Source organism: Ylistrum balloti, unplaced genomic scaffold (genome assembly GCF_031769215.1).
Source record: "Ylistrum balloti isolate Yb309-2 unplaced genomic scaffold, AGI_CSIRO_Ybal_v1 Utg371360, whole genome shotgun sequence".
Taxonomy (NCBI): domain Eukaryota; kingdom Metazoa; phylum Mollusca; class Bivalvia; order Pectinida; family Pectinidae; genus Ylistrum; species Ylistrum balloti.
The window spans coordinates 247,542-369,437 of record NW_026782721.1 but is presented as its reverse complement, the minus strand read 5'-3'; the positions used below and the strand labels follow the sequence as shown (position 1 = coordinate 369,437).

The 121,896-nt window shown below is 34.9% G+C and overlaps 2 protein-coding genes across 2 annotated transcripts in view; both read left to right on the top strand.

The window, feature by feature from the left end:
- Positions 1 to 368: 368 nt before the first annotated feature.
- Positions 369 to 95,503, top strand: LOC132562185 (uncharacterized). The gene is made up of 38 exons (XM_060226917.1): positions 369 to 525; positions 8,338 to 8,463; positions 33,504 to 33,574; positions 34,940 to 35,013; positions 35,400 to 35,565; positions 37,700 to 37,833; positions 38,658 to 38,915; positions 39,319 to 39,439; positions 39,936 to 40,073; positions 40,870 to 40,980; positions 41,311 to 41,480; positions 41,898 to 42,057; positions 42,271 to 42,372; positions 42,726 to 42,851; positions 45,808 to 45,941; positions 46,445 to 46,511; positions 49,366 to 49,377; positions 52,765 to 52,869; positions 57,838 to 57,900; positions 58,978 to 59,010; positions 60,047 to 60,166; positions 63,524 to 63,587; positions 64,454 to 64,480; positions 65,266 to 65,406; positions 66,812 to 66,844; positions 70,569 to 70,676; positions 71,841 to 71,900; positions 73,740 to 73,888; positions 76,711 to 76,798; positions 79,119 to 79,286; positions 80,067 to 80,135; positions 80,560 to 80,658; positions 82,645 to 82,843; positions 83,511 to 83,519; positions 86,695 to 86,773; positions 86,967 to 87,644; positions 91,709 to 91,784; positions 94,949 to 95,503. The coding sequence occupies exons 1-38, from the start codon at positions 369 to 371 to the stop codon at positions 95,086 to 95,088; spliced, it is 4,635 nt and encodes a 1,544-aa protein (XP_060082900.1). The 3' UTR covers positions 95,089 to 95,503.
- Positions 95,504 to 105,192: 9,689 nt separating this feature from the next.
- Positions 105,193 to 121,896, top strand: part of LOC132562186 (xanthine dehydrogenase/oxidase-like) — a 20,689-nt gene continuing 3,985 nt past the window's right edge. The window contains exons 1-29 of the mRNA XM_060226918.1: positions 105,193 to 105,245; positions 105,744 to 105,852; positions 106,033 to 106,159; positions 106,750 to 106,811; positions 107,154 to 107,201; positions 107,861 to 107,926; positions 108,287 to 108,419; positions 108,910 to 109,080; positions 109,841 to 109,917; positions 110,286 to 110,379; positions 110,494 to 110,600; positions 110,844 to 111,022; positions 112,219 to 112,378; positions 112,785 to 112,956; positions 114,234 to 114,412; positions 114,768 to 114,887; positions 115,410 to 115,631; positions 115,889 to 115,952; positions 116,434 to 116,503; positions 117,424 to 117,511; positions 117,882 to 117,968; positions 118,285 to 118,476; positions 118,713 to 118,858; positions 119,190 to 119,271; positions 119,468 to 119,563; positions 119,990 to 120,118; positions 120,396 to 120,470; positions 120,641 to 120,693; positions 121,891 to 121,896. The exon at positions 121,891 to 121,896 is cut by the window's right edge and continues 109 nt beyond it. Of these exons, the coding sequence (XP_060082901.1) occupies positions 105,208 to 105,245; positions 105,744 to 105,852; positions 106,033 to 106,159; positions 106,750 to 106,811; positions 107,154 to 107,201; positions 107,861 to 107,926; positions 108,287 to 108,419; positions 108,910 to 109,080; positions 109,841 to 109,917; positions 110,286 to 110,379; positions 110,494 to 110,600; positions 110,844 to 111,022; positions 112,219 to 112,378; positions 112,785 to 112,956; positions 114,234 to 114,412; positions 114,768 to 114,887; positions 115,410 to 115,631; positions 115,889 to 115,952; positions 116,434 to 116,503; positions 117,424 to 117,511; positions 117,882 to 117,968; positions 118,285 to 118,476; positions 118,713 to 118,858; positions 119,190 to 119,271; positions 119,468 to 119,563; positions 119,990 to 120,118; positions 120,396 to 120,470; positions 120,641 to 120,693; positions 121,891 to 121,896 (3,152 nt within the window). The 5' untranslated portion in view covers positions 105,193 to 105,207. The remainder of the gene's footprint in view (positions 105,246 to 105,743; positions 105,853 to 106,032; positions 106,160 to 106,749; positions 106,812 to 107,153; positions 107,202 to 107,860; positions 107,927 to 108,286; positions 108,420 to 108,909; positions 109,081 to 109,840; positions 109,918 to 110,285; positions 110,380 to 110,493; positions 110,601 to 110,843; positions 111,023 to 112,218; positions 112,379 to 112,784; positions 112,957 to 114,233; positions 114,413 to 114,767; positions 114,888 to 115,409; positions 115,632 to 115,888; positions 115,953 to 116,433; positions 116,504 to 117,423; positions 117,512 to 117,881; positions 117,969 to 118,284; positions 118,477 to 118,712; positions 118,859 to 119,189; positions 119,272 to 119,467; positions 119,564 to 119,989; positions 120,119 to 120,395; positions 120,471 to 120,640; positions 120,694 to 121,890) is intronic.

Genomic DNA, 121,896 nt, shown 5'->3' with positions numbered 1-121,896 from the left:
TCTGATCTTTTGTTAATCACTTAATCTCCTCTTAACTTGGGGGCGCTGCCGGTGTATTAGGGTATAGGTATTAATACAGCCGGTATGTTATGTTACCAAACATAAGGATTGTAGGCACTGTATGTAAATCCTGTTGGTTATAAGGTACCATGATTGACCACTAGTGTAAAGTGGCCATCAGGTGTTAACAGCAGCTAATTAATATTTCAAGGATCTGTGACTCTTGTCATGTAGGAGCAATGTTGGACGTATTCCATGGATATTACATGTGTTTGGTTCCTGTGTTTGATGCCTTTCATTATAAAGGCTATATAAGGAATTACTTCAGTAGAACTTGGAAATTATGATCTGTGGTACTATACATCGTTATGACCACCGTTGGAAAGTACAAGGGACATACTAGGCCCAACAGCAGGCCATCAGGAGCATGCTACAACACCAGCAATAACTTTGGACGCGAGCATGAAAATCCATTTGAAATTGATTTGTCGTTTCGTCCTGTGGACTTTACTGCTTTTGGAAAGTGTAAGTACCTTATATCTGAGCATTGGAAATGGCTACCAGAATAAATCCGTCTATTGTCTGACTTGCTGTAAGCTGTTATTCGAGATCAATCCTTAGCCAAGGAGGTAGTGAGTTGTCAATGCCAGCAATACCTACCAAATACTTCTACATATACAGATTCCTATAGTGTACAACACAAAGAGAGATATGGGTCTCATCTCAGAATTTTATAAAAGTTCTTATAATGTACTGACAACACACTATCATGGTAAACTGTTTATAAAGAACTGACAACACACTATCATGGTAAACTGTTTATAAAGAACTGATAACACACTATCATAGTAAACTGTTTATAAAGAACTGACAATACCCTTCCATGGTAAACTGTTTATAAAGAACTGACAGTACCCTTCCTGACTAAACTGTTTATAAAGAACTGACAATACCCTTCCATGGTAAACTGTTTATAAAGAGCTGACAGTACCCTTCCTGACTAAACTGTTTATAAAGAACTGACAGTACCCTTCCTGACTAAACTGTTTATAAAGAACTGACAGTACCCTTCCTGACTAAACTGTTTATAAAGAACTGACAGTACCCTTCCTGACTAAACTGTTTATAAAGAACTGACAGTACCCTTCCTGACTAAACTGGTTATAAAGAACTGACAGCACTCTGCCATGGTTAACTATTAATAAAGAACTGACAATACCCTTCCTAGCTAAACTATTTATAAAGAACTGACAGTCCCCTTCCTAGCTAAACTATTTATAAAGAACTGACAGTACCCTTCCTAGGTAAACTATTTACAAAGAACTGACAGTACCCTTCCTAGCTAAACTATTTACAAAGAACTGACAGTACCCTTCCTAGCTAAACTATTTATAAAGAACTGACAGTACCCTTCCTAGCTAAACTATTTATAAAGAACTGACAGTACCCTTCCTGACTAAACTATTTATAAAGAACTGACAGTCCCCTTCCTAGCTAAACTATTTATAAAGAACTGACAGTACCCTTCCTAGCTAAACTATTTATAAAGAACTGACAGTACCCTTCCTAGCTAAACTATTTACAAAGAACTGACAGTACCCTTCCTAGGTAAACTATTTATAAAGAACTGACAGTCCCCTTCCTAGCTAAACTATTTATAAAGAACTGACAGTACCCTTCCTAGGTAAACTATTTACAAAGAACTGACAGTACCCTTCCTAGCTAAACTATTTATAAAGAACTGACAGTACCCTTCCTAGGTAAACTATTTACAAAGAACTGACAGTACCCTTCCTAGGTAAACTATTTATAAAGAACTGACAGTACCCTTCCTGACTAAACTATTTATAAAGAACTGACAGTCCCCTTCCTAGCTAAACTATTTATAAAGAACTGACAGTACCCTTCCTAGGTAAACTATTTACAAAGAACTGACAGTACCCTTCCTAGGTAAACTATTTACAAAGAACTGACAGTACCCTTCCTAGGTAAACTATTTATAAAGAACTGACAGTACCCTTCCTGACTAAACTATTTATAAAGAACTGACAGTCCCCTTCCTAGCTAAACTATTTATAAAGAACTGACAGTACCCTTCCTAGCTAAACTATTTACAAAGAACTGACAGTACCCTTCCTAGGTAAACTATTTATAAAGAACTGACAGTACCCTTCCTGACTAAACTATTTATAAAGAACTGACAGTCCCCTTCCTAGCTAAACTATTTATAAAGAACTGACAGTACCCTTCCTAGGTAAACTATTTACAAAGAACTGACAGTACCCTTCCTAGCTAAACTATTTATAAAGAACTGACAGTACCCTTCCTAGGTAAACTATTTACAAAGAACTGACAGTACCCTTCCTAGCTAAACTATTTATAAAGAACTGACAGTACCCTTCCTAGCTAAACTATTTATAAAGAACTGACAGTACCCTTCCTGACTAAACTGTTTATAAAGAACTGACAGTACCCTTCCTAGCTAAACTATTTATAAAGAACTGACAGTACCCTTCCTGACTAAACTGTTTATAAAGAACTGACAGTACCCTTCCTAGCTAAACTATTTATAAAGAACTGACAGTACCCTTCCTAGCTAAACTATTTATAAAGAACTGACAGTACCCTTCCTAGCTAAACTATTTATAAAGAACTGACAGTACCCTTCCTGACTAAACTGTTTATAAAGAACTGACAGTCCCCTTCCTAGCTAAACTATTTATAAAGAACTGACAGTCCCCTTCCTAGCTAAACTATTTATAAAGAACTGACAGTACCCTTCCTAGCTAAACTATTTATAAAGAACTGACAGTCCCCTTCCTAGCTAAACTATTTATAAAGAACTGACAGTACCCTTCCTAGGTAAACTATTTACAAAGAACTGACAGTACCCTTCCTAGCTAAACTATTTATAAAGAACTGACAGTACCCTTCCTAGCTAAACTATTTATAAAGAACTGACAGTACCCTTCCTGACTAAACTGTTTATAAAGAACTGACAATACCCTTCCATGGTAAACTGTTTATAAAGAGCTGACAGTACCCTTCCTGACTAAACTGTTTATAAAGAACTGACAGTACCCTTCCTGACTAAACTGTTTATAAAGAACTGACAGTACCCTTCCTGACTAAACTGTTTATAAAGAACTGACAGTACCCTTCCTGACTAAACTGTTTATAAAGAACTGACAGTACCCTTCCTGACTAAACTGGTTATAAAGAACTGACAGCACTCTGCCATGGTTAACTATTAATAAAGAACTGACAATACCCTTCCTAGCTAAACTATTTATAAAGAACTGACAGTCCCCTTCCTAGCTAAACTATTTATAAAGAACTGACAGTACCCTTCCTAGGTAAACTATTTACAAAGAACTGACAGTACCCTTCCTAGCTAAACTATTTATAAAGAACTTATAGTACCCTTCCTAGCTAAACTATTTATAAAGAACTGACAGTACCCTTCCTAGCTAAACTATTTATAAAGAACTGACAGTACCCTTCCTAGGTAAACTATTTACAAAGAACTGACAGTACCCTTCCTAGCTAAACTATTTACAAAGAACTGACAGTACCCTTCCTAGCTAAACTATTTATAAAGAACTTATAGTACCCTTTATAACTAAACTGTTTATAAAGAACTGACTTTGTGCTAACATTTTAAACAACACCCTTTCTGTGATTCTCTTGTGTACTTAATAGTAGTTTCTCTAATCTGTCTTAATTTAGATAGCTATTTTAAAAAAACTTTAAGAAGAGTTGCCTACACATGCTTTCAATAGATTATCACTTGTTTTTTGTGGAAAGTCCTGTAACTATTTCTGTAAGGTCTAGGTTTGAAATATGATGTTATCACAATATGTAAATGACAATTGTTTTTTTGTGGTTTGATCCCCAGTGCCAGTAAAGGGTATGTGAGATAAGTTTGATGTGTATTGGGGTATATAAGGACCTGGGGTATGTTTGGTACTTAACACAGGTGGTGGTGATATCTGTACATGTATTTGGAGTGTCCAATTCCGTCATATTCGCACAGGTATTTAAGGTATCAAATTCCATGATGACACTGTTAAATTGACGCACGAATGTTCCTGTATACTATTTGTCGTGTTTCTCTGCAATAAAAAATCTTATTCCAAATCTTTGAAATTTAGATTTTTGTTAGAGCTAATGATTCTGTTTATCGATCAGAAGTATTGGTACCTGTCAGGTTATGAGATGAAAATAAATAAATTTAATCACAGCAAATTACCATGGTAAGTTGAAACTTGTGTGCAGCTGTTGTCGTATTGATTCTGACAAAATGGACACATTCAGTGCTGAGTGTTTACAGAACATTCCTGTAATAACTCCTACAATCTGGCTGTAATAAAGCGTTATTAGAATTGATTTACATTTTGAACAGTTTAGTGGTAAGCGTGTTGCTCACTTACCTATCAGACTTTTTAGATGCCCTTTTTAGTAACCTACAAAAGCTGTTGGAGTCCCTACACACACTAGTGACAAATGGGCCTTTCTCCATAGTTAATGGTTCCTGTTAGAACCATTGTGTAGCCTGTCAAACAGAATTGGCTTGTAAAAAGCTTATCTCAAGTCAAATTAAAATTTAATGAGAAGATCCCTGAACGACTAACAAAGGGAAAGATCCTGGTCTTTATAAATCATAATATTCATGTAATTTGTGAAAAAAAGATCGTGTTAGAGACATGTACTTAAGTTTTACAAACACAACAAATACAAAAAATGGTTTAATTGATGTAGAATAAAGAAAATTCATGTACATGTTGATCAAATAATTAGTCAGTGTGACAGTCATTAGTGGTGGAACTCTTTAAAGGTAAAGAAAAAACGGCCTTGGAAGGATCGCTCCTGAGTAGTTCTGTAAAGGTGAAAATCTCCACATGTCTGTTTACATGCTTTTAATTGACTGACAGATATATGGATCAGTACGTTGAATTTGCTGTGTAATTTTGTTTGATGTTTGTTGGTTGGATGGACATTCTAACTATTTGATCATTTTACTACTTCTCACCTTAAAATATATGTTTGCTTTTGATGGTTGTTGGTTCAGGGACAGATATAAAAGGAGATTAAGAACTTTTATACCAAGGAAGAATTTCTTTGGTTTACCAGCTGTAATACTTAGACTTAAGTCATACTAAATTTTTTATGTTAGATTCCAATAGATGAACTGTCATATAACTACACACACCTGTTTTTCTGTGGGAATGATAAGGATGAATGTGTTAAAGTAAAGCCCATAAAAAAAGGTTCAGCTTTCTTATTCCCTCACAAACAAAGTTTGGACCGGGATAAAGGATTTGGCCCAAACTCATGTTACACCTTCTTGTCAGTGCGCTAGAAACTTTATCTCCCAATAGAATTTCACAAGACTTGATATATTGGTATATTCTGGCAATATTTCTGTCCAGTTTGTGTTTTGTAACTTACATTCCTTATATCATAGAGTTATCACCCTTTGTTTATTTCACTCGATTTCAATCAACGCTCACAAGTTTATTTTGCAATGGAATTTCATGGAAAACCCTACAAAGGTTTACTAAGGCAATATTCCAGATGAGTTTGTATTTTGTAATCCCAGCTTTTGTATTTGTCAAAACCAATGATACAATGTTATCAATCTGGAGAAATTTTATCAAAAAATGACCATGTCCAAAGAAATACAAAATATCTCAGCAAAATGTGAATTCAAACGCATATGACTTAAAAGATTTATTTAGAATCAGACAATGTACTGGTGACAATCTTCCCAGGCTGTCAGCTGACTTGAGTACAGCAGAATGTTTTGTATGAGGTTTACTCATGTCAGCAGTTCTATGGTTGTCCAGTGTATGGGGTTAGCCAAGTGGAATTTCTTGGCCTGTTGTCAGTGTGTATTCTTGACGAGTGATTCCTATAATATTTATTATTAGAAGTATTGTTATAGTTATTGTATCAGAGCTCTATGGTATTTAGTGGATTTAAATATATTTTGAATTATCATGTGTCCTTAACTCGTGTTCACTGAACTGAAGAGAAACGGATGTTGACAACTGTTTAACATAGGATCTCATTACTCCTGTATATTGTTGTGATCTTTTCTAAGAAGAGGCTGAGCCCCGTAAATAAGATTTGCAAATGGCCCAGACAATGGCGTATGATAATGTAGGGACCATGTACTAGATCCCTGATATAAAACGGGGCTAAACCAACATATTACACATGATGTATGTTATTGGTGGGACTTGACGTAGTAGATCCCTGATATTAAGAAGGAGCTGAACCAATATATTATACATAATGTATGTTATTGGTGGGACCTGATGTAGTAACTTGATATAAAAAGGGGCTGAACCAACATATTACACATGATGTATGTTATTGGTGGGACCTGACGTAGTAGATCCCTGATATAAAAATGGGGCTGAACCAACATATTACACATGATGTATGTTATTGGTGGGACCTGATGTAGTAGATCCCTGATATATAAACCAACATGTAACAGAGGTTATTATTTATTTCAATGCCTCCGCTAGGAATCAAACCCAAGACCCCTGGCTTACTAGTCTGACGCTAGACCTATCAAGCTTAAGAGATACATACTCCCCCTCCAGGAAATAACTCGTCTTCGAGTTTCCAGGGGTTACAGGGATGATACACATAATGTATGTTATTGGTGGGAACTGTCGTAATAGATCCCTGATATAGAAAATTTACCAAAAAAGTGATTTTCTGTTGAAAGTTGAGCATTTGTAATGATAATATATAACAATATTGATAATGTTACATTGATGATGTTTGTAATAATAGATTTCTTTGTGTTATAATTTACTGATATTTTTCAGCTCGTAGTAAGTACCTAACTCCTTTGGAGTTGGATGATCCAAGAGATTTTTCTGAATCTGACAATCACTCAGACACAGAGAGTCAGGCTCTCAGTGAAGGTAGTATTACATTTCGCACGTGTCGCCAGGCTCTGTAGCTGTGTCTGTGAAAGTCAGGCCTTGTCTGAAGCTAGTGTCATAGTTTAATTAAATTAATCAAAGTTGTTACTTCATTGTAAAGTTAACTAAGAGAAGACCAGTATTGTATTTCCATGAAATGTTTCTTTTAGTTATAAAACATTCATGTTTTGGGTCATTTGAAAATTCAGTAAGCTGTTACATAAAAATCAAACTTCCAACAGTGGTAAACTCTCAAAATTCTAAAATTATAAGTTATTATATGTATGTAGTACCAAGATCAAATTGTTTCAAGTGACAACTTTGATCGGTAGTTTTATTCAAGACCAGACTGCTGTGGCATTAGAGGCCAGACATAGTATAATTTGATGTAGATACAATACAGTCAGTGATGAATACCCATACTACGGTTACAAGTGCTTTGTTTACCATTTTATCATTAAATCATTTAGATAAATCTAGAGACATTGCTAAATATAAAATCAAGATTGATGGTGTTTGATCAAACATTATTCACTTAAATTTGCCTTTTAATACTTTTTTGTGTAACAAGCATGACCTCCTTTTAATTTTGGTTTTGTATTAATAAAGATAAAAATATATTGTTTTTATGTATCAACAATTCGGTATTGTGAATCTTATTAAGTACGTGTAACTCAGAGTTAGAAGTAAGGCTGGTGACACAATTAATGAACAATGCATACATTAGTAATAGTCAGGTAAATAAATCAGAAATGATTAATTACTAATTGTGTAAGGGAGATAACTCTTCAAACACAACTCCCATATGAAACATAATAGTGTTTTCATTGGATAACCATACCTGTCAAAATCAGAGGTGATAAATCTTCTGATTAAAATATGTTCAGTTCATACTTCTCAATCTTTTAAAATTTTCACTTGGAGATACAGAATGGGACAAAATCTTTTTTCATCTAACACGTGTATTATACAAATATTGTACTTAAACAAATGCTAATGTAAAATGATGGTTTAATTATTGACATCAGTTATATCTGACTTTAAAGAAAATCTGTAAGGTAGATAACTCTGCTGATGGTGAAAGTCATGTGATCATATTTCTGAAATAGTATACCAAGTAATCTTTGTCAGGTACTTGTTGGGATTAAAGAGTATAAAACAGATTAGATATGTCATTCATCCATATAGGTCAAATGATGTTTTGAAAATTGATTTGGTGCAAAGATGAAATCTCCACTTTAAAAAATAATTCAATATTTTTAAATGAAATTTTCTTTAAATGAAAATGAAATGATAAGCAAGCACTTTCAACTGACTGTTGTATGCTACAGTTACTAGTTGGTGATGGTTGAAAATCCATGTTAAAGCTCGTGTGCTGCTTCGCTTTCAGGTCGAAACCAAGGTTTTCGACATAACTTTTCCTCCTACGCAGAGTGGGAGAAGACCTATGGCTGTGTGCTGAGCAGTACCAGTGATAGCAGTGACTCGGACTCGGACTCTGATGAGGTCAAAAATGGTAAGCCCAGTATACACTTATATGCTACACATTCTTCATCTATCAAACGCATCAGTCAAAAATATTTTACAACTTTCAATACTGTAAAGAGTTCTTAAACAGTCAACTCAAGAAAAATTAATGTGGAGATAAATTACTCATCAATACCTTATTTTGAATTATAGAAAGTTACTGGCAAAACTAAGACTAAGCAACCATTACTGGAAAGTTGAAGAAGTTAGGACCAAAAAGATTTGTGGACATCTCTGTCTATGTATTCTTTATACAATGTTAAAATATGTTTTTTTTTTTTTTTGCTATAGATCCTATTGTTTGGATAAAACAATACAAGAAAGTTGATTGATTGTAAATGTTGTCATTTCTGAAGTTTATATTTTTTGATATTTCAAAAATAATAAATATTCAACAAAATGGATGCATTCAAAACAAAAACAAAAACTTTTTTAGCTCAACTGGCCGGAAGGGCCATGTGAGCTATAGGGAAACTGCTACATCTGTTATCCCTCATTCATTGTCCATCATCTCTCATCTGTCAATTTTTTTAAACAAAATGCTAGGAGACATGAATGAGTAAGGGGATGTTGACAAAATTTAAGATCAGGGAGAGCGATACAGGCCTTATGTGCCTCTTGTTTGTTTCATAATTCAAGTGAAAAAATTCCCATTCATCTCAAAATTTTAGGAAAACTGAATCTTTACAGTTACTTACTTGATAAAGAAAATAGATAAATAAAGTGATAAAATTGTTGCCTAAAACTAGGATAAACAGAATTAGAAGATAAAGTAGTTAGTGAACAACATTGGATAAAGTCACAAGAAGAGTGGGATGATTTCTCCACATACAACCACTCATTTTAACACCTACTGCACTTTATTCTCTGATTAAGTCACACTGAAGGTGTTACAGGTATAAATACCAATGAAACATGTTCTAATCCTGTCTTATCTGTGTGCTAGGTGCAGTAAACATTGTATTGAACTAATGAAATACATACGGCTAGTTATCCTGCTACGGTATATTTAGAGCTTTTAAATTTGTGTGTGCTGTAGAATTTAATTAGCTTAGATAAAATCTGTTATTCAGGGTTCATACAGTTTTTAAAATAAGGGGAGATAACTCATTGTCTCTTACACTTTTTTGTACGATACATTTGATGTTTTGTGTTCTATTACTTCATGAGGTTCTATTTGCTGTGTGTATTGTGTTGAAAGTTTAGATTTTAACTGTTTAGAAACATCATACTCTCAGACTTTCAAAAAAATCTAGCATTTGCTTCACTTGTTCATCCTTTTTATGCATGTATTGAATATTTGTTTTCAGGTATGATCCCAAAGTATTTTAAGAGATATGATTTTGGAAATACCAATTATTCTTGATTGCATGTTGTAAGATATAAGCCAAAGTATTATCAGACAAAGAGCTTTCATTTTGCAAGGAAAAAAAAAGGAATAGAATGAAATGAAGAGCAGATTAAATTTATTGTTTGCTACCGGCTATTTATTACTGTTCTATACCAAGTCTAATTACGATCTCAAATTTGTTATGATTACCTGACGTACCAGACAGTAAGTAGATATTGGGGAAATTATAGAAGTGGGAGTCATTTGGTGTAAAAGTTAATATGACTTATGAAATTCTGAATAAAAATCATGTAATAGTCTTTGTTTGGCATTGTTAGGAATTAAGTGTTATTTCAGTTCATTGGGTTGTCAGCCAGGTATTAGATTTATTGATTTTACCGTTAATTGCCGTGTTTACGGCATGTTTTATTTGAGCACAGAAATTACATAATCCAGGTATTATTAAGTAGGAAGAGTTGTTGAGCGATTTCTGTGTAAAATACAATTTTGTATTATGTTCTGAAAAAAGCAATAATGATGAACATGCTATGATTTATAGTAATTGAAAGGGTTCTGTTGATAGACAATATTTCGTGCGTTGGAGGATCATTGTCATGCTGCAGGTTGGTCAAATAACATAGAATTCAATGAATATTAATTCAGACACATGGTATAATTGAATGTGGTGTCTTTACAAATTTTTTTTTTAAAACTTGACAGAATCTTGTGAAGTTATACCTGCTGCTACAGGTAGGTTGTTACTGCGGGTGTTTAGTTTATTATTAGAACTGGCTGGTGAAAAAGGAGGCCTAGATTTCAGTATGCGAGGCAATGCTACCATTTGTAGATGTATTTACTTTACATTTTATTATTGGTGAAGATTTGCTTACTCATTAGATAATAATATTTACCAGTATTTGATTCTAGCATCAGGGACTTGACTCCACGCTTTAGGTCACTCACTCTGCTTGGGAACACTGGGCACATTGCATTTAGTTTTCTTCACCATAATAAATTAATTCAATCCTGCTGTAATTAAGGTAATAGAGGCATGAGAGTAGCAATGACTCTAGTTTCTGTAGCATGGTAATTGGTGAGATTTTAGTCTGACCTTGACAAGGATGGACAGTGGTATTGGTATATAGCAGATGATTGAAGCTGTGGATTGAGAGTGATTCTACAATGTACTTGGTTGTTCAGAGTTCAATTTGCTATTAGGAAATACTGGCCCAAAGACGATCAGAACTTCAATATGCTACATTGAAATATGTCCGTAATTCATGTAAAGACAATGTTTTTGCATCCCTTAAGAAAAGAAGAAAGAAGAAAGAAAGGAATAAAGAAAGAAAGAAAAAGAAAGACAGGAGGGAAGAGAGATGGAGGGAGGAAAGAAAGAAAATCCTTTCACATACTTTAAAGTTCTTAAACATGAACCAAAATGAATGTATTGCCAGAAACTCATTATCATCAAGATCCATACACTATTAATAGGTTGTAGCTTGCTGGAATTAATTTTAATCACTTTTACAAATAGAAATTCTCTATGACCTGTGTACATATTCAAATGGATGAAAACTCCCGACAAAAAAAAAACTTAAAAAACCTTAGTTCTGATATATTTGATCTGTAGGTTTCATGTGAATGAGTTGATCTGAATAATTCTTACTTAGGAATGTTTCATGACACACCATGATGGTTATCAGGAAAGATCAGAACAGCAAACTAATGAGGATTTAAACTGCATTTATAAAAGTAGACGTCATATCTCCTGTTGCCATTGTAGCAGTTAGATTCAAATTTATTGTCAAGTTGTTTTCTGCCAAGAAAAACAACAAAAAAACTTGGCAATAATGCCAATGACAGAGAAGATTGATTACATATAGCAGCAAATGGTGATCTAATAGCAGGACCTGGAAGACAAAATGGCTTGAAGCTGTCTATAGATAAAACAGCTGATAGACTGCTCCAACAACAAATAGAGGGGTAACATGCTGTCCCTTATATCTCCAGTCATATGTACAGGCTGCCCTGCCACAGCCTCAATCACAACTAGCTGCTACTTTGTTGTACTCAACCACTTAGGGCACTGTGGTGGTGAAATTAAATCAAGCTATAATAGGATAAACATAAACCTTACATTATATTGTTGATCTATAAACTTCATACAGAATCACCAAGACCCAGGACCCTACGCAGAGAATAGAAAAGATGATTCTAAACCTGTCCTGTCACAATTATCATCCTGAGATGACTCCTACACAATATATGGAGAGACATACTTAATATGTTGCTGTATTGGTCTAGAGACAAAAGTTCCTACTTGGTGGCAGATATTTCCAACCAATTAATCAGACAGGAAAACCTAACCAAACCTTTCTCAATCCTGCCTGCAATATTTCAGCCAGCCCCAAACATTCTGACTGTTTCATCTCCATTACATCACCAATGTTGGAAAAGTTGCTGAAAGAGAAGGACTCATCAGAAGGATTACAGAGTTTACAGACAGTTCTATCAATGTCCATTTGGAAGATGTTTGCAGCATTAAGAATGAAACAGCATCTTCATAAAGTTGTCTTCGTGTCTGTCTGTACAGACTCAGCTTCAATAATACAATGTCTTCATAAAGTTATCCTTGTGTCTGTCTGTTAAGACTCAGTTTCAATGATACAGTGTCTTCATAAAGTTGTCCTTGTATCTGTGTGTACAGATTCAGCTTCAATGATACAATGTCTTCATAAAGTTGTCTTTTTGTCTGTCTGTTAAGACTCAGTTTCAATGATACAGTGTCTTCATAAAGTTGTCCTTGTGTCTGTGTGTACAGATTCAGCGCCAGTATTACAGTGTCCTCACAAAGTTGTCATTTTTTCCTTATTCTTCTTTCTTAGATCTAAATACATGACCACAAATTGCAATCTGATGACTAATAAATACCTTTATCTACTCAAGCCAGAGTTGATAAACAGTAAACTGCTGGTAAGAAATCATCTGCAATCATATTACAATTATTTTGTGTGTATTAACAGTACCAGTGTATATTTGTGTTCTGTTGATGGGAGATTTAGAGATCATCAACTCATTGTGTTATACTCAGGTCTTCCAAAAACCCCTCAAGGGGATAGAGCAAAAAATCCCTCTAATGGCTGGGACGAAAAATTCCTCAAAGGGCTTGGGAAAAAAATCTCTCTCACAGCTGGGACAAAAAATCCCTCAAAGGGCTTGGGTAAAAAATCCCTCTCACAGCTTGGACAAAAATCCCTCAAAGGTCTTGGGTAAAAAAATCCCGCTAAAGGCCGAGACAAAAAATCCCTCAAAGGGCTTGGGTAAAAAATCCCTCTCACAGCTGGAACAAAAAATCCCTCAAAGGGCTTGGGTAAAAAATCCCTCTGACGGCCGAGACAAAAAATCCCGCAAAGGGCTTGGGTAAAAAATCCCTCTCATAGCCGGGACAAAAAATCCCTCAAAGGGCTTGGGTAAAAAATCCCTCTCACAGCTTGGACAAAAATCCCTCAAAGGTCTTGGGTAAAAAATCCCGCTAAAGGCCGAGACAAAAAATCCCTCAAAGGGCTTGGGTAAAAAATCCCTCTCACAGCTGGAACAAAAAATCTCTCAAAGGGCTTGGGTAAAAAATCCCTCTGACGGCCGAGACAAAAAATCCCGCAAAGGGCTTGGGTAAAAAATCCCTCTCATAGCCGGGACAAAAAATCCCTCAAAGGGCTTGGGTAAAAAATCCCTCTCACAGCCGGGACAAAAAATCCCTCAAAGGGCTTGGGTAAAAAATCCCTCTCACAGCTGGGACAAAAATCCCTCAAAGGTCTTGGGTAAAAAATCCCGCTAAAGGCCGAGACAAAAAATCCCTCAAAGGGCTTGGGTAAAAAATCCCTCTCACAGCTGGAACAAAAAATCCCTCAAAGGGCTTGGGTAAAAAATCCTTCTTACAACTGGGACAAAAAATCCCTTAAACAGTTAGGACAAAAACTCCCTCAAATGACTGGAATGAAAAATCTATGACAAGAAAAAAAATCTTTATTCCACTGTATTGATATATTGGAGTTTAAATGATAATCCATTTAAAATGTGATATTTACAGATAAATATTAATTTTTAGGAAGACTTTGAAATTGGAAGTGAGTCCAAAGTTTGAGTGATAGAAGTGTAAAGGTGGTATATTTTAGTATAATTGTTAAGGATATATAATTATTACCTGACAATATTACAGCCTTTCATTTAAGTTTTGTTCTCCAACATCTATAGAGATAATGGATAAAAAGTTTCTCATTATATCATGGTGTGTAACGTGTATTGGATCTTTTGTAAGTCCTACTCTCTTTGACACTCAAAGCACTTTGTATTTGAAATTAAAGTAAGTTTAGAGCTTGAAGCCATTGTATGAAGAGATCAAAAGATTGACATTGTTTGTTAATGGACAAAACAAAACTTTAAATTACACAGGTCATTTTATGATCAAACTATATTACCGGATTAATTGTAACAGAGATATGCAATGAACCCTAACTTTTAATTGGATATAAGTCACATGACAAACACATGACAAAGGCGTACTGCCACTGGTTTGTTCACACCAAGATTTGCCTGGATGGGGAAGGTATTGGGTGTTTGCCATACCATTATATACCAGTGTGGGTAGGAGTACTGTGATATCCTTCTGTGCCAGAGCAATGCTTTAGTAAGTCAGTTGTGTTGCTGCTGAGATGAAGGCTCAAAGACAACAGAGCCTATGTCAACAGTTACCGTTCCTTCTGTTGGACGGGCCACTTTCATCACTCTTGGAAGGTAAAATTCCAAACCATCTTTTTGTGTTTAACAACGATGGTGTTTATCCCAAGATGTTCCATCACTAACAAGATATGTGGACTTTCAGCGATGTACCTTGTATGTGTTGTATATTAGTGGACTTTCAGCCATGTACCTTGTATGTGTTGTATATTAGTGGACTTTCAGCCATGTACCTTGTATGTGTTGTGTATTAGTGGACTTTCAGACATGTACCTTGTATGTGTTGTGTATTAGTGGACTTTCAGCCATGTACCTTGTATGTGTTGTGTATTAGTGGACTTTCAGCCATGTACCTTGTATGTGTTGTATATTAGTGGACTTTCAGCCATGTACCTTGTATGTGTTGTATATTAGTGGACTTTCAGCCATGTACCTTGTATGTGTTGTATATTAGTGGACTTTCAGCCATGTACCTTGTATGTGTTGTATATTAGTGGATTTTCAGCCATGTACCTTTATATGTGTTGGTTAGTTTACTTTTGTGATCATTCAAATGTATAACTTTATATTGCCTCTGTAACAACTGTGTTGCTATATAGATAAGTGTCCAATGTTTTTCTTCTTTTGTTTTCATGTTGAATGGTTCGTTCACATTGATATCTTTTACATTGCTGAAGTTTTTCAACATTTTTGAATCCTTGTAGTAGTATTCGGAAGACATATGCTCTTTCCCAGGCCTGTCACTAAGATCAGAGTTTTTTTTTTAGATAGGGTGGTTATCTGTTGAACACAAGCTGTTTGTCTCCTAGGAACTGTATATAGCTGGCAGTTTGTCCATCTTTTTGGTTAAAGCAGTAATTGTGTTCCCTAAGATCATTCTACATCTGTATGTTAGATCTGTGTTATGGCTGTAGGTTTACAATGGTATGATTACACATACATTAGTCTGAAGACTCCTACAGTAGTGCTATCCATGTTGGCCATTGTGTCGTCTCTATTGTCTTCATGCTTGGTTTACTTCTTCTATCATAAAGGGTCAGTATGGGTCACTTCACAAGTCATAGTCATAAAACTGTTTTATAATGTCACTTCATAATTAACCACTGAATACAATACCAATATTTTTATAGTATCTGTTTCTCTCTAATAAAACCAGGCATGATTCCACAGATGAGTTACTAGCCCATCTATTGGTATTTGACAAGAGAAGGATATTAATTTATCAATGATTTTAAATTTTTTGTTTTTTTTTGTTGGAACTTTGTGTCAAGGTGTTAAACGAGACATTATTGAAAAAATGTCTATTCCGATAAATTGTCTAATTTTCTGGTTAATGATCACGTTTGACTTTGTGTCTTAAGGCACTCACAGGATAATTGTGATATCAAAATAAATTTTTAAGGAGAATATTGTAGAGTAAAATGGTGTTTTGCTCAGAGAATTGTCGTGTGTTTTCGACTTCTTCTGAAAAACTCCTGAATTATTTCAATGAAATTTTACAAAGACCTTCCATGGTTAAAAGTGCACCAAAAGTGTATATTATATAGTCCCCAACGCCCAGGAGCCTCTGGGAAGGGGCCAGAGAGGGTCAAATTGGTTGAAATTTCAATAATATTCTTCCCAAATTCCAGGTATGATAGAACCAAGTACTCTTCATGGCTGGAAAGCCCTTCAGATGCTTTACCAAAATTAATATTTTCATGACTCAAGGGTCTCACATTTCCCTGTGGGGAGGGGATAAAATTTAGTTTATATAAGAAAATTTGAACATTATTTGTTAAGATGACAATTATAAAAGATGCACATATTGACCTTGACTGATCCCAAGGGACTGATGGGCAAGACCAAAAATGGATCAAATTGACTGAAATTTCAAAAACATTCTGCTGTTCATGGAAAATTCAAATCTTGCAAGTAATTTCTTTTAATTCAAACTTGGTTGGAAGCTTTATCATAGGACAGCAGTTAATGTATACAGAATTTACATTTGTATTATATGTACAATACAGTTAAAGTTATATGACTTTATTTAACAAAATTGTTTCTATGGCATGTATACAAGAAGCGTTGTAACTCAGCTGACCATTAAGGCCCTTGGGCCTCTTGGTGTTAGACTAGTAATTACCTGAATTACTTGAGAATATTCAGGTAAAAATATTCCACTGGAATTCTATGTATGTGTATATAAACTTTGCTGTTAAAATCCATTGGTGCATTAATATATGCTTCTGAACAACTTTTAATCACAGAGTGTTAATACCTGTGTATTTGGTAGACTGGTGTCCTTTACATTTAGGCATGCAAGTTTTTTTTTTATGTGCATTACATTTTGGAATGTCACCAATTTATTATAGAAAACATTTTATAAATGGCATTAGTTATCGACGGGTGAATCAATAATTATATAAATGTCTGGTCTTCATTTAAATAGAAATCTCAAGTCTCTATATCTAACAAGGCAAAATGACTACCACACAACAAAATGTGTCATCTAGATTGGATTTGAGATTTGATAAAAGGGAATTTTTGTAGAGTTCTGTTTGATGGTTTTTAACTTCAATGTTACATAGGTTTTTTTTCATGGTGACCTGTTGCGATCACCTTCATCGGAGTTGTACGTCGTGCGTCCGTAAACAATTTAACATTTTAGACTTCTTTTCAAAAACTCCTGATCCAATTTCTATCAAATTTTGCAGGAACCCTCCCTGGCCTAAGATGAACCAAAATTGTGAATTATACAATCCCAACCCCCCCAGGGGCATGAGGGGCAGTGCCAAAAGGGATAAAATTGATTTGGACTTCAAAAATCTTCTGTTCAACTCCAAGATATGGTAGAATCAAGTGCTCTGCATGGATGGAAGCATCTTATGGTGCTTTACGAAAAGTGTGAATTGATGGCGCCAGGATCTGGCATTTCCCTATGGGGAGGGGTTAAAGTTTACTATAGTTTATATGGGAAAAATAGATTTTTGAGCAAAATTTGTTTAATTTTCATTTGAAATATTTCAAACTTGGTTAGCAGTATGAGCAAAGGATGACAACTTGATGGTATGCTTGTATTGACCCTGACTGACCCCCAGGGTCTAATGGAGTGGGCCAAAAGCAGGTCAAATTGACTTAAATTTCAGAAATCTTCTTCTCCAGACCCAGGTATAGTAGTATCAAATGCTCTTCATGAACGAAAGCAAAGAAGGTGCTTTTATTACCTAATGGGTCTCACATGTCTTCCTGGGAAGGAAGTTTTTTTTAAACTTTACTGTAATTTTCATAGGAAAATGTATTGATACTGGCTTACTATATTCAGTGTCACAGTTTCTGTTTCTGTTTTCACTTGATAACTACCTTTTTACCATAACATGCAATATTGCTTATATTAGGTGACTGTCAAGGCTGCTAGCCTCTTGTTTTTACAGAGATTTACACTGATGGACCCCTCAGACTTGATAGTGTATTGATTTGTTTTATAATTTGGCCTTTAAAGGAGTTATATTTTTCAATTTTGATAGTTCTTAAGTTGCCTGTAAGTTGATCAGTATTTTTAGAAATATTCTTTGCTCTATAACTAGCCAGTAATTTGATTGTAGAATGTTACGTTGATGGTCATTACCTTGACAGTGTGTTGATCTCTAAATTTTATATTGGTAGTTCTTAACTTATTTGATTTATTTGTAAAACTTTAAAATGGTGGTCCTTCACTCACTTATAAAAAGTAATTTGATATTTATATATTGATGGTCCTTAACTGTGTGTATTCTACAGGTGGCCTGAGGAGATCTAAAACATTAGGTACAGTATCATTGTGTTTCTACTCTCACATCACATTCCAAGATGTTTATCCACATCACATGTACAGACTGGCGTAATCCACACTCATCACATGTACAGACTGGGTTTATCCACTCTCATCACATGTACAGACTGGGTTTATCCACTCTCATCACATGTACAGACTGGGTTTATCCACTCTCATCACATGTACAGGCTGGGTTTATCTACTCACATCACATGTACAGACTGGGTTTATCCACTCTTATCACATGTACAGACTGGGTTTATCCACTCTCATCACATGTACAGACTGGGTTTATCCACTCTTATCACATGTACAGACTGGGTTTATCCACTCACATCACATGTACAGACTGGGTTTATCCACTCACATCACATGTACAGACTGGGTTTTTCCACTCACATCACATGTACAGACTGGGTTTATCCACTCTCATCACATGTACAGACTGGGTTTATCTACTCACATCACATGTACAGACTGGGTTTATCCACTCTCATCACATGTACAGACTGGGTTTATTCACATGTACAGACTGGGTTTATCCACTCTTATCACATGTACAGACTGGGTTTTTCCACTCACATCACATGTACAGACATCCACTCACATCACATGTACAGACTGGGTTTATCCACTCTCATCACATGTACAGACTGGGTTTATCCACTCACATCACATGTACAGACTGGGTTTATCCACTCACATCACATGTACAGACTGGGTTTATCCACTCACATCACATGTACAGACTGGGTTTTTCCACTCACATCACATGTACAGACTGGGTTTTTCCACTCACATCACATGTACAGACTGGGTTTTTCCACTCACATCACATGTACAGACTGGGTTTTTCCACTCACATCACATGTACAGACTGGGTTTTTCCACTCTCACATGTACACATCACATGTACAGACTGGGTTTTTCCACTCACATCACATGTACAGACTGGGTTTATCCACTCTTATCACATGTACAGACTGGGTTTTTCCACTCACATCACATGTACAGACTGGGTTTTTCCACTCACATCACATGTACAGACTGGGTTTTTCCACTCACATCACATGTACAGACTGGGTTTATCCACTCACATCACATGTACAGACTGGGTTTATCTACTCACATCACATGTACAGACTGGGTTTTTCCACTCACATCACATGTACAGACTGGGTTTATCCACTCACATGTACAGACTGGGTTTATCCACTCACATCACATGTACAGACTGGGTTTATCCACTCACATCACATGTACAGACTGGGTTTTTCCACTCACATCACATGTACAGACTGGGTTTATCTACTCACATCACATGTACAGACTGGGTTTATCTACTCACATCACATGTACAGACTGGGTTTATCTACTCACATCACATGTACAGACTGGGTTTATCCACTCACATCACATGTACAGACTGGGTTTATCCACTCTCATCACATGTACAGACTGGGTTTTTCCACTCACATCACATGTACAGACTGGGTTTATCCACTCTTATCACATGTACAGACTGGGTTTATCTACTCACATCACATCACTTGTTCACATTAGGATCACATACCCCTTTGGTTTAAAATAGTCACTTTAATTGTTTTAAATGCCAACCAAGAAAGTTAGTTTTGGTTAGGCAGGTGACCATGCCTTAAGGTTCATATTTGTCAGTTTGATCGCCAGGTTTGGTCATCTTGTTTATTACTGATGGTTTAAATTGGCCACCAACAGAGAATACTGACCATCGTAAAGTTTTATTTACAGTTGGGGAAGTTCCTTTACAGTAAGGCCTTAGGATTTACCACCGTGACAACACTGTGATAACACTGATAACACTGAGATAACACTGTGATAACACTGTGATAACACTGATAACACTGAGATAACACTGTGATACCACTGTGACAACACTGTGATAGCACTTTGATACCACTGTGATAACACTGTGATACCAGTGTGATACCACTGTGACAACACTGATACCACTGTGATTCCCACTGTGATAACACTGTGATACCACTGTGATAACACTGTGATTCCCACTGAGATAACACTGTGATACCACTGTGATTCCCACTTTGCTACCACTGTGATAACACTGTGATACCACTTTGATACCACTGTGATAACACTGTGGTACCATGGTGATACCACTGTGATACCAATGTGATAACACTGTGATAAGACTGTGATTAACACTGTGATAACACTGTGATAACACTGTGATTCCCACTACGTTAATGCTGTGATACCACTGTGATTCCCACTTTGATACCACTGTGATAACACTGTGATACCACTTTGATACCACTGTGATAACACTGTGGTACCATGGTGATACCACTGTGATACCAATGTGATAACACTGTGATAAGACTGTGATTCACACTGTGATAACACTGTGATAACACTGTGATTCCCACTACGTTAACGCTGTGATAGCAATGTGATACCACTGTGATTCCCACTGTGATAGCAATGTGATACCACTGTGATTCCCACTGTGATAACACTGTGATACCACTGTGATACCACTGTGATTCCCACTGTGATAACACTGTGATACCACTCTGATACCACTGTGATAACACTGTGATTCCCACTGTGATATCGTAAGTCAATCCTCTTTCATTAATATCCACATGAATTGTTCTCACCTAGGAGGACAGATAGGTCATCAGAACCACATTGTATCATTACCTCATGATACTGTATATCAACAGGCTCTTGGGTTCAAATTTTTAAACAATGCATGTATTGACCATTGCCAGTCAGCATGCTTACTTACAATGTGTACAGCTTGCTAGCTAACCTTCAAGTGCAATGTGTAAATAATGAACAGTCGTATAATTGAATAAACTTTGTCAAGTTTTTTTCACCAGTTGAAGGAGAATTCTCTTTACCATTTCAACTTGTTTCCAAGCAAACAATGAGTATTATTTTAAAGCTTCCTTGGTTTATGTGACTGGTATTGTGTTTACTTGATCTTTGCGTTGGATTCTCACAGTTGTTTGGATACTGTCCACATGGCTTTGAAGTAGACAGGCTTGGTGAATTTATTTTTCCTGACTTCAGTTAAATCATTGATATTTTATTTGTAATCTGGTATGTTGCCTAGTAAACCTGATGCAGTTCCTGGTTCCTCTATCTCTCCTCTCCCCCCACTTCTTTGACTGCAATAGAGGGGTTTAAGGTTCCCTCTTAATATGATGTCATTGACTGCAACATAGGGGTTTAATGTTACCTCTTAATGTTATGTCGTTGACTGCAATATAAGGGTTTAAGGTTCCCTCTGAATGTGATGTCATTGGCTGCAATATAGGGGTTTAAGGTTCCCTCTGAATGTGATGTCATTGGCTGCAATATAGGGGTTTAAGGTTCCCTCTTAATATGATGTCTTTGGCTGCAACATAGGGGTTTAAGGTTCCCTCTTAATATGATGTCTTTGGCTGCAACATAGGGGTTTAAGGTTCCCTCTTAATGTGATGTCATTGGCTGCAACATAGGGGTTTAAGGTTCCCTCTTAATGTGATGTCATTGCCTGTAATATAGGGGTTTAAGGTTCCCTCTTAATGTGATGTCATTGACTGTAATATAGGGGTTTAAGGTTCCCTCTTAATGTGATGTCATTGACTGTAATATAGGGGTTTAAGGTTCCCTCTTAATGTGATGTCATTGACTGTAATATAGGGGTTTAAGGTTCCCACTTAATATGATGTCTTTGGCTGCAACATAGGAGCTTAAGGTTCCCTCTTAATGTGATGTCTTTGTCCGCTATACAGAAGTTCAAGTTACTGTCCTTATGTGATGCCTGTGTTCACTAAACAGAAGTTCAAGTTACTGTCCTTATGTGATGTCTGTGTTCACTAAACAGAAGTTCAAGTTACTGTCCTTATGTGATGTCTGTGTTCACTAAACAGAAGTTCAAGTTACCGTCCTTATGTGATGTCTGTGTTCACTAAACAGAAGTTCAAGTTACCGTCCTTATGTGATGTCTGTGTTCACTAAACAGAAGTTCAAGTTACCGTCCTTATGTGATGTCTTTGTTCACTAAACAGAGGTTCAAGTTGCTGTCCTAATGTGATGTCTTTGTTCACTAAACAGAGGTTCAAGTTACCGTCCTAATGTGATGTCTTTGTCCACAAAACAGAGGTTCAAGTAACCTGCCTCATGTGATGTCTGTGTCCACTAAACAGAGGTTCAAGTTACCGTCCTTAAGTGATGTCTGTGTCCACTCTACAGAGGGGAAATTAATCCTCTTTATACATAGATTTAAATTTCCCTCTTGATGTGATGTCTTTGTCTACTTTAAAAAAGTATGTTTATGTGTTCATTGTACAGTTCTGAATATTGATTGAAGTAAAAAGGATTACATATTGAGATTTGTGAATGATCATTATACATGTGTCATAAATAAAGCTTGTAATGTAAAATTCAAGGTGATGAAGTAAAAGTTATCCTGCACTGAATGATCACAGCATTTACCTATCAAACTGAATCATCAGGAACATTAAAGTGTCGGGGATTTCCTCTTTGTAGACATATTTTGAAAGGTAGAAATATTGTAGATTTTCTACTTCAGTACCCAGAGACAAGAAAAAGACACAGTCAGAGCTGGAACAGGAAGGTTAGTGTTCCTAATGTCTAGACCAGTTTATTCATGATAGAGATCTGTCTGAGAACTTAACTAAATATATAGAACTGTCTGTCTGTCTACAACAGTTCACTCATTATACAGACTTGTCTGTCTACAGTAGTCCCTCTCATTATACAGACTTGTCTGTCTACAGTAGTCCCTCTCATTATACAGACTTGTCTGTCTACAGCAGTTCACTCATTATACAGACTTGTCTGTCTACAGTAGTCCCTCTCATTATACAGACTTGTCTGTCTACAGTAGTCCCTCTCATTATACAGACTTGTCTGTCTACAGCAGTTCACTCATTATACAGACTTGTCTGTCTACAACAGTTCACTCATTATACAGACTTGTCTGTCTACAGTAGTCCCTCTCATTATACAGACTTGTCTGTCTACAGCAGTTCACTCATTATACAGACTTGTCTGTCTACAACAGTTCACTCATTATACAGACTTGTCTGTCTACAGTAGTCCCTCTCATTATACAGACTTGTCTGTCTACAGCAGTTCACTCATTATACAGACTTGTCTGTCTACAGTAGTCCCTCTCATTATACAGACTTGTCTGTCTAAAGCATATCACTCATTATACAGCCGTACCTGTCTATAGCAGTTCACTTCTTATACAGACTTGTCTGTCTACAGCAGTACACTTATTATACAGACTTGTATGTCTACAGCAGTTCACTTATTATACAAACTTGACTGTCTACAGCTACAGCAGTCCCTCTCATTGTACAGACTTGTCTGTCTGCAGCAGTCCCTCTCATTACACAGACTTGTCTGTCTACAACAGTTCACTCATTATGCAGACTTTACTGTCTGTAGCAGTTCCCTCATTATAAAGATCTGTCACAGAGACCCCAAAGCTGAGTGATAGAGACGTATTTAACACCATGTACAAGTCACACTGAACCATTTCTTTTACACAAGTGTAAATTTAAAATTAAAAGATAAAACAGCATTAAAATATTCATTTGATTAAATGTCCATGATTTTCAGAACACAAAGTCATGAAATAATTAATGGAGTACTCTATGATCAGTAGTTGGGTGTTGGATGTTGTTGTAAAAGGTGGTTGTTATCAAGTGTAAGCTCTCTATGCTATGTTTTGTGTATAGGCTCCATAATTCAATGCGAGGAGATAGTACAGATGTCATTCAATGGTTGTTATTGTATATACAAAATCAGTCTTTTCATACTAATCAAAGGTAGAGTTTTCCCTTTAAATGGCTGTCTGTTGAAACATGTCCACCTTACTATGATATACCATGTATTCTGCCCAATGATACGTGACCTACAGCTTATGTAAATTCTTTCTCACAATAATCCAACTGTATGACCTGAGTTCAATCAAATATAGAATATATTCAATATTGGTTTCATTGGTATGGAGGAGTTTGTACCTGTATGGCGGAGTGTAGGTGTTGACTGTTCCGTCCACACTTTTGTTTCTATATCATTGTGTGTTATAGCTGTTTTATAATACTGGACAAACAGGGATTAATCTGATATGATCCCCAGCAAAAACTTCAAACAAAGTTTTCATGTACGATTGTAAAATCGGTGGACAGTACTGGAAGTGTATGCTTTATACTATTGAGCAGGTGCTTTCAAGTTGGCCTTGGATTGGAAAAATTATTTCAAAATAATCAATGAACTAAATTGCATAGAGCTGTTCCTGTATGTGGTAGTAATGAACACAGCAGATCTGTCCCACTGTACCTGTTTCTCCACGAAGCAGGTCTCTGTGTGATACCTGTGGCTCCTTGAGACAGGTAGAATAATACACAATTTGTATCTGCGGCTTCGTCAGGCAGGTAGGTCTTTACCTGTTTCTCAATGAGGCTGGATATACCTTTCTGTGGCCATCAGGACAGGTGAGAGACTGAGGCTGGAAATAACGAGAGTTGTCTGCTACATGTATTTACTGTGGTGAAAAACTTACATCTGTTGCCCTTTTTGTTGAAGTATTGATAAAACATTTGTTGAATTTGGAACAGCCATTACTGACCACTTAGTGAAACATTAAACCTGATGAAGCCAACATACCTACAGCATGACACTCAAAGTTTCTGAGGACCGAGGGACGTTTACTGGATATTCACAAGTTTGTGGACCTGATATTACCTGGGTTTAAATACGCAGGTTTACACAGGTGAAAGAAGTTTTTATTACTGAGGAATACCTGTGTTAATGATAAAGCAGCTTTTTCAGAGATCTTTAACAGACATCAATGACTTGATGATGTTCCATTAATCTGCCATTGTATGCTAGGAAAACTCTGGTCTGTGAAGACCTTAGTGATGTATCAACACAATGTGTTCCCTGTGAGAGGGGAGAGTGGGGATGGAAGAACACACCTCCTGCCTATGCGACGACACTCTGAAGGAGAAAGAAAGCACCATGATACAGATGAAGAAAATGTTAACTTCATGTTCTTTCCATCCATCACACTTAACTTTATAAACGATGACTTTTTCAATAAATTTGGATTTTTCAACAAAGCAGGTAAATTGACATCAGATATGTGTGGTAGTATATGATTAACAATTGCTAGAATTTATTACATTATCTTAGGGATGGATTACTCCTGTCGAATTTAAGATAATTGGTATCTAGTTGACAGGGTTACACCAATAATTGTTAATTGGTATCTTGTTAACAGGGTTACACCATTAATAGTTAATTGGTATCTAGTTGACAGGGTTACACCAATAATAGTTAATTGGTATCTAGTTGACAGGGTTACACCATTAATAGTTAATTGGTATCTAGTTGACAGGGTTACACCATTAATAGTTAATTGGTATCTAGTTGACAGGGTTACACCAATAATAGTTAATTGGTATCTAGTTGACAGGGTTACACCATTAATAGTTAATTGGTATCTAGTTGACAGGGTTACACCAATAATTGTTAACTGGTATCAGGTTGATAGGATAAAAATAATAACAGTAAATTGGTATCTAGTTAACAGGGTTACACCAATAATAGTTAATTGGTATCTAGTTGGCAGGGTTACACCAATAGTAGTTAATTGGTATCTAGTTGACAGCGTTACACCAATAATAATTAATTGGTATCTAGTTGACAGGGTTACACCAATAATAGTTAACTGGTATCTAGTAAACAGTATAACATACTATATAGGAAGCTCTATCTCAGATCAATTGAAATAGGATGAAATCCAATACAGTAAAATTCAATAAAGATCAAAACATAAGTAAAAAATAATTGTATAGAAAAGGAATTTTAATGATGAATGAAATTACATACTTTTAAAGTGAGTCAATAAATTAAAATATATATATAAACAAATTGAATTTAATACATCACGAATTGGCTCATGTCATGAATGAAAAGAAAAATTTACCTTTCCATATTCAAGTATCAAATAACACTAAATCCTTTCAGTTGAAATAGATTTGTCCCACGGATTGTGGTTACCTAGATATGCTGATAAATCCACTGTGTACAGGTGATAATGCCCCACAAGATGCCTATTTAGGAGAAGGATCAGGAAACTCCGATCTTTATTCTGATATCAATGAATTTATCTTTTTTAAACACAAACTTAATTCTAGACCAAGCATCTTGTTTCTCTTTTTTGTAGATTTTATTTTTCTTCCACATATTTTAGTTGATATTTTTTTCTCGTTTGTTTTGTAGGTTTTGTTTTTTCTCATGTTGGTTTCATACCATTAGTTTTGATTTCTCTGTCATTTTTTATTTATTTTTCATGCAAATATCAGTAACACTTCATGGGCCATAGATAGCATACCACTCAGTCTAGAATGGATAGAGTCGAATTCCTTGGAAAACTTTCAAGATTTCTGAAAATGTTAAAGTTAGAGCTGAGATATTTAAGATCTATATGTCAGCTGATAACAAACAGTATGGAAATTTGAAACATTGCAGTAATTTTTTAAAGAAATGGTTTTTGAGATAAGATGTTAAGGTATGGTCAACACAGCCGTCATGCCTTTGTAAATTTTATCAAAAAAAAAAATGGCAGTATTTTCCTACAAAAATATGACATTGACAACACTTTATATCTAAGTCTATCAGAACCTCTTGTAAAGATTGATCACTCAAGTTACATCTGAAGGAGATCTCCGTGGTTATATTTGAGGGAAATCTCTGTGACAATTGGTTATATTTGGAGATCTCTGTGACAGTTGGTTGTATTTGGAGATCTCTGTGACAGTTGGTGACATTTAGAGATCTCTGTGACAGTTGGTTACATTTGGAGATCACTGTGACAGTTGGTTTTAGAGCTGTATTTATGAAATTTGTAGACAATGATAAAGCTTGTGTATTGCCAGTTACTGAAAGGATTATGGTCATTATTCAAACTTCTCAGTCTGGGTCAATCAGCAACATGATTTGTTACTTTAATGTCAAGTTAAAAACATAATTCTGGATTTGAGAATAAAAAAAAAAAATTATGAAAATTGTGGAAAGGGAAGTTTATGTATATGTAGATTATTCAGGAAAAGATGGAAGTTATGTATATGATATTTTAAAAAGTAATTGTATTTTACAGTTCGAGTGAATTCCTTAAGTGAACAAAACATCAGTTATACCTAACACTTGAAGTATCGCACCAAAGAGAATTAGGTTAAGTACTTGAGGTTTGAGTTGTCTCAAAACCTTACAGATTAGAAACTAATCAGTTTAACTGGATTTGAGCCTGCTTTTACAGATGTGCAATTTACATTGCCAAATCTTTAATAAAACTCTTATGATAGATCGTAGCTGCAGGTTAATTTAAGAGTAGAGTCTGCTCTAAGGTGTTGGTGGGCATAGCTCCGGTGAGACTGAGTCTGCCCTCAAATGCTGGTAGACTTAGCATATAGTGGATGTGAATTTGGGTTGGTTTAAGTCAAGCAGCAAATGTTGGTGGACCTTGCCTTTAATTGGTCTAATCCTAGTACCAGCCTTTGGTGTAGACCTAGTTTTGAACTGGTCTAAATCTGGTCCCAGGTGTTAGTGGTGTGAATTTCATCTCTTCACTCTGGTGTGAATTTCATTGCTTCACTCTGGTGTGAATTTCATCTCTTCACTCTGGTGTGAATTTCATCTCTTCACTCTGGTGTTGTGAATTTCATCACTTCATTCTGGTGTTGTGAATTTCATCATTCTGGTGTTGTGAATTTCATCTCTTCACTCTGGTGTGAATTTCATCACTTCATTCTGGTGTTGTGAATTTCATCTCTTCACTCTGGTGTGAATTTCATCTCTTCACTCTGGTGTGAATTTCATCACTTCACTCTGGTGTTGTGAATTTCATCTCTTCACTCTGGTGTGAATTTCATCACTTCACTCTGGTGTTGTGAATTTCATCTCTTCACTCTGGTGTGAATTTCATCACTTCATTCTGGTGTTGTGAATTTCATCTCTTCACTCTGGTGTGAATTTCATCACTTCATTCTGGTGTTGTGAATTTCATCTCTTCACTCTGGTGTGAATTTCATTACTTCATTCTGGTGTTGTGAATTTCATCTATTCACTCTGGTGTGAATTTCATCACTTCACTCTGGTGTGAATTTCATTGATTCAGAATTGATTTTTAGTGAGCAATCGTTAATGATGTGGAGATTTGATAATAAAGCAGACGGGTTTACAAACACAGCGTTGGAGATTTAGATTCTATCTTTCTATAATTTCCGGTGGCATTTTTTTGTTCAATTCAAAGCAAGCAAATTCTAAACGTTGATTTCCCCATATTGTGGATGTGAGATTCATTTATTCATTGATCTTGGGCGGTCCATTATAAACTGTAGGGTGATGAGGGTAGAGACAACATTCATTACTGACATGCACCTTATGCTTGCTGATACACAGACTGACAATATACTAAAGGTATAATTGTAATAATTGTGTAAGAATTCAGATCTACTGTTTATAATCTGAAAGTACATCCTGTACATATTTGTCCATAAATTAAGGCTCTGATTCAATGTATATTATGTTGTCGCTCAGAAAATGTTTAATGTAAAACAATAAAATAAAACACCAAGTCTTCTTCTCAGGAATAATTTCACAGTCATGTGTAACTGATGTTATAATACAAGTGTCTTGTAACATTGACATAGACACAACTGGAGACAGACAAGTACAATTCCCATCATTATTGTGGAGAAATCTTAGCTTTACCAGTTATATAGAATTGAACTCATAGCTCATCATGAATCCCTTATTAAACTTACAGTTCTGGAAAGTAAACGTAGGAATTTGTAATAAAGTTGAATGGACTTTGGATCATGTCAAAATAAAACACAATAGGTTGTATAAATATTGACTAATTTTCTCACCAAATATTTAATTTCACATGGTTTCTTTACTAAGATGGACGCTATATATTTGCAAACTCCTGCAGACATTTAAGACACGGACAGTGATCATGAAATTTTAAACAAGACATTTGATACAGGAGTAATATGTCTTTAGAACAAACCCAGTACAACAGTGGAGCTATTATCATGGTGTCTCTTTACATTGGTACCAAGAAAGCCTTGGAAACAGGATACCATTGTTTTCATTGAGGGTGAAAGTGTTGATATTTTATGAATCTCCTGCTGAATAAGTAAAGTTAAGTGTTTACTCTACTGTTGTGGAGTAATTGTTTAAGTGTGGTTGTGTGATGTTATCTATTCATCAGTCAGATATTAGTTTACACACAAACGGAGCAATTGTTAGAACAGCGACGACTGAATATTTCATTAAACAAGTTGAGTGACCTGTTGGTCCCTGGTACCATCCCTGTCACATTTACACATTGACTAAGAAACTTTCTCCCAATAGCCTTTATTCAAAGAAGTTCACAGTGAACATCAAAATGATCAAGTTCACCTTTGTATGAATTGTTTGAGAATCAAAAAAAGCAAAGGAATTAAAAACATAGCTTTCAAATGAATATGCTAGTTTACTGTAGAATATTCAGCATTTAGTGCTAGGTGGTTTATGTATAAGAACAGGCCCCACTTGTATAAAACATCTCAACTTGAGATTTCCTCAAGTCGAGATTTCCCTCAGCTGATATCTCCTCAAAAACGACTTGTATAAAATTTTCTCAAGGAACAGGAGGAAGGCATCGACTAGGATGTCCTGAAATTCCTTGAGGAATTTTCATACAAGATATTTTCAAGGAGATATCAGCTGCGGAAAATCTCGACTTGAGGAAATCTCAAGTTGAAATGTTTTATACAAGTGGGGCCAGGTCGTAAAGCCCACTATTATGGAAATCATTTTTTAATGTGAATGCTCTGACATCCAGATTTCATGACATTTTTTTTATTAGGAAGGCCAGGTATGCTGTACCTAATCACAGCTTTTTGTTCTTCTGTGTCTTTATGCGTTTACAGGTCTGCATCGATTTTACATAAAAGTTAACTGCCTGTTATGAAACACTGATGTTCATTTGGTTAAATGATCATTGATCTTGGCAATTAAATGCTATAGATGTGTTTATCAAAGACTGTTTGTATCACTTATTAAGCCACACTACATGTATGTGTTATTATACTGCCATATTGTCTTTGCTACCGGTATTTTTCTCTATCATTGCCTCATTGTTTGAGTTGGAGATCTGTTCTGAAGGCAAGTGATTTCTGATATGTCCCGGCTACCCGGAAAGTAATTTCCATTTACACCAACAAATCTGATTTTAACAAAACAAACAAAAAGAACATGTTTGTGACGTTATAGTTATGGAAGTTATGTTGCATGACGTTTGAATTAAAGCCAATACCATGTTATTTATAAAGTAGTAGTTTGAATGGTGGAGCATATAACTGAGATTCTCTCTGTGGTATGAAATAATATCATGTACCTTTACAAAACAAATAAAGGAATTGTCTGATAGGGTCCCTACCAGTTATATACAAGTTACACGATATAGACATATAGTGACATACTTGATAGCCATCTGTTGTGTTGAAAACTAGATCTTCCCATCTTTATATCTGTTTGCCAAGTGGTAATTACAGGTGTGGTGTAAAGGTTGTGGCCAGGGTGTTGACTGTGAATTAACTCCCGGACTAATTGTCTGACTGTTTAATGGGGGTATATATATTACAGTAGGGTTAGGAAGGGAACATACAGGTAGAGTGTTGCCAAGAGCCTCTCAGTCAAATCTACAGTGCACTATTGTTCAATTATATTTGCTGAATATCAAAACAAGGCAACATAGAATCCAACTATTTACTTGTATTTGAAGTTCTATATTTGGTTAGGGGGTTGAATAGATACAAAGGCAACGCTCTGCCAACTGTTTGACACATTTTCAATCAATATTCACCTGAAATGTGTATTTAGAGCAAAGTTCTGAATATATCTGAATACAAACATGATATATTAATTTGGAGTTCCACAATAGATTTATATTAAAACTAAGATTAATTATTTCTTAATTAAATGTTTACTGCTGTAGGTATGGTGGTGATATACATGACAAAGATTCTGTTTGATACGATGTGTAAGAGCAGTTAACGGATTGATTTTTCAAATCGGTGACACAAGGGTGAAAATGTTTATCAATGATTTCATAAATATCTATTTTGTTTTGTAGATAATGGAGGGTACAGAGAGGAGTTTACTTACATCAAAGGTTGAGGTTTTTTTACCTTAGTTACAAACATTAGTGGTACACAAAGCTAGAATCAGTGTTCCAGAGGCTCTTTAGCAGTCACATCATTCACTGTTTGTATTGTTGGTTGTGGAACAAAACAGAAGTTGTTTTCATCACATTACAGAATGGGATTATTTCTAATCTCCAAAGTTACACAACTGCTACATATTACAAATTACAAAATTTGGGAAAATCTTTTTATTTCAGAAAATGAAAAAATAAAAATAATGATGTCATGAAAGAAAATATGACAAGTGGAATCTTCAGTAGGAAAAACCAGTTGTTGTTTCATACAATTTGTTGTAGGGTAAGGAAAGACCAGTATGTTTAGATACCCCAGGAGTTTATCAAGCTCTAACTTATTCAGTGGTACAAACTTCAGATGACTTCAAATTATATCCAACATCAACATCATACAAATCAGTAGGTCAGAAGGTTGGAACAGATATTGTATTTATTTGTGTACAATTCAAGCCTGTATGTTGGATATAAAGAAAAGGACAGAATAACATTAAATGGGTTGACGACGACGACGACCTTGGTATTGGCAGTTGAAGATGAGTTGCCAGTTGTTATAGATGCTAGCAATATTGATGTGATCCATGCTCAGTGTTAAATCCATATACTGATAAGTATGTTATATTACTCATGTTGTGCTCAGTCTGGACTGAATTCACTTTGACTAAATGATTCGTTCAGAACATTCTGTTACCTAGGTTTGACCAATTTGTCCTGAATTCACTTTGACTAAATGATTCGTTCAGAACATTCTGTTACCTAGGTTTGACCAATTTGTCCTGAATTCACTTTGACTAAATGATTGGTTCAGAACATTCTGTTACCTAGGTTTGACCAATTTGTCCTGAATTCACTTTGACTAAATGATTGGTTCAGAACATTCTGTTACCTAGGTGTGACCAATTTGTCCTGAATTCACTTTAACTAAATGATTGGTTCACTGTATTTGTCTTTTTATCAAAGTGACAACAAGAACATTCAATATAAAGCCAATTATTCTGTGACAATTTGGTTACATGATCAATTTGATAGAACAATGAATGATCTTTGTTTAAATAGGAAAAAAAACTGTAAAAACATTGTATATAGCAGTATAATGGTTTCACTCGCACCAATACTGTATCATCTTACTAATGTAGATATTCATTCAATATCCAGTACAAGTAGGAGATCAATATTCACTCGCTTTTTTCCTGATGTCTATAAAAAGGTGAGATGCCTATGTATTTATAGCTTTGTAGATTTTGTCTTGTGATTTAACACACAATTAGGACTTTCCACTGATTGTCACTGATATTGATTGTCAGCTGTTTCTGTGTATATCGATAAAGTGGCTTTGATCTGAGAAAACCCCTATATAGTAAAGGTAAGGTTCACCAGGACAACAAGTAAATATATACAGGAGTAGTGCCTAAGCTGAAGCTGTATTCAGCAGTTGCAGCACTTCAAATAAGCAATCAGGGATTAGTGAAAATTTCATTTTTTTCTGGAGTTAGAGGATGGTTTTTAGTGAAGATAGATATGATTTACAGCAAGGGTGACCTGGTTGGTCCGGTGTATTTTATAACTGATTCTCTGATTGTTGTGCAGTGATTTTGTATGCTATGTTTCATTATGGTTGATACAGCTAGTTATTCTGCTGAGGAATTTTCAGGTAACACTGCAGACTTTTTTTTAACCTGTATACGTGATTCTTGCAACACATCTAGTCATAATTTTTCTCCATGAATTAATTTTTTTTCCTTAACAGGAACAATTTAGCAAATTATGATCACCATAAATGTGTTGATCTTTGAATAAATTATGTGTCTTTATCTAATAGATTCTTGGATTCTTGACATTTCCTTATATGGCTGATTGTTTTATGTGTTGTAGACAACAAGTTACAGGAAGAACTTCTACGAACCACACAACTTGTCTATAGCTATCAGGATGGCCGTGGAATGGTGAGTATACACAAGGAAGTTAACTTAAGCTCTGTTGTAGAGGCTATTGTTGGTTCATCCATCAATTTTATGCTATTTTCAGTTTATCGGGATTAAGGGGGTGGGTGTATGGTGTTACTCATTTCTGACACATCCAGGTATTTCTAGTTATATACATTGAAACAGGAACATAATCCTTGTATGTCTTGTATTTCTAGTTACCAGGTATATACATCGAAGTAGGAACATAATCCTTGTATGTCTTGTGTTTCTAGTTACCAGGTATATACATCGAAGTAGGAACATAATCCTTGTATGTCTTGTGTTTCTAGTTACCCTTGTATGTCTTGTGTTTCTAGTATATATATACATCGAAGTAGGAACATAATCCTTGTATGTCTTGTGTTTCTAGTTACCAGGTATATACATCGAAGTAGGAACATAATCCTTGTATGTCTTGTATTTCTAGTTACCAGGTATATACATCGAAGTAGGAACATAATCCTTGTATGTCTTGTGTTTCTAGTTACCAGGTATATACATCGAAGCAGGAATATAATCCTTGTATGTCTTGTGTTTCTTGTCATCAAATGACTATGATAAGGAAGTCTAAAATCATTTAATGTTGATACTACAAACACAGTCTATCTAATTTATTTACATGAATATCATTACTTCTAGTGTCACTGGTGAAGGATTAATAAACTCAAAATCAGTTTTACTGTTAAGTTGGTCAGCCTGGAAACTTCATACCACTGTTATTTAAGTGACTAGAGGAAGAATTTGTAGATTGTTCAACAGAGATCCTCTCATTTGTTAAATGATATGGGCCATCCATGTAAAATGATATCTAGCTGGTTTTTATGTCTATTATGATATAAACAACATAGAACTTAAATAAGATTCAAATTTTTATTGCTGATCAAATTTTCATGTTTGTAATATTGATGTCATATCAGGTTTTCCTAAATGAAATCTTCAAAGTCCCTGTAAAGTCAAACACTAATATTACTTCAGATACATATAGATATCGTATATATATATAGATATCTTATATATATATATATAGATATCTTTGATTTCAATAAACAATTATTACAATGATTTAAATTCTTATTTGATAAAGTGTCTGACCAGATACTGGAAACCTCTTTATTCCTGTCTGATTGGTAAGATATTATACACTGTGCAATATTGATGGTTCACATGCTGATACATTCCTGACAGGATCAGCATCACATGTATTGTCTTCTCAGATGAGATGTTCCTGTACAGTCTGGTGTGAATTATTCCTTCCAATGAAATAGAGTCTAATATCGGTATAAATAGGGCTGATAGTTTTGGTTCAAGGTCACATGTCTTCAATCTCTTATGATTTATTGACAGGTACCAAAGTTACGGGAGCCCAGGAATCTGTACGCCCTGGCAAAGGAATTTGGTCCACAGCAATCTGCTAGATGGTAAATAAATAGAGAACATACAGAAATAGAATTGATTAATAATGCATGTTCTTTAAATTTATTAATACCTGCATGGAAAATAAATTTAATTTCATCATTAAAATTGATGATACACAATATATCAAATATCAGTGTGTTTTTTTAATGATTGATTAAAAGATAAATAAAGGATTCCCAGTTATGGATGATGATGTAGATCTGAAACAGTTCATCTTTTCTCTTATATAAATGTAAATCATACACAGTTATTATTTACTAGAAATAATAACATAAATCACATACAATTTATCATAATTGTAAATAGGAATAGTTTTTACTTTAGAATCTAAGATATCAGGATGTGATATCAGGCAGAGAGTTTTAGATTTGTTATCTCCCTTTGTCAGGCCTTCCGAGATCCAGGTCCTTGAAGAGAAGGTACGACATATTCGGTATATCCCTCCTGCTCCGGAACCGTTTTATAAACAGCATGGACAGGAACGCATGCCTATGGTGCGGGGAGAGGAACGTGGTGCCAATCTAGTCTATATGTATCAGCCCAGGTCTACCTTTGTAAGTATCCATGTTGATCTGTACACAACTCCAAATCAGATGCTGGGTACAGATCTTAATGACCTAAACAAGTTTTTGATGTGGTCAGATGACTCCACAGGCAGAGATCATTGATTAATCTTTGGGTATAGAGATACAAATTAGGGAACTGTGTTGCCCTGTTTGCAGGGTTTCACACAGAGACAATCTTGTTTGTACCCTTGGGAAGGGTTACACATGGAGAGAACATTGTTTGTACCCTTGGGAAGGGTAACACATGGAGACATCCTTGTTTGTACCCTTGGGAAGGGTTACACATGGAGAAAACCTTGTTTGTACCCTTGGGAAGGGTTACACATGGAGACAACCTTGTTTGTACCCTTGGGAAGGGTTACACATGGAGAGAACCTTGTTTGTACCCTTGGGAAGGGTTACACATGGAGAAAACCTTGTTTGTACCCTTGGGAAGGGTAACACATGGAGACATCCTTGTTTGTACCCTTGGGAAGGGTTACACATGGAGAGAACCTTGTTTGTACCCTTGGGAAGGGTTACACATGGAGACAACCTTGTTTGTACCCTTGGGAAGGGTTACACATGGAGAGAACCTTGTTTGTACCCTTGGGAAGGGTTACACATGGAGAAAACCTTATTTGTACCCTTGGGAAGGGTTACACATGGAGACATCCTTGTTTGTACCCTTGGGAAGGGTTACACATGGAGAGAACCTTGTCTGTACCCTTGGTAAGGGTTACACATGGAGAGAACCTTGTTTGTACCCTTGGGAAGGGTTACACATGGAGAAAACCTTGTTTGTACCCTTGGGAAGGGTTACACATGGAGAGAACATTGTTTGTACCCTTGGTAAGGGTTACACATGGAGACAACCTTATCATGTTTTTGGATATTTTGGTGATGGATGTCTTAAATTTTGAATGTGTGTGGGTTTTTTTAAAATTGTTTATGAAGGTTTTATTGAAATATGAATATATTCTGTTGATGTTGATATTCAGAAGAAGAAGAGGATTACGGTAAGTCCTAGAAGGAAAGGGTTTTGTAGATATTCAGCTTCAACTAAATATACCAGGCTTAATTCTTAGGTGGCCATCCTGAGACTGTTTATCACATTAAATACATCACTTACATGTTCTGTCTGGTCTTCAGTTTATTGAACAGATGGGTTATAATGAAATGCAGATTGCTTTATCTTTAGAAGATTTTCTAGAAATGTTGGTTTTGGACATTTAAAAATTGTGTATTAATTGTCATGTTTCAGAATTTGATGAGAACTATTAAAAATTTTAGTCATACATAGAAAGTGAATATTTTAAAATGTATGTTGTAATTTTTGAAGGATAAATTACTTTGAACTTAACTAAAGTACACAAAATTCTGTTCAGCTGACACTGGCTAAAGGATATATTGGGTGTTTTTTTTTTTAGAAAATAACTGTTATTTGGAACATAATACAATATTTTTCTCTGATGAAGCAAAAACTTTCAAACAAAAGTTTTGTAATTTCTTTCAGATTGTTGTATCATGGCTGTGGAACAGTGACACATAGATACCAAATATTTGTTTTTTAGTTTCTTTTTTTTTGTTTTTATTTTTTCACGTGTGTGACTTTTTTATCACAGTAGAAATGTCTTACATTAGAATGGGTAGTGGACTAATTGTCACCATATGGTTCTTAAAACTACTTACAGGGCTGATATTGGAACATAGACATTCGAAAAGTCTACAAATATTTGGTGTATAGTGTGAAGACGTGACCTCAGTATGACAATACCACAACATCCTAAACAATTCAACTTTCCACATTATATGTTACATATCTGGTTTCATTTGTAAAGAATTCAGTTACAAAATAGAAGATGTGGCTTAAACACTGTATCTGTGACATTAGAAAAACAGCAGCAGAACTACTGAAAAATCAACTTGTTTTTATAATTTGGGTGACGCCTTTCTGATTTTCTGATTCAGAAAGTTCTTACTTATATCGTTTGATGTACCAGTTTTCTCTAGTTTTACACAGATAATACCTGATAATGATACTTGTCCGTGTTATTTCTAGCGTAACAAGCTGGTGATTGGGATGTCAGTTCATATGATCAATATTTTGTGACATAACAAGTTTGTTTCTGTATGATTCCAGTTTGTGAGGTCAAGGGTAAGAGGTTGTAGGTCAGGACCCTCGCAATGTGCTCATAAGATCAATACAGAAGAGGACACAACATTACTGTTTGAGTCAAGATTTGAGAGTGGGAACTTAGCCAAGGCTTGCCAGGTGTAAGTAACTTGTCAGGTGTAAGTAACTTGTCAGTGTAAGTAACTTGTCAGGTGTAATTAACTTGCCAGTGTAAGTAACTTGTCAGGTGTAAGTAACTTATCAGGTGTAATTAACTTGCCAGTGTAAGTAACTGTTATTAAGAATAACTTGGTGTACAATTATAGATATTTCTAGGTATTACACAGTTTGCCTTTAAGGCAGTAACTGCTCCTTTCTTTGTATTTAAAATAAAACTTTGACATACTATCGTTTCAAATTCCTCTCAGACCATACTGCTTTTGTGTTTTTTTTAGAAAATTTGTTCTTTACAATGTTTCATTCATAGTCAAGATAAAGTTTTACCAAAAAAATTGGTAGATACATGAGAATTTGGGATTTGATAGTGACCAATAGTAAGTAATAAATACCGACCTCTTTAGAACTAGAGAAGTAACTAGTGTTAGGAGGACTGGTAAACACTACACTGTTGTTGATCAAAGTTTCTGTTTCAAATCTCAATAATCTCATTTCAGAAGTTGTGTAACATTTCAGAATGAATTTAGAAATTACTGGGTGAAGAAGTCAGTACCTGGCAAATGAAACAAAACCATATATTTATTTGTAATATCATATCCTACCCTTAAATTCAGTCATGTCAAGTAAAAATAAAGTCTGTTATCACTGTAATATATATACAGATTCTACTTCACTGTTAAGTCAGTTCTAATATTATAGCTCTGGTTGACCTGTAGAGGAAAATTCTTTAGCCTCTTAACAAATATGATTCTGTTTTAATTTATGAACATGTAACTTTAATGCTGTGTATTTTTCTATATTCTTACAGAGAGGGCACCAACGATTACGAAATGTGGCTACGCTATGATCTTTATACCAACAAGCATACACAGTGGTACTACTTCAGGGTATCAAATACTAGGGCTAATGTTAAATACCGCTTCACCATCGTCAATTTCATCAAGTCAGATAGCCTTTACAACTATGGTATGAAACCCTTAATGTACAGTGAGAAAGAGGCTCAGACAAAGAAGGTGGGCTGGATACGTTCCGGTGGTGACATCAAGTACTACAGAAACAATATCAAGTAAGTATGCAGTAAAATAAGACAGATGATAAAAACTTTTTAGACTCGTTTGTCGCTAAAAATATTTCTGAAATTAAAGTTTGTTTTTACTTCATTTCAAATAGATGTTGGTATTGACAATGTACAAATCACCTAAGTTATGTTTTGTTAAATACCTTTTTGTAAATGTGAATGGGCCCTCTCATCTCCATTCAGAAATGACTGGCTAATATTGAAGCTGATGGAAAGTTGAAACAGAATCATCACATATAAATTTCATATTGGCTTTGTATTATGAAACATGTTCATGGTACCAACCAGAAGAAAATGTTGCCCAATAAATACTGGATGTAATATTAGATACCATCAAGGACTTCTATCCTTCACAAGGGATGATACTGTATATAATCTTGCTGTTTTGTAGATATGAAACTACCAAAGGAGAGAAGCCATTTTATTCCCTGACATGGACTGTGGAGTTTCCACATGATCACGACACAGTTTACTTTGCTCATTGCTTTCCATACACATACACAGACCTACAAGTAAGTCAGAATCCTTCAAAGTATCAGATAGAGTGTTAGCTTGATTACAGAAAGATTGCACAAAAGACACACAACTGAATAACATCTTTGATACATACAGCAATATCAGTCATTGAATTAAACTGCATCACACAACTGTTTTGTCCCTCAAGGACTCATCAGTGATACTGTGGGCTTAAATTTTGAACCCAAGTTGAGGTGACTGAAGAAAATCCAAAACAATCAGAAAAAATGTCAAAATCTAGGTGGGAAGTGCAGTGGCCCATAATTCAATAATTTTTAAAAATTTTCATATATCTGTTTATATCAGAAGAATGTTAAGTACAGGTATGTGAATTGAAATGACACAGGTTATAGCACACCATGAGGCTTAAAGTCACTAGCAGTGTTTACCACCTTCAATCTCAAGATTTATGTGATACAGCATGAAGAATTTACTATCATAGTTTGACACAAACTGATCTATATAAAGATTTTTTTTCTTCTTATTTTTAAGGATTACCTACTAGATATATCTAATGACCCAGTAAAGTCCAAAATCTGTAAACAGAGAGTGCTATGTCGGACGCTTGCTGGGAACCTTGTCTATGTGCTCACCATTACCTCTCCATCACAAAACCCTGAAGACATCAAGGTAAGTCGCTGGGAACCTAGTCTATATACTTACCATTACCTCTCCATCACAAAACCCTGAAGACATCAAGGTAAGTCGCTAGGAACCTAGTCTATATACTTACCATTACCTCTCCATCACAAAACCCTGAAGACAGCAAGGTACGTCACTGGGAACCTAGTCTATATACGTACCATTACCTCTCCATCACAAAACCCTGAAGACATCAAGGTAAGTCGCTGGGAACCTAGTCGATATACTTACCATTACCTCTCCATCACAAAACCCTGAAGACATCAAGGTTAGTCGCTGGGAACCTAGTCTATATACTTACCATTACCTCTCCATCACAAAACCCTGAAGACATCAAGGTAAGTCGCTGGGAACCTAGTCTGTATACTTACCATTACCTCTCCATCACAAAACCCTGAAGACATCAAGGTAAGTCGCTGGGAACCTAGTCTATATACTTACCATTACCTCTCCATCACAAAACCCTGAAGACATCAAAGTAAGTCTATCTAGGTTTATTTGATAATTACAAGACCAGGTTTACATCTCATCTAAGTTTATTCATTATGTACCTGGATAGATCCCAGGTACCATACAATAGTTATACCTTAGTATCTACGTACTTTTCAGGTCAAATCAGAACTGTCGTTTCCCAGAAAATTTCTATGCTGTTTGTCCTATGTTAAAACATTTACTGTCATTATACAAGAGCCCTTATAAGTAACATTTTGTGGTGATTTGGATTTACAGTTTTTACTGAGTACAAAGGGATTTGTTTTAAGTTAAAGCTTGATACTTGTTTCAGCATAAGAAAGCAGTGGTGATCACATCTCGAGTACATCCTGGGGAGTGTAATGCCAGCTGGATGATGAAAGGTTTCCTTGATTATCTCACTGGTAACTCAGCAGATGCTAAGGTATGTCATTCTATTATCTACGTAGAAGTTCTCAGCCAACATTGCTTATGTCATTCTACATCACTGTTTTACCTAAACTTTAGGGTGACAACATTTAAACATCAAACTTTTACAGAAATTCTGAAAAATTTCAATTATGCATAATCACATATATGACTGTAACTTTCCCTTAAACTGTAGTATCTCAGAACTGGTATGTTATGATTCATGGATTTTACACATGGAAGCTAGTAGAGCATTTTTGGTCCTTGTTATATATATTTCTGAGATGCTAAAAATTGATTACTTGTGTGATGTGTTTGGTTTTGGCAATCCTTTGCTTTATTTCAGCTTCTGCGAGATACATTCATCTTCAAAATTGTGCCAATGTTGAACCCAGATGGTGTGATAGTGGGGAACTATCGGTGTTCCCTGGCTGGCCGAGATCTGAACAGGAACTACAAAACTGTGCTCAAGGACTCGTACCCGTCTGTGTGGCATACAAAAAACATGATCAGGAAGTATGTAATCTTGAGTTCACCTATCTAGGTAAATTATCAAGAAGTAGGTCCCCTGACTAATCAAAGAGTGCATAGTAAAGGGAGATAATCATTTTTGTGTGGCCTAGAAAGGCAAGGGAGGTAACCTCTACCTGCATTGTACTGAAACCCTGCAACCCTGCAACAGTTGTTGAATGTATGCAAAGCTCAGTCAGTGAATATATTTTTGTACAATCAGTCACCACTAAAGTATGTGTTCAGGAATTTTGTTGCTGAAATAGTGACATAAATATGACATTTATTTATGTTTGGATTTTGTTTTGCTAACTGATTGCAGTAGTCATGTTATATATTTCAAGCTGTTAAAAGATATCTATGAAAAAATGCCACATTTCAGAAATTGCATGCATATATACCTGTTTTGTATTCTGCTGACAGACTCCTTCAAGAGAGAGAGATCATTGTATATTGTGATCTTCACGGACATAGCAGAAAACAAAATGTGTTCATCTACGGCTGTGAAAACCGCCACAACCCGGAGAAACGCCTCCGAGAACGGATCTTCCCTGTCATGCTCAACAAGAATGCTCCAGACAAGGTATTACACAACCACTGAATACTGACTCTGAAAACATGTATCAAAAAGTGTAACCGTCATATTGTTATGTCTCATAGATAAAGTTCTTAATTTAGGTAACTACGCTGTTGATATTTTTTATAATGTGTTGATAATGTAACATGAACAACAAGTTTAAACATGAAGCATTTACCATCAACTTTTTTGATAAAAGATGCCTTTTGTTTGTTTCAGTTCAAGTTTGAATCATGTAAGTTCAAAGTTCAAAAGAGCAAGGAAGGGACAGGTCGAATTGTTATGTGGCACATGGGCATCATGAACAGCTACACAATGGAGGTATGTGTGATGTTGGAATTTTTTTTATATATATAACTACCAGTATATGTAATATAGCTCTACCTGATCACTCCTTAACTAGCATTCTACCAGGACAATAAACTACACAGATACATGTTCCTATTGATTTGTCACAGTGTGTAGAGCTTTAGAAACTTGTAGGGGCTCTTAAGATTTCTTTGACAGAGACAAGCCAATACTGTAGTCATATTTTCTATTTTACAAATATAACTCCATGTTGTTTGTTCATGTAGAGGTAAGAAAGTTCTGTATACATGTCACTAAGACATGACTTGGTGTGTCATGTTTTGTTTCACAGTCTGCTTAGAATGATATAAATCTATTTTTTGTAGGCAACTTTCTGTGGCTCCACCATGGGGAAGAAGAAAGGCTTCCATTTTAGCTTGTTAGACTTTGAGGCGATGGGCTACCACTTCTGTGACACTTTGCTGGACTACTGTGATCCTGATAATACAAAGGTAGCAGACCTCAAATGTATCAATCTACTTCTTAGTTCAGTTAGTTTCTAATTTGAGCATTAGGTAAACTTGAATGCCTGGTTTGATAGATTTAGAAATATACTATTTTAGAGCCTTGGCTAAAAGATTAAATGAAAAATGTTTGGCTGTTTTCTATCAAATGTAATAAAAATTTGTTTGTTTCGATAACGGTAGAAATTGATCGTGTTTGTCATTTAAATAACTGGCAGATTGTGTCATTGCCACTCCATCGGTACTAACATCAGCTCCTTACACTTTCTCTGTGAATGAGTTTTAAACACTATGCCCAACCTGCTCTCATGCACTTTTAATCTAGAAGTGAAGCTTCCTATCATATATATGTATAGATGTGTCAGATTGACAGGATGGAGGTTGTTCAATTGTATGAGGATGATGAAGTAATAGAAAGCTGCCTTATACATTATAAATAATGTAATGACTTTTGTTGCTTTCGCTTGCCATTCATGATGCTCGGTAATCCCACTATTTGCTGAAATAACTACGGTAATTATTTGTTGCTTTTCACATCAAGAGGAGACACATATCCATGACGCCTCCCCTCCCCAATATATAGCCTCACTGTCACCCCCATACGTTGTGTAATGGTGTTTTGATACTCAACATTGATCGCGGTCTACATCACGCTTTTGTCTGCATGATCACCTGCTTAGAATGGAATTTTAAGAACAGTTACAAGACTTACCAATTATAGACTTTCATTGTGGACATCAATTTTTCTTGTTTCACGTTTCAATACTAGCAAATATTTTTTCACAGAAAAAGTTTATCTTCATTTCTTATGAATCCTTCATTCTGTTGGATGTACTCCATGTCTGATTGATCACTAATTATTATATGATGTAGCACCTTGTTCCTCACTGTTGAGTCAGCACCACTGCATTTATGTGCACCATCATGCTTTGCTTGATTGGCACCAATATTTAAATATTCTAACATCATTAGAAATATAATACAAATTATTATAGTTATGTGTATATAAAGACTTGAAAAACCTTAAAACTTACTGTTTTTCTCCAAACAGTACCTCATAAACTATCATCATGATTACTTCCGTATTGACTGAAGTCTGAAATTACAATTGTCCTTGGAACTGTTCCTTCTTGATCATAGTCAGGAGTCATGATTGCCCTCAGAACAGTTTCTTCTAGGCCATAATTATGACTTATGATTGTCCTCAGCACTGTTCTTTCTTGACCGAAGGAAATAGGATTGTCCTCAGGACAGATTTTCAAGCAGAGTTATCAGATGCTAACAATTATCAGGTTCATGGATTTAGGTTTGTATGTCATGGTGAGCAGACAAATTTTCTAGAATGTTGTTATGTGTTTAAATGGTTTGCCCCTGATTTGGATGGCCTCAGATTTTTTTGCCCCTAATGTGACTGGTCCCTGGTTTTTGCTGGTCCTTGTTTTGGCTGGCCCCTGATTTGCCTGGCCCCTGATTTGCCTGGCCACTGATTTGTCTGGTCCCTAATTTGACTGATCCCTGATTTGTCTTGCCCCTGATTTGGCTGGCCACAGATTTGTCTGGTCCCTAATTTGTCTGGCCACTGATTTGTCTGGTCCCTGATTTGTATGGCCCCTGATTTGTATGGTCCTTGTTTTGGCTGGCCCCTGATTTGTCTGGCCACTGATTTGTCTGGTCCCTGATTTGTATGGCCCCTGATTTGGCTGGTCCCTGATTTGTCTGGCCCCTGATTTGTCTGGCCCCTGATTTGACTTGCCCCAGAGTAAGGAGAGTTTTGTATCCATTGCTATATTGTATCATTATCTGTAAAGCTATAGTGACATACATCTTGATATTGAGTTTGATATAACTACATGTATTTTACCCACTTTTAGTCCATGTTACACTGCTGATTGTGATGGAACAGTTAATAACTCAAGTTTGCTTACTTATCACTCTAGACTAGCATAGCCATTTCTTTTATTTTTTTCAGCACAGATTTTTCTATTTTTTTTTTTTTTTTTGGTTTAAACTCTGGTGTCAAGATTGCAGTTATCTGAAGAATTGTTATTGATAACACATTCTACTTTTTTACAAAGTGAAATGTATTATAGCAGAAAAGCTGTCCGTTAACACAATATCCTAGTTTTATTTTATATATATTTTGCTGTATCATAATGCATGTTTGGCTGGTATTAACATGACTTTAATTCTAATCAATCCTGTATAAGACCTGCAGCATTGAATTAAATGCCTGTATATCTCAATTCTAAATATAGTTTTAACACTCATTGTTGTGCCTTTCAATAGAGAGAAACTGCAAGTATAAGAATTTCTAAGAAGCATGTATATTAAGACCATTTGAGGAAGAATATAAAAAAATGCCAGTATTTATTGATAAAAAAGCAAGGTTTAGATAATATTCTTAAAAATTGATTTAATTAAAAAGTCAGAAATGTGAGTAGCAATAAAGGAAGACATATTTAGTATTTGTTTGTAATGGAATGGTAAGATTATGTTATTTTTTGAGAAGTCAGTCTGTTTTTCTGTCATTTCATTCCTTCATGGACTTCGGTTTAATTGTCTAAAAAGTGTATGTCAGTTTTGTATACCTTATCTGATAAATGTGTATATCATATTTTTTTCTATATTTACCATCATGGCTAATAGCTATTAAGCTGGGTACAATTGATCAGTATTTTACTTTGTGTTGTTGTGATTAATTTTCTATTTCAAATTTCTAATTTTATGTTTAAGTGAGTTATTGCCCTTGTCTGATTTTGAAGGATGAAAATTGATATCATAACCCGTAATTATTGGAAGATTAACGCTGTGAAGTTTTATCATCACCCAATGACACCAAACCAATAAGCTGTTCTACCTTGTCCATACTAAGATTTTCAGAACCTGTAGTTTATGTGGTTTGAAAGTCAATAATGTATCAAACATGTTACTATTGTAATTACAGTGTGCTAATGTTCTGCTGGAACTGGAGGACAAAATGAAGAGAGACATCCTTGCCAAACTCCAGAGAGCTGGAATCACTCCGAGTTCACCGGACGACATTGACCTCAGCGACGACTTCAGCTCTTTAGAGTCCAGGTAAATTTCTGTGTTAACAGATTGAGAATGTCATTTCTCTGTTTTAAAACATTATACCAATGTCAATTGAATTAAGATTGTGGGATGATAATAGTTTCAGTTTATTTGTCTGTCCACTGGAACTAGTTTAAGCAAGTCCTCTTAGAGAGTTTTCCCCTTCGTTGAAAATAATAGCATAAATTTTTGATTTAACAGTCAAAATTCTGCAGTCAGTATAAAGATATGGCATGTAAAAATTAGATCCCTGCCAGTACAATAATGATCTATGTCTAGTAGGAAGCCAACCCATATCCATTGCTGTAGAATTACCAACAAATTTTAATCATTGTCCTGTAATAAGCCCACCACCTGATTCTGAGGCAGTTTTTTTTGACCCATTGGTTTAATACAGGATAATAATATTACATATAAACAGATGAGGTAAGGATGTGATGCCCTGCCTCCTTACTGGACCTGTGTTATCTGTCACATTGTGTATTCTATATATGGCTTCTGTGTTCTAGTGATGGTGGATCTGACAGTTCAGTATCTGATGGACCTCCAGTACATTTACAGTTCGCTCCTCAAAGGGTAAGTAACTCTAGTGACTTGTTAACCTTATGGATCACACCAAGTTTCAGTTTTAATGATACTGTGTATCATTTACATTTTGCAAATGGTTTCTACATTCATGAATTATATGTGGATTTCTTTTAAAAATTTATCCTTATTAAGGAGTCAAAGAAACTCATCTTTTTTTTTACCCTCAGTTTTTGACAAATTATTATCAGCAAATTTTTCAAGACTTTTCTTAGCTTCAAAAACTACATTCATTTACCAGAATAATTAGGTGAAAATATGTAAGTGAAATATGTTGTGGAAAAGAAATCTTTATATACCGTCTTCAGAGGCTTGAAGTTTCGAATGTGTGTGATTTCCACAATAAAAAAGAAAAAAAATAGGTAAACAAATACCAAGTCTGTTGCCTAGATGTAAAAATAAAAATTATCAAGACTGATTACGACTTAATGAAAAAGAAACTTGATACAAAATGTAAATGACCATCAGTAGAAGGGAAAATATCATTTTTTCATGGTGATTCATCAAAACTTTCTCTGTTAACTCTGGTGGTAGATTAAATTAAAATTGCATGGCATTGTGGGTAGTAACTAAATATGGGGTGTGATTTGGGTCGTCACGACAATTAAACTTTACTGGAAATGATTGCATGACTGTGAATCTTTGACCATGATTTACGGAAAGGAACTGGAAGCTAACAGTCCGGTAATGTGTGTACAGGTGTACCTGTGCTTATTGTATAACCAATGTGTGATATAACTTTCTGATCTTTTCCTAATTCTCTAGCTGTTTTCTATTACTTTGGTGATGTTGTTAATGAGGTTTGTGGATATAACCAGGGTGTCATTTATTTTTTCTACTGAAATCATTATTGGGGAGAAGTTTCTATGAAATGATGCAAGTAACACCAACATGCTTATGTATCTTTGTGACCTGAAGTTGTTGTAACAGAATTTCCTGTACTCAGTACAGTATAACCTGCTACCATGTGACTCAAATCTGTTGTAACTGATATCCCTGTACTCAGTACAGTATCGTCTGCTTCAATGATTATATAGGTGATCTGAAGTTGCAGTTGTTTAACAAAAATTCCTGAGCGAAGTACAGAACAATCCTGAATGTTCTATGATTTTTATGTTTAATTCTCAACTGAAATTTTAATAATTTTTCCAGTTGTAATTATTTGCGCTGTTTTTCTAAAATTTTGTAAAAACATTTTCATGTCTTTATATGTATTAGGAGTATTCTAGATTTCTTCAGTGGTTACGACTTATATTTCATTTTCATGGAATACTTTATATTTTTCTGTGAATCTTCCTTCAAGTCATGACACTAGCTATTGTCTTACTGACTTTAGAGGAAATTCTTTTACCACAGTACATAGAAATGCTTCAAGTGTCCATTTCCAACTTGAGTTAGATTTCAGATCTGAGGTTCAATATGGGCACCAGTGACCTTAGAATTCAGTGTTGATGTGGTTTCTGAATGCAGTATTCTTGGAAATATTGCTTTGTTTCACCTGATACTTTCTACAAATAAGTTGTACGGTATAAATTCAATATGTATTCTGCTTAATGCCCTTCCTTAGGTTTTATGTTGAGATGCTGTGATCTTATAGGATTTGTAGACTCATCAGATTTCTATGAACTTGACCTGATACAGTTCTGTATAAAGGTGTCTAATTGTTTAATGCCCTAAAAGATCTTGTATCATGTCTTTGGAATAACTGTTATGTTTTTGACCTGTGTCATTGATACTGTACTGTGTCAGGGCTGCTTGGTTGTCTCCCTTATTGATGTTGTGTATAAAACTATGTAATTGATACTGCACTGTGTCAGGGCTGCTTCGTTGTCTCCCTTAGTGATGTTGTGTATAAAACTATGTGATTGATACTGTACTGTGTCAGGGCTGCTTGGTTGTCTCCCTTAGTGATATTTTGTATAAAACTATGTAATTGATACTGTACTGTGTCAGGGCTGCTTGGTTGTCTCCCTTAATGATATTTTGTATAAAACTATGTAATTGATACTGTTCTGTGTCTGGGCTGCTTAGTTGTCTCCCTTAGTGATGTTGTGTATAAAACTATGTAATTGATACTGTTCTGTGTCAGGGCTGCTTGGTTGTCTCCCTTATTGATGTTGTGTATAAAACTATGTAATTGATACTGTACTGTGTCAGGGCTGCTTAGTTGTCTCCCTTAGTGATGTTGTGTATAAAACTATGTAATTGATACTGTACTGTGTCAGGGCTGCTTGGTTGTCTCCCTTAGTGATGTTGTGTATAAAACTATATAAAATGTATCCAGTAATTAATCAGCTGTTTGGATATTCCACACCTAACTGGTATATGGATGCTAACATATATTATACCATTTTTGTTGAGAAATGTATATGTAATAGTTTCCTTCTCATTTGCTGGTTACATAGAATGTTCCAAAGTGTTTTAAATAAAAATCTAATATCTCTCAGCTTTGATTATATTACTTAACGATCAATATTTATCATTTTTAAATACTCTTAACTTTAATTTTCTTTGTTTTTATATGATCAAACTTAATTTTCTTTGTTTTTATATGATAAAGTTAATCTGAAGTATTTATTACAAAGATGTTTCTGTGATATGTTTAGCGTAGAGACAGATCTAGAGGTTCGTTCTGAGATCCGGGGAAATCCTTACATCATTCTATAAACATATACAAATGAATAAGTATTAGTAACTTTTGTCAGGTTAGACTTAATCAAAACCTCAGAACCTCACCTTTAGATTTGCCACATTGAAGTTTTAGGTTTTGTTCATCATTAGAAGTTAGAATTAAATGGTTAGATGTCAAAGTGACTAATTCTTGTCTCTCTGTGTCTTTTGCCAGGAGGATATACAAGTACGTACTCCGTACAGATTCCGCATGTTGTCCCAACAAGTTTGTTATCTCCCTCTTAATCCTTCCCTCTGAGGTGTCTTTTGCTTGTATCACAAGACTGACCAGGAGTAACCTCCCTTTGCTTATTTCTTTATTTTATTAGTAATGTATCTGACAGAATGACATTAATCACCTGTATTAATGATTTTATGATTCCACTTGCAAACGTTGAGAAGATTTTGATAAAACACAAGTACCATTAAATAAATATCTAACAGCTGTCATCTTCTGCTGTCTGGAATTATGTGTGAGCTTTCACAGTTAACTAAACCCTGTTGTGGATTTGCTTGTGTATGCATGCTTGTAACTATTCAACAGTATGAACAATGGATAAATCTGAAGACACTAAGATTATGATGACATTTTAGACTGCCCAGGTTAGGAGAGAAACAAGACTATTTTAGATTAGTGAATCCCTGTATTGTTGGCTGTCTCTGACTATAAGACTCCAGCCAGACAACCTTACATACAGATGTAGAAGGTGCTCTGGTTGCTCAATCTGCTGTGATTTATTCCTGATAAAACAGTGTAATTTGGTACTGTCATATCACTTACCCATGTCAGAGACCTCTATCACTCATATCATACACTACTTGCATGTGACACTTTTGTGAACCATTATCATGAATTGACTCTTTCTCAGGTGACTTTCCAGCACCTTTAGGCCAGATGACTTTCCCTTATCACTTGACCTCACCTTAGATGACTTTCCCTCATCACATGAATACCCCTCATAAAACTACTTTTCCTTGTCATATGTCCATTTCTAAAGAGTCTTTCCCTTATCACGTGACCACCCCTTAGGTGCCTTCATTGTATCATGTGACCACCCTTTAGGTGCCTTCATTGTATCATGTGACCACCATTTTAGCACCTTCATTTTATCATGTGACCACCTTTTTTTAAGTAAAGTTCTCTTATGATATAATTCCTTGTCCAATAGCTTTATATCATTTGACCTGTCCTTATCAGACGAGTTAATAATATGACATCTTTAGGTCAGGTGACTTGTCATGTGACCATCCAGCCTTAGCTGTCACATATTACTGACTACTCGTGAGGACAGCTGACCATGAACTGGCACTCCAAAACAGTCCTTTGATTGTGTTATATCCTTCTATATGTGGCCTAGTGTGGTATGGTCCTGGACACTGCTTTTATCTGTACATACTGTGAACCATGCTGGTCATGGTGGACAGTAAAACTGCATTACTAAGATTGGTGTGTGGTCAGGGTTGTTAGTGTCTATGGATAGGGATGGTTTTAATCTTAGGGTAGCTGTGTGGTACATAATAAACCTTGGTTTGAGAGTGATCAGGTGTCGGCCTGGACGTGTTTTATGTCTCTGAAGTTCAAATGTTTGATGGTGTTGGTATTGACATGTGTTATTTATGTTAAATTGAATATGTAGCATGATGGACATAAAAGAGATAATTACATTAAAAGTTTTATATAAATAAGTTATCTAATGATTCACAAACTCTGAAGTGTTCTGCAGACTTACTGTGTATATTATATTTACTAATATCACACTATATATTCCATGTCGCCATCACGTTTTCCTGTTAATACTGCACCTACCTTTACTTATGTCTTTATTAGGGTACATGATGAGAGATTCAGTCTGTAGTTGACAATGGTTCCTGCAGTAATATTTTTTTCTTCTTTAGCCTTGTGTTAGGTGTTTTTTTCCTCTCAAACATTGGGGTGGGAAAGGAAAAGGATATTTACCCAATAAAAGCAGGAATTTCTCAACCACCTAAACCTTCTGTTCCATCAGCCTCAAATGATTGAAAAAAAACTATTTGAGTCCAATAATAGACAAAATTTAACTGATAGGTAGGCAACATCTTATAACCTGATTGGAAAGTAGGGTTTTGATATTTATTTTACATCAATACACCTATAGCTGTTGTGATCTATATAGAATCCTGTACATCAATACACCTACAGCTGTTGTGATCTATATAGAATCCTGTACATCAATACACCTACAGCTGTTGTGATCTATATAGAATCCTGTACATCAATACACCTACAGCTGTTGTTGTCTATATAGAATCCTGTACATCAACACATCTACAGCTGTTGTTGTCTATGTAGAGTCTATACATCAATACACCTACAGCTTTTGTGGTCTATATAGAATCCTGTACATCAATACACCTGCAGCTTTTGTGGTCTATATAGAATCCTGTACATCAATACACCTACAGCTGTTGTGGTCTATATAAAATCCTATACATCAATACACCTCCAGCTGTTGTGGTCTATATAAAATCCCATACATTAATACACCTATAGCTGTTGTGGTCTATATAAAATCCTATACATCAATACACCTCCAGCTGTTGTGATCTATATAGAATCCTGTACATCAATACACCTACAGCTGTTGTGATCTATATAGAATCCTATACATCAATACACCTCCAGCTGTTGTGGTCTATATAGAATCCTATACATCAATACACCTACAGCTGTTGTGGTCTATATAGAATCCTATACATCAATACACCTACAGCTGTTGTGGTCTATATAGAATCCTATACATCAATACACCTCCAGCTGTTGTGGTCTATATAGAATCCTGTACATCAATACACCTACAGCTGTTGTGGTCTATATAGAATCCTATACATCAATACACCTCCAGCTGTTGTGGTCTATATAGAATCCCGTACATCAATACACCTACAGCTGTTGTGGTCTATATAGAATCCTATACATTAATACACCTCCAGCTGTTGTGGTCTATATAGAATCCTATACATCAATACACCTACAGCTGTTGTGGTCTATATAGAATCCTATACATCAATACACCTACAGCTGTTGTGGTCTATATAGAATCCTATACATCAATACACCTACAGCTGTTGTGGTCTATATAGAATCCTATATATCAATACACCTCCAGCTGTTGTGGTCTATATTATATAAGATTTTGCTGTGTGTTTATCTTTGTTTCTCTTTGTTTTGCTGCCTTGTTTTATGACTTGGTGAGTTTTATTATTCTTACTGACTTTTATAATTGTTTTTATCTCATTTTGCATTTATTTTTCCAACAGTCTTGACTAAACACCATTCACCAGAAAATGGATTTGTCAATTGAAAACTCTTCTTAGGATTTTTATGATTATGATATGTAGCTACATTTATAATTTAAATGATTCAAGGTTAATTCATTGAAGCGTATCGTGCACTAGACAATATTTTTTAATACATGAGATCTTATGTATTAAAACAATTATTATATGGAGAAGACTTCAGTGGTAATAAAATTAGTTAAAATAATGGTTTCCTTGTTTTTTCTTTTGATAATGATGATTTAATTTTGTTTTGCAGCCGTTGAAAAAGAAGAAGAAATTGAAGACGAAGAAAGAAAGAGACAGAGTAAGAAGCTTTAAGGAAGACACAAAGAAAGCTTCCTCTGGGGATAGGCCATCTTCCGTTAGTATCAGAGTCCTGCTAAAGGTTTACAGTTGTGTGTGCCTCACCTTCACCTCTCAGATTCACTTAGGATCTACTACTGGAAATTTTCACTGTTAGCATTAACAGTGTTTTCCAATATCATCATGTCTTTCGTCTTGACCTTACCTAACTATCAATCTATTGTAGATGTAGGTGGAAACAGATCTCAAAATCTGAACCACACAGTTCTGTAATATCTAGATCATAGATACAGGAAATGACAGTTAAAAGTTCTATAATATCTAGATCAAAGGTACAGGAATTGTCAGTTAAAAGGTCTATAATATCTAGATCACAGATACAGGAATTGCCAGCTAAAAGTTCTATAATATCTAGATCATAGATACAGGAATTGTCAGTTAAAAGTTCTATAATATCTCGATCATAGATACAGGAATTGTCAGTTAAAAGTTCTATAATATCTAGATCATAGATACAGGAATTGTCAGTTAAAAGTTCTATAATATCTAGATCATAGATACAGGAATTGCCAGTTAAAAGTTTTATAATATCTCGATCATAGATACAGGAATTGTCAGTTTAATTGATGATATGATTTAAGTTATATACCTCCTCTGTTATTTTACAAGGTCTTGCAGTCTGATGTGAAGGTGAAGGTCACACCAACTATAAACAGCCATCCTCTCTAGTGTAGCTATCATGTTATCTAACCAAGGAGATGTTTATGTCTCCTGAAAGTAATGTAACAATTGTGTTTCATGAATTAAACTCTATAGGTCAGGGGATTTTGGATTGGGTGTATGTAGTCACTGGTCATAGGATGCCATTGTTGGGAGGTGGGGTGGGTTGTTGGTGATAGGATGACACAGATCTCTGTATACCCACAAGAAGTTCCTGGCCAACCCCTAGGTGTCTTCTCTGTTTTTGTGCAGTTTTTACTGTTTCTGTGTTCAAGTTGAAAAATAGTGTGATTTCTTGAAAAGGTTTAATGCCAATTTTAACTTTGATGCCAAACTTTTATTCTAAAGAAATAATGAAAAAAAAAAGAAAATGAAAAGTGAAAAGATGGCCACGGTTTTCTGCCAGTGTTTGAAATGTTCTACACTAGAATTGATGGTCATTGTCTGTTACAAGCTTGCTAACCTTCAGATGGGTCCACAATAGACATTTTTGGAATTATCTCTTGCGATAAAAACTAAGACATTCTGTACATGTCTATCCAGATAAGGAGCTGTATAGTCATTTGGTACAGTTCAGGTCAAGGCAGTAACAAATAAGTGTCATTAACAACATATCTATAATAATATAAAGTTTGAAGCTGTAATTGTATGTAGAATGAACAGAGAATTCTTATAGAAAAAGAAAAAAAAAACAAAACAAAAAAAAACAAAAAATGATTTGACAGGGGTTTAAATCAGTGATGGTTATATGGTTAGCAAGCCTGCTTAACAGATACATAGCATCGATCTAAATTTTGACTTTTCTAATTGATTTATTGTGGCCTACATTATTTCATTTATAAAATTTACTACAAAAAATATTCTTTAAAATGATTTATTACAAGTATTCTTGGATTAAAAAAAAAAATTCAAAAGATTTGCATGTTTCATAAATTACATGAGAGTTACTTTTGTTGTGTTGGTAAAACTTATCATTATAAAATTTATTACATAATCGTTTTTCTCCCTTTACAAGAATCTGATGGTAAGTAATACTCACTAGGTGTCACTGTGGTCTTTGATGTGGTATGTGTCTTCTGACAGGCATGAGGTTTTAGGTTCTCTGGTCTTACCTAACATGAGTAGAGGTTCTATGTACAGGTATGCATGAGTATGGTAGACAGAAAAATGTTTAGAAGAAACATTTCATTTTTCATAAAAGAAAGCCAGAAATATTTTAGGTAATAAGTGTTTAGAATTAGAGAGACAAAAAAAAATAAAATTCATTAAATACCATCTGAGAAAGAAAGAAAATTCCACATTATCCTGATCAGAATAATTTGCAATAATCTTGTTTCTTAAAACCACTTCAAAACATTCTGCCTATGGTTATATTGTAAAACTTTGATTTGGTTAAATCTAGGGCAACAATACTTGTTTTGAGAAATTCTTGACTGACACACCGGAGGACATATAGGAAAAAATGTGTGATCTTTGTCATTTTTTAATTTTCCCAAACTACAAACCTGCAATCTATTTCTACTGATCAACCATGAAATCTAGAATTCTGAAATTTTGTCAGGATTGCATAAATAAAAGCTGTCATTATATTAAAATGAATAACCTTGACCCACATTTAAGGTCACTTTGGTTAGAATTTCACTCAACAGGCATCTAAAATATCTATTATATTTAAAAAGCACCCTAAAATATCTCATCACCCTCAGAGGTTATGGGAGAAGAATATACCTAAGTTTTGTAATGTTTTTATGTATAAATTCATTATATGTCTTATTTCGGGAGAAAGGTATACCTATCTGTGTTTGTAATGATTTTATGTATAAATTGTTATATATTTTGTTAAGGGAGAAGGGAACTACACAGTTATACTGATGTCTACTACTAAACATCCTGGTGACAGTTAAACTCTTGTATATCACTAAAACCCTGACAAATTGTATCAGATGAAACAGAGAATTATTGTTTACATGAAAGTGAATTGTTCTCTGCATAATTGTTTGTCCAACCTTTAGAAAAAGATCATGAAATCTGATTTTAAAACAATACCATACACAAGGTAGAAGATTTTTTAACAAACCTATTATTTTCTTATTGATAAAAAACATATGGTGTATAAAATAGTTACATTTGATCAAGAGAAATTGATGTCTACCTTTGTAGTGTTTATCTTTATTTAGTCTGCATGTCAGTGTGATAAAGTTGAGATAGTGTGGTTGATACAGCATGTCTTGTCTAGTGTGATCATAGCATGGAATCCTATATATCATTAACTTCTTATTGGTAACAACTGTCCTCAGTATTGATAATTATATGGCAGCCCATTGGTAAAAACTGTCCTCAGTATTGATAATTATATGGCAGCTCATTGGTAACAACTGTCCTCAGTATTGATAATTATATGGCAGCCCATTGGTAAAAACTGTCCTCAGTATTGATAATTATATGGCAGCTTATTGGTAACAACTGTCCTCAGTATTGATAATTATATGGCAGCCCATAGGTAAAAACTGTCCTCAGTATTGATAATTATATGGCAGCTCATTGGTAACAACTGTCCTCAGTATTGATAATTTTATGGCAGCCCATTGGTAAAAACTGTCATCAATATTGATAATTATATGGCAGCTAAATGGTAAAAACTGTCCTCGGTATTGATAATTATATGGCAGCTCATTGGTAACAACTGCCATCGGTATTGATAATTATATGGCAGCCCATTGGTAACAACTGTCCTCAGTATTGATAATTATATGGCAGCTCATTGGTAACAACTGTCATCAATAATGATAATTATATGGCAGCTCATTGGTAACAACTGTCCTCAGTATTGATAATTTTATGGCAGCTCATTGGTAACAACTGTCCTCAGTATTGATACTTATATGGCAGCCCATTGGTAACAACTGTCATCAATATTGATAATTATATGGCAGCTCATTGGTAACAACTGTCCTCAGTATTGATAATTATATGGCAGCTCATTGGTAACAACTGTCCTCAGTATGGATGATCAGCTTCACTGATAGAATACTTTATCATTGGTCTCCTGATGTGTTAACTGGGATTATACCTAGGATAATTGTGTATTTCTGTTTCTATTAAACAAATAAAAGCCATCATTTATCTTGTAACAATAGACAAGTGCTCTGACAAGTGTTCTTTTAATGTGACATTAAAATCCATACTGAATTATCCTATCACAATTAACATGAGGTGATTTTTCAGCAGTTTTGTTTTGAATCTTTTTATCATCAAACATTTTTTAAGTATAGCGTCAAGATTACAGAGACAGAAAACTGTTCTTAGTCTCTTTACGGAAGTTTTGATGTTGGTAGATAGACACGTCATTATACACCTTCATAATAATTCTCTTTTGTCTGAAGTTACAATGTTGGTAGATAGACACATCATTATACACTTACTATATAACTCTCTTTTGTCTGAAGTTTCAATGTTGGTAGATAGACACGTCATTATACATCTTCATAATAATTCTCTTTTGTCTGAAGTTACAATGTTGGTAGATAGACACGTCATTATACATCTTCATAATAAATCTCTTTTGTCTGAAGTTAAAACGTTGGTAGATAGACACATCATTATACACTTACTATATAAATCTCTTTTGTCTGAAGTTAAAATGTTGGTAGATAGACACATCATTATACACTTACTATATAAATCTCTTTTGTCTGAAGTTACAATGTTGGTAGATAGACACGTCATTATACATCTTCATAATAATTCTCTTTTGTCTGAAGTTACAATGTTGGTAGATAGACACGTCATTATACATCTTCATAATAATTCTCTTTTGTCTGTAGTTTCAATGTTGGTAGATAGACACGTCATTATACATCTTCATAATAATTCTCTTTTGTCTGAAGTTACAATGTTGGTAGATAGACACATCATTATACACTTACTATATAACTCCCTTTTGTCTGAAATGTACATGTTATATCATTGATTTAGGATTGAAGGGACAAGAAGAAAAAGCAAGATACAATCAGTTTCAGAAATGTACACCAATTGGAGTTGTAAACAAAGTTTTTCCCTGATACTATTCATTCATTGTTTTCAGATCTATAGATTAAATGTAGAGATGTTTGGAGATTTTGTATATTGACATTTATAAGTGATGTTATCTTGTTTTCCTAATTCATTTAAATGTTAAAATGAAACAGCAGATTTCTTCATTTTTATCATTATCTGGTATATGTACGTAATTCATCAGTGTGGGTTTGCTACAGAAATGTTTTATACAAAAACTCCTTTATTGATTGCTGGTGTGGTTTTGTTACAGGACCATGTGTGTGATAAAAAGGCCATGAGTGGTCATCAAACAGCGCATGCTAAACAGGACAAGGTAAAGTATAGAGTGGAGTTGGATCAAAATATGCAAATGATGGGAATCCTTGTAGACTTAGAAGGGAATTCCTGAAATATCTACAAATACATAAATGATGGGAATCCCTTAAACTTGGAAGAGAATCCCTGAAATATCTACAAATATACAAATGAAGGGAATCTCTGTAGTCTTAGAAGGGAATCCCTGAAATATCTCCAAATATATAAATGATGGGAATCCCTGTAGACTTGGAAGGGAATCCCTGAAATACCAGAAATATCTCCAAATATATAAATGATGGGAATCCCTGTAGACTTGGAAGGGAATCCCTGAAATACCTGAAATATCTCCAAATATATAAATGATGGGAATCCCTTAGACTTGGAAGGGAATCCCTGAAATATCTCCAAATATACAAATGAAGGGAATCTCTGTAGACTTGAAAGGGAACTCCCCAACAATCTCCAAATATAGGCAATACATGTGGAGCTAGAAATCAAATCCTTGGATAGTTTTGAAATTATAAGAAAGAAACAGGAATACTTACTATATCAGCTGTAATGTTAAAATTTTAGACAAAACTTTCCAGGAACAAACTCTTAAATGTTTATACATAGGGAGAGTAATTTTTAGTTTACATGTCCAAAAGTCATGTCCATCCAACCAGCATCAAATTTTCCCTTTAAACATTTTCTTCTTAATAACCAAGAGGCAAAGGGTCCCAATAATTGGTTTGTAACATGCTGGAAAGAAGGGCTATTAGGTTTGTTTAAATGAAAGACATTGACCACTTTCGAGGAGATAGGAGTCAGTTTATTTGTCGAAATCTTTAAACAACCTCTTTTTGATAATCAAAATACTCTGAGTTTTGTTATTTCCAGTGTAACATATATACAGTAAAGAAGAGTTACAATGTTTGTGATGAACATTGAAATAACAAGAGTAAATTTTCCTAATAACATTTTTCTATTAGTGATACAGGCCCATTAGGCCTCTTTGTGATACCAGAAATTTTACTTGTGGTACATGTAGTACATTGCTCATTATAAAGATCAACAGTTAAGTGTAAAAGGAAGTGATATATTCTGTTTCTAGGGAGGCAAACCTCTTGGATTTGACTCCTCTCAGGTAGGGTGACACTGGTGTCTGGTAAACCCCAGTAGACTTGTAGCTTTTTCTCTGCTTTTGTTTTACATGCCAAGCTTCCTTGTAGCATTGCAGTTACGTGTACTAGGGAGTTGTTGGAGGTTGCCAATTATTCATCATCATTCAGTTCTGTATACATGTATAGTAAATGTTTCAGAGTAAACCAGTTTTGTAGCGATTTCTTTAAGCAAGTTTTGAGATGCAGTTGCACTGTGGGTTTTTCTAAGTTCGAATTAACAGCACACTTTACTTTAGCAAACATTTTTTTATCTTATAATTTCAGCTAACAGGGTCAGAGACATTAATGTACATGGTTTAAAAGATTTCTGTTTCTATTAGACAATGTAGATATATGTATGAAATCTGACTCAGCAAGATGCTTGTTTTTCAGCCTAGTTATGGACTAGAAGGGTTCCAAGTCATTGAACGACGGGGCCCTCCCTGGAAATAACCCCCACCCCAACAGTAGGATAGGTAACAGGGCTGTCCTGCTTTATCGATTATCTGTAGGTGTGGCATTGACAACATCATCACTGTTGGGCTTTGGAACAATCCACATTGCCAGGGTCCTTATATTGTCGTGATTCATAGGCTACCAATGCTCGCTATAAACATCATGAAGAATGTCTAGAGAAGTGCAGAGATCTATATATATATATTTACTAACAGCTTGATTAACGATAACTGTCCACACGTCTCCAACCTTTGCGATCTGGATATATAGGCAAAATAATTACTTCCACTTCATTATCATTAATGTTATACAAAAGTTTTGAAAGGTAAATTTCAATTTTTCTTCCAAATTGAAATCACATCTATTGAAATTGAAGTTGAGATTTCAATTTCTGGTCTTTGCTGTTTAATTTAATCATGTTTCCCAAATGTTAAATGCCAATTTTTTCTGATAACTTTTAAGGTTGTGAGAAGTATGGACAGTACATGTATGACAAATTGTTTGTTTAGCCCTGTACTGGTGGCTGTGTGATGTATATATAATCAAGCGTATTATTGCCAGCAGACTTCTCAGAGTATGAAGTATACATCTGCTCAAAGACGCCCCAAGTCATACGAGGAACGTCCTTCTACAACTACCTCAGCCACGCATCAAGAAAAACTTGAAGACAAGAATCCGCGCAGGGTAAAGTAACATGTGACATGACCTTGCATGAACCCAGATAACCTTTGACCTATATTGTCACCCTTTGACCTCAAATGTTGTATGTTAGCCTTCTGCTTGTCAAGTTATAACTAATGTTGACTCCTAGTGCCTTGCTGCATTATCTGTCAGTAGTTGGCTTAATTATTCTAATAACAGGATATTGTCCACGAGTCCACAGACCTGCAAGCTGATAAAATCCACAGGGTTGGAAGGCCCAAGTGTGGATAGCATCTTAAGGGTTTAAAGACCTGCAAGCTGATAAAATCCACAGGGTTGGAAGGCCCAAGTGTGGATAACACCTTAAGGTCTGATCTAAACAACATCAGCAGGAATGAAATGTGTTAGTGCTGATAGCAATCTCAGGGTTGAAAGACATGAGGGTTGCTAACATCTTCAGGGTTGAAAGACATGAGAGTTGCTAACATCTTCAGGGTTGAAGACATGAGGGTTGCTAACATCTTCAGGGTTGAAAGACATGAGGGTTGCTAACATCTTCAGGGTTGAAGACATGAGAGCTGAAATCATTTTAAGGATTGAAAGATCTGAGGGCTGGTAGCATATTCAGACCTTAGGATCAAAAGTCCTGAGGGCTGATAGTATCTTAAGGATCAAAAGTCCTTGAGAGTTGATATCTTAAGTGCTGAAAAGCCTGAGAGCTGATGGTATCTTAAGGATCATAAGTCCATGAGATTTAAATATCTTAGGGGCTAAATGAAAGGCCTGAGGGCAGATTACATTGTTAGGATTGAAATGTCATAGAGCTTTTAATGTGTGAAGATTTGAAAAGAGTTTATAGGGCTAACGTAAACTGTTCAGTGGCTAAATAAGAATATCATATGTTAAAAAAACATCATTATCTTACACACCATAAACCAAAGGCATTTATTTCACATTTCAACTAATTCTGCTGAGATAAAAGATTGTATAACAGCCTGCATGGACACTGAGCATTACTGTGATCACTTGTATAATAAGTAGACATTTCTGTTTCTAACCATCCCTTCTCTCCCTCTTCTTCCCCTCTCTCTATCTCTACCCTCTGTATCGTTTTTTTATCCTAATGTTTTCACATCTCCAAAATCCTCCCCTCAATATTAATGTAGAAGTCAAAATATCTCCAGTTTTTTCTTTAAAAATGGCCTATGTAACTGTATACACTCATACATTTGATAAGTTGAAATCATTTCAGTTATTCTATGAAATTAATATTATATATAATAATAATTATTAACTTTGTGATTTAATTTTTCTTGCAATTTATATCAGTATTGGTAGATGGAAATATGTTTTGTGTTTCTGACAACTGGAAATTAGCTGTTTTTTATTTGTCAGTCTTATAATCTGGGATGTATGTTGTTTGTCTCGTTAATACACCTCTCCTTTTTAAAAAAAAAAATATATAAAGGCAATTGATTTAATTGATCCCCATTACTACACAGGAAATGTCAGCTAGCTGTCACTTTCAGGAGAGGTCCGATGAAGGAAATCCTATCAGGGTAACTGGTTTACTGGTCCTAACCGCGTGGTGTGGACACGGTTATAACACTGTCTAATATGCCCTAACTATGACTTGTTTAATAGTGATGTAAACAGAAATATTATTCTGAAGAAAGATGTTTTCTAACTCCGGGGGAAAAAGGGGCTTCTTCATGTGGCTTGCTAACCTCAGTGATGTCATCGTGTGTTAATTTACACTCATCAAGATGCTCATCAGGTCAGAGGAATGAGCTGTGGTTGGTCAGGGTAGATTGCCCTGTTTTATGTTAGGGTTAGGGGTAGATTGACTATCGGTCTATTGTACTGGGGATATTTTGCTAGTAGAATTACTTTGTAGACTTTTCACTTACATAGTTTTAGACCAAACACATTGTAGATGTATTTTACTAAATTAACACTGTGTGAACATTACTAACCAACTGGGTCAGGACATTCTGTCTTCTAACACTTACTACTGGTTGTCACCTGTCACAATCTGGAATATCTTAAATATATTTCTAACATCTAGGCTCCCCTTACATAGAGGTTAAGAGTTCAGATTATCTTTCTAGTCTACTTATGGAACTTTAGCCCAATAACTGAGGACAGGGGTAATAAAAAAATGTCCTACCTCTGCTGGAACATGTACTAGCTAGTAACCTCTATATTCAAGTCCACACATCTGAGAATATGCCCACAGATATAGCACAGTTGATAAATAAACCAGATGAGATATAGAAAAATCTGTCTCTATCCAGCAAACATGGCCACATTGCTGTTTCCCAGCGGATTATGAAGACGTTTATCACTTCTGGTTTTTGGGACAGAAAATAAGTATAATCAAGAGATCAGTTTGACCTTGATTATTGTCAGCGTACTGGTAACATAGATACATGTACTTGTAGAGGTACCCAAGTATACAGTCATTACCTGTGTAAACTTTATATTAATTTAATGCACAAAACTCCTTGGCAAAAGAAAAATTGCGATCAGTCAAATCTAGTAAGGTGACCTGAACTCCGAGACTAGCATCAAGTCTGCGTGTGTATTATTATGAAAATGATGAAAAATCACAGTGATATATATACCAAAGTCCATAGTTTTACGGCTCCAAATTGGTAGAGGTAATCTCAGACATATGTTCTTTATGAGACTGTACTGTAATTTAGGTAAGCTTTCTTCTTCAAACTTGTAAACGTTTGCATTCATGTTGATATTGAGAATATTGAAATTATATTTAGACAAAAAAATGGGATCATTCTGAATATCATATACTAGCAATCAAGCAATGAACCCGATCTTTTTCTGAAGTCTTTCGATCAGGTTTTTTGTTTTCTGTTTGATATGATCATCATGCATTCATTTAGTAGAACGCTCTCATACTTCTATTGTTACTGTGTGTTGTTACGTCGCTGTAGAGCTAACTGTGTGTAACAAGAGAACTAAAGAGACTATAAAATGTCATCAGAAGGTTTTAATACGTAGAATTTTAATGACTGTTAAGATTATCCTCAACCAATTACAACAAATCATTTCTGTAAGTTATAATACAGCTTTGGATTCAACTCAAACAAAATATTTTTATGTAGCAAAAAATGGATTATTCAATTATTCTACCTTATATGACTGGTGTTTTGTCTGATGGGTTTGCAACAATAAATATTGGATTTATCTTAAGATATATTAATATGGTTAATCCATCAGATTTTAAAGAATGATTTTTTCTTGAAAAATCTCAGGAACTGCACAGAGGTAAAACTAGAGAGTTAACACTTAAAACTACACAAGTGACCAATGTAATTGACCTCAGAACATGAGATTGTCAGATTAAAATGTCATCATTGATGTTTGATACTTCAGAATGAATACCTTGAAGCCCTGACCAACGCCTACCTCAGGAATGGCCTCCTGAATTCTGAAGCAGGTAAGTAACTGATCAGTGTGTGTACCCTCTATCTCCAGACATCAATGTTAGCATGTGGCTGCCTAGGATTTAGACAAAGCATGGTGCCAAAGTTGTAAAGATTTATCAAAGAATTCTGTTTTTGTAAATATGTTAGTGTGCATGTCAAGAATGCTTTTATGTTACATGACCACTCATATCATTTCATGATGCATTGGAAAGATGGCTGTAGGAACCATTGGCCACCATGATTTAACAATGAAATATATAATGATATATAATTTCTTTTCTTAAGTAGATCCACTGTATTTATGTTACATAAATCTTGACAGACCTTGTAGTAGACAGATCTTGAGAGATTGTTTTGACAGACTGACTTTGACTGACGTATGACAGGTTGGCCTGGAGAAGGTTTCAGGCGTATTATCTTTTAGTCTTTTGTGACAGAATAACCTGAAGATTCTTTCACTTGAGAGACTTTGTTACAGACTGATGTTGAGAGGCATTGTGACAGAGTGACATTGAGAGACATTGTGACAGAGTGACATTGAGAGACATTGTGACTGAGTGACATTGAGAGACATTGTGACAGACTGACATTGAGAGACATTGTGACAGAGTGAAATTGAGAGATATTATGACAGTGACATTGAGAGACATTATTACAGAGTGACATAGACATTGTGACAGACTGACACTGAGAGACGTTGTGACAGACTGACATTGAGAGACATTGTGACAGAGTGACATTGAGAGACTTTATGACAGACTGACATTGAAAGACATTGTGACAGAGTGACGTTGAGAGACTTTATGACAGACTGACTTTGAGAAACTGTGATGGACTATAGGTTTGCTAAGAACTAATGTCCATGTCTGATTTGTAGGTGTCACCCTCCGTACCAAGAAACCAGGTAGTTTCACTAGTAGTCTCCCAATTATCTCACCTCTAACGTAACCTGTTAATCAGTATTAACGTTCAGTACAAGTTAAATATATACACTGGAGAAGGATTTAATATCTGGTCATACTATGTTAGTATTATTACTGCACTGTTTTGGTGAAAGATTATTCTTTACTACATGGTAGATTAATTATTCTGGTAAAAACTGGGTTTTAATAGCGACGGTTGGGGTATAACAGTATTGTCATAGTATATACAGCCAAGGCAATATAAATGTTTTGGGAAAATATCAGATCAATCAATACATTCTAAAATCATCCTGATTTTCTTCATTTACAATTTGTAACTCTGTCCATGTTTAGATGAATTTATATGAGATACAAGATTTAGTGTTGGTAACCCTTATGGCTTGTGTATATATGACAAAATGCCTTATAAGGATATGTATAATATAGTGGTACGGTATTTTATTCTATTTTTAGATTTATCACTTTATATTTATGCCAGTATTTTACACAATTCTGCTGCTTGGAAATATCAAGGGAGATAACTCTATTCATTAACTCAACTTCCTTAAGATTGACCAAAACATTAATGTTTCTATACAAAAGTCACCTTAAGTACAACTTGTACAAAATCTATTGGTGTGTATTGAGTCGTTGTAGATTGAGTTTTTATAATTCTGTAATAATTTCATTTATTAGTTATCTCCATTGATTAATTCCTGTGCATGATGATAAAATCTACCCAAGCATGTCTGTGCAGCCTCGAAAATCTTGTCTATGCATTCTGCAGTGGCCCCACATTTCCGTTACTCTGGATCCAACAAAGGTTCGCCCAATATGGCCTTCAGTTTGGACGGCTTGTGTCCGCATCATGAGCAGACGTTTGCTGCTCAGTATATGGCACAACAAATACAAAACCTGCAGTGTGGAGGTAAATGTTCTCAGTCAGTTGACAGTTTGACAAGCATGTTTGCTGTTTATGAGTATGTTCTTGGTACTAATCAAGGGTAGGGGGAGTAAAGATCAGAAAACCGAGCAATTCTCTTAAAAAATGAGTGATGAAAGACGCAAATAAAATGAGAGAAGAAAAAACTTATTTGGTAAAGAAAGGTTTCAGTTAAATTTTTCTATGATGAGTATCTAGCTAGTGCTTTAGATAAAAACAGCATCCAGATGTTTCTGTGTAGAATTTGTATTCACCCTATAACATAGAGAGCTTGTAGATGTAAAAAGTTAAAAAATGATATATGTTGTGCATACCTGAGATGTTTACAGAGATGGCTCAGCTTAACATTAGCCTCTGATATAGAATAGTTCTCTCCCTTCTCATTACCCAGCCTCTATCAAAGCAGTTTAATTTTCTCTTTGGATTTCTTTCTGTTTTTTAATCTCCCTGACATAAATGATTGTGGGAGGATACAGCCATGAAATTGTGTTAGTAAATCTATAATGTGATTCACTCATAATATATTCCAAACTATTGTTTAAATGGGAAGAATGAAGACATCTTGAACATACTCTGCTGTAGTAAGCTTTAGAGACTGTTGTACATTTATTTCAACATTTTGGTTTAAACAGGTAACTTATATATTTTAGTAAATTCTGTAAAATGATGAGTTTTATGAAAAATAAAGTTGATACATTATATTATAATCAACATTATTTATGGTTTTGTTTTAATTTTTTCTTCTTGAGATTTAATTTCATTAATAGTTATAAATTTCCAGAGATATATGATGTGAGGTTCTGTATACCTTTAGCATTGGAATCCTTTCAGTATTTTTGATGATAAACAGATAAACTGTAAGGCCTGTATCAGAATAATTACAATCACTATTGAGAGGGAATTCTATATAATATGAGTTATCAAGTCTTGACAATGTGTTGATTTTCTATATTAAACCCTATAAAGTGTGCCTGCTGTAACAATCTGAGTCTTGTTTTATCCTAATTTCTGTCTCAATCTGTTGTCACTGCTTTTGACTTAATCTACTTTTATCTTTGCAAAGCTTGAACTTTATCACAGATTTGGAAATGGCTTATTTTGATATCCTTGTTGTTATAGTAACTTTATTTGATTATTTCATTGTTTTATTGTTGTTTTTTTAACTTTAATCTGATTTGTAGATTATGTTTTATGGAATGTGTTTATATTGATACAGAATTTTGTTGATGAAAATAGTGATGCTTTGAATGTGTGTCATCAGATAAGACATTAATCAGGATGATTAGAGAGAACTTCCTATTTTCAGCTGTGTTGTTTCCCATGATTCGGGACTACTCTTGACATACCTGTAGTGTGTACAAATATTTATATATACTGTAATGCCTTACAGGTAAACCGGAAACACCTATACCTCAGAGAAAAGGTATTCAGACACTAACCAACCTTAACACTTCAAACCATAACACTCAAACCATAACACTTCAAACCATAACACTCAAATTATAACACTTCAAACCATAACACTTCAAACCATTACACTTCAAACCATTTCACTTCAAACCATAACACTACAAACCATAACACTCAAACCATAACACTCAAACACATCAGTATCTAGTCATAACACTGAAGGACAAACACATCAGTAACTGGTCATAACACTGAAGGACAAACACATCAGTAACACATCATAACAATGAAGGACAAACACATCAGTAACACATCATAACACTGAAGGACAAACACATCAGTAACTGGTCATAACACTGAAGGACAAACACATCAGTAACTGGTCATAACACTGAAGCACAAACACATCAGTAACTGGTCATAACACTGAAGGACAAACACATCAGTAACACATCATAACACTGAAGGACAAACACATCAGTAACACATCATAACACTGAAGGATAAACACATCAGTAACTGGTCATAACAGTGAAGGACAAACACATCAGTAACTGGTCATAACACTGAAGGACAAACACATCAGTAACACATCATAACACTGAAGGACAAACACATCAGTAACTGGTCATAACACTGAAGGACAAACACATCAGTAACACATCATAACACTGAAGGACAAACACATCAGTAACACATCATAACACTGAAGGACAAACACATCAGTAACTGGTCATAACACTGAAGGACAAACACATCAGTAACACATCATAACAATGAAGGACAAACACATCAGTATCTGGTCATAACACTGAAGGACAAACACATCAGTAACACATCATAACAATGAAGGACAAACACATCAGTACCATATCATAACACTGAAATACAAACACATCTATAACACATCATAACACTGAAGGACAAACACATCAGTTACACATCATAACACTGAAGGACAAACACATCAGTCACACATCATAATACTGAAGGACAAACACATCAGTAACACATCATAACACTGAAGGACAAACACATCAGTTACACATCATAACACTGAAGGACAAACACATCAGTAACTGGTCATAACACTGAAGGACAAACACATCAGTAACATATCATAACACTGAAGGACAAACACATCAGTAACACATCATAACACTGAAGGACAAACACATCAGTAACACATCATAACACTGAAGGACAAACACATCAGTAACACATCATAACACTGAAGGACAAACACATCAGTAACACATCATAACACTGAAGGACAAACACATCAGTAACACATCATAACACTGAAGGACAAACACATCAGTAACACATCATAACACTGAAGGACAAACACATCAGTAACACATCATAACACTGAAGGACAAACACATCAGTAACTGGTCACAACACTGAAGGACAAACACATCAGTAACACATCATAACACTGAAGGACAAACACATCAGTAACACATCATAACACTGAAGGACAAACACATCAGTAACTGGTCACACAACACTGAAGGACAAACACATCAGTAACACATCATAACACTGAAGGATAAACACATCAGTAACTGGTCACAACACTGAAGGACAAACACATCAGTAACTGGTCACAACACTGAAGGACAAACACATCAGTAACACATCATAACACTGAAGGACAAACACATCAGTAACACATCATAACACTGAAGGACAAACACATCAGTAACACATCATAACACTGAAGGACAAACACATCAGTAACTGGTCATAACACTGAAGGACAAACACATCTATAACACATCATAACACTGAAGGACAAACACATCTATAACACATCATAACACTGAAGGACAAACACATCAGTAACACATCATAACACTGAAGGACAAACACATCAGTAACACCAGTAACACATCATAACACTGAAGGACAAACACATCAGTTACACATCATAACACTGAAGGACAAACACATCAGTAACTGGTCATAACACTGAAGGACAAACACATCAGTAACATATCATAACACTGAAGGACAAACACATCAGTAACTGGTCATAACACTGAAGGACAAACACATCAGTAACACATCATAACACTGAAGGACAAACACATCAGTAACACATCATAACACTGAAGGACAAACACATCAGTAACACATCATAACACTGAAGGACAAACACATCAGTAACACATCATAATACTGAAGGACAAACACATCAGTAACACATCATAACACTGAAGGACAAACACATCAGTAACTGGTCACAACACTGAAGGACAAACACATCAGTAACACATCATAACACTGAAGGACAAACACATCAGTAACACATCATAACACTGAAGGACAAACACATCAGTAACACATCATAACACTGAAGGACAAACACATCAGTAACACATCATAACACTGAAGGACAAACACATCAGTAACACATCATAACACTGAAGGACAAACACATCAGTAACTGGTCACAACACTGAAGGACAAACACATCAGTAACACATCATAACACTGAAGGACAAACACATCAGTAACATCATAACACTGAAGGACTTCCTAGCTAATTCATACATAAAGTCTACTTACACACTTAATCAATTAGGTTTTTTCCACTGAAAAATTTGTATACAGGTGGTTTTATCACATTTAACTGCATGCAAAGTTTGAAAATAAATTACGATAAAACTATTATTCAAACAAATCTATTTCGTGATAACAAATATAATGCATGAATTTTTCTTCCTACGGAGAAAAACCTAGCGAAAATGTGTGTTTGTGTGATCCCTTACTGTTTAGTCCAGTTTCTTAGTGTGTTACCAGAGAATAGTCACCAGTGTGGTGATTTCCATGTCTACATATCTACCTGCCTTGATATTTCTCACTGATTGTCACAACTAAACATCATGTAAAATATATACGAGTCTTTAGAATTGTAATGAAGTGCAATAACATTCATGATGATATATAGTCTTTTACATCTGTGTGTAAAACATTTCTACAAACTTTTCCTAAAAGTAACAAATTTATAGAACACTAAATGATTGTTACATCCTACTCTTTATGTATCATACCAAAAATTCAGCATCTCGTAAAAACATTGTATTCTGTCCATTCCTACTCGTACACAGAATTAACTGGGATGTAGATTTATGACAAAATTTCCGTCTGATCCTCCATCTATTTCTTGTTGTGATATTAGTTTGAGAAAATTTCAAAATTAAATATCCTCTTAGTTAGTTTTACTAATTACTCATAAAATCCATGTTCCCCACATTTAATTACGTAATGAGTGTCACCAACGTTAAATGATGTATGGTCATAGCCCTGCAACATCAAGGGTGACACAGTGTTTGAAATGGTCATCTAGGAAAAACGCCATTCTATTGTATAGCTATCACATCTGTATGTATTTAAATGTTTTTTACGCTATGTTTAAACATTATTTTGACTAATACTAGATTCTCAAATGAAGCTGAAATTTTCAAATACAAATAAAAAGCAAAGATCAGATAATTATAGTGTTTTACACAATTTGAGTCATGATATTGTCAATTTTAGTTAAACCTGACAAAATCAGGTGAACTGGTGACACTATGAGGATGCCAAACATTCTTCTGTAACAGTTCCATTTTTTAATCAAATTGTTTTTAGTAAAAATGTTTATGTTTGACATTTGCTGACAATTTGATTGATGACAACAGTTGTGGTGATACTTATTAATGCTGTTTTATCATGTGATATGTCAGATACAGAACCACTACAACAAGGGGTCAGAGGTCACCATAAATCCATCAAACCCTTCCATGAAAAATGTAGTGACGATATCCTAGCTAAGTTGTTGGGAATGCCAGAAGGTATATGTAGCGGTGTGCAGTTCTCTTACCAAACCACATTAGTTTTTTTTCCTTTCTACCAAAAAGGAAGGCCCTTGAGAATCCCTCCCCCTGGGGACCTTCAGGGTATCACCCTTACTAACCTCCACGAATCACCTCAGGATACTTTCATGGATATATGAAGGCTAACTTTAAGGTGGTGATGCCCTTACTTTTTCACATTGTTTGTGACTTTGTAGGGATCTCTCACTTTTTCACTGTGTTTGTGACCTTGTAGGGATCTCTCACTCTTTCACTGTGTTTGTGACCTTGTAGGGATCTCTCACTCTTTCACTGTGTTTGTGACCTTGTAGGGATCTCTCACTCTTTCACTGTGTTTGTGACCTTGTAGGAACCTCTCATGTTTTCAGTGTTTTTGTGCTACATGGCATTCCTCACATGTATTGGTAACTACCTCACTACTTCACACTTGTAGAGATTGTTCCCCATCCACGTGTGTCTATGTGTCAGAAATACTTCTATATTTGGTCGGGTTTACTGTAATCACGTTTCATCTTCAACAATACCTGGATACATATAATACACACCCAAACATGTCGGATGTTTTCTACATTCATGTTATTCAACTGTTTCTTCTGTATATTATATATCTAATGTCAGAGAATAACAGGAAATGAAAATGGTGAAAAAAACTGAAGCATTAGTTATTATGATATAGATGTGTAGCAGGTTTAATTGTACATATAGCATTATGATTCTAGCTTCGTACTAGAGCGAATTTTTCTTTAGCTCCATCTATAGAATGGTGGACCAGTAAGCCAGGTGTGATCCCTAGTTACACTAGTGTTTTTGTGTTATAGATGTTATCATATACCCATGTTAAATATAAGAATAACTTCAGTTCATTACTTTCTATATTTCATGAAATTGAAGCAGTATTACATTCCAGTTACTATATCATTTGTAAATGTTTGATAAGTGTTGTGTTTAAATGTTGTTCTATGTATGTGTCTCTGTGTTGTGTCATACTGTTACAATAATAAATTTGACAGTATTTTGTGTGGCCTATATAATGCGCTGTGTCCTGATGATACAGATCTCTATATCGTGTTTTACAGTTATTGTAATGAAACGTGACTGTCTGTGACAATAAATGTTTCTCTATATGTTGTTTTGAACATTTAGTTGTAGGAAGTACTTTGGTTAAGGTGTGGAAGGAACACATGAAACGAACACGAGGACGTCGTAAGATTCTCTCTCTGTGCATAATTAGTAATAAGTGTATAGAGGGCGTGTACTTTTTAGTTGGAATCCGGGCACTAAATGTCTGTAGTACTTAACAGATTTCAGCATTCTTTTCTACACACCAAACAATACCTCCAAAACACTGGGATCATGGTGAAAAAAGGGAGAAAACTATCAATTTCATGTATGTAAAATCAGGGGAAATTACTCAAGGGAGATAACTGTTGGCTACATGTGAGTAAAATAAAGGGACATAACTTGATCAATCACTAGATGGATTTAACAGGAAATTTTTTATGAGATGTAACTAATGACCAGATGTATGTGAAATAATTAGGACGTAACTCAAGGAACTGCTTACATAGACAATGTATGTAAAATTGGACATGAAACACAAGGGCAGCAACTAGTTAACTACATATATGTAAAATGGACATGTGACTCAGGGGCATTAACTGTTAAAATTAGACAATGTAAGTCAGGGGCGCTAACATATATGTGAAATTGAACAAACATATGGACTAGATAAATGTAAAATTGGGCATAACTCTGGGGAGAAAACCAGTGACAAAATTGAACTAGTTAAATATACAACAAATAAATATATTCCTATTTTTGGAGTTAATGTGGTTAAAGATTGATGTTATATCAGCGATGAAGAGGTGACTGGAGCTGTGTAGAAGGGAATCTGTTTCACATTCAGACTACTTCACCAGAAACATTCTTTTTTCCTTTGTAGCAACTCAACTGGTGCTTTTTCTAGGGATTCATTTTCCATTCACCAAGTTTTGACTCATGATCCATTGCAAACGTGTTCTTTTTAATAAAGCGTACCTTTTTTCCTCGGAGACGTTTGATAACGCATATCTATAAGAGAATGGAGCAGGTTTTTTCTACTTATTTCTAGTTTAGTATACAAATCAGCGTAGAGGGTCCTTAACTGGCTTTTTAGCATACTTTACTTAGGGCACCTGAACCAAGAGTTCTCGTGGCCTATTCCTATCCACCTTTCTCTGTCTTCCTGTGCCCATCATACTAAATGTTTTCATAAAAACACTTTTTGAACACAAACTTGGTATAAGGGTCAAGATTTTCGAGAGTTAAAGGCTATTGATTTAGAATATTGAGCAACAGATATCAGATGTTATGTTTTAATGATAAACGAAATTACATCAGATTACTATACAGAAGATTTTCTTAAAGCTTATTCAAATAACCTCTTTATCCAATATCCTAGATCAAATTTGTGAAAACATTCAAAATGCACTGTTTGCCTTAAACTGCTGATTTTTTTTATCTTTATTCAGAAAATATGTATCTAGTTAACATCGTGTTAATCATACAAGAAAACATTATTGTGAATATATAAATAGTCTGTAAACAAGTGTTTCTATATAAATGCAACAGACACAGTGAGAAATGCTTTTTGGAATACAGCATTTCATAAAACAAAGTGATTCTTTATACAGTTTCTAAGGTCTCAATGAGTGATGCTTGTGAAAAATACTGGTTAGAAATAAAAGTTTTTGTACAGTTTCAGTCTGAAGTTTAGTATTTTTGGAGCTTTTGACTTGCGATTTCTTGTCAAAAACTGATGCTTCATGCGCTTACAAGCAACATGCATTTTTCAAATTATTGAGGATATTCAATTAAAAAATCTCTGCCTTTGGAGACAGTTTTTAAAACATGTTTTCCTTAAAATGGCATCAGTGTAGATTTAAATTTATGTAACTTTATATCTATATTTAGTAATGGTGTGATTATCAAGAGAGAGAATGTAAAAGGTTACACACAGTGTGTCACTGTTTACCTATTTATATATGTTGTTTTTGTATACAGAGGCCAATATAGACGACCTGGTGCGGTCACAAATAACACACCAAGCCAGTATTTCACCCATCAATCGTCAGCCTCTCCAGCGCCACATCCTCGAGGTGTCTGCAGCCCAGCAGCGACAACAGGATATGTTACAACAGAATCGTAAACAGGTATGAACCCTTGACTCAGGATCTCTACCGATCCCCTTTACTGATATTCCACACCAGCTTCCCCATGTTTTATCCACTTTACAAGGGTAATCCTCTATAGATTTTCTTTGTTTTTATTTTATTGATTATGTGATTTGTCCCTGTCTTACGTACTTCTTTTTATAGTTTTTATTTTCTGCACAGTACAGTGACTCTTGTGAAAATTAAACTAGTGATTTGTTTTGATGTTGTGGAGTCATATCTGTAAACAAACGTGAAATTTATTTCTGTCTTGTTATCTTTCATAATATTTTATGTAAATGGTAAGCACCACTGAGATATCTTTAACAGAAATGTAGGATAAAACAAAATTTACACTTGTAATTGTATGTAATTGACTTCTGGAGTTTTATGTCTAAATATTTCAAATCTATGATTAAGTTTGATGATGTTTTCAAATCCATTTCAGAATTATGTTTATAAGTGAAGTTGGTGTTATGTTTTTGTGCAGTTAATTTCACTAAGAATTTCATGAACATGCAACATTCCTAATTGTCTTTACAAGATCTGTTTCTGTTTCAACTTTTCAAATTCTTCTTTGAGGAATCTTCTCAACAAAATCTGAAAATTCTTGTATATACAATGTATCTCCAAATTGCTTCTGCTTGACAAAACTAAAAAGGTGTTGTGGATTAAATTATCCTTAGCAATGAGTTAATTAAATTTTATCAGAATTAGAAATCTTTACGAGTCAGCAGTTTTCTGTATTTTTGAAGTTTTCATAAAATTTAATTAGTGTTTTATGTTAATTGTTCAAATTAATTATCATTTAGTATGTTAGCATTGTTGTTTGTAAAATAAAGATAAATAATATTTGGAGTTACAAATCAAGAACTTAATTTAAAAGTGGGTACACTTTATCATGATCACATAATTAATTCATATATTGTAACTTCTGAGAATGATCAGGTCATTACCAATCTATCTTGTACATACTATCATAATTTATATACCTGTCAACTACTGAAAAACCAGCTCCACTCTAAACTTTGTACATAATGAGGAACCACACACATCCCCTTAATTTCTTTCATTCTGTTGGAGACATGATATAGATCACTTTTTATGGTTAATGATGTTTGGTGGCACACATTGTATACAATTTATGCCAGTCAATATGTTTAAGAAAGCAAAGATAGATTTTTCTGATAAAAAATATGATATTTTCATAAATTTTTTATTTCTTTTTGAAATTATATAATATTCAGAGTAAAACCAGTTAGAATAAAGATAAAAAAATATGTGGTGTCACTGAAAATAGAAACTGTAATCAATGGAGACATGTGAAGTGACCCAACAAAGCGGGGTCCTCTTACTACCTTATTTCATCAAAAACTGACAACTTCTCACCACCTCACTCAGATTTTATAAAAACTGACAAAGTAGATAACACATGGGCAATAACTCTAACTTATTGTTTGATTCTTAGTAGCTCTGGCTAATTGAACAAAAAACAATTAAAAAACAACAAAAAAGAAAAAGGGGAAAAAAGAACTCAAACCAATGTTAAAGTTACAGAAAACACAGTCCTTCTATGAATTGTTGTAAGGGAAATTTTCAAAAGGTGCCTTATATTTCTATCAAGATTTAATGACAAGAGTATAAATTTTATTAATGTTTCAAAGTATGATTACAAGACAAATCTATAATAATTCTCTAAAATTAATCTGAAAGTTTAACACTGATAGATAGAAGTTAAAATTGTATACACTAAACCAAAGTCATTTCTCAAGTAATTTGTGAATTTGTGTTTGTTGCTAATCATATTGTGTTGTTTCCTCTTCCACATTTGTTATCAGTACTTTCCTTTGTGTTATAAAGACTTCACCTAATCTAGAACTGTGTAATGGTTTTTTGTGATATTGTTAGAAAATGTCCTATGAGATTGGGACTGAGAACTATTTTATGATAAACAGAGTTGCTTCCCCTGGATAATGTAGTGTAGTACACTTTGTGGTGGTTGGTGAGGCTATGGTTTATGTCAGCTTATGATTCCAGCTGGCTAGTCTTGCACACCCCCGCCAACTCTCCTTTTGTAGTTCTAGACTGTGTTTATTTGTTTGATTTGTGTTGGAGTTTAATTGTTTTTTTTTTTTTTTTTATTATTACATATTGTTTATTTAGTTATTACAGGTTTGTTTATCGATGTTTTATTTCTAGAGAGCTATAATTTCTGAATTTTCCTTTATATCTTGTTCAGTTATATTAGAATATTAGAAGGTGCATGATATAATATCTAGGATATCATACTTGCATGACTCCTGATATAGTTGAGACAGAATAGAGCTAGAAATGGTATAAGATTACTATCAACACATATAAAAATGTTTCTATACTATTACAAAATATGTCATAGAGCAGAGATACATGTTGTATAAACATACACAATCAATATTACTTGGAAGAGAAAATACAATTGGATTTTGATCTACAAATGACAGTGATAACAGCAATGAGGAGAGCTATCAAAACAATTACAGACATACTATAGATACTGTTTATCAGTCCTCACTATATTTTGATGGAAAAAATCCCATTATTTCAATTCTGTATGCTAATTAGGTATAAGATTCTGAGAATTACTTTGATTAGGTTGTCTAGATAGAGTTGTGATTCACTATATACAGATTGGTGTCAGATTGAACAGGATTTTGTGATAGACTAGAATATAAAAATACTTTTTGGTAATTTAAAAAATCTTTATTTGATAAATCATTTCAATTTGTTCTCCAATATGAATTACACCTCTTATTTATGACGGTTTCTGTTTTGTTTACTTTCAGGAGAACAGATCAGGTAATAACGTCATTCGGATGCACCCCAATCCTTTTGACGAGCGCACATCTAAACCTCCCATAACCATATGTGATGGTAAGATTTACTGTCACATACCCAAAAACCAGACCCCACACCTTATTGGTCAATGTTTAAATTTTGAGTCCTCATTGGTCAGATTTTCCATAGATTGTCACCTGATTGGTCAATTCTATTCCTATCCCAGCATATCTCATTCATTCTGATTTCATAAAGTGTCTAATTTGATGATTATTGGTTTTGATGCAGCACAATAAATTTTTGTCAAATGACATTATGAATTTATGAATTACAAGCAGAAATAGCCTATCACAAAAATACTTACAGAAATAATTGTGTTCAGATCAGGTTTAATGTCTGAAAAATTGTACTTTCAGGGTTATTGTGAAGAAGATTTGATGATTTATTTGTCAAGTGCAAAACTATTAATTATAATTGGTAGATAGATTTGAATATATTTCACAAATTTAACACAGGAATTGACTGACATTCACTTCATCATAAATACCATCACTTTACATGCTTACAAAATCACAATCAAAGTAGAAATTAAAATTGAAATAAAGTTGCTTAAATGTCACATAATTGTTATTGTCTCAGACTCTATATAGAAACCACTTACACATTCAACAAGAGAGATCCTTGGAGCCTTTAAACATATCATATAGCTTGTAGTTTTCGCTGGTCAAAATTTCCACAATTTTCTTTTAAAATTATGAAATGATTTAACTAATTAAAATTTTCGTGGTCTGGATGTAAAAGTACATCCCATACGTGTGTGTCTAATTGTTTCACAGACTTATTTTTTCACAATCATTTTAATGTACCATGAAACAGTGAAATTATCATCCTCTATGATTGGCGATACAATAATTTTGTACTTTAGCCTGTTAGTACGATCCAGTAGACACTGTGGGGGAACCTAAAACAAAGATAGAAAGACTATTTCAAAGTTTCCTTTTTACTGCTTAAAGATGTAAGAATTCTTTAATATGATGTCGTAGTTTCATGAATATATCAATAAGTGTAATGTCTAGGGATATATACTTGTATATAGCAAAGAATGTAAAAAGTGTTACTGATGCTATGCTGTGGGAAAAAGTGATAATTTGGTGGTAGGTTATGTTTCTTTAATAACGTTTCATCTTTCTGTATTGTGTAACTTCTATTGGCACAATGATAACAACTCCTGTAATATAACCATGTATTGTAACACCTATAAGATATAACAATATCTATTGTATTGTAACACCTATCAGATATAACAATATCTATTGTATTGTAACACCTGTCATATATAACAATATCTATATGATACTGATATAATTGATCTATTCTGGTTGTTCTTATAACATTGCACAAATACAAATTTTTAATCTTTCTACTTTATGAATCGCTTTGTCAATCATAAAATATTCTGTCATCTTAAAGTGACCCTTTCAGACTTTTTATGAATATAATGCTTTGATTTTTGTTATGATATAGGAATTCTGTATTTCTGTAACTAGTAAAATGAAAATGATTTTTAAACATCCTAAGTATCCTTCAGAAGGATCAATCTTATTAAGTTAAATAAATTCAATGAATTCTATCTGTGAGTTACATCATTTCTTCTGAAGATCAGCTTTTTACCAGTGAGTAGTCTGGCCGAGTTTCCTCAAAAGTTAGAGGTAACCAGTGATAAATTTTAGTCGCTGTCACTGCAAAAAACATTAAAAGCAGAATTAACCTTAAAAATATCTCAGTTTGACTTGTCTGTACAAATCTATAGAAATGCTAAAGAATGTTCCCAATTTAGAGTTGTGTTTCAAAATTTTCACTAAGCACTGGTTATCTTTGGGCAGCCTTTGAAAAACCAGGATAATTTTTTGTTTTCAATTACTCTGTTTGAAAGTTGTTTAGCACTATAGTATGCTAGTATGATTAATAATTATCTACCTCACATGATCAGAAAATGTTCAGGCATCAAATCCCAACATCACCATCACATCAATCAGTTACCCTTCACGTTTTGGGAAATATAAATGGAGGTGAATTTTTACTCAAAATATTAAAAAAAATTGTCATATGTTACTGAGATTTTTATTTCTGTCCTGGGAAATTTTGTTGATGATGAGAACACTGAAATCTATAACTCTGGGCTCTAAGGGCTGTATTTTTGGTCTTACCTTAGTTGGTCAAGAAGTTAAAAATATCTAGTCTCTTTCTTAAAAAATCTTAACTTTTTTTTTTACTGTTTTGTGGGTAATAAAATACAGCTAACAGAAATGACATTTGATATAACACTGACCATTGTCCGAGTCCCTAGATACAGCCCTGTTGCCATCTATTTCTCTGTATATCTAATCCTACCTTTAACTCCCTGGTCCTATTTCAGCCAGTAAATCTGGTCGACCTCGAACTCAGGTGCCTTCTGCTACTTTCGTAAATTATGATCAGTACCATTCAGTGAAGGCCCCACCGGAGGAACCACAGGTAGAGTCAAAGGAAGTGCTTCTGATGGAGGTAGAGAAACTGGAACCAATCTCAGTGGACAACCAGGAGGGTATGTCACTTAGGGTCTACCTCGGTAAACCAACTTGGTCACTAAGTAACCATGGACCAGTACAGAACCCTAAATGGTCGTTTTTTCGTTTTTCAAGGAAGAAAGTTAAAGAAAGTACTGAACGTTGTTAATATATAGCCCTATTACTGATAACCTGTTTCTCTCTATTAATTATATATTCTATACCTCTATTAATTATATATTCTATACAAAAAATACCTGATCATGCATTGTCAATCATGTTCTACTTTTAAAGTTACTGTTTAACATCATCCAGAGAACTTTATAGTCCAGACTGATAATATACTTTTGAAAACCTATAATTGACAAGAGAAAGTTGAGTGTTGAGTTTCAGAAGAATAGTTTTTGCTGTCTTTTCAAGGAAAGAGACAGGATTCTATCAGTGAAATGATTTTCTTATAGAATGAAACTCAGTAAGAATACTAGACGTGATTGATGAAGTGTGATCCACTTGTATCTTCAGCAACACTTTTCTGTTGCCTTGGGTGTTGTTGGTACCAATGACAATTGGTGAGGGGTTTATCAGGCTTTCTCTGTAACCATTATAATCTTTCTTTCTCCTGACTGTGTACAGTAATCAAAGGAATCATTATCAATATTTATTTTGTACATTGTTTGTGCTTTCATGCCTCTATTAGACATTGGGTTATTTCAGAGCAGGATTTTTACCAGTACAGTGTAAGATATGGTAACTAAAGGGATGTTTCTGTCATTACTTTATACACAAGAGCTAGATTTTCATTCTCTGTCACTTTTCAGATGAATCCAAAGAAGGCAAAAAACATAAAGGAAAACATAAAGAAAAGGGAGGTCGGAAGAGTCGGATGGGTGAGTCACTGTCTACCTAACACTTTAATATTATTTTTAATTCAATAATCATTGTAATTTTCATTTGATACATGTGTTTATGGGAAGACATTCTGTCTGTAATGTTTGCAAGGCAATTTTGTTTGTACATTTTCATGTATTTATAATCTGTTTACACTTCAATCATATCTACTTGGGCGTTAATGATGTGGGTTATTAACACTTTAACAAAAATTGAATTCTGATTTACAAGAAAAAACCAAAAAGACCTACAGACTGTTGGGTTAATAATTTGAAACCAACCCTTAAGTCATAATTTCAGGTAAATCCTTTTTCCATGCAGTTAGTTTTCACCAGTAAATAAGTGAAGTCATGAGGATACTTCAAATGAACTTTGGAGTAAAAATGATGATACAACGCTGTTGTGGTTTTGTTCAAATTTTAGTCCCAAATGAAACCTTGAGTGCCAAACAGGAGAGAAGGGGGCACCGCTACCGTCAGTTTAAGCGCGACATTTACAGCGACACTTGGAAACAAAGTGAAAGTGTGTTCACAGTTATACAACTAAGACACATGAGCTGTCAATCACTTGTGTTGCTATAACTTTCACCTGATCAAGACTTTTGTCTACCCATTCCACTGTAGAACTAATTATTATCAACTAAACACAAAAGAAATTAGAGTTGAAATCACTTGTGTTATTGACTTTCACTTGTTTTACTCATACATATCCTGTGTACCCCCAACCCGCTACAGACCTAATTTATCAATACAAGATACAGGATTTACTCATACATATCCTGTGTACCCCAACCCACTACAGACCTAATTTATCAATACAAGATACAGGATTTACTCGTACATATCCTGTGTACCCTCAACCCACTACAGACCTAATTTATCAACACAAGATACAGGAGTTACTCATACACACAGAGAAATAATTTATACATTGATCTAACCATCTTCAGTCAGTGTGAGATATCTACAGAAATAATTTATATAGTGACCTAACCATCTTCAGCCAGTGTGAGATATCTACAGAAATAATTTATATAGTGACCTAACCATCTTCAGCCAGTGTGAGATATCTACAGAAATAATTTATATAGTGACCTAACCATCTTCAGTCAGTGTGAGATATCTACAGAAATAATTTATATAGTGACCTAACCATCTTCAGCCAGTGTGAGATATCTACAGAAATAATTTATATAGTGACCTAACCATCTTCAGTCAGTGTGAGATATCTACAGAAATAATTTATATATAGTGACCTAACCATCTTCAGTTAGTGTGAGATATCTACAGAAATAATTTATATAGTGACCTAACCATCTTCAGTCAGTGTGAGATATCTACAGAAATAATTTATATAGTGACCTAACCATCTTCAGTCAGTGTGAGATATCTACAGAAATAATTTATACAGTGACCTAACCATCTTCAGCCAGTGTGAGATATCTACAGAAATAATTTATATAGTGACCTAACCATCTTCAGCCAGTGTGAGATATCTACAGAAGTAATTTATATAGTGACCTAACCATCTTCAGCCAGTGTGAGATATCTACAGAAATAATTTATATAGTGACCTAACCATCTTCAGCCAGTGTGAGATATCTACAGAAGTAATTTATATAGTGACCTAACCATCTTCAGTTAGTGTGAGATATCTACAGAAATAATTTATATATAGTGACCTGACCATCTTCAGCCAGTGTGAGATATCTACAGAAATAATTTATACAGTGACCTAACCATCTTCAGCCAGTGTGAGATATCTACAGAAATAATTTATATAGTGACCTAACCATCTTCAGCCAGTGTGAGATATCTACAGAAATAATTTATATAGTGACCTAACCATCTTCAGCCATTGTGAGATATCTACAGAAATAATTTATATAGTGACCTAACCATCTTCAGCCAGTGTGAGATATCTACAGAAATAATTTATATATAGTGACCTAACCATCTTCAGCCAGTGTGAGATATCTACAGAAATAATTTATACAGTGACCTAACCATCTACAGAAAGTGTGAGATATCTACAGAAATAATTTATATAGTGACCTAACCATCTTTCCCCAAAGTCATTTAAGTCTCCTTTCTTACTGAGTAATTGTTCTCAGTCACGTCCTGCATGTTAATTTTCTCTTAGTACCACATGTTTAATCTCCTTAAAATGTTTGTTCATCCTCTACATTCTGCTTTATAAATATGCTTGTCTTTTTTATTGTAGCAATAATCTTAATACAGAGTTATCCCCCTTCTTTCAGATAGAGATGTTACTAATGATGTAATACCCCAGTATATTGTATTACAAACAAATTTGAAGTAAAAGATATGCTGCTTCATTTGTAAGGTTAAAATTGTATGAACACATATCCCTCTGTTTCCAAATTCATTTTATACATCTAAACTCCTTATCTTCAAACTATTTTTTAATTGTGATAATTTTAACCTTGTAATTGAGGTAGATTTTCAAATACATTGAATGTCCATGTATATGATTGGCTGTCATTAGGTATGCGAGAGTCTGATGAGGATCATGGTCCAGGAAATGAGGGGCCCGATTATGTGACTGATCCCCACTCACGAAAGGAGCCGAGGGTGAAGTCGGCTCAGTCTACAGAGGAGGTGGACAGTGCAATAGAAAGTATCAAGGAACTGAGACAGTCACTTGCCACCACTGCCATTCAGCAGAATCTTAGTCCAACTGCTGGGTAGGTATCACAACAGGCTGTTAACAATATACAGGTATATTAGATAAACAGGATGTCTGGTAGATCACTGGAAATCAAGTCTGTCATGATATCTGTACAGAATATCTAAATTCTATGTGACTTAAGTACTGTCAGATGTGACAGGTAAATGTCCTGTGTCAGAGTAATAACAGTCGTCATTCCATATGTACCATTTGTCCAAGCTGCTTTTTTGAGATCAGACAATTGTTGATGTGACTTTGCTGTTTGACCAGAGTCGAGACTATTGCTGTATGCCTAGCTGCTCATGTGTATATATATATCTCTGCACCTGCATGCATTCTCTGATTTATCATTAATTATGGGATGGGGACTTCTATCTCTTAATTCAGTAAATATATCCTATTGAAGAACCAATTGTTGGTTAAAATCACCAAAATATCAGAGGTCTTAGCCTAGCCAGAACAGCTTTTCTTAGTAGCTTTTCCCAACTCTGTTGGAAAACCGATGTAAAGTCAAGAGTTTAATTTTTTAGTAGGTCATATTTACTGGTGCTTCTGATGTCAGTACAAGTAGTCAAAAATATACAGCAGATTTGACTAATTATTTTGATATGAATTGTGTGTATGTAAAATTGTTATTACTCATTAATAAGAAACTAAGGTGATATTGTTATTTCTGTTGTCAGACTTGCAAGGTAAGTTGTCGAGAAACGTCATACTGATATCCTTATTTGTACATGGGCAGGTGTGCTGGATTGACTTGTTGAGTTTATTGCGGATATTACACTATATTCTCTGTCCTTTTATCACACTTTTATTGTAAATACAGGGTTCCGGACAAGTTTCCCTTCTCGAGGTAGAGTTCGTTGTTGAAGCAGAAAATTCTGATGTAGTAACTTCTCTACAGTAACAGTGCACAGTTAATAGCCAAGTGTATATCTAAATTACTTCTTGTCTCCATATTTATCTGGGCTTGGATATTCTTGCCTTCCACTTGTTCTAAGTTAACGTATTTTATCTCCCAACATGATATAAATGAGTTTCCTTTGCTTTTGGTAATAATGCTTTTTCTCCCATGTCAATGTGTGGGTATGATATGGACTTGTCACTTAATAGAACAATAGTAGTCAGTTCAGTTCCAAAAACATATAAATAGCATGTATTAACCATTAATTGTTGCTTATGGACATGCCCTGTTTTGATTTACTTGAATTGACGACAACTAGGTTTATAGGTGGAAAGTCCTTGTCACAGCTGACCATTAACAAAAGGAATGAAAAAGCTTTGTTACTTCAGAGAACTTCATCTCATCAATTTTGGGGAATATGATAGAGTTTGTCTTGTAAAATAATTTACGAGATGATGTTTTATTGATAATTTTTACACGGAAGTGTCTCTGTTTTTCATAGGTAAAATGATGTAGATCTTTATAAGCAATAACAATTAGATTGTAATGGTTATTAACTTAATTCCTAAATAAACCTACCTTAACAAAAACCAAAAATCTGCTGTTGGATGATACACACTTGGGTATTAATTGTTAAAATTAGACCGATTCTATCCTAGACTAATTCTAGGTTTAATGACACTAAACTGTATTAAAACCAGACTGGTTGTGGTAACCAAGTAGATAGCTGATAAGGTTAAGATTGTCCTGTAGATGTTCTGTTGTAGAGGATTGGTTTCTATAACATGATCAGTAGATATCAGTACGATGTTTGTGAACAAGTTTCCCGGTAGTGGATTGGGATTAATTTGAAGGATAGTAATTGAAAACATTTTTATGTTCACAGATTTATGTAAAATGCTTAATAGCAGTAAGGGTACTTGGTGACCTGTAACGTTTGATAGCAGTGAGTGTACTTAGTGACCTGTAATGTTTGATAGCAGTGAGTGTACTTAGTGACCTATAATGTTTGATAGCAGTGAGTGTACTTAGTGACCTGTAATGTTTGATAGCAGTGAGTGTACTTAGTGACCTGTAATGTTTGTTAGCAGTGAGTGTACTTAGTGACCTGTAATGTTTGATAGCAGTGAGTGTACTTAGTGACCTGTAATGTTTGATAGCAGTGAGTGTATTTAGTGACCTGTAATGTTTGATAGCAGTGAGTGTACTTAGTGACCTGTAATGTTTGATAGCAGTAAGGGTACTTAGTGACCTGTAATGTTTGATAGCAGTAAGGGTACTCAGTGACCTGTAATGTTTGATAGCAATAAAGGTACATAGTGACCTATATATTGACCTAGATAAATGCATGCATGTGCATCATAACTTGCTTGCATTATTAATTTGTGGTGGCCTCCAATGCTGATTAATTTATCTAATATCTGATGGTTTTTTTGGGGATACTTAATTCTGATGGCTTTTACTGAATGTATAACCAATATTGTCATTATCTCATTAAGCATTTCATTCAGCACCCTCTATAAACATAAATTCAATCATTTGACATTTTCATTATTTGGCGTACTGATATTTTTGGCATAAGATATTTTACACAGTTCTAGAGGGTTTTTTTTACTTTCATAACAGTATTTGAACAGTAGCATGGTTCAGAATATACAGGTGTAATTGACAGACTTTTGAAATGATTAAATACAAGAAAATTGGGAAATCTATTGAAATAGGGGGCAAGTTCACCTTCCAATCTAGATTTTGATATTTTTTTCTGATCCCTTTGGATTTTCCTCTCAGTCACCCCATAGGTTTTGAAATCATACCATTAGCTCACTGACGAGCCCTAGAAAGACAAAACAGTTGTATGATACAGTTTAATTCATTATTGACTCTACTCTATCTAATTCTAAATATATATTGAAAGGTGCTAAACACTAGTCTTGTATGTCTATTGTACAATTTTCATAAAATTATGGATTCTGGTGTTTTGAAGTGTGTTACACTGATGTTGGTAGGGGATGGGTTTAATACTTGCTGGTGTTAAGCTTTATACACAGGACATTGAAAATGACCTCTTATAAGGGGAAAAAAGAAGAAAAAAACTCACTCAAAGAGAAACAGATGTGTTCATGCTTTTGTGTTTCAAGAGTACATTTATAAAATTATATACATAATGCATGCTGCTTTTTATTGGTTTTCTAATGTTTATCGATAAACATATTGTTCTGAAAACTTTTAATTTGATTTTAAGTCATTCATATCATTAATTCTTTATTTGACTTTGACATGCATTAAACAAAAGGGAGCATATGTTTAAAGAATTGGATTTATTTAGATTAGTTCTGCTTCAGAATACATAGGTATTAAGGCTTACCTTGTAATCAGTACAGGTGGGGAGGTAACAGATATTAGGATTTACCTGTAATCAGTACAGGTGGGGAGGTAACAGATATTAGGATTTACCTGTAATCAGTACAGGTGGGGAGGTAACAGATATTAGAATTTACCTGTAATCAGTACAGGTGGGGAGGTAACGGATATTAGAACTTACCTGTAATCAGTACAGGTGGGGAGGTAACAGATATTAGAACTTACCTGTAATCAATACAGATGGGAGGTAACAGATATTAGGATTTACCTGTAATCAGTACAGGTGGGGAGGTAACAGATATTAGGATTTACCTGTGATCAATACAGATTGGGGAGGTAACATATTAAGATTTATCTGCAGATTTGATAAGTACCAAATATACATATTCAAATATTAATGTTTTACTGTGGAAAATATTCTGTAAACCTTTCTTAATCATAAGAACACAAGTTGTGTGAAGTACATGAAATATTAAGTAATTATTTAGGAAATGATAATGGAAATCAAAGTCCTTTCCAAATCAGTATAATTTGTAAATCCATTAATTTGATAACCTTGATAATTAGAAAGAAAACCTGATTTTGACTTTTGTTTTATGCAGACGTTACATCAAACGTCTTATGAAGGAGACTGACCATGATATAGAGGAACTGACCAATGAAATCAAGAATGATATAGAGGTTGGTACATTCCATAAACAAAGGATTACTTACCAATATCTCAGTTTAATTCTCCTAGATTATACCTGTAGATGTCTTATTTTTCTGCTGTCTGTGTAATTGTTATATAGATTATACAGTCTGTACACTGAGATTGTTGAATGAATCCTGAGTAATATTTTAACTCTATAAAAAATTTGCCATTGCATTTCAGTATGAGAAGAAGCTTGCCAAGAGACGATCTGGTGCTCAGTCTGCCTCCAGTGGATCCACTCCAGTAAATGGAGAATTATCCCCCATCTGTGATTCCAATGGTGTGCCAGTCCCAGACATTGTTCCAGTACAGCGCAGTCACCATAAAGATTTGATCCTACTCCGTGAAAGTAATGGCCTTGGCCTTGGCCTTGACTTGCCAGATGAACACCAAAAATGGCATCAGGACTCTTCAGTTACTCGTGAGAAAAAGTCTAGTACACGACAACGAATGGTGACCCCTGTGGAAACAAAAACTACTTATCCAGTTAGTGATAGAACTCACGACCGATCTCAGAAATGGTCAAATGATTCAGGTATTAACTACAGCAACAACGCTCAACCTCCCATAGCTCAGAAAAAACTTTCAGATATGACCTTTGACCTTAGTCAGGTGCAAACAGAGGCCTCAGGCCCACAGAACAGTTCTTTGGCTTTGTCACACACTGGTTCTCAGGTAGGCAGCAGTTATGGAGGGAGAAAGCCTGTTGGAGAGCCCCTAAAACTGGCAGAATGTAGCAGTTATCATGGACAAAGCTTTGTCAAGGTTGGAAAAGGTGGGATGAGAGCCGGAAGTGCAACCAGCAGCAGTAGTCGAGAAGAGAAAAGCAAATACCCCAATGCAGATAAATTCTTTGAGGTAGGTTTTTACTCATTTCATTAATCTTGAAGATTTTATATCAAAATGACTTCCTTCAACTGGTCTGTATGTAACTTTGTATTGGTGTTTCACATCTATCGCAAGTATTCCTGCCATGATACAAAATATACTGGTGGCAGGTAGGTAGAGAAAAAAATTGTAGTCTCACATAGGTTATAAGTACTGTGTATTTAAAGTTTGATGGGGTTATAAGTGAAATTCTTTATTTCATTTTGTCACTATGAGTGTGATCTTTTTACTTATTGCACTTTTACCAATTTTTTGTCCGTGTGAATTGGAGTTATCAGTGCTTTGCCTTGTTGAATGCATTTATATGTTATACTGTAACAGTTTTGTACAATTCTACCAGAAGCCTGAAGCTAAATGAATGCAATATTTTTTCATCAAAGTCATGAAATAGATTTTGAATATTCCTACTGATATTATTTTGAATGTGTCTTTGAAGAATGAATTAGTATCATTATTAACTGTAATGGATAGATTTGAATATGTGAAAATATCTTTGGTGAAAAGTAGGGATATTTTGTAATTCAGTAATTTTGAAATAGTATGGAAAATTAGATATTTTATTTTTCTGATTGTAAAGACCATATTATTTCAGTGACCTGAATATTTTGTGAATGATTCGTTTGAATTATTAAGTAGTTTACAGGTTTAAGACACGTGTCAGTTTTGTGGTCATATGTGGAACTTGGTGTGTCACCATAATCTCTTGTCAAATAATTATTAATTTTTTACAAAATATGTCAAATATCAATATTTTAAATCATGCAACTGATTTTCAGGGAAATGGGCCTAGTACTCCAGGTACCAGTGAAATTTGTTAATATCTTCTATCAATTCTTTAATAATTCTTGTCTTTTGCTCAAAATCACTTCCTACCTTTTTTAATCCACCAGATTCCACAATATAATATGAAATATTCACAGCCCTTGATAAAACTTCTCAACTTACATTGCATGTATGGTGCTGGTCTAGTTAACACTGCAGATGGGTGACAGTTTTTTCCTGTCTTCTCTTTACCATCCTTGCTAGATATCTATATAGTAATCTCCTGTAGTCTCATTTAGATATTTTAATATTTCAACAATGTTTCTTGCAGATTCTTAGTTGTTTATCATTATATGTGACTGTCATACAGAACAATAAGTATTTCAGAAGGTAAAACAGTGTCTAGGTGGCATTTCTTTTTTTAGTTCAGAAAACATTTTATCGACAAAGACAAAACACAAAAATTTTGTGTAAAAAGAATTCTTAATGATATCATAACATTACATGAAAATAAAGCAAAATTTGTGTTTGAAAATGGCAAAAATAACTGAAGATGCTTCCTCCTCCAGAACACCAGGTCATATTCTACTTGTTAGTTTTCACAAGTCTCTACATAAATCTTTTCCTTTATTCCTATTTTGCCTTAGCTTTATTGAATTTGAATTCGGACAAAGAAGATACTGACATGTCAATGTAATCAACAATCCAAATCAAATTCTGTTTTACTGTGGCAAAATATGGACAAAAAAAAATATATACACACAGAATCATGGAAAAGTGCTAGAAGAATAAGAACAGGGTATTTTACTTCATTTTAGACAACCACCTTGTAAATGTCATATAACAGATTGATAACCGGTAAACAAAATGGACGATAGGTAAACAACAATGGAATCACCAGGCATACAACTAACATACATCAAATTTATATTTCAAAACATTGAAAAAGTAATGATTAAGTGCTTTCTAACTAAAAAGTGAAAGTATTAGATGTTTTATGAGAGACGACCGAAAACTTGTAAACCCATAATGCACTTAATATAAAACTGAAAATTCTTAAGTTGCATTTTGAAGAGTAAAATTTCAGTTATCTTACATAAATAATTCCCTGGAAGCGACATAAAATACAAGGACTGATTGATAAGTTGTGAGGTTCATTTTTAAGTGTATGACTTTGGTCAGACATATTGCATTATTTTTCAACGTAATCCCCCATCAGTATCTATCCACTTTTGCCAGTGATGTTTAAGAGCAAAATGCCACTCTTAAAGAAGTCCTGTTCTTGACCCTTCAGAAGAAAAATGCATGACATCATAATCTGACCAAAAGTGGGTACGGGAAATGGCCTTTTTCAATATTGGAAATAAGTGAGGCAGATGCTCAGTTAATACAAAGCCAAAATCATTAAAGACAGCCATGGCAATGACAGACTTGTGAACAGGGCATTGTCCTGGTGGAACAACACACCTTCTCTGAGTTTTCTTTTGAGCTTAAGTTTAATATTTTCTTTCAACGGCCTAACAAGTGATGCATGATATATGCCATTGATTGTTTGTCCCTTCTGCAGATTATCTACCATCAAAATACCACCAGCATCCAAGAAAACGGAGGCCATATCCTTTCTAGCTTATGGAACAGTCTTTGCCTACTTTTACAGGGATGAACCGGGCAGGGTATTTTCATTGTATAGACTGTTGTTTGGCCTCTGGGATGAAATGATAGACCGGTGTTTCATCCATAGTCACAAATCTCTACAGAAAGTTAGCAGGATCTGCCTTTAAAAGTTCAGATTAGCATGGGACAAAGTCCACCTGGTGTGCCTCTTATCAACTGTCAGAAGTCTTTCTCATATTCTACTTGTTAGTTTCCACATAAATCTTTTCCTTTGTTCCTATTTTGCCTTAGCTTTATTGAATTTGAATTTGGAGATCTTTCTCATTGCAAGATCTTCCATAAGAATGATACGAAGGAAATTTACTCTTTCTTGTGCAATCCCAACTGTACTGGCTGTATATCTCTCTGCTAGACCTTTCTTATGCAAATACTAATTCACTGCTCTTTTTGTGAATTTGTCCATTTTGCAAAAGTCACTTACCTTGTCTACTTTAGAGTGTTACCTCTTGACCATAAACTGACCAGATGACACCAGTCTTCGGGTACACACTCTTAAGTAGTTAGGGAACATTAGAGCTGAAAAAGGACATTCCAGCTTAATTTCTTCAATACAAGGCTCACAACTTATCAACCAGCCATCAATTTTTCGTACTTATCATGATATTAAGAACGTTAAAACAAGTAAGAAACACGATAATGTCGTACAGATGAGGTTACTTTAGTGGCTGATAGTTAAATCTAGATGAACAACCCAAAATCTATTGGAACATCAAAGGCAGAGTAAGAATAATTCATACAAAATAAAAAAAGATTGTGCAAAAGACACAAAAATGAAGAAGAACTTTGATACAATATTAGATACAATAGAGCCGAACAATGAATTAAACTGCATCATAAAGTCTTAAGTTTTGAACCCAAGGAGGCGTTTGAGTAAAATCCAGTGTCACAACTTTGATGGGAAGGTGAACTGGATTCATGCTGCAGGCAAATCATTTTGTTCAAAAGACGTCAAAAGTATTGTGCTTAAAGCAGTTAAAATCTAAACTTTGATTTTGTGAGAAAAAAATTAATCTTCGGTATAAGTTTCCTTGCTGTCAATTTTGTATATTTATATACATTTAACTTTAAATGCCCCAAATATGAACATAAAACAGCTATAATATTGCTACTTATATATCAACACAAAACTTTTTATTTCTACTCATATGACCAGTGTGGTGTATACTGGCACTGATGTAGGTAGTGTACGAGATGGTAAGGAATCAACCGACTTTTACAGTCATCAAAATGTCACACTAAAATCTTCTACTGGTTGTGTAATAAGAACTTTATTCTATTGACAATCTGAAGAAAATGTTCTGAAATTACATTCCAATACATGTACACATCACAAGCACATATTTCTGCTCATGTTACTGTTTCTACACAAACCTATCTATATTTTACACATGCATATATCCCATCTGGTCATAACAAACTTTATGAACTTAGGACATAAACGAAAAACATCAGTATAATTTGCACAAATCTTGTATCTGTCATAGTTCAGATAGAGAAGATAGTGACTTTACATGTTTAAAGTTGAGAAGTTTTAAGTTTTTGTATCATGATGGATGATATTTCACCCCCTCTTATTGTGCTTGATGACACGTTTGTAGCTGACAAACCGAGCAAAATCTGCCAAAAGTAGCCGGGGAATCGTAGGTAAGATGTTTCTCCGGCCGATCATTTCAGGTATATATAGTTGCTTGTTATTCTGCTGGCTTGGCTGTCCATAACAACAAGGCTATATATTGTACAGCAGTCTTTAAAACACTCTCTGACTAAGTGTTGTACAGTAATCATATTCTGTGTTGTACTTCATGTACTATTCATCTCGTGGACATTTATGTTTTACCAAAACTAATAGCTTATATGTATTCATCACTAACCGTATTCAACAAATTCACTAATGATGGTGATATTTATCTACGGGATATATGTTAATTATGTCGGGTAATGGTTCAACATAACATGTTCAAGCTTTGATACTCAGATTAATATAGAGACTGGCACAGCCAGGCAAGTTAATTAGAGTATCAACCAAGGCAGTCAATTTCAAACGGATTATTTGACTAGAATGAAAACTTCTTTGGAATACTTATAAAAAAAATTGAAATTAAAATATTTCATAATTGTTTTTATATAAGTTTACAGATTGGCAAACTTCCAGAAACCTTTAGAAAATTGATAAGACAATTATGCATTTAGTGTTCAGAAACTCTGTGCTATTGTAAGGTATGACGTTTGAGAGAAGGGGTAATTTGTGTGCTATAGAAAGAGGGAAAGGTTATGTACATACATGTGTCAGAGGAGACATTTGGTCATCCGATCGCTATGTCCAGTCAAAGAATGATGAACTCTTGTGGTCAGTTTTGTTGATCGTTACTAATGTTAATGTTCTGTGCTGTAGCCCTAAAGAGCTGGGTGACTAAATCTTTTTTATTATTTTTTTTTCTCAATAAAATTTCATTATGATTTCTATGCTTGATTGACACTTCAGTTTAAATCTTGAGCTAAGAAATAAATCTTTGAAAAGACAGCTTAATCAAGCATTACTTTGAGCTTATGCAGTGGTGTGAATTTTAACGATATTAATGGAATTCTGAGACATCTTTGTAGAATGAAATCATATGATGACTAGAAAAGATATTTATGAAATGTAAAATAACTGAGATTTTATTTCTATGGTAGTTTGTTTATTGTCACTAATGAATACTAGTAGAGGATTCAAAGTGAAGTTTATGTCAGAATGTTTTCGTGTGCTTTAACACAATGTTTTGGAGATATATTTAAAAATTATAAAAGTACTTGGTTTTATTTTCTGTTTTGAAAGAAACATTTCAGTTCTCAGCATACTGACGGATACTTAAATTCGACATATCCAAGCATGTTTTGAAGTTGTTTGAAATTTTTGTGTTGACAGGAAAGAAGATAAATAAACTTCCGGTACATTGTTTCTACATGTATTTGTTAAATAACCCTGTAACAGTTTTATTTGTTATCTTTTTGAGACTCATATTTTACAGGTACATAAATAAGAAAAAGATTCAAAGAAAGCATAGCATAGATTGAAAGCATACTAATCACTTACGATCATACTGATCGTAAATTTTAAAATCATTTCCAAAATAAGAACTGATCAGTTTTCATCAAAACAAATTGCAAACAAACTTGAATGATAAAGAAGTACTTTACAGAATGAAAAAAAAATTAGTTTTAAGAAACCTGATGACATTTCATGCATACATCCTTGAGGAAACCTGTCAACAAAATCTTAATAACGCAGGCATTTTGGTATTGCACAGTAGTAGTAGTAATCACGGCTGGCACACAGAAACTGAAGATCTTATATGAAAATTTAAGTAAGGACAAAGTTTTGAATAGATATGCAGCAAAGGACAACATAAATACAACATATCCATAAGGAATCATATAAATTTGAGTGTCATACTCACCAAAGATTTCTCAGAATTTTCTTTTTTATTTACCTGTAAAACAAAATGGGATAACTGGGATTTAATAATACATGTAATCAATCGCTGCATGTATATAGCAAACATCCCCTTTTTTCGAGTTGTTACGCTTTTCAAATTGTGAGAGTAAATCGCTTTTGTTGAAATTTCACGTTAACTGCCCTTGTCCTGGTTTTAGTCTCTTCAATAGAGACTTCTTTGTTAGAAGTTTTGTGTTTCGTTCTCAAGTTGCCCACACGACCATGCCAAGGGTAAGACATTATTAATAATCCTGCATCGAAGTTGAGTGGCTTCTAAGAATGTTGAATTGAGTGTAATCTTTGTGCCACTTAGCAGAACTGTCAAGTTAAATAAGTGTCCAAAACGTTGATCATAAAGACCTGTGTTAGTATACAAGGGTATGGTGACCTACGAGTGAAGAATATCTCTTAGCATTGATGAGTGATATGGGATGCTTTGCTGTATATCAGGTGATCTATATGTAAAATATTATTTTCACTTCAAAAATCTTATGTTGGTTTGTCTGTGTCCAATGTATAATGTGTGATGGGAAAGGGTATGATAAAACATGTGGTTTGGTGTATGATGGTGGATGGTTTACATGTGATTTAAAGTTGTTTGGAATGGAAAATCTTACAACATATTCTACTTCCTATGATCCGGGTACTGCTGGTTATGTCGCTTTAATGGTGATGCCGTTTCAATGTTATATATAATGTTCAAAAACAGAGATCACAAAAATAGTTTTCACATTTTTTCCTGAAAACTTCTTTCTTTCAGAATTCTATACACTTTACACTTGTAGCTTATTTCATATCAATGTTACATGTAGTTTGATTATCTAGTCTTTCTGACAAATGATAAAATTAGATTAGCTGTTTTAGCATGTTTCTGCTAATTAGTGCTAGTTTAATTTAAAACTACATAGGCTGTCCCATTTGTAATTATGTTCCTTACATGATAACTGTTAAAGTAATTTTTCAACCTTCATCTTCACTTGTCGGAAAATCGTTTGTAGCTTATCTTATGCTTAGCTTGTCGGTGTCAACAGCTCTTATATTCTTGAACAGTTAAGAACTAGTTATGTATTCTAGTGTTGTAATGATAAGTTTTTATTCTATTGTAATGAGCCAACACTTATATTTCAAAATTGTTCCTCATGTTCTTAGTTTATTTAATTCTCGTAGATTGGTTTAATATTCTTTGTAAACATCATGTTATTTTGAGTTTTAATACAGCTGTAAACCTTCGGAGAGTTATTATTATTGTCTATGGACGATAAATTACTATGCATTCCTTATACTAATATTTCAGTAGTAATACACAAAATACAATTAATTGCTCTCTATCACAATTAATTTTGTATGTTTTTTTTATCTACAGAGACTGTGCCGACAAAGATACAATTGATGATCAACCAAAGCCACCAAGAGGAGAAATCTTTTGGGGGTCAGTTTCTGCCCCTATCAAGGACAATTAGGGCCCCATTTTATAGAAACAATAAGAGAAATTCTACAAAATGACAATAGAGTAATGTTCAGGAATATACAGTTTAATACAACTCAACGATGTTGTTAAAAAGCAACTAAATACACAGTATGGCGTGACTGTGATATTACACGATAGAATCTCTGAGGAAGGAAGAACAGAGTGATATTTTGTTCAGGGATTTGTGCACTTATTTCTGATCTTCCTATTTAATACTGACATGTGACTTACCTGTGATACTAGGGTCCAATTCTTCATACCAACCATCTTAACTACAGGCTATTTCTTGACCTTCATTAATGCAGCATTTTAATTATATTTTCTGATACCATCGTTATAACCTTCCACCAGTATTAATGACCTGTTGTTCTACAACAGGAATCATTTACCACATACTAATACTGATCATATAATTATAACTTAATATATGTTTTGTTGTTGTCAGTGAGTTTGAATGGTGTCGAAAAAAAATTGAAAGTGATAATGCTTTCAATAGTAGAAGACTTCAAAACAAAGGATCTGTGAAAGCTGTGTGTGCATCATTGATTCAGGGGACCAGGGAGAGGATATTGTAAAGATATGTAACAATTCATTAAAAATATTTAATCACGGGATTTGTTAATCTACCTACTCTTTTTGTTCCTATAGAAAATCCGCGAACTATCTAAGAGACTGGTTATACAAATGCAACACTACTGGTGTTATTTGTCAGTTGTAGGTCAATTTCTTGTTGAAGATAGCCACAGATGTAATGATATCATAAAAACACAGAAAGTATTAATGTTTTCATATTAAGCAAAGTCATATTTCTTGTAAATCAAATAACCAATCTGAATGGAGCCTATAGGGTTGTATGTTACCTATACATGATGTTATACATATATGTGCCAATAACAATGTTTTATCTGTTTATTGTTTGTTTATCACATGTGTCATTTGCCCGCCTGTTTGTACATTCCCCATTCTTTACATTGTCCGTCTATCTATACTTACTATTAAGGTTGTCTGCCAGCCATATGTACTGTCGAATTTACATTGTCCGTCTATCTATACTTACTATTAAGGTTGTCTGCCAGCCATATGTACTGTCGAATTTACATTGTCCGTCTATCTATACTTAATATTAAGGTTGTCTGCCAGCCATATGTACTGTGGAATTTACATTGTCCGTCTATCTATACTTACTATTAAGGTTGTCTGCCAGCCATATGTACTGTGGAATTTACATTGTCCGTCTATCTATACTTACTATTAAGGTTGTCTGCCAGCCATATGTAATGTCGAATTTACATTTTCCGTCCATTATTCCCTTATTGTTTACATAATACTTCCATATATCCATACTTCTTAAGATGGTCCAGTCCCCATATCATATTGTTGAATTTACCTTTTCCATCCATTCATAAAGTTGAAATTGTAAACAAGATAGCATACAGATTTTAAATTTTTTTTTTAATTTCTCTGTATTAGATTCCAAACTAAAGATTTCCACAGCGCCATTTTCCCATTGATCCCCAAATCTCTAATTTAATGACTTTTTTTTTAGTTACATCCCAGACAGCCATTTATATAATTCATACATCCAATGTTATTTGTTGTTTTTATGATGTAGATTTGCCATGCTTCACTGTCTGTTATTAGACCACTTGTGAGATAATACTCGTTAGACTACAGGGTTTTACAAGAAAACTCTTGTACTTGTATTGTTTGAGAGATGAAAGGGATCTTTGTAAAACCACTAATATTTGGTGAGTTACTGAGATATTCTAAGATAATGATTGCATTGAACATCAGGTGCTGTCTAAATTGTACGTGCTATGTATAGTTTACTAATGGAAACATGTGTTGTTGACTGTTGTATAACTTATAACTGTTGGTGGAGACAGTAAACTCGCTCCAGGTGCCTGTTATAAAGGACATCGTTCGCATACGTCATTTGATCAACAGTGGAATATTTTAAATACCATGATGTACATTATCATCTTCATGTTGATTGATGACATAGGAAAATAATAAATTTTATTTTAACATTAACAAGTTGATGTAGTTGTGCATTTATTTATGTAATGGGAGTTATAGAAACGACGATAAAAGTGTGTTATTTTTGTTGGGGCTTCCGATTGACATGTTGATAATACACATCTGAAGATGGGAGACAAAAATATGAATTGTCAAGAAAATATACTATATTGGGGATGAAACCATTACAAAATTTTAATAATTTACATAAACACATGATTGTAATACACCCACACATGGAATTCATTAATGAAAACAAGTTTGGTAGTGGTATAAACAAACAAGATTGGTGATTGGATTTCAGTACCGAAAATAAGAAATAGCAAGAAATTCCCAACACGTCAACATCAGAATCAAAACTCGAAATCAATAAAATTAGGAAAGAATATAAACAAAAGAAAGATTTATACTGTGACTTCTAAAAACGTACAAAGAGAATAAGGCCAGGTGATCCAGTAGACACCTGTCATGTAAATCTTGGCCAATCCAAGTAAATCATGCATGTTTTCAAACGAGAAAAGGTGAACAACAACGGAACCAATAGGCAAACTAGTATCAAACACGTCCAGCTTCATATCACACAACGTAACCAATAGGCAAACTAGCTAGTATCAAACACGTCCAGCTTCATATCACACAACGTAACCAATAGGCAAACTAGCTAGTATCAAACACGTCCAGCTTCATATCACACAACGTAACCAATAGGCAAACTAGCTGTTACCAAACACGTCCAGCTTCATATCACACAACGTAACCAATAGGCAAACTAGCTAGTATCAAACACGTCCAGCTTCATATCACACAACGTAACCAATAGGCAAACTAGCTGGTATCAAACACGTCCAGCTTCATATCACACAACGTAACCAATAGGCAAACTAGCTGGTATCAAACACGTCCAGCGTCATATCACACAACGTAACCAATAGGCAAACTAGCTGTTACCAAACACGTCCAGCTTCATATTACATAAAGAAATGGAATAATCTTCAATGAAATCACTCCTCATTAATGTTCACCAACCTGCATCTTTTAAAAAGTCATGCACGTATAAATATCAAAGCAACTGCGACATGTAAACACCATATATCGGAGATACAGTGCTTTGCCCTCAAGAAAAAAATCACAATCGGGAAATTGGAATCATCACACTTATTATATATCTTCGTTGAAAGTGTCCATGTTGGTATTGTTACAGGAAAAGATCGAGATAAGCGGCTGATGTAGAAAAGTCTGTCGTGTCTTTGATTTCCAATTGCAATGGGTATATATACGATGAACGTGGTCAATACAAATCTTGTTATCTAAAGACGAGACGTCATCAATATATCCGAATGTAAACTAAACGCCTTTGGAAGATTTCTTTGACCTATTTTGATAAGCTCTTTGATAAATTCAGCCTCGTATGATAACACTGACAAGTCGGTCGACAGGGAGGCACAGTTAGTTCCCAATGGTATGCCAATGGTCTGTTGGAAGAACTTTCCATCTAACTTGATGAAGATGTAAAATGCGATCATTTTGATGATTTCGTTCTCCATATGTTTCCTCTTTGTTTTGGACGTATTGTTCACGAAATACGCTTCAGTATAGTTAACAACCACATATACCATTCACTCTCTTGGAAAAAACAAGAAGTTCTTTCAGTTTGAATAAGTCGGTAAACCATATTTATAGTGTTAAGAATGGTGGTAAGAAGCTTTGACAAAGTGTTGGTCGAGCAGCTAGACGAGCCAACAAAACGTTTTTTTGTTTTTTTTGTTTTTTTTTTTTTGTTAAGTTAAGGAATCAAATGTAAACGCTGAGATTCGTATCCTTATCATTTACAATCAATCTAAATGATATTTAGATAATGAAACAAACTTGGTAATTGGAATTTACGTACGAAAACAAGCTTGATAGTACGAAAACCTCGCAGGATACTCACACCCGCCTAGTAATTCAGCTTAGTGTTAGTTGTGCACGTTCCGCGACAATTCAACGGTTTTTCAATACTTTTCGGTAAGTAAATCAGAATGATTATTTGCACGTTGTTAGACATAGGTATCAAGTTTATAACACAAAAAGAATATTTAAAAATCTTGATTGAGGAAATGTTGGGTGTAAAATATGTCCCAGGACACTCATTCCTCCCCGGGCACTCATTAGGTACACCCGCTACGAATGTCGTGAATCCATCGGCGGCAGCTACAATATACGCTTAAATTAATTGGTTATCTATATCGCACGCTTTAAGATATAATACAATAGATATATACCAAAATTTAATATAACTAGAGGCCTAGCAGTCTTGACGGTCACCTGAGACAGAGACGTATATACGTCTCTGCCTGAGATAAGCAATATTGAATAGAAATTGTGACACTGAATATAGTAAGCCAGTGTCAATACATGCATACCATCAAAACTGCCATCATATACTGATAATTTTTATAAAGTTATTTCCAGTGGGAAATAACCAATATTATGCTAAAAAACGCAATTTTCTATGAAAATTACAGTAAAGTCTGAAAATCATATTCCTTCCCAGGAAGAAATATGAGACTCATTTTGGTAATTAAAGCATCTTAGATGCTTCCATTCATGAAGAGCATTTGATGATACTATATATGTGTCTTGATAATAAGATTTTAGAAAATTTAAGTAACTTTGACCCCGATTGGTACCACCCATCAGTCAGGATCAAAATGGGCATACCATCAGGCCGTCACCCTTCACTCATACTTCTTACCACGTTTGAAATATTTCTAATGGAAATTAAACAAATTATGCTCAAAAATGTAGTTTTCCTACATATACAATAGCAAACTTTACCCCCTCCCCAGAGGGAAATTTGAGCCCCAAGGGCCATGAAATTCACAATTTTGGTAAAGCACCTTTAGATGCTTCCATTCAAGAAGTGTATGTGATTCTACCATATCTTGTGAAGATTTTTGAAATTTAAGTCAATTTTACCCCTTTGGCCCCGCCCATCAGCCCCTGGGGGTCAGTCAGGATCAAAATGGGCAAACCAACAAGCCATCATCATTCACTCATAATTCTAACCAAGTTTGAAATATTTCCAAAGGAAATTAAACAAATTATGCTCAAAAATGTAGTTTTCCTATATAAACTATAGTAAATTTTATCCCCTCCCCACGGGGAATGTGTAACCTTCGGGTCATGAAATTCACAATTTTGGTAAAACTTTTTAAGATGCCTCCATTCATGAAGAAGTATTTGATTCTACCATATCTGGGTCTTGAGAAGAAGATTTTTAAAATCTGAGTCAATTTGACCCCGCCCTTCAGGCCCCTAGGGTGGGGACTGTACAATTCACATATTTGGTTCATTTAAGGCCATGGAAGGATTCCGCAAAATTTCATTGAAATCGGATCAGGTGTTTTTGAGAAGTGTTAAATTGTTTACGGAAGCACGACGTCGAATGAATGGTATTAGAATAGGTCAACATGAGACTTTTATTGTAAGGTGACCCAAAAACCAAACTATCACACAACACATCTAAGCTCCTATGCCTAGCACCTAACGCAGCAAATCTAACAATGCTTTTGTTTACATTTTATTTGGCACCGTAAACACGCATATATACATCGCCCGTGCACGCACAATACTAAGTACGCATACACACACCAGGTAGAATACAACACATTCACTACATTCATTACTTGTATCATTATGTAACTTATTCTCCTTTAAATTATCCAATAGGATAATAATAACAACAACCATTAACTGTATTTTCACAGCGACAGAGGGTACATGATTTATTGGCACATAATTTATTTAACAGAAACATGTATTGTTCTTCATAAGCACGCAATTTGCTTTTATTTGAAAACAACTTCAATGATTAAATACTGTTTTTCACTTAATAACAAACGAAATTATCAAAATTCATTTCAATTGATTTTTATTAAAATTCTTCCCACAAAACTTAATAAGCTTAGAGGAAAAAATCCTTACACCTACGCAAAACAAAAACAAAAATTTCTTGTGCAGGAAAAGAGCGCGTAATGACAACCGGGTATACACATGTATCACTATACAAAGGCATGTTGGAAAAACATAACACGGAGAAATTCATTTCATCCTTATTCCCCAGTCAAACGGATGAAATTATATTTATACGCCGTAACTTACCGCAATCAGTTGTTTGCGCTTCCGCTCATACCTGCCTGTCTAACCGTTCATACCTGTTCGCGCATGCGTAGCTTACCAACAAAAGTTTTCTTGTAGGAAAAGAGCGCGTAATTCAACCGCTTACTTATCACTATACAAAGGCATGTGGCAAACGGGACACTCGTATTAAAACAAGCTTGGCGATTACGTCGCTGACACTCGAGAAAATAAGCTGAGATGCTAAGTTGTGACATACGTACATATGTTAGCAGAATTTTATTTCAAACACACGAACGGTGAAACAAGGGCAAAATGACAGCATAACAAAGATTTACATGGAGACTCGAAGAGGACACCAACAGTCAAATCTTTGTTAATGCAAGTGAGAAATGTCACGTTCCCAAATAAAAAAACGCGGTAAACAACGGAACCACCAGGTTCAAGCATGTCCAGGTCATATTGCACAACGAAATGAAATATGTCTCAATGAGATCACAATGACAACCGTAAAACTTCCCCATAATCCTCAGCATATTGCATCTGTCGAAAGTCTATGTTGTGTGTCAGTCGTGATGCACGGAGAGATCCATTGAATGCAGGAATGTTGCTGTTTGGAAATGGAGAATTCACAAAAGGAAAACTTAAGTCATTACCGTATTATGCAGCTAAGCAGCATTTCGAAAAATCACAGCAAAGAAATATTGGAATAACTGTCTGCAGGCTCTTCTTATGTCAAGCATGATGTAATGTTTAGAAAAACGTGATTACACACGTGTTTATTTTGGATGTTTCCCTGTTATTATTACTCTATTTATGATTTATCATGCTGTCATTGACGAATCAAAGTAATTATATTAGTTGTACTACGATTGACCAAGATTTACATGGCGAGTGACGTTGATGAAACAGTAGATGTTTACTCTTCCGGAACAAATGGTCTTATTTTTCTTTTCTCACGAGTCTCCGTGTAAATCTTGATTTTTATTAATATTTTGCCATATTTATATCGAATTCGAGTTAGGATTATGATTATATTGACATGTTGGTATTTTCTTCTTGTCTTTTCATGATAGAGGAAATTATCTATTACTTGACGAATATCATTTCGAACGGGGTGGGATATTTGTATTTTCCAAGTATGATCAGTACGAGTGGAAACTATCAAACTCGAAATGATGACCTATATCTGTCATTCCTTAAGACCACAAAAATATTCTATCAAATACATTTCTATTACATATATACAAATCTGTTGACATAACAACTTGAGTTATCAGAGTTGCGCTATATATCACTGACCCCTATGACCTCGTATCACTGCATGTGATGACCTTATGAACCCTAGCTCGAGGCTGTACAGGTGAACCAAACGCAGATATAACACATTGTAAACAGAAACATGACGTTGTGACGGTTATACACTTGGTTTTGTAGGCGGTTGACTAATCAGGACGGGTAGAAGGTGAGTAGGCACGGTAAGAGCTGTATGTTACGTGTGGTCTTTGTCAGACACGAATCTTTTATTGATATTAAGTTCGAGGCAACTGGTATTCGGTTTTTAATCACTATGAAATAACGCGTATTAATTTAACAATAACCGACCTATATCGCATTAATGCAAGGATTGTACAAAATGACGCTGCTGAAAAATATTTCAAACGTGTCTCCCATATTCACAAATGTTACCCAAAATCCGACTGTACTGCTGAAAACTTGACAGAATGACAACATTACTTAGCAACATACAAAATGTACATGCGCCCCTAACATGTCGCTGTTGATTCGATATTCAAGGACATGCTCACAAAATCACGACTATCCTGCATGATATCGGCAACTGGCAAGTGAACTCACAACACCGGGTTTCGAGAGATGCAGGTTAATGAAGATTATGGGGAGGTTTTAGGCAGTTCCGTCGTTGTTACGTCACAGTGGTGGATGCCCTGTAGCGATCGCTCTGTCCGCGCGTGCGCGCATGCGTACGTCCATCCGAATAAAATAAGTGACCTCTTCATACATTAATGAGACATTGTATCATGTAATACCTAACAGATTGTGGGTATCAATCTCCTGGTACTTCATGTATCCGTATCATTATTTTTTGTTCATTCATTTTATGCCTTCGTTGTACCTATATTGAGTAAACGATTTTGTAACCTGTCGTTATGTTAATGTTGTCTAGCTTCTTAGACACTAGACATAAAACAATAAACTAGAGGTGTACGATTTATCAGCCATTGCTATTATATACTAATTATATATTTTTTTCCTTTTCTATAACTACAGTTGCTGTCTTTGTGAGGTGCAATGTTAAGATACTCTCTATGTAAATGTTTCCTCAGTACGGCTGCAATCCATTTATCGATGCTGTTTTTTTTTATTGGAGTCTTGGATTTAGGCTGGTTAACATTTTACCACAAACCCATATTAAACAATTTGAATCACAGTGTTTATATACATGTACTGAATTATACGGGAGTTTTCTTGTACTTATTCTTAAAAGTGCTTCTATAAGTAATATACTATGACGAATATATAACCAAATCCTTTCAGACTGTTGCTGCTGTCGCTAAGATGGACAAAGAAGGAGATAGTTTGATTGTTTACGTTAACGGCGAAAAGGTAACGATATTTTGTAACATCAAAAGGTCAGTCAGTTGGATTCAATGCTGGGATTTAATTTTGACATGTGTTGTGAAGTGATATTTAATACTATCTCCACTAATACCGATTATCAACAAGGATAAACAAGACACCATGTTATCAGTACTTTGACATCCTTTATGTAAACACATGTTTACCGTCATATTGTAGAGTTGTCACTAGATGTAGTTATTATTGTTCCAACTGTAACACCACAGCATAATGGTGTCGGAAAATTCAAATTATTTTTCCATTTTAGACAAGACAAATAAAAATAGACTCAAATTTTGAATTCAGCAAAAGCATAAACTCATGAGCTTTATCTTTTTTCCTTAAACCAACCAGCTGTAACATTACCCCGAACCCTAACTACCCCGAACGCTACCCCGAACGCTAACCCTACTAAACCAGCTCTAGCACTACCCCTACCCCTAACCCTACCAAACCGCTGTAACCCTAACCGTAACCCTAAGCCAGATTATCTATGTAATGTGAATTACCTCTGTAATTGAACGGTTGTTAGCCTGAGTAGAAACATATCACATATGGGTATTTCAACATATTTTGTACAGAAACTTTCAGTAAATTGTTACTTAATATCATCGTTTGTAATCAACAGAAGGAGATTGCGGCACCAGATCCATCGACGACTCTGCTTAAGTACCTACGAAATGAACGTATCTTTATACATTACCTCCACAAAATATCAATTACTGCTTTTTTTCTTTGTACTATCACAACTGAATTTAACCATGATTTGTCTGCCCGTCAAACATTGTACAAAAGAAGATAGATAAGTGAATACCACGTTTCTACACAAAAAATATATAAATGACGCTCAAGTGAACGGCACATCTCAATGCAAAGAAATTAGAGCCAATTATGAAATGGCATCATACTGCCATTTTATCTTCTAGATTTCGCGATTGCGCTAAATACCCAAATTTTGAATTAAAATGTAACCGACGAAAATGAAAATTGATCAAAATTGTCAAAATCTGGATAGGGATATAAGATATTCGTACATCTGATGATACTAAAGAATCGTAAGTATGTGATTTAAAACTTTCCACTAGCGGCAACTAGGTACTACATCACGTACATTATGTAATATATACGTGACATTAAAATATACAGATTTAAAACCAGTTCTTTAAAACTTTATATTCATCAACAATGATACAAACGGCGTCTTGGAATCTTTGTAATTCTTTCAAATAAGTTCTTTTTAAAATGGTCGAGGTCTGTGAGGTTGGGGATGGGGAGGGTTTTATTCATTCCACAAGTACCATACACCTTAACCATTTGTGGTTCGTCTGACTGGAACGAAGAACGGATGTGACCAAGGAGGATGTGGAGCATGTACAGTGATGACGTCATGGTGGGACCCTCGTCAGAAAACTATCATGTATCCTTTGAAATCATTCAGCCAGTGAACATGTACGATTCGGAGAGTCACGTGCTGTTGGTAATCGATACTTCTTCTATATTTCAAACACAAGATTTTTTGTTGATATCAAATGTAAAGAATATTTCAACAAATGTACGCGAATCACGTGCAAATACGTAATCTTCTATCAAAATGTACTGAACATTTTGATGCAATGTGCCACACATTGTATATGATGAAGACATTATTAAACATAACTCTTCCTTTCTTATCGTTATTTTCGCTGTAGATGCTTTCCTTAATTCTATTGTGTTAGTAATGTAAGTGCCTTGTAGTTTCCTTGAGTTTTAGTGTCTTATTTCTGTCCTGTCGTTCTGCGTTTCCCTCTAGTTTGTAATGCTCCCTTTTGTTTGTGTTAGTTGTCAACTCCAGCTTTCCTCTTCCGTATCGACTTTTAGTTATTCTACTTAAATATTCGTAAATAGACAAATCTTGTTATGTTTCCTTGACATGAAGACATAAAAATATCAACGCATGCATAGTTCCACTTTGCTTTCTCCATGGATACGCTGTTACCACGATAGAGGGCGTTGGCAGTCAACAAAAAGGCTTACATCCATTACAGGTAAAATCATAAAATATCTCATTACAGTAATTATTTCTATATGTATTCGCAATATTATAAAGTATATCTATTTTCTTACATTTTTAACTCTTTATTTCACTTTCAGTGTCGGTAAGATATGAAAACATTTCCCTTATAGTCAAATAACATTTTAATAACTGTGTTTTAATTTCCATGAAGGAGAATATGGTGGCGTGTCATGGCGTACAATGTGGTTTTTGTGCCCCGGGTATGATAATGTCTGCGTTCACGCTCTCTCAGACGGAAACGGAGCCATCCCAGGAACGACTGGAGCAGTCACTGGAAGGTCAGACTGCAGAGTGTATTAAGTATAGTACGATGTGGTTATGTGGTTTACAGTATGTTAAGTTGTTGGCTTATTACAACTTAATAATAAAGAATTATTTATTGTCGTTTGTAAATATCGTGCGCCATAAATTATTTATGATTTTTGTACATGGATGTGACATACGGCTGGAAATACGCTCAAAATTTCATTCCATTCTAGTTTGAATTTAACTTTAAAACTGTTTTTCTATTAAAACTGCTTATCTCATGTTACTGAAATTATATGAATATGCTTGTTGTTCCACGCTCACTCTTCCGGAACGTCTGGTCTTGTTCTCCTTGTATGTTTTCCGTGTTAATATTTCATTTGTTCATATTTTGCCCTTGTTTTATTGAATTTGAGTTTTAATTATGAGTATGTTGACATGTTGGTATGTTCTTGTCATGCGTATGTTGTTTTTTTTCTGTTGGAAATTCTAGAAGCAACTAAGAAATACCATAGATGTGAAGTCAAGTACTTTACAAATATAAGCCTGGACACATATATGGATTTAAAGGCATGCTTTGCCTGCATCCTTTAATTAATCAGTTATTATTTTCTCTTTATAGGAAATCTTTGCAGATGTACAGGATACAGGCCAATTATAGAATCATTCAAATCTCTTTGCAAGGTATGAAATACGAAAGAAAATCATCTGTGAACGTTTTGGTGATTTGCTACGTTTAAGCATTAACTTCACGGCCTATAAATCTTTCCAGTTTAATGTACAGTTAGCGATGTCACTGAATACTACAATGAAATAAAACCAACTAAAAGTGTTGATGTGAAGGAAAGACCGGCTATACATTATAAGTTAAGAAGCAATATATTTATTTTGTTTCCTAAATAAATACAGAAGTAGGTTCACGTTTAAATCCATTTTGTCTTCAAAAGCTTTCTTTGGGTTAAATGAGCCTAACGTAAGGTATCATGTTCTGATTTCTGCGGTAACAATCTTTTGTATTTGTTGAAGGACTGTGAAGAAACATGCGCTGATATTGAAGATATCTGCAAAATTCGGGTAAATATGACATCACCTTCTTTGATTGACCAAGATTTAAATTTCGGGTGTCGTCAATGAAGCAGAAGACGCTTAATCTTCCGGACACGGTCTTGTTATCCTTGTCATCTTTCAGGGGTCTCCCTGTAATTTTTTTTGTTATTATTTTGCCCAAGTTTTATTGAATTTGAGTATGAATTATGGTTATGTTGACATTTGGTTATTTTCGTTTTGTTTTTTATAACATCATCATAAAATCATTGCAAAGATTTAAAATCCAAATAACATAATCTTTAGTGAGTAGATGTTAAGGATGAGGAGGAATATGTCTTTGTTTACGTCTAAGGCATTTTTCTTCCTTTCTTAAACAGTTTTTTTATTTCAAGTAATGTTTTTCTGCATTTCGGTGATTATGGTACAAATATTGAATGAAGACGGCTGATCGAATTCTAAATAAAGTATGATATTTGTTATCATGTTTAAATACCATCCCTCAAACACCAATGTTTCTCCTTCACTTCACACCCGTTTTTGCAAGGGAAATATTGATCTGTCTTTTTACCACAGCGAAAGTAAAAATAAAACCGCAAAACTTAGCTGTGTGTACACTGGATATATATATACACTGGATAACCGTAAAATCGCAGTACCATCAACACAGTAGTGAACTTTATTTGCAGACACGCGAGGTGAAAAGTCTTCAGAAGACACCAAACGGTGACTACACCTTCTCCTCGGACTTACAGGTAACAGACAAACTCCAAATATTCATGTTATTATAAGACAAACCATATATACTTGTTGCAGCTTTGGTATTTGGAATCTTCTTCCCTGATGGAACATTCCTACCACAGGGACATGTAACGTTGAGTTTAAAAGCTAACTAGGTTGAAGTAGTTGTGAGTCAAACTGATAAAACGAGATAAAACGTTTATGCTAATATATTTTTTCTACGAAATATTCTTTAAAAAGGTCAATGCGATGTGTTGTTTTAAGTTTTGTCCAAGTCTATGGCCTTACCATAGCCAACGTCAATGCGATATGTTGTTTTAAGTTTTGTCCAAGTCTATGGCCTTACCATAACAAACGTCAATGCTTATAAACAGGATATTAGTTCTAACACTGCACGGTTTGTGTCCGGGGATATGGTGTGGATCAGACCAACCACCCTCCAGGAAGTCCTACAACTTTTGGCTGACATTCCGGGAGCTAGGATTGTCATGGGCGCTACCGCGATGAGTATGTGTCGTAACGTTAATTGTCACTTGAAGGCTTTACACAATGTGTCAACAGTATTTGCCGTCTTTATTTTTATAAGTTGATTCATAAATTCGTTCTAAAGTAAATAATTTCTATGAGACAATCATTTTCATCGGCCATTTTTTTTATGTTATCACTCTGTAAAATAAAAAAAATCAACGTCATTTTGGAACGTCACGTTTGATTGGTCAATTCGGCATTAAAAGAAAGTATTAACGAAAAGAGTCCATTAGAAATGTAAAAAACGTAATTCCTAAGATTATAAATTATAAGGATTAACTTTGATTATTTTCATGTAATTGATCCATAACAGAAAGAATATCTTGGCAAAAGCCAACTCCATGTGTTTTGAAAGTACACTCCATTTTTTATCATTCAGTCCTTATATGTTATGTTTTATAAATTACTATCCTACAATGTCTTGAACATCACGCAGAAGGGTGGTCTGAACGGTGCTTATATATTATAGGCTATGGATTGAAGAAGGGACATGTGACCGGAAGTACATTAATTTGCTGTTCACATGTACAGGAAATGAATGTATTGACGTTACACAACAATGTACTGGAGGTCGGTGCTGGTGTTGATCTCGCATCCTTGGAAAGTCATTTAGACGATATCATCTCTGTCGATAAGAAAGGTTAATATCATTGTTAGTGACAATGTTATTGATATGTATTTAGAATATGTAAACTTAGAAAAAACAAAATAATGTTATGTTTTTCGCAAATGTTTCTTGTAAACTTTAAATACGCTGTGTTATTGTATCTTTGGAGATGAGCACGTGTCATATTTAATTGCTTTATACAACAAAGGATTTGAGTGGACGTACAAAAACGGTAAATATTGTTCTGGTAATTTGGAACTTTATCAAAAGAGGAAGTAAACTAACTTTAACAAATAATTTTGCAGTCAAATTGAACATATGCATATACTTTTTATCTGAACACTACAAAAATAACTATTATCACTGTAAAAACTGTGTGTCCGAAAATTACAAATAGCAAGTATGATCTCTGTAAATATTGTGCACCAGAAAACTACAAATAGTTAGCAGTATTCTCCAACTACAAATAGTAAGCAGTATTCTCCAAGTAGATATTGTTTTCAATATGTTCTGACCCGTAAAATATCAAGGGGCCTCAGTGTTTGAGTAGTTTGACCGTTTTTATCACTAGCCCTCCACCTCTGTGTAACGACTTCGAGGCTTACAATGGACAGTCGGTAGGGACTGACCACAGATTGGTGTTTTTTCTCAAACTTTGCACGTCATCAGATACTCCCACAATCAATAGGACGTAAAGTAACAATAGACAAAACCGTGACATATCAATTGGACTAATTACTGCTCTGATAATATATTACTGGAAGTATACATGGTAAAACTCTAAATGTTTCAGATCAAAGTGACACGTGCTTACATGCACTGAAGGAGAGTTTACGATGGCTGGGATCAAATCAGATCAAAAACATGTCGGTAAGGGATATTCTTACTATCAAAAACTCTTTGTATCACCTGTCTATCTTTTCACTAACAAACATGGGTGTTTTGATGCTAAATTTGCCTGACAATCGAAAAAAGAGATCTGACTTCAGTTTTCCTAGTATTATTATTATTATTATTACATTCTTAACGGCCCGTCAACACCTAAAAGGTAAGGGCCATCAAACGGTAAGTTTTCCTAGTAAGAACATTTCTTGGTAAACAACATTTTTTAAGTACAAAGAATTATATTTTGGAATTAATTTATTTTAAATGCTACAAACACGATTTTCATATTCCCACTGTGTATTTGGTTTTTAAATGGTGCATGTTGATACTTACAAGCTTTGAACTACTTACAGACTATTGGTGGCCATCTTGGTCTTTGTGATCCACGTTCAGACCTGTTTCCTGTGTTAATGGCTCTAGGGGCAACGGCAGTGGTAGCTTCCAAAGGTATATTGATCCTTAAATAAAACCCTAGCTCTTATTTAGTCGACAATGGCAATTCTTTATATTTCGTGTCGCAAAGTATATCTAATTTTAAAATGCATGCATTTTATTTAAAAGGAAGACAGTCAGAAGTTTTGATCAACGACAATTTTATTTCTGGACCGTGGAAGACTAGTCTGAAGGATTCGGAGGTGATAGTGTCCGTACGAGTACCTGTAGATATGGTAAGACGAGAATGTGGTGACACAAGGCAGGGATTTATTAAGATACATCTCCATCTCTAACACTCGAGGCGATAACCTTGACTTTGAAAATCTAAAATGTCTCACATACATCAGAATCACTGCTAAACGATTTCTTGTGTAATCAGGTCTTGATGATAACTGATTTTATAACAAATTACACACGAAATAAAGTATTGGTAACTGTTTCGGTAGAATGACAAACGATAGTCCTTTTCACCACAGAACACGAAAGCCTTCTACTACAAACAGGCAAAGAGGAAGAGCTTTGACTACGCCATTGCTAACGCTTGTTTCACAATTACTCTGGCCGGGCAGACGGTCACATCAGCAAGACTCTATTTTGGCGGGATCGGGCAGACATTTATATCCGCATCAAATACTGCTAGCACTCTTATTGGAAAGTAAGTGTGACGGTTATAGTCAAATAATTACAGAATGAAAATATATTTATTCAGAGTCATACAAATAAATTTAATGCCGATGGCTACTAGCTTTGGCAGTAAAAAAAACAAGTGAATATATAATGACTGCATGTTGTAAACAACATGCATCTGAATAGCCTCTCTGTAACAGACGATATACATGTGTCTTGTCTTGTTTCTCTCTGTAACAGACGAGATGCATGTGTCTTGTTTGTTTCTCTCTGTAACAGACGGGATACACGCGTCTTGTCTTGTTTCTCTCTGTGACAGACGAGATACACCTGTCTTGTCTTGTTTCTCTCTGTGACAGACGAGATACATGTGTCTTGTCTTGTTTCTCTCTGTGACAGACGAGATACATATCTCTTGTCTTGTATCTCTCTGTAACAGACGAAATACATGTGTCTTGTCTTGTATCTCTCTGTAACAGACGAGATACATGTGTCTTGTCTTGTTTCTCTCTGTAACAGACGGGATGCATGTGTCTTGTTTGTTTCTCTCTGTAACAGACGGGATACACGCGTCTTGTCTTGTTTCTCTCTGTGACAGACGAGATACACGTGTCTTGTCTTGTTTCTCTCTGTGACAGACGAGATACATGTGTCTTGTCTTGTTTCTCTCTGTGACAGACGAGATACATATCTCTTGTCTTGTATCTCTCTGTAACAGACGAGATACATGTGTCTTGTCTTGTTTCTCTCTGTAACAGACGGGATACACGTGTCTTGTCTTGTTTCTCTCTGTAACAGACGAGATACATGTGTCTTGTCTTGTTTCTCTCTGTAACAGACGGGATACATGTGTCTTGTCCTGTTTCTTTCTGTGACAGCCGAGATACATATCTCTTGTCTTGTTTCTCTCTGTAACAGACGAGATACACGTGTCTTGTCTTGTTCACGCTGTAACAGACGAGATACACGTGTCTTGTTTTGTTTCTCTCTGTAACAGACGAAATGCACGTGTCTTGTTTCACACAATTGAATACAAGAATAAATACCCACTAAACATAATAAAAACAGGTGAAATAAACCCCAGTATTTTGATAGTCTGATGATGATATTAAAAACATATCCAATTGGTGTCATTATACCTGCGTTACATAATCTACTTTACTGATTTACGAATGAAAAATTATTCTAAAGAAAAAAGTCAAAAATGAAACTATTGAATTACAGAACTTTGAACTCGTCAACGTTTGAGAACGTACGTGACACACTCACGGAAGATCTCAAACAAACTCAAACAGAAACAGAACCAGTAAACAAGTTCAAACTGCAGTTAGGCCAGGCGTTTTTACGGAAGTTCTGGAATCAAATAGCGACTGATGTTCAGGAGGTAAATACTATATATTTAATTAATATTCATATTAACGTGATCAATCTATTTATAACAGGCCCTAACAGTAATTTTGATAAAAATTGTACACATGCTGCTTAATGAATAACTTCAATGGTAACCAATAACGACATCACCATCTATTTTCTTATCCCGCGAAACGCATTTGCGAGGGATATTAATTTGGACTCCGTTCGTCCGTCTGTGGATCCGTGCACTGTAACTTCAAAAGCGTTCATTTCCACTTTACAATACTGTGTACTATTTTTCTTACAAAATCAATTTTACCTGCTTTTAATGTGACACCATAACAACAATGTTTTTTTTTTATATCTTCCTTGAATTTGTTATATCCACATCATACTTTGTAGTGTATTATACCTACAATCATTTAATATTTCTCCAGACAGATCGTGAATCACAGGACTGGGGTACCAGTACAGGAACACAGGTGTGGGAGGCTCCATCCCCAAACCAGCCAGAACATGATGCAGTAGGAAAACCAATTCCTGTTGTAGGAGGTCCTGCCCTGGTGACAGGCGAAGCGACGTTTATTGATGATATTCCACGACCTCAGGGTACGTAGTGATATTCCACAGTCTCAGAGTACGTGGTAATATCCCACAGCCTCAGGGTACGTAGTAATATCCCTCAGGGTACGTGGTAATATTCCACAGCCTCAGGGTGAGTGGTACTATTCAACAGCCTTAGGGTACATGTTAATAGTCCACAACCTCGGGATACGTAGTAATATTCCACAGCCCCGGGGTACGTAGTAATATTCAACGGCCATAGGGTAGGTAATGGTAATCCATTGCGTCAGGTTGCGTATTGGCATTCCACGGCCTAAGGGTACGTATTGGTGTTCCACAGCCTCAGGGTGCTTATTGGTGTTCCACGGCCTAAGGGTACGTATTGGTGTACCACAGCCTCAGGGTACGTATTGGTGTTCCACGGCCTCAGGGTGCGTATTGGTGTTCCACGGCCTCAGGGTGCGTATTGGTGTTCCACGGCCTCAAGGTACGTATTGGTGTTCCACAGACTCCGGGTACGTATTGGTGTACCACGTCCTCAGGGTACGTATTGGTGTTCTACGGCCTCAGGGTACGTATTGGCGTTCCATGGCCTCAGGGTACGTATTGGTGTTCCACAGCCTCAGGGTACGTATTGGTGTTCCACGGCCTCAGAGTACGTATTGGTGCTCCACGGCATCGGGTATTAATATTCGACACGAAGTGGTGCTCATGCATGACTTTCTATATAGTATGTTTATACAAATGATTCAAGTTTGGTAATTCATTATTTTCCTTCTACTGAAAAGCGAACCAAGGTGATGAAATATGTAGCAATAGGAATCGTTAGAAATATATTTTGTCACAGCCTAGTAAATCTTCAAAAATGTTAATACATGATGCTAACATATTAATGTGACACAAAATTCTTTAAATACACGTAGAGATATATCAGTTCGGACAGAACTTGATATTTACATTATGTTTTTTGTCGAGATTGTCTGTAATAAAGAGGCCCATGCCAAGATATTGTCGTTAAACAGACCTTCACGCTGGCTTTCTTGTTCATACAGGAGAGTTATGAGTTGAGTGTGTCTGTAGCAAAAACGCACATACCAAGATATTGTCATTAGACAGATAAGCGTACCCGTTTTTCAAAAGAGTGACATTGGTCGACCTTGTCTGGAGTTAAAAGGCACAAACCAAAATATTGTGGTTAGGACATATTGACTTCCTTGTTTATACGGGAGAGATGTGGGTCGAGCTTGTCTGTATTAAAAGGCGCATGCCAAGATGTTGTCTTTAGGACAGAAATTCGCATTCATACTTCCTTGTTTATATAGGAGAGATATGGGTCGAGCTTGTCTGTAGTAAAAAGGCACATGCCAAGATATTGTCATTAGACGTGACCAACGCTAGGAAGGTTCCAGGTTTCATTGACTTTATGGACTCGAGCTGGATACCAGGGCGGAATGAATGGGGAATCATTGTCCAAGATGATGTACTCTTCGCTACATCAGAGGTAACCATCGATACAAGTCACGTGACTTCTTAATATATATCAAAGAGATATATGTAGCTATCCAAATATTGTATTTGATTAATCTCTCATTACAACTTTGAGATGGCAGTCTGTAAACCATTTTGTTTTGAGGTAACAAAACTTGTTCCTTTCATTTGATATGACAAACAGATTTCTCGAGTCCTATACATTTACGATTTCTCTGCGCGGATGATTATGTCAAAAGCATGATTTCAATAAGCTAGAATCATGGCGTAAACCAGCGCTGTTTATATAAATCCGCACAAAATTTGAGTAAGCTGCGATATGTAGACTATCGTTGATTGTAAAACTATAACCCGTGTATCTCTCAAAGGTTCATTTCTATGGACAACCAGTTGGTGCGATTTTAGCAGAAACAGAACAGGCGGCAAAAAAGGCAGCAAGGATGGTGGAAATACAATATGAAGACCTACCCGCTCTTTTGACAATTAAGGTAATAAAAACGATAGGGTTTTCCTAGGTACTCCAGTTTCCTCCCACAGTAAAACCTCTCGCGCGCTTCCATCTGGGCCAACAAGAGCGAGTAATATAAGTTGCGAACTTGTTTTTCAATTGTTGTAAAATGAAAATAAAAGCTGATATATAAATATAATATATATACAAATATATAATGATGCTCTTTTAGATTTGAAATGACCTGCTAAAGGCTTTAGCTGATAGGTTAGGCGTTTTATCCTTAACCTATGATGTTTCATTTAGATTACCAGGAAATAAAAGCTCTGAGACAGATCATTTAATGACAGCCAGTCTCCTTTCATTCTCCCACAGAACACACATTGTTAACTTCCATTTCTCTATAAAGACAGTTACATGTTAGATATCGGGTCACACATTGAAGAACTTCCTGCCGACAGTTATTATCAGAAAAAAAAACAATATATCTGTAGGATACAATACAAATGGTAAAACTACGTTCAAGTTCAGTCTATATTATATCATATAATTATATCTAAAGGATGCCATTGCTTGGGAAGCATTTATACCATTCAAATCCAAACCACTGCAAGTCGGTGACCCTGAGGCGGAGTTTGAGAACTGTGACATCGTACGGGAAGGTGTAATCCAGTCAGGTTATCAAGAACACATGTACATGGAGCCTAATGCAGCAGTCGTTATCCCACACGAGGATGATGAACTAGAAGTGTTTATAACTACCCAATCACAGCAGTTTTGTCAAGTAAGGACTCGGTTATTTCAAGAAGTTTATATTTACTGAACCCCGTGAAAACGCAGGTATATTTTCACATGAAAAATATTAGTTGTGACCTTTTGTAAACTACTTTTAATATCAAAAATATAAAGTTGTGAATACAAATGATGAAATGGCGTACTTTTTGTTCACTCCTCAACACTGTTCACACAGACACATGCGCAATGCGGAAAATCGTTCTTGGATGTACATATACTTGATATCATTATAATACTTTTAAACAGAAAGCGGTGGCAGAGTTGATAAACATTCCATCAAATCGCGTTACAGTGAGGACAAAAAGAGTCGGTGAGTACAGAGAAAATTCTGACATTAAAACAATAATGCTATATGACTGCTGTGTACTTGCATACAAATGGTTTTTTTCTATGTTTTCGTTTAAGAAGTCGTCAACTTACGGACAAACTCGTAACACAGGGTTTCAAAAGATGCAGATTGATGAAAATGATGGGGATTTTTTTTGGTCGTTAGATGGATCTCATTGAGAATTTTATTCTAATTCTTGTGATATGAAGTTGCACATGTTTAATACTCGTTAGTTTACCTATTGGTTCTATTGTTATATACATTGTTTCATTTGAGAACGCGACATTACTTGGATTGACCAAGGTTTACATAATTAATGAAGCAGAAGATGCTTACCCTCCCGGGACATCTGGTCTTATTCTCCTTTTACTATTTCAGGAGTCTTCGTGTAAATATTTCTGATGTTCATATTTTGTTGTACCATATTTGTGGTACGATTTACCTTTATCACTATATTGTACAGGAGGGGCTTTCGGTGGAAAGGAATTTAGAGTCATGTATGTTCTTGGTCCAGCGGCCGTCGCAGCGTATAGGTATGTTATAAAAATGTATCTACAGTAAGCAAGATTCAGTTAATTTGTTTTAAGACTGGTGGATATGACCGGCAAAAATCTCCCGTGAATTTCAAGATTCCAAACAAATTTATTCCTATGTGATACTTCATATTTATTATTATTCTGTGGAGTCCTCCACATCATCTATTATGATTGGTCTGAAGGATGTAGCGACATTTTTTGTTACCTGCACTGGTATGACATTGCCGGAAGCCTCAGATAACAACATTCTGAATGATGAATTACTCTGTAAACAGGGTAACTGTTATAAACCGATTGCTCCTTTATTTTGTTTATTGCTTCAAGTAGGCGATACTTATTGATAAATACTTATTTAGAAGAGTTTATAAAAGTCATCAATGACACCATCTTCCTATGAAATTTAACATGTAGATTTTTGATAGGTTGACCAATATTTATTATATATAAATATAAAATTTTTTTGTTTGTTGTGTAACCCTGGTAAAATACTAGCCGCAACATACCACTCGGCTAGAGAGAACTTCTCTTTGAGATGACAAATGACCTCTGTTACATTGGTGGATTAGTACTTAGCCATGCCCCACCAGCATCGCTGTAACCCCTGGAAACTCGAGGACGAGTTCTTTCCTGGAGGGAGAGTATGTAACCCTGGTAAAATACTAGCCGCAACATACCACTCGGCTAGAGAGAACTTCTCTTTAGCTCGGGTTGAGGCATTGAGATGACAATTGACCTCTGTTACAGTTGTTTAGCATATCTGCGGTATAATTTGTTAGCTAGCGAAATAAATTTTTTAACAGACGATGATTGTTTGAAAGCTCTCAACTGGTTGATACTAAGTTAACACATTATACGTGTGTAAATTGTTAATACAACTACTTCAATTCCTCCAGTTCTGTTATATAATTACTTTAAAGGACAGGACGAACAGCTCGGTGTATATTAGATAGATCTACAGACGTCATGCTAACAGGAAAACGTCATCCGTTCCTGACAGAGTACAAAGTAAGTGATAACAAGAGAATGTTGTCCGTTCCTGACAGAGTACATAGTAAGTGACAACAACAGAATGTTTTCCGTTCTTGACAGAGCACAAAGTAAGTTATACCTAGAGAATGTCATCCGTTCCTGACAGAGTACAAAGTAAGCGATTTTGAGTCAGGGTAATAGAAAAGGCTTTACAAACATACGTTTTCCGTTTTATTCTGAAGGCCCAACTTGTTTCTGTGCCATGATGACAATAACAATTATCGGATGGTGGCAGTTAATTGGGGCGTTTTTGTGCCTATTATTTATGGACACTGACTGGGTACAGCATTAAAGGATTAATGTTATGATTAACACTGACATTACAACCAAGGATTTTATCTTACAGGCCGGATTCAACACTGATGGCAAACTTAAAGCCGTCAAACTGAAGATTTTTGTCGATGCTGGTTACTCCGTAGATGTTACGACTTGGGTAAATCATATACATTGATTTAAAGCATCATATTTCTCATTTCACATGTGTAATTTTTATGGCTTTTTATGTTCTGAAGGACCGCCTGTAGTCATCATTTTTTGTGGATTACAAGCGGAAATCGGTTAATCTGGTTATGTAATAATTAATTTGTTAATTTTATGAGTCTTCAGAAGTCAGATTGGCCACAATGGCTTTTCAGTCACTCCCTCCTGTAAAACAACGAACGCAACGTCATGAAATACATTATTATATCTAACGACTATCATATTCAATATTAAAATTTCAATGAACGTTACTTTCCTTTAATTTGAAGATACTGAACAAAGTAATGTTCCATGTGGATGGTAGTTACAAAATCCCTAACTTCAGAGTGGACGGGTGGATCTGTCGGACTCACACTCCGTCCAACACCACCTTCAGGGGTTTCGGGGCACCAGAGGGAGCTTACATTATTGAAACACTCCTTGCAGATTCACAGTCGGCACTTACAGTCACACCAGAGCAGGTATAGAGCATGGGAATACGTTGCGGAGTAATCATATTTTTTATAAGAAAATATCATGATTATGATATAAATCAGTTGAAAATCAAATTCATTGAAGAAAAACACTATTTTCCAAAACTTTGATAAGCATCGTTTAAACAAGCATTGGATGGCAACGTGTGAGGATGATATAGGAAAAATTTTGCATTTTGTGGTCCTTGGCTGCTTCCGAGTAATAATGATCGATTGTTTTAAAGATCCGGGCGACCAATTTATACAAGGAAGGCGACTCCACACATTACCGTGCAATCCTGACGGATTGTAATATTGAGAAATGTTGGAATGAGTGTAAGAAAAAGAGTAACTTCGACCAGAAAAAAGAAGACGTCAAACATTTTAACAAGTAGGTATTGTACTTGGCAGCGGCTATTTATAGTAATTACGTAGAGGATTTTGTGTTTTATTGAGCAGTTCATACAAAGTCTTCTCATCTCGCATACGTACCCAGTAGAAGCTCGTCTGGTCCGTTTCTGCTTTACACTTCTGTTTAAAAAGAGCTGAAAGAAGTTTCTACTCTACTCTTCATACGTAAAATCTTTAATGCGATGACTTCAATCTTATCTTAGAACTTTTATTGAGAGGGGTGTATGTTAGTGATAATGATAGGATTTTTAAAACATTCATTGCTGGTATAACCTAGTGAAATATGTTATGATTTCTAACTTGCATTAAAGGGCGCATACTTGGAGAAAGAGAGGAATTGCATTGATGCCTTCAAAGTGTTCCGTTTCCTATCCAAATCGAGCAGAAAATCAGGTACACATCATGCGAATTAAAAAAGTAAAAATCTCGATTAATTCGCCGCATGGCCATGAAGGATTAAATGCCAACATTCGTTGGTCATATCTGTTCTTTTTCTTATTATATATTCTTTTTATACACTCATTAATTGCCAATCAGTTTGTTTTTACAATATGACTTATCTTGTCCACGAACCCTCTATGATAACTAGGGTAGCGCCCTTGTTAACGTTTACCTGGATGGATCCGTGCTTCTATCACATGGAGGGATAGAAATGGGACAGGGGCTCCACACCAAGATGATACAGGTAAGTGAACACTCTACTGCATTCGTGATGCAAGTAATCCGTGATTCTATCACATGCAGGGATAGAAATGGGACAGGGGCTCCACACCAAGATGATACAGGTAAGTGAACACTCTACTGTTTAAATGATGTAAGTATTTTTAGCCCACGCTGTTGTTATTCAGATATGTATCCTCTCGACCAGTTTACTATCCAATACGTTCTACTTGTAAATACTGCTGTTGTGATGAAATCGATGCATGTTTAAGGTTAACGACACATTTTTAAGTATATATAACTCACAAATATAATAATACTGCAAGAATTTTGATTTTAAATGATAATATATCAAATTTTCAAGTATATATCTTGCTTCGTAAATATAAGATTGTAACACAAGTTAGGCATATTCAGTAAATTAATAATGAAATATTGTAAATCCCTCAAGGTTGCTTCTAGAGCTCTCGGGATTCCGATGGAAAAGGTTCACACAAGTGATACTGGAACACATATTATTCCGAATTCCATTTCATCAGCAGCGAGCTTTAGCACAGACATTTTCGGAGAGGCCGTTCTAGTAAGTCAGTCTGTGATACATTTCTAAAATATGTTTGAAAGAACTTGATAATGAATAACATATCTAGTTAGCGATAGTCAATGGGTAGGACACATATGTTGGTTAGTAGAGAAATCATGTTTATTTTATATCTATCGCATAGTCTACTAGCATACTAGCATCAAACTTTCCATCCCGCTCAAAACAAATGGAATGTTATTAATTATTAGTTAGAATTATCCTCTATTTACGAACATAAATACATGTGAGTGATGCTGGTTTGATATCATCGTAACAGAATGCATGCACAACACTACGGGAGAGACTGGCGCCACTTGTGGAGAAAAACCCACAGATTTCCTGGACTGACCTGGTATGAACAAGTACACATTTGCGCTTGAATGATTTGTCAAAACCACAAACTTGATCTCGTCCAGTATCATTTACGTGTTTTCATTTATGTAATAGCACAAACATACTTTTATTCATTTTAGCTTGTCAATAGCTCATTTTCATATACATTTCGAATGTATTGCTGTTTAGGTTCAAAAGGCTTTTGCCGAACGAATAAGTCTGTCGGCTACTGGTTATTGCAGGTATGTAAACACTATTGTCTATATGATGTAAATATAACAGACTCAAAATTATGATATTCTATGGGATATAAGATATATTTATTTGTCGTTTAGTAAATATACTGAATTGATTGTTTTGTATATCATTTTTAAAACTCGCGTTACGTTTTGCCTGTTAATGTATACCGGCTTTGTACGTATGTATGTGTGCTGTTCATGAGTTGTGGTCAGCTACGGACATGACATGTGACACTTAACGGACTTTGACGAAGTTGTTACATTTTGAAAGTTTCTGTCATGTGGGTTTCTTTTATTGTCCTTAGTACTTCAGTACATTTGAATTATATCTCTCAAAGTGAACGGTTGAATTTATTTGTCAATAAGACTGTCTCTGAATATTTCTGGCATTTGTACCTGCTATTGTGGTGACAGAATTATGTGGTGTCATCTGTGCTGTCGTGTGTAACATCAATGCACGATACTCGTCAATGAATCAAAAAGACTTTCCAAGAATTAGAATATCGATAAAAAATTAAGGAAGGATTTGATGAAATAAACTTTCATCTCTGCCTCACACCATAATATAATTTTAGCCAACAATCTGAAAAGTTCACAATTATCAGTTTGTTGTCTGTTCAAATGAAATCGGTCCTTCGTCTTCCGTTCGTCAGTTTTGAACCAATTCTTCTTATTCCCCTTGGTTCCCTTGTATCATTTCTCGGACCGCTCAGAAAAGCAAATGACTGACTGGCAACGATCTTGGATTTTAACAATGAAAGATTGCTTTGATGTTTTTCTTGAGGAGTGCTGGAGGGATCATTCTCAAATCTCACACGTAGGTTCCGTTTGGTCCCTTGTTGTACCCGTTTGATTATAGGACTAATCCATTGAACAAATTGGACAACAGACAACTTTCTTGGATGTGGTAATAAAATATTACCATCGTTTTTCAAATTTCTAAACTATAAAATTATAACTATTTTTCCGGTTTAACTACGTTACGAGGTTTTAACATAGCAATAATCGTTGTTAGGTAATATGAATAGTTTTATTACATCGGAAGTTTAAGGAAGAAATTTAAGTTGTCCCACAGTAAACGTAATTATGTCAGCCATATCAAATTATTATCCAATCATTAGCATCAGCAATAAATGTTATCCTGTTGTTTACGTACTTAATTACACTTGATTCAACTTCATTATATTGTTGTATCGGTAGGATTGG

Excerpts from the sequence above, each read along its gene's own strand:
- LOC132562185 (XM_060226917.1), top strand. The coding sequence starts at position 369 with ATGACCACCGTTGGAAAGTACAAGGGACATACTAGGCCCAACAGCAGG. Across the intron at positions 35,566-37,699 it reads ATCAGCCCAGGTCTACCTTT|TTTGTGAGGTCAAGGGTAAG; the intron begins GTAAGTATCCAT and ends GTATGATTCCAG. Across the intron at positions 60,167-63,523 it reads AAGACAAGAATCCGCGCAGG|AATGAATACCTTGAAGCCCT; the intron begins GTAAAGTAACAT and ends TTGATACTTCAG.